The sequence below is a fragment of the Dipodomys spectabilis genome, unplaced genomic scaffold (assembly GCF_019054845.1).
Source record: "Dipodomys spectabilis isolate Male_0828 unplaced genomic scaffold, ASM1905484v1 ptg000094l, whole genome shotgun sequence".
Taxonomy (NCBI): domain Eukaryota; kingdom Metazoa; phylum Chordata; class Mammalia; order Rodentia; family Heteromyidae; genus Dipodomys; species Dipodomys spectabilis.
The window spans coordinates 158,674-302,852 of NW_024870771.1; the positions used below are offsets into that span (position 1 = coordinate 158,674).

Genomic DNA, 144,179 nt, shown 5'->3' on the forward strand with positions numbered 1-144,179 from the left:
TTTTATAGTTAGAAGTTAGAAGTTAAAATTCTAAGAAAGAAATTAAATCTAAGTATACTTTATAGTTAGAAGTTAGAACCAAATATGCTTCATGGCTGTTGCAACTGTACTAATACATATGCATATATATAACATAATATACATATATGATACATTATATATAACATAATACATATAATATATAATATTATATATATTAGCTTGCCAGTCTTATTCCTAACATTTTGTTTCATTGAGACAGAGTTTTACTTATGTAGCACAGGCTGGCTTTGAATTCAAAATCTTCCTGCCTTTGTCTCCTAAGTGCTGGGAGTATAGGTGAATATCACCAGGCCCATCTCTACTTCTGACCCTTTCAAGGAAATGTTGTATTCCTTCTAGCTTCCTTTAATAACACTTTCTATAAGAGAAGAATCACATTGAACAGACTTTATGCTTTTAATACTTTTGATTTAAGGTTTCTGTACCTTCACAACAAATTTTAAACTATTTAATACTGGGCCAGACATCACTGTCTCTTGCCTGTCATCATAGCTACTTGGGAGGCTGAGATCCAAAGGATCTCAGAGGTTTAGGCTATCCTGAGCATGTGCTTAGACCTATTCTCAACCACAGTGGTACTCACCTGTTAAACCTCCCAGCTGGGTGGGAGGCTGAGGTGGGAGGCATTGAGGCTCTAGGCCAGTCTGGGTGGAAAAACTCATAAAGTACCCATCTCAACAGAAGGAAGCTGGGTGTGGTGGTATACAAGGTCCTCCTAGTGATGATGGAAAACAGAAAAGTGATTGCTTAAGGTCCAGTCATGTGTTCAGGCAGAAAGCAAGACTCTACTGCAATAAATGATGATGATGATGATGATGATGATGATGATGATGATGATGATGATGACCAATTCAAAAAAAAAGATGAGGCATAACTTAGCTACAGATGACCTAGGCAGAAATCATGAGGCCCTGAGTTTAAAACCCAGTAATACTCAAAATAAGAAACAGTAATAATTTTTCACCTCCCCTCAAAAATAAAGAGTACTAATTCTTCACCCTCATCGTGCTACATCATTTTCACTGGCTTTGCTCTCCTGAGATCCACCAATATTCTTTTTTTTTTTTTTTTTTAATTTTATTTTATTTTATTTGAGCACATACTGTACAGAGGGGTTACAATTACATGGGCAGGATAATGCATACATTTCTTACCAAGCATTGCAGCCTCCTCCTTTGTTTACCCTTCACCTCCATTCCCAGCCTCCCCCCTCCCTCCCACCCAATAATACCCCCCCTCCCCCCCCCACCGACATTGTAAAGCTGGTTTTGACATGACATTTTGTACTTCTCATTGTTGCAACAGGTCCACCTGAATCCTTAAACGACTTGTTTGTCCCCATCTCCTCCACATGTTATACTGACATCAAATATAGTGAAAGCGGGGGTTACACTGTGGGGGAGGGACATACAAAGCAACAAAGAAATAATCTTATAAATGCGTTAGAAACACATGCATGAAAGAAACAAAAACATTAAAATACATATTTGAGGGTTCGTTTTCCTAACATCACATTATCTGACTTTTTCCGCTTGACTCATACCTATACTAGATATTGCAAATAAGGGAAACCATGGGACCTATGTTTCTTTGGGCCTGGCTTACTTCACTTAATATAATTTTTTCCAAGCCTTTCCATTTCCTAACAAATGGGGAAATGTCATTCTTTCTGATGGAGGCATAGAATTCCATTGTGTATATATACCACATCTTCTTGATCCATTCATCTACTGAGGGGCATCTGGGTTGGTTCCATGTCTTAGCTATGGTAAATAATGCTGCAATAAACATAGTTGTGCTGGTAGCTTTAGTGTGGCCTTGTTTGTGATCATTTGGGTAAATGCCCAAAAGTGGGATTGCTGGGTCATTGGGGAGCTCTATGTGGAGTCTTTTGAGGAACCTCCATACTGCTTTCCAAAGTGGTTGAACAAGTTTACATTCCCACCAACAATGAAGTAAGGTTCCTTTCTGTCCACATCCCCTCCAGCATCTGTTGTTGTTAGAGTTCTTGATTTTTGCTGTTCTAACTGGAGTGAGGTGATATCTCAATGTTGTTTTGATTTGCATTTCTTTTATGGCTAGGGATGTTGAACATTTCTTCATGTGTCTATTGGCCATCCTTCTTTCTTCTTCAGAGAAGCTTCTCTTTAAGTCTTTCGCCCACTTACTTATTGGGCAGTTGTTTCTTTGAGGATTTGTTGTTGGGTGGTTTAATTTTTTGAGTTCCAAGTATATTTTAGATATGAGACCCTTGTCCGTTGTATGGCTAGTAAAGATCTTCTCCCAGTCCGTGGGCTTTCTATTGATCTTGCTAGCTATGTCATATGCCCTGCAGAAGCTCTGCAGCCTTATACAATCCCATTTGTCCAGCCTTTCTTTGATTTGTTGTGTTTCCGGGTCTCTATTCAGAAAATTTCGGCCTGAGCCAAGGAGACCCAGGGTTTCTCCTATTCCATCCTGTAATGTTTTCAGAGTGTCTGCTTTGAGTTCAAGGTCTTTGATCCATTTGGAGTTGATTCTGGTGCAGGGTGATATATAAGGATCTAGCTTTAGTTTTCTACATGTAGTTAACCAGTTTTGCCAGCACCATTTACTGAAGAGGCTGTCTGTCTTCCATTCTATTGTTTTAGCTCCCTTATCGAAGATTAGATGGCTATAGGTCTGTAGGTTCATTTCTGGGTTTTCAATTCTATTCCATTGGTCCTGAGGTCTGTTCTTATGCCAATACCAAGCTGTTTTGATTACTATGGCTTTATAGTAGAGTTTGAAATTTGGTATTGATATTCCTCCAGCCGTGTTCTTTCCGTTGAGGAGCGTTTTTGCTATTCGGGGTCTTTTATTGTTCCATATGAATTTTTGGATTGCTTCTTCTATTTCCTTGAAGAATGAGGGTGGAATTTTGATAGGTATTGCGTTGAATTTGTAGATAGCCTTGGGAAGTATTGCCATTTTCACGATGTTAATCTTTCCAATCCAGGAGCATGGGAGGTTTTGCCATTTTTTAAGTTCTGTGTTGATTTCCTTTTTCAAGATTTTAAAGTTTTCATCATAGAGGTCCTTCACTTCTTTAGTTAAGTTAATTCCTAGGTATTTTGTTTTTTGTGGGGCTATTACAAATGGAGTTGCTTTCCTAACTTCAGCCACACTTTTCTCATTGTTGGCATACAGAAAGGCCATTGATTTTTGGGGGTTAATTTTATAACCTGCTACTTTGCCAAAGTTTTGAATCAGCTTGAGTAATTTGGGAGTGGAGTCTATGGGATTCTTTAAATACAAGATCATGTCATCTGCAAAGAGGGAGAGTTTTATTTCTTCTTTCCCTATTTGGATCCCCTTTATGTCTGCATCTTGTCTTATTGCTGTAGCTAGGCATTCTAATACTAGATTGAAGAGAAGTGGAGAGAGTGGGCATCCTTGTCTTGTCCCTGAGTTAAGAGGAAATGGCTTTAGTTTTTCACCATTGAGTATAATGCAGGCTGTAGGTTTGTCATATACAGCCTTTATTGTATTGAGGAATGTTCCATGGATTCCTAATTTTTCCAAAACCTTCATCATAAAGGGGTGTTGGATCTTGTCGAATGCTTTTTCTGCGTCTATTGAGATAACCATGTGGTTCTTATTCTTGCTCCTGTTGATGTGATGAATAATATTAATTGATTTGCGTATATTGAACCAGCTTTGCATCCCTGAAATGAATCCTGTTTGATCGTGGTGTATGATTTTTTGGATGAATTTTTGAAGTCGGTTGGCCAAAATTTTGTTGAGAAGTTTTGCATCAATGTTCATCAAAGAAATGGGTCTATAGTTCTCTTTCTTTGATGAGTCCCTGCCTGGTTTTGGGATGAGCGTTATGATGGCTTCATAGAATGTGTTCGGTAGTGAGCTTTCTCTTTCAACTTCATTGAAGAGTTGGAGGAGAATTGGTGTGAGCTCTGCTTTGAAGGCCTTGTAAAATTCCGCTGTGAAACCATCTGGTCCTGGACTTTTCTTAGCTGGGAGGTCTCTTATTGCTGTTTCTATTTCAATGCTTGATATGGGGCCTGTTAAGAAAGTTTGCCTCATCTTGGTTTAGTTTTGGCATGTCAATATTTGCTAAGAAGAGGTCCATTTCTGTCAAGTTCTCAAACTTATTAGCATAAAGTTTCGAGAAGTATTCCCTTATAATGTTCTGAATCTTGGTTGTTTCCGTGGTGATGTTTCCATTCTCATCTCTGAGTTTATTGATTTGGGTGTGCTCTCTTCTTTTTCTGATAAGATTTGCTAAGGGTCTGTCAATTTTGTTAAGTTTCTCGAAGAACCAACTCTTTGTTTTGTTGATTCTTGCTATAGTTTTTTTGGATTCTAATTCATTTAATTCTGATTTAATTTTGATTATTTCTTTCCGTCTACTGGATTGGGGTTTATCTTGCTGCTCTTTTTCAAGGAGGTTTAGATGTGTCATTAAATTGTTGGCTTCAGATCTCTCCAATTTGTTGATGTAGGAGCTCAGAGCTATAAACTTGCCTCTGAGTACTGCCTTTGCTGTGTCCCAGAGGAGCTGGTATTTTGTGTGTTCATTTTTGTTGAATAGCATGAACATTTGAATTTCCTTTCTAATCTCTTCCATGACCCACTCATGATTCAGCAGTGTGTTGTTCAGCCTCCATGTGATACCAGACTTTCTTTGGTGGCTTTTGGTGTTGAGTTCTAACTTTATTCCCTTGTGGTCAGAGAGAATGCAAGGTATAACTTCAATGTTTCTGAATTTAGACAAGTTTGCTTTGTGGCCTAAAATGTGGTCTATTTTAGAAAACGTTCCATGTGCTGCTGAGAAAAACGTGTATTCTGATGCTGCTGGGTGAAATGTTCGGTAAATGTCTGTTAAGTCTAGTTGATCTATGCAGCTGTTTAGATCTGCGGTTTCTCTGTTGAGTTTTTGCCTAGTTGATCTATCTAGTGGGGAGAGTGGTGTGTTAAAATCCCCAACAATTAATGTCTTTGGATCTATATGGGATTTGAGGGAAAGTAGTGTTTCTTTGATAAATTTGGGTGCTCCATTGTTTGGCGAATAGATATTTAGAATTGTAATATCCTCCTGAAGGAGAGATCCTTTAATTAGTATGTAGCGACCTTCTTTATCTCTTTTCACGAATTTTAATTTGAAGTCTATTTTATCTGATATTAGGATTGCAAATCCCGCCTGTTTATGCGGTCCGTTTGCTTGGTAGATTTTGTTCCAGCCTTTAACATTGAAAATGTGTTCGTTTTTACGGGCAAGATGTGACTCCTGTAGGCAGCAGATAGAAGGGTCTTGTTTTTTAATCCAACTAGACAGTCTATGTCGCTTAATTGGAGAGTTCAGTCCGTTAACATTAAGAGATAGGACTGAGAGGTATTTGGGAGTTCCTGCCATGTTATCTACCTTCTTGGGGGCTGCGAAAACTGGGTTCTTCCTATGGTTCTTGGATTCTCAGTTTGGGTGCAGTTTCTTGGCCTTTATTGCGGTCTTGTTGGTTTTCTATGTGTAGGACATCTTTAAGAATCTTTTGTAGGGCTGGTTTGGTGGAGATGTATTGTTTCAATTTTTCTTTGCTATGGAAGGTTTTTATTTGGCCTTCAGTTATGAAGGAGAGTTTAGCTGGGTACAGTATTCTTGGTTGATAGTTGTTTGTTTTTAGGGCATGGCATACATCATTCCAGTCTCTTCTTGCTTTGATTGTCTCTGCTGAGAAATCTGAGGTGATTCTAATTGGTTTCCCTTTATAAGTGATTACCCTTTTCTCTCTGACAGCTTTAAGGATCTTTTCCTTGTTCTGAGTTGATCCTGTGTGGATTATAATGTGGCGGTGGGATGTCCTATTCTGGTCTGGTCTATTTGGGGTTCTAAAGGCTTCTTGTATCTGGACAGGCCTATCTTTTTGCATGTTTGGGAAGTTCTCTGCTAGGATCCTGTTAAACAGATTTCCTAGACCATTAACTTCTGTTTCTAGGTGCTCCTCTACACCCATTATCCTTAGATTAGGCCTTCTGATGGTGTCTTCCAGGTGTTGGATAGATCTATCATATTTCTTGGACTTGTCTTGGATGGTTGTATGTTCTTTCTCTATAATATCTAGGCTGTCTTCAATCCCTGAGATTCGATCTTCTGCATGGTCTAACCTGCTGTCAAGACTCTCTACTTTGTTTTTTATCTCTTTTCCTTCTAGGTGGTCAGCTTTGATGGCTTCAAGTTCTTTGTTGAAGCTCTGTTTTAGGTCTTGTATGAATTTCTTTACTTCCTTAATTTGGTGTTCAGTGTTTGTCCTCAAATCACTTAGTTGATTGGTTATGGTTTCTTTGGGCTCCCATTCCTTCTGTTGGGTTCCATTCAGCATTTCCTTTGTGGTCTCCCTGACTTCCTTCAGCTCTTTGTTAATGGATTCCATGAATGCCTTTAGTGTTCTTTGTGAGTTCTCTACCTGGTCTCTCAATTCCTGTATTACTCTTTGATTAGCTTCCTCCCGTTCGTGGGATTCATGCAGATCTCTTTGAGTGTTCTCAGCCTGCTCACGCCATTCCTCTCTTTCTCTTTGAGTATTCTCAAGTTGTTCACGCAAATCCTGTATCAGTTTTTGAGTAGCTTCCTCACGCTTATGATATTCCTGTATAAACTTCTGGGATGCCTCCTCTCTCTCCCTATCATGCTCATACAGAGTCCTTTGTACGTTGTCAAACTTTTCATTTATCATGTTTGCCAGCAGTGTTTGTAGAGCTGTTTGGGAACTCTCCTCTGGATTATTCATTATCTGTTCTAACCCCTGATTATCAGGATTGGGAATTGAGATACCCGAATTTGCCATTTTTCTTGTGTTTTTCCGGCTTACTCTGCCCATTTGAGATGAAGATAGCACCAGTTTTGTGCTAGAACACTATCTTAAGGCAACCATCAACCAAAGTTTGCATTTGTACAGTCAATAGTCTACAGATACAATCTAGTTCAACAGATACATCTATTCGACATCTAACAACTATATGTTAAAGGACTTCGAACCGCAGAGAAGAATTTGGAAAACCAGAAATTATTAGGGTTAGGGAGAGATGTGGGTAAAAAATAGGAATAGATTGGTGTGGGGAGGCACAGGGAGAGTTAACTATGTCCTAATCACAATGCAGGAAATAGGTTGGGTAGGATGTATGTAGAGAGAGAGAGAAAAAGAAGAAAGGGAAAGGGGAATGAAAAGAGACCAGAAAATAAAATAGAAACGTAAAAATTAATGTTATTTTAGAGATTAAAAGACCATCTATTTATAGAGGAATATGAATATGTTGAGAGAAAGGGAGGGATATAGAGGAGATGGGAAAAACTTTTAAAAAATGCTTAAAATATTATATAGGTATAAAGAGGTAGTACTGCTATTAATGAATTTAAGTCTCAGAGGTTTTGAATTGAGTAATAAGTTTGTGGATTAAGTGTGTACACAATGGGGGATAGGGTCTACTGTTTAACTACGGGTTTATCTGAGGATGTGCAGGACAAGAGTTAAGTCACATACAGATGAACAAAGAGGAAAAGATGGAAAGGATAGGAAAATGAGAAGAAAAGATCAGAAGTTCAGTAGAGCTAGAAAAAAAAACAAAAAGATAATTAAGAATGAAAGAAAAAGAGAAAGAAGACAAGAAAAGAAAAGAAAACACACATTCACGTATTCGCGGAGTCTTGGATCCCGGGTCGTCTCTGGTCTGCAAAGTGCAGGATGAAGTTGTCCGCTCCTTGTCGGTTCTTGCTGGTGTTGAGTAGAATCCGCTCCACCGCTGCGTCTGCCCACCAATATTCTTGACATTGTTTTTTTCTGCCCGCTTTTTGTGGTTGCATTCAGAAGAGGTGAATATAATGAAATCATGGCCCCATTTTCACTTACATCTTTATCATTTAGGGAACTTGCAGAGCCACCACTAAGCACCCCAGGGCTCTGGGACCACTGGTATAACAGGGATGTGAGTAACAATTGTCTTAAGAAAGGAATTGAATACAGGATGGTTCCCCAGTGTGTCCCACAGAAACCTGAGCATACAGAATTCCATCTGGCAGAAAGGTTCCTTAAACTGTTTGATGCACTCTGAGCAATGCTAATATAAGACAAAAAAATGCTAGGCCAGATGCTATAATCCTAGCTACTCAGGAGGCTGAGGTCTAAGGATCCAGGTTTCAAGCCAACCCAAGAAGAAAAGTCTGACTCTTATCTCCCATGAACTACCAGACCCAAAGTGGACCTGTGGCTCAAAGTGGTAGAGTGCTAGCCTTGAGTGAAAGAGCTCAGGGACAGTGCCCAGGCCCTGATTTCAAGCCCCAGGACTGACAAAAACAAAAACATAAAAACATAGAGATGCTGGGCTAAAAGGGCAAAGATCTGATTTTTCATAAAATGTGTTAACACTGTGTTATTGGCAAGACACTGAAATGGGAAGAAATATAAAACAGAGGTCATGTGATTCATCCTCTTTACATCACAAAGTCAGGGAATACAATTCAGTGGTAATATATAGGGTAAACTCTTGGTATATGGTCAGAAAGAGTATACTGAAATCCCAAATACGTGTGACTTTGTTACTGAATTTACCTGGACCTTAGTTTATACTTAGGTATATATGATATGTGTTTTATAAATTGTCAGCTTAGATGAGTCAGCTGCTGTTAAATAATATTCATGTGAAAAATGCTTCAATAGTCACTGGGGCAATAATCATTAATACCAACAACATAATCTACAGCATGGATGACAATAGTTATTATATTATAGGAAGAACACTCTAGCAATATTACTAGTAAAGCAAAATAGCTACTGTTTCTTGACCATTTATTTTCCAGATACAATTTTTGTGGTGTTTGTTTAGTGCATGTAGTGGGGCTTAAACTTAGGAGACTCATGCTGTCACTTATATTTCCCCTCAAGACCATTGCTCTATCACTTGAGCCACATCTCCTCTTAGGGATATTTGGTTGTTAGTTAGAGTCTCATGAGCTTTTCTCCTGGGCTAGCTTTGAACTGAGGTCTTCATATCTCAGCCTCCTGAGTAGCTACAAGATTACAGGTGTGATCCACCAAGTGCCTGCCTCTGGACACTATTTTAGCAGTATTTTATTATGCTTATTATGATATGTTATTTAATCCTCATAAGTTACATTCTCCTATTTTCATGTGGTTCACAGAGGCTAAAATGCTCAAGGTATCACCCTGACAAAGTTACTGCTATAGTGTGGGTGCTGAATGTGCTAAGGATTTAATCACCAAGACAGATTGGCAGATGCTGGGGGAACTTTAAGAGATAAACCCTGATGGGGAGGTTCTCAGGTCAAGACTTTCTTGCTCCCCTAATCTGCTTATCATCTGAGTATCTGCTCTGACACATGCTCCTCTCGGGATATGCAACCTTTGTCAGAGGTCCAAAACAAGAGACCACCTGATTTTAGACTTGAACCCACAAACTGTCGGGAGCTAAAGGATCTATAAATTATAAGCTAGGGCTGGGAAGGTGGCTCAGTGGTAGAGCACTTGCCTTGCATGCCTGAGGCCCTGGGTTCGATTCCTCAGCACCACATAAGCAAAAAGAAAAAAGCTGGAAGTGGCTCTGTGGCTCAAGTGGTAGAGCGTTAGCCTTGAGCTGAAGAGCTGAGGGACAGCTCCCAGGCCCAGAGTTCAGGCCCCATGACCGGATCCCCCCCCCCAAAAAATTATAAGCTAATTGCTTCAAGTATCTCACTATTGTAAAGCAAAGCTGACCAATGCAATCATGGTGATAACACGTGCTCCCCTTGTGTTTGTATGTTTGTTGATGGTCATGGGCTTGAACTCAGGGCCTAGGCGCTATCTCAGAGCTCTTTTTCTCCAGGCTAGTGCTCTACCACTTTGAGCCACAGCTCCACTTCCCGTTTTCTGGTGGTTCATTGGAGATAAAAGTCTCACAGACTTTTCCTACCTGGGCTGGTTTGGAACCTGAATCCTCAGATCTCAGCCTCCTGAGTAGCTAGGATTACAACTGTGAGTGACTGGCTCCCAGTTCCCCTTCTTTTTCTTTATTTCTTTCTTTCTTTTTTTTTTTTTTTTTGCCAGTCATGGGACCTGAATTCTTGGGCCTGGGCACTGTCCCTCAGCTCTTCAGCTCAAGGCTAGCGCTCTACCACTGGGGCCACAGTGCCACTTCTGGCTTTTTCTGCTTATGTGGTGCTGAGGAATCGAACCCAGGGCCTCATGCATGCAAGGCAAGCACTCTACCACTGAGCCACCTTCCTAGCCACTTCCCTTCTTTTTCATGCCAGGTCTTTAAAATAACTCCTGTTCCCAACTCAAAGGAATTCTCTGTAATTGTTCCTTGTCACTCTTAGCTTTTTGTCCTCCAGCTATTTAAAGGCTGGATTGTGAGAAAAGGTAACATGATTCTCTTTAGAGTTTGTCAGATGAAGGCAAAGAATGGAAAATAGAAAATTAGAGATAAGGTTACAAATACTGAAAATTTTTGTATTTCCCTACTTAGTATTTTTTTCCTCCACAGCAAATTTTATTTATAAATTTAAGTCTAATTGTGATAGCACTGTATTTTGACTCTAATGATTATTGATTTGTTTAAGTCAAGTGGAACTTACCCTAAAATCACACATAAATCCAAAGACACTGACTGTTGGGGGACTTTTAACACACCACTATCCCCGCTAGATAGATCAACCCGGCAAAAATTCAACAGACAAACCTTGTATCTAAACATCTGCATAGAACAACTAGATTTAACAGACATCTACTGAATATTTCACCCAGCAGCATCAGAATACATGTTCTTCTCAGCAGCTCACAGAACATTCTCAAAAATAGACCAAATTTTGGGTCACAAAGCAAACTTGTCCAAATTCAGAAACATTGAAGTTATGCCCTGCATTCTCTCAGAACACAAGGGAATAAAATTAGAACTCAACACCAAAAGCCACCAAAGAAAATCCTGTACACATGGAGGCTGAATAACACACTATTGAACCACCAGTGGGTCATGGAAGATATTAGAAAGGAAATTCAAATGTTCATGATATTTAACAAAAATGAGCACACAAATTAGAGCTTTTCTGGGACATAGCAAAGGCAGTACTCAGAGGCACCTTTATAGCTCTGAGTTCCTACATCAACAAATTGGAGATATCTGTTTTTTGGGGTTTTTTTGTTTGTTTGTTTTTTTGTCGGTCGTGAGGCTTGAACTCTGGGCTTGGGCACGGAGTCCCTGCGCTCTTCAGCTCAAGGCAAGCACTCTACCACTTGAGCCACAGCGCCACTTCCTGGAGATATCTGAAACCAACAATTTAATGAGACATCTGAACCTCCTTGAAAAAGAGCAACAAGCTAAGCCCCAATCCAGTATATGGAAATAAATAATTAAAATTAAATCAGAATTAAATGAATTAGAGTCCAAAAAGAGCATAGAAAGAATCAACAAAACAGAGAGTTGGTTCTTGGAAAAAATTAACAAAATTGACAGAGCCTTAGCAAATCTTATCAGAAAAAGAAGAGAACACACCCAAATAAACAAACTCAGAGATGAGAATAAAAACATCACCACAGAAACAATCAAGATTCAGATCATTATAAGAGAATATTTCTCAAACCTTTATGCTAATAAGTTTGAGAATCTGGAAAACATGGATGGATTTCTAGTAAATATTGACATGCCCAAACTAAACCAAGATGAGTTAAACCAACTTAAAAGACCCATAACAAGCATCAAAATAGAAACACCAATAAGAGCCCTCCCACATAAGAAAAGCCCAGGACTGGATGGATTTACAGCTGAATTCTCCAAGGCCTTCAAAGCAGAATTCACACAATACTCCTCCAACTCTTCAATGAACTTGAAAGGGAAAGTTCCCTGCCAAACTCTTTCTGTGAAGCCATCATAACCCTCATCACAAAACCAGGCAGGGACTCATCAAAGAAAGAGTACTATAGACACATTCCTTTGATGAACATTGATGAAAAACTTCTCAACAAAATTTTGGCCAATTGAATTAACTCATCAAAAAACTCATGCACCATGATCAAACAGGATTCATTTCAGGGATGAATAGCTGGTTCGATATACGCAAATCAATTAATGTAATTCATCACATCAGCAAGAGCAAGGATAAGAACTATATGGTTATCTCAATAGATCCAGAAAAAGCATTTGACAAGATCCAACACCCCTTTATGATGAAGGCTCTGGAAAAATTAGGAATCCATGGAATATTCCTTAATACAATAAAGGCTGTATATGACAAACCCACAGCCAGCATTAGCCAGCATTATACTTAGTGGTGAAAAACTAAAGCCATTTCCTCTTTTTTTTGGGGGGGGGGTCCGGTCGTGGGGCCTGAACTCTGGGCCTGGGCGCTGTCCCTCAGCTCTTCAGCTCAAGGCTAGCACTCTACCACTTGAGCCACAGCGCCACTTCCGGCTTTTTTCTTTTTGCTTATGTGGTGCTGAGGAATCGAACCCAGGGCCTCAGGCATGCAAGGTAAGCGCTCTACCACTGAGCCACCTTCCCAGCCCCAAGCCATTTCCTCTTAACTCAGGAATGAGACAAGAATGTCCACTCTCTCCACTTCTCTTCAATTTAGTATTAGAATGCCTAGCTACAGCAATAGTACAAGATGCAAACGTAAAAGGGATCCCAATATGGAAAGATGAAGAAAAACTCTCCCTCTTTGCAGATGACATGATCTTGTATTTAAAGAATCCCATGGACTCCACTCCCAAGTTAGTCAAGCTGATTTGAAACTTTGGCAAAGTAGCAAGGTACAAAATAAACCCTCAAAAATCAATGGCTTTTCTCTATACAAACAATGAGAAGAATACGGCTGAAATCAGGAAAGCAGCTCCTTTTCTAATAGCCCCCCTTCCCAAAATAAAATACCTAGAAATTAACTAAAGAAGTGAAGGATCTCTAAGATGAAAACTTAGAAAACCTGAAAAAGGAAAAAGCAGAACTAAGGAACTAGAAAAACCTCTCATGTTCCTGGATTGGGAGGATCAACATCGTGAAAATGGCAATAGTTCCAAAAGCTATCTACAAAATTCAATGTAATCCCTATCAACATCCCAACCCCATTGTTCAATGAAATAGAAGAAGCAACCCAAAAATTCATATGGAACAATAAAAGACCCCGAATATCAAAATCATCCTTAACAGAAAGAACAGTGCTGGAGGAATATCAATACCAAATTTCAAACTCTACTACAAAGCCATAATAATCAAAACAGCTTGGTACTGGTACAAGAACAAACCTGAGGACAAGTGGAATAGAACTGAAAACCCACAAATTAACCCACAGACCTAGAGCCACCTAATTTTCAATAAGGGAGCTAAAGAAATAGAATGGAAGAAAGACAGCCTCTTCAGTAAATGGTGCTGGCAAAATTGGTTAATCAGCTGTAGAAAACTAAAGCTAGATCCTTATATATCACCCTGCACCAGAATCAATTCCAAATGGATCAAAAACCCTGAAGTCAAAAGCAGGCACCCTGAAAAGATTACAGGAAGGAATAGGAGAAAATCTAGGTCTTCTTGGCACAGGCTGAACCACAACAAATCAAAGAAAGGTTGGACAAATGGCTTTGCATAAAACTGCATCTGCATGGCAGATGCTATGTCCCAGGTCACTGTGAATGTCTATAGGAAAGATAGACATATCTTTGCTTTCATGGTGTTTATTTTAGGGCTACTGAGAACATCAATGTTAGTAATTATGGCCAAAGTTTACTAGTGGAAATCAAAAGTGCCAGGTTCATATTTAATCATTCTTGTAAATCTTAAAAATAAGGGAAGTATGATATTCTTCCCACTGTTGGCTTGTTTGTTTGTTTTGTTAATTATGGGGCTTAAGCTCAGGGCCTGGACACTGTCCCTGAGCTTTTTTCCTCAAGGCGAATGCTCTACTACTTTGAGCCACATCCCCACTTCTGGTTTCCTGGTGGTTAATGAGAGATAAGAGTCTCATGGACTTTTCAGCCATAATCCTTAGAGCTCAACCTCCTGAGTAGCTAGGATTATAGGGATGAGCCATCAGCTCCAGGCTTCCCTTGTTATTTTCAATAGGATTCACTAAATTACAGAAGGCTTTAAATAAAAGTTGATTCAAAGTTTGCTAGATGACAGAATTGCCTATTTTAATGCCAAGATATACAATCCTAGATCTCCTTTACAACTTAGCACAGATTTCATCAGCCCCTCTGATAACTCCAGGATATCCACTGGACTTTTTTTTCACATCAAATTCTGCACAATACTAGTAGGCAATCAGAAAATATTTGCTGAATAAATATATATTCTTAGGATAAGTAAACAAAAGATGTGGTAAAATAGGAAAGTTTGCCTATGTCAAAGGGAGGAAAATAAGTTTTGAGACTTTTTCACTGCAATTGACAGGTGAGCAGGGAGAAAGAGCTTCATAAATCAAAACATCAATCACACCAAAAGCCCTGGGCTAGGCCCGGTCTCATGTCTCCAAGGAGTCAGTTGTTGCCTACTTATGACCACCACGGGGCTTACTTAAGCCTGGTACTGAATTCATTCTGTACAATGCCATCTGACAGCTTTTGTGTAACCTTATTTTTTTGGACATGTTAATATGGTGATTAGAGGTTGGGAATGAGACTGCTTTCTTTTTTGCCTTATTTTTTATAAATTTTATTTTATTATAAAGATGCTTTCTAAATATGGAAAACAAACTGTGTTCTTGCTGAATATTTAAAAAGTGAGGCTTGGAATGGGATTCCAAAATTTAGTAGGGCTGACACAGACATAATACCCTCTAGTGGGAAGACAGTTCATGAATGACTTAGAGATTCCTCTTTAAGATTCATTTGAGTGAAACTCATCTAGGCATGAAAGACTCTACATTCTCTGGCTGGACTAGGAACAGCACAATATTTCAGGAATTATGAATCAGGAATTACTTTTCAAATAGAAAATATGAGAGTAGAGTCTCAGGAGCACAGTTAGAAGTTATTTCTGGAGAGGGAACCAAGATGGTGACGGGACAGTAGGGAAACACCTCAGCTCTCTCCAACCAAAAAGGGAGTTCATGTTCCAATGCTTAATTTCCCCCAAGAGACCAACAACAACAAAAAGATGAACACCCCACGAAAAACAGAAGGCAAGGGGTTAGGAAGGTGGCTCGGGGGTACAGCACTTGCCTTGCATGCCTGAGGCCCTGGGTTCGATTCCTCAGCACCACATAAGCAAAAAGAAAAAAGCCAGAAGTGGCACTGTGGCTCAAGAGGTAGAGCGCTAGCCTTGAGCTGAAGAGCTGAGGGACAGCACCCAGGCCCAGAGTTCAGGGCCCACGACTGGACCCCCCCCCAAAAAAAAGGAGGCAGAAAAAAAACAAAAAAAGAAAGAAAAGGAAGAATTTCAGAACAGAGAAGCATGAACACCACTCCCGCAACCATTACTGACTGCATGGCAACATGCCAAGCTGCGGCCAGCCCAGCCCGGTGGGGGCTGTTGGAGCCCCCAGAGACATAGGGGATCCTCTGCAGATCACCCGCACAGAAGCTGCCTGAGGTACCAGTGTTGGACCTGCTGATCAGAATGAACAGAGAAACCTCTGAGCCAGGAGTCTGCACAGAGATCCCACACCCACACCTCACTCTCTGAGCAGAGGGGCTCCATCCCACCAAACCCACTTGGCCCCATGGCGGTAACCCCAGAACTACATGGGTCACCCACAGAACACCAGAGCAGACCTGCAAGGTACTGGTGCTGATACAGAGAGTGCAGAGACAAACCCCAGTGCTCAGAACCTGCACGAGGACCGCTCACCCACCCCTCAGCCGGAGGCTGGAGACCCATCCCACGGCGCCGATCCAAACAGCATCAACAGAGACAGTGGAGAAACTCAGAACAACCACTGCCTGGCCCAGCCCACAACCATCTCAACTGAACTCTGATTGCAGCGGCAACCAGCAACCTACATCACACAGAAACAACCACTAGCTCCAGGGTGAGTACACCGCAGGGGACAGTGTATCCCTCAAAGGAGACCAGACCTGGTGGGAACTCCCAGACCTTGCCCCAGACCCCTACCCCCACACCTGGACTACAGGACCCACTAAAACTGGGAACTGTTCAAGAGCTCCACCAGCCCATGGAGCATAGCCAGCCAGCCAGGCTAGAGCAAGAACACCCCTGGAAGGGAGTGCCAGAAACAGCCAGAAACAGCCAGAAACCCAAGCCAGAAGCAGCACCCCTGGGTCACAACAGCCAACAGTGGAAGAAATTTGAGCTGTGTACTCCAGGCTGCATAACCAAGGCAGGATACACAGCAGCACAGGTCCAAGTGGCATACCCCAGGCTGGAGACTGAGACCAGGCTTGGGCCTGGTCCAGTGCCTGAGCAACACAACCAACTCTTCCCAAGTGAAGTCAGAAGCTGAGCATATGCCTCAGCAGAGAGGGAAAACAGGTAACTGCACCCCCTGGGAATCATACCTGTGACAGCAAAAGACCTGGGTGCCCAGAGCAAGAGAACCAGAAGCCCAAATCCCACCAGAACCCAACCCATATATCCCAGGCTGGGAATTGTACAACTCAGGCCACCAGCACCTGATAATATTCAGGAGCTCAGGCTGGTAAGGTGGCTCAGTAGTAGAGTGCTTGCCTTGTGTGCTTGAGGCCCTGGATCTGATTCCTCGGCACCAAATAAGCAGAAAGGGTGCTGTGGCTCAAATGGTAGGGTACCAGCATTGAGCTGAAGACCTGAGGGACAGCACCCAGGCCCATGGCTCAGGCCCACAACCGCCAAAAAAAAAAACCAAAAACATCAGGAGCCCATAGCAGACATCAGCAACTGGGAGAATACATCCAGCACATTCGATCTTGCCAGGAGCACCTGTAAGAGTAAACAGGAGCAGTCTAGGCCGCTCAACCCTTCTAAAGGCAGGAACTGCCAGTGATTTACAGCAGAAAGCTGAGAGCCCTATGTGGGTCAGACCAGCAGCTGGAGATCGGCCCCGAACAGAACCGAGACCAGGTACAGACTCTCTCCACCAGCCCAGAAACAGCAACCAAGCAAAGACAGACACCTATTGACCAAAACAAAATTTCAGATTAGTCTCCAATAATCCCTGAATCCCCATGAGAAAATCACAGAGAAAAATTACAAAGTTTATCAACACCCAGGATAGCAAGCTCCGCCAAAAGCCAGCAGCCACCCAGGAAAGAGCCCCAGTGGAAGCAAAGCAGGAATGGAAGACAAAAGAGACATCTAAGAGATGCTGGAGGCAATGACTCAAGAATTAATCATTAAACGGTCTTAATTCACCAATCAAAAGAAAAAGAACTGCAGATTGGATAAGAAAACATGTCTTATCCATCTGTTGACTTCAGGAGACCCACCTCTCAGTCAGATATACAAACAAACTCAGAGTGAAGGGTTGGAAAAGAATCTACCAATCAAATGCCCCCAGTAAGAAAGCAGGAGTAGCTATCCTGATATCTGACAAAATAAACTTTTCATTAAAATCAATACAAAAAGACAAGGAAGGACACTACATATTAATACAGGGAACAATCCAAGAGGAGGATATTACCATTATCAACTTATACTCCCCAAACATTGGAGCACATAAACATGTTAAGCAAATACTCTCAAACTTACAGAATAAAATAGATCTACCAACCAGAGGATTGGCAAAGAAGCTACCAAATTAAGTGAGGTCATACTTCAAGCGGAACTAGCTGACATATACCGAGTATTTCACCCTAAAACAACACAGTACACATTCTTCTCAGCAGCTCATGGAACTTTCTCCAAAGTAGACCATAAGTTCATGCAAGGAACTTAAGCAAATACAAGGGGATTGACATAATCCCCTGTATCCTATCTGACCACAGTGGAATAAAGCTAGTTCTCAATAACAAAGCATGCCACAGAAATTATTCAACTACATGGAAATTGAACAACACACTTCTAAGCAACACCTAGATAACAGAAGAATTTAAAAAGTTCCTACAACTTAATGAAAATGAAGACAAATCCCAGAGAAACTTGTGGGACACAGCAAAAGCAGTCCTGAGGGGCAAGTTTATCACCCTCAGTGCCCACATCAAGAAAATAAAGACAAACCAAATAAATAATCTCATGTTGCAATTAAAACAGCTAGAAAAACATGAAAAAATGGAACCTAAAATTACTAGATGCTAGAGCCAGATCATCAAATTAAGAGCAGAAATTAATGCGATAGAGAATAGGAAAATTATAAATAAAATTAATAAAACAAAAAGCTTTGAAAAATAAATAAAATTGATAGACCATTGGCAAGATTAATGAAGGAAAGAAGAGAGGAAACCCAAATTAACAAGATCAGAGATGCAACGGGAAGAATCACAACAAGTACCCAAGATATCCAAACAATTATAAAGGACTATTTTCAAAAGTTCTATTCTCTAATGAAAGAAAACCTGGCAGAAATGGATGCATTTTTAGAGAAATACAAGTTGCCCACATAAACCAATATCTTACAACGAGATACCGGAAACAATCAGAAGTCTTCCAACAAGAAAAAACCCAGGACCAGATGGATTCATAACAGAATTCTATAAGACCTTTAAAGAAGAACTAATACCCATATACTCCTCAAGCTCTTCAGAGAAGCAGAGAAGGAGAGAGCTATCCCAAACTCATTCTACGATGCCAATATCACACTCATTCCCAAACCAGGCAGAGACGCAACCAAAAAAGAGAACAGACCAATCTCCTTGATGAACACAGATGCAAAGTTCCTTAACAAAATTCTAGCTAACAGAATCCAGAAACACATTAAAAAAAATCATACACTACAACCAGGTAGGCTTCATCCCAGAGATGCAGGGATGGTTTAACATACATAAATAAATAAATGTAATCCAACACATCAACAGAGCCAAGGTCAAGAATCACATGATTATCTCCACAGATGCAGAAAAGGCTTTTGATAAAATACAACATTCATTCATGTTAAAAGCTCTGAAGAAAATAGGAATAGAAGGAACATTCCTTAAAACAATAAAATCCATATATGACAGACCAATACCCATTATTACACTTAATGGGGGAAATCTTCAACAAATTCTCCTAAAATCAGGAACAAGGCAAGGATGCCCACTGTCTCCACTACTCTTCAATATAGTCCAGGAACCCTTAGCCAGGGCAATAAGGCAAGAAAAAGACATTAAAGCGATCTGCATAGGGAAAGAAGAAGTTAAACTATCCCTTTTTGCAGATGACATGATACTATAACTTCATGCTCCCCAAAACTCCATCCCCAAACTCTTAGAAATTATAAATCACTTCGGCAAAGTAGCAGGATACAAAATCAACCCTCAAAAATCAGTTGCCTTCCTGTACACTGACAATGTACAAGCAGAGAGGGAAATAAAGGAAGAAACCCCATTCACAATAACCCCCCAAAAATAAAATATTTAGGAATTAACCTAACCACAGATTTAAAAGAACTATTTAATGAAAACTATAGATACTTAAAGAAAGAAATTACAGAAGACACTAGGAAGTGGAAAGACCTTCCATGCTCTTGGATAGGCAGACTTAATATAGTGAAAATGGAGATACTGCCAAAATTAATATACAAATTCAATTCAATTCCTATTAAAATCCCAAAGACGTATATTTCTGAAATGCAGAAAACAGCCCCAAAATTCATTTGGAAGATCAAAAGACCTAGAAAAGCCAAAACAATTCTAGGGGGAAAAAAAGACAACATGGGAGGCATCTCGATGCTGGACTTCAAACTCTACTATAGAGTCATCATAACAAAGACAGCATGGTACTGGCACAAAAACAGACCCGAAGACCAATGGAATAGAATAGAAGACCCAGAAATAAAACCACATCCCTACAATCAGGTGATATTTGACAAAGAAGCCAAAGACATACAGTAGAAGAAAGACAGCCTCTTCAACCTCTGGTGTTGGGAAAACTGGGCAGCCACATGCAGAAAACTAAAAGTGGACCCCAGCCTATCACCATGCACCAACATCAACTCAAAATGGATTAAAGACCTTAATATCAAACCTGAATCTCTGAAACAACTGCAGGACAGAGTAGGAGAGACATTTGAACTTATAGGCACAAGCAGGAACTTCCTGAACAGAATCCCAGAGTCATAATAAATTGGAGAGAGATTGGACACATGTGACTACCTTAAAATAAAAAGCTTCTGCACAGGTAAACCTATAGCAACCAAGCTAGAAAGACAACCAACTCACTGGGAAAAAAATATTTACCAGTTGTATATCAGACAAGGGGTTAATATCCAGTATATACAGGGAACTCAAGAAACTAATCCCTCCCAAACCCAACAAACCAATTACTAAATGGGCAAGGGAACTAAAGAGAGACTTCTCAGAAGAAGAGATAAAAATGGCAAAGAAACACATGAGGAAATGTTCACCATCCCTGGTTGTGAAGGAAATGCAAATAAAGACAACCCTGAGATACACCTTACCCCAGTCAGAATGGCCCACATACTCAAGTCAGCCAATGACAAATGCTGGAGGGGATGCGGAGAAAGAGGAACCCTATTACACTGCTGGTGGGAATGTACACTTATATAACCACTTTAGAAAGCAGTCTGGAGGCTCCTCAGAAAGCTAAATATTGACCTCCCTTATGACCCAGTCATACCACTTCTAGGCATCTATCCTCAACAACAGGAACCAGTATATAAGGACACACGCACCTTCATGTTTATTGCAGCACTGTTCACAATAGCCAGTATATAGAAACAACCCAGATGTCCCACCACAGATGAATGGATCCAAAAATTGTGGTATCTATACACAGTGGAATATTATGCAGCCATTAGAAAGGACAAAATAATGGCATTTGCAGGGAAATGGATGGAGCTAGAAGAAATCATGTTGAGCGAGTTAAGCCACAAGCAAAGAGACAAAAAGCACATGGTCTCCCTGATAAGTAGATGTTAAATCCAAAATATTAGGTGATATGACAAAATTAACAGGACTTAAGAAACAAAGGACTTCCACTCATCTGGTTGAATCACTACTAAATAACCCCATGCTGCTGATAACATGTATGGTATATATGTGTACACCGGAGGCGAACCAGGAAGACAACACAGAACTAGAGGGAATCAAGGGAAAACATATAGCAGCAGGACCTATCAGCTGCACTGGACATTGACCAAAATGAACTAAGCAACTCAATGGCAGCAATGGGAGGGAGGGAACAAGTGGGAAAGAGGGAACAGCTGATGCTATGCAAAACAAAAGAAATGTACATATCACCCAATGTGGAAGAAATAACTGCATTGCAAAGCTCATAGAACTCATAAATGTTATAGACCATGATAGACAATTTGCTCCATGAAAGATAGAATGTGTTTGTGACTTTAACTAAGCATCACTATCCCACAATACTGTGAAATTTGGGAAATTATGTAACCACTTAATCACAATAAAAAATTTGGAAAAAAAAAAAAAAAAGTTACTTCTGAGTCCTGAAGCAGCTCTCCCAATAACACATGTCCATCAATTTGTCTGTGGTTCTTCTATAGTTTCATGGCCCATTTTAGGGCTTTTGAGGTCAGGGTGGGTGAAGATCCTCCCACTTTTCTGTTGAAGTGTTGCTGTGGAATTTAAACGTAGCCAATTTGAAATTATTTACATTATTTTCAAACCAAACAACAAAATGGAAAGGTGTGTGATGGTCGATTTTCACAAATAATTTTAGGTGGTTTTGTTGTTGTTGTTGTTGTTGTTGTTGTTGTTTGTGGGGCTTGAACTTGGGGCCTGGGTGCTGTCCCTCAGCTCTTTAGCTCAAGGTTAATACTCCACCACTTTCAGCCACAGCTCCACTTCCACCTTGTTAGTGGTTAATTGGAGATAAGAGTCTCATGAAATTTCCTACCCAAACTGGATCCTAATCCTCAGCCATCAGACCTCAGCCACAGAATTCTTGGGTTTTTGCCTGCATGCATGTTCCATTTACTATAGCATGACCCACACTAATGGTAGGGAATCATTTATGTGTCCATCATTGGGCCAATAAAAATAGAGTATACATGTTCAATAATATAATATTTAGCCTTAAGAAAAAAAATCAGAAACAAAATGAGCTGGGTCAGGTGGCTCATGCCTGTCTGTAATCCTATCGGTGGCTGAGATCTGAGAATTGAAGTTCAAAGTCAGTCTGGTAGAAAAGTCTATGAGATTATTATCTCCAATTCATCACCAGAAAGCCAGAGCAGAGCTGTGGTTCAAAGTGGTAAAGCTCTAGAGCATTGAGCAAAAGAGATCAGGGGACAGCACCCTGGCCCTGTGTTGAAGAAAAAAAAAATCAACAATATGAATGGCACAGTAGATTACTAAGCTTCAAGAAATAACCCAGGCACAGAAACGCAAATATCACACACACACACCCTTTCATATTTGAAGACTAAGAATTGTGGCTTCAGAGAGTGGAACAATTCCACTCACATTTTAAAAATCCATAGAATGCTTTTGAAGCATATCATGTCAGTCCTCTGCTTCCAGTCCTCCTTTGGTGAAGTGCAGAGCCTGTGCTGCTCAGAGGCTCCTGTGCCTTCTCTGGTCCTCTTCCTCACTGCAGCCACACTGGCATTTGGGCTGTTCCTCAAGAGGCCAGGACTGCCTGTGCCAGACTGGATGCAGCTGCTACTCCTACTGCCTGGAATGCCCTTCCCCAGACACCCAGGCTGGATGCCACAGCTACTCCTACTGTTTCTAACGCATTTATAAGATTATTTCTTTGTTGCTTTGTATGTCCCTCCCCCACAGTATATCCCCTGCTTTCACTGTATTTGATGTCGGTATAATTTGTGGAGGGGAAGGGGAAAAACAAGTTGTTTAAATAAGGATACAAGTGGACCCGTTGCAACAATGAGAAGTACAAATTGTCATGTCGAAAACGAACTTTACAACTTGGTGGGGGTGGGGAGGATCGGGTGGGGGGGGGGGGGGAGGCTGGGAAGCGATGGGAAGGGTAAACAAAGGAGGAGGCTATAATGCTTGATAAGAAATGTATTCAATATCTTGCCCATGTAATTGTAACCCCTCTGTACAGTATTTTCACAATAAAAAATTAAAAAATAAAATAAAAAGAAATTCAGTAAAACTTCTCATCTCAAAAAAAAAAAAAAAAGAAACAATCTCATGAAAGAAAAAGAACATTTGAATACATATCTTAGGGTTCATTTCCCTAACATCAACTTATCTGACCTTTTCCGCTTGACTCATACATAAACTAGATATTGCAAATAAGGGAAACCATGGGACCTATGTTTCTTTGGACCTGGCTTACTTCACTTAATATAATTTTTTCCAAGTCTTTCCATTTCCTAACAAATGGGGCAATGTCATTCTTTCTGATAGAGGCATAGAATTCCATTGTGTATATATACCACATTTTCTTAATTTCTTGATTCATCTACTGAGGGGCATCTGGGTTGGTTCCATATCTTAGCTATAGTAAATAATGCTACAATAAACATAGTTGTGCTGGTAGCTTTAGTATGGTCTTGTTTGTGATCATTCCCCACTATTTTTCCTTTTTATGAATCCCTGAAAACACTATGAAAGGAAGCCAGGGACTTCTTGTCCATTTACTATGCAACTGTGCCTTTATGGACTTATCACTATCACCAAAAAAGCTTTATAGTTTATAGATAAGAGATAATTGTGGTTAACATTGGAAGAATCCTGGTGAAGAGGAAGTGTAGCTAAGTTCAAGGTAGTTTTAGATTGCAGTAGATTAGAGCCTTCTTAAAGATTTGGTTGTGGAGACATTTTATCTTTCTTGCTGTTCTTGTTAATGTACTTACAATGCACTATGTAATTTTTTTTGTCTCTTTGTATTTTCTTCCCCCATGGTATAACCACTGTTGTCACTATATTTGATTCTGATGTCCTGCATCTTATATATACATTTTTCTAATTTGGGGAGGGGAAGGAAAATAATAAAATGCTGAAATAAGGATACAGGATGACCCATTGTAACAAGATGTACAAGACACTATGTTGAAAATGAATTTTATAACTTTGTGAGTCAGGGGAGGGAGAAGTTGGGGAGGTAGAGAGGAAAGAGATGGTAGGGAAAAAACAAAGGAGGGGGTAACAATGCTCAATAGGAAATGGACTCATTCATTACCTTGCTTATGTAACTGTAACCCCTCTGTACAATATGTTTACAATTAAAATATATATTAAAAATAATTGAATAAAAAAAAGATTTGGATGTGGAAAGAAAATCTAAAGGATTAGATGAATCTGAAAGTGACAAAGCAGACATTAAAATCACTGAAGAAAGTAAGAGAATATCTTGGTGCTCAATTGGGAGAAATAATAAAACTAGGAAGTAAATAATACAGTAAAAGGATGACCTCAAAATAGGATGCCTCTTCTTTTCTCTCTAACTCAATGAGTCAAAGGAGAATCAAGAAGATAAAATAAGTCTAGTTGTAGTGGCTCATTATTTTCATCCCAAATTTCTAGGAAACAAAGATCAGGAGACTTGCAGGTCAAGACCAATCCAGGCAAAAGAGTTAATAAAACCCCATCTCAACCAAAAAACAAGTATGGTGGTGTATAGATATACCATTTATGCAAAAAGCATTGATAAGATGATCACAGTCCAGGTCAGCCCAGGGAACAACAGGAGACCCTATCTGAAAAATAATTAAAAGCATAAAGGGCCTGTCCTTGTGTTCCTTTGGCTCAAGGCTAGTACTCTAACACTTTGACCCACAGCAACATCCAGTTTTCTGGTGGTTACTTGGAGATCAAAGTCTCACAGCCGGGCCCTGGAGGCTCACGCCTGTGATCCTAGCTACTCAGGAGGCTGAGATGTGAGGATCGTGGTTCAAAGCCAGCCCAGGCAGGAAACTCTGTGAGACTTTTACCTCCAACAAACCACTCAGAAAAGTGGTGCTATGGCTCAGGTGGTAGAGCATTCGCCTTGAGCTGAAGAACTGAGGAACAGCACCCAGGCCCAGAGTTCAAACCCCATGACCGACCAAAAAAAGTATCACAGTCTTTCCTGCCTGGGCTGGCTTTGAACCTCAATTCTCAGATCCCACCTTCTTGAGTACCTAGGATTACAGGAATAAGCCATTGGCTTCTGGTCAGATTATTTTTTTTAAATATAGTGTTTAAAATATTGCAGTCAACTATATAAAACTATTTCTATCCTTTTGGTCAGTCTTTTTTGTGTGAAATTATGCTAGTCATTATTTTGTGGTCATTTTAAATGTTTCTTCAAACTACTTTGAAATAGTAGCCTATTATAGACCTTGGAAATACCTCCCTAAAACTTCATCTTTTGCCTGCTCATCTGTTTTGTATATTGTGAGATATTTCACATGTAATTTTTGTACATTTTGTACTGCCTTTCACTGTGAGCAAACACTGCATGAAAATAAGCTGAACATTTATCTTAATGACAAAGAATGAGCAAGAAAAATCTGGTTCCAAGGCCAAATGACATAATTCAGCAATGTCCAGCTTCTAACTAGAATGTTATTATGAGAGCAATGTTGGTGGGAGAGGATGAGTAGCAGTCCTCCTCTGTGTTTCTTTTACCCTTGAACTTGGCTCTTGTATAGTTTCTACATTTATTACTGAGTAGAATAAACTTTTCCAACCATGATTTCTGCTTTTTTTATGGTTTCTACTTTTTTTAAACATAAGGTCTCACTATTCACAGTCTTCTCTTACTATCTGTGCTACTTCTTTAATTTCACTTACCAGCTCTACGGGTCCTTTACATCACTACACGTACTACATTCCAACACTTCATTGTATATTTTCAGCTATTTTGGTGTCCAGAGTCTTATAAATGCTCATCTGAAATATCTCCCTTGTTATCAAGAATGTCCTAGTTACCAGGATAATAACTGTTTTTGGTTTTGTTTATTGGTCAGTGATGGGGCTTGAACTCAGGGTCTGGGCACTATCCTTGAGCTCACTTTGCTCAGTGCTAGCACAATACCACTTTGACCCACAGCACAACTTTAGATTTTCATTTCAGGTGGTTAACTGGAGTCTCAAAGACTTTCCTGCCTGGGCTGGCTTGAACCACAATCCTCAGATCTCAGCCTCCTGAGTAGCTAAGATGACAGGCATGAGTAGAGCTAACTCTACTTTTTGGGGGAAGTGAGTATGGCTGGGTGCATGTCCATATCATTGGGGAAGTTGTCATTTCTGTAGTGATGTGACCTTGTGACATCATTAATGGCATAATGTGTATCTACATGACAGGCATGGCAGTGAGCATGTCTAGGTTATAGCTATCAGATGGAGGGAGATAAGGCAACATCTTCAAACAAAACATAAAGCTTGTGACACAGCAGCAGGTGAGACTATGGCTTTAATAGATACTTAATCACCATATCGCCAAGCTAAATATTATTCTTTCTTTATAAAAACTTGAGTGTTAGAATTTCTGCTAAGCCACTCATATTCACTGCTTTATTGGTACCTATATGCCACCCTGATTTCAAACTTAGCCATAATCTGTTTGAAAGGACTTGGATTTTGGAGTTACAAGGTGGTTTCTTCCATAATAGGAAGACAGGAAAATGTAAAGGATTATATATGAAAAGTTTAACTTATTCAGTGGAAAACTGTGAGTTTTCTCATTTTAGATGCTCAGAAAATCAAGAACAGTTCAGGTAGCTTTATTGAGATACTGATCTTCTAATAGAAAAAAGTTTGTCTTATTTAACTTATTTATTTCAATTTTGAGGCAGAGCCTCACTTTATAGCTGAGTCTGGCCTTCAACTCATAAGCACAGCATACTGGTTTCTAGTCCTGGAGACATGAACTAGAGCTAGAACTTTGAAGAAAAAATTGAAGGGGCTTAGCATAAATCAACAATATTTCTTCATTTAGTGTGCTGTATAAGATGCAAATATGGGCCAAGACACCAATAATTAGAAACTATTATTTGATAGCAGCTTCCTATTATAAACTGCATGAAGACAGAATTTTGAATGCTTACTGATTCTACATTAATAACAGGCTCGAAGACTTTTTGAACAAGCTCGCTGGAGTTTTCTAATGGATTGTCAAGATACAGATTGTGGATGGCATCTATTGAGGCATCGGCCATGTTCATATAGGAGGTAATATTGGTCTTATAATATTGGAGCTTATAATATTGACTGAATATTTATTATGTCAATACATCTTAGATTTATTAAGGGCAAAGACTACACTCTCGGAATCACTCACAATGTATAGCATGCTACAGACACTTATTGAATGTTGTTTAAATCAATCATCTATTTTTAACTTGGGAAGATTAATTAAGTTTGCAAACTGTTAAAATGTACAACTTCTATTAGTAAAACGTCTATTAGTTATTAAAATTTAGATCAGAAGAAGGAAAATGAAATTTCACAAATAAGCTATTTATTACAGACATTAGTTTCTAGTTTCTCTCTTGAAAATAAACCTTTTAGATATGTGCCATAAAGAATAGTAGTAAAGGTCCTGTAGGTAGCAGATAGAAAGCCAAGAATCTAGAAGTTAGAAAATCACATAATGAATTCTTAACATGTTTATATACAATGTAAATAACATTTGGTATTATTTGTGTATGGAGCATACTTGTCTCAAATGTTAAAGTAACATCTGTATAATTTTTATTAATACCAAGAATAGATAATTCTATATGTTTTAGAATTAGAAGTGTTTCTTAAACTATGTTCAAGGAGTATGGCTTTCTCAATGATTATATCACCTTCTCAACATTTGAATCCTAATTTACTAATTTGCTAAGTGTCTGTGGGGGAACATATTTTGGAAAAACAAAGCATTGAAAGGTACAAGATCCATCCCCAGCCCCCCCCCAAAAAAAAACTTTAGTTGAATAATATTTAATGATGCTTAAACATTTAAAAATTCGTTGTTTCATGCCTTAATCCTCCATAGTCAAGAGGTTGTGATCTGAGGATCTTGGATTGAAGCCAGGCTAGGCAGGAAAGTCTGTGAAACTCTCTTTCCCAATTAACCACCCAAAAAGCTGAAAGTGAATCTGTGGCTCAAGTGCTCACCTTGTGCAAAAATGGCCAGGGACAATGCCCAGGTCTTGAATTCAAACCCAAGGAACATTAAAAAAAAAATTCTCATTAGTTTCAGGATGATGCAGGTTCCTTACCTTTGCAACCTTTTTTTTTTTTTTTGTCGGCCGTGGGGCTTGAACTCTGGGCCTGGTTGCTGTCCCTCAGCTCTTCAGCTCAAGACGAGAGCTCTACGGCTTGAGCCACAGCGCCACTTCCGGTTTTCTAGTGGTTTATTGGAGATAAGAATCTCCAATAAGAATCTCTGGCTTTGAACCTTGATCCTCAGATCTCAGCCTCCTGAGTAGCTAGGATGACAGGCGTAAACCACCAGCACCCCGCTGCAATCCTATTTTTGAGAAAGAGAAGGAGAAGATTGTAGTCCAGGAAAGACTGGGGAAAAAAAGAATTCTCAAATCTCCAAAAGCCAGAGCAAAAAGGAGTTGGTCTCCAATAATTATATTTGTTTCAAAGTTAACTTTCAGAGATTCTATGCATTTTCTAGGAGGAAAACTATTAAGTGTATCCATCGATAATTAGATTCAGAGAAATACATTAGTAACATTAGAAGCAAGGGTGCCCTACCTCAGGCCATCAGGACCCCAGACTATGCAGGAAAGGCTGGTCAAAACCTAAAAGGTGGTAACTCTGATTCAAAGTTCACTCAGTAATTCTGCTTCAGCTGCAAATCTTTGAGTTTATATGGGAGAAGTCAATTGTTAACTGCTAACGTTTTCTTCTAACATGGGAGAATGTAGGAATTCTATTTACAGGGAACACTATTTTGTAAGCCTAACCACCTTTAAAAAGAAACGCACTGTAAGAATAGAGGATAAGGAGATTACTTTCCTTAAGAACCTATCATCCGGAAATAGAGAGGTATATGGCTCAACTGGTAGCGCACCAACCTTGAGGGGAAAAAAATTATGAGAACTCAAAGCCCTGAGTTTGAGCCCCAATAATGGCACAAAAACAAAACAAAACAAGACACGGACACTATTAGTAATATAGTCTTACTAGTGCTTGTAGTGTTGTAATAGTAGTCTTTCTAGTAGTTAATTTGATCTATTTGAATCTACAGCAATTGAGTGAGGTATGTAGAAAAATCAAGTAAAAGAGTAGAAACAGAACTGTAATAATTTGATCACTAGTTCAGGTTATGGGGATGTCAAAATAAACTATGTCAGAAAGGCTTTTGACTTTCCATAATGCTAACATTTATTGAATAGCAATAAATCCAAAATTCCATTGGCATTAATTTGGCAAACACTTCTTAGGTTTGGTTTGTATGGGCAAAGTAAATTGTTAGTTGACACTCCTTTCAAGAATTACTGAAATTTGCTTCCAAGGATTAAATTCTTTTCCTTTTCTGTGAGTTACTTTGTAACATTTTTGGCAACATTCGGTATTCCAATTTCAAAAGCTAATATCACTCAGATCACAAAGTACACAATAATAATTAGATTACAGAAGTATGAATAAAGCATTCAAAGGATTCAGGAATTCTGCTTTGGCAACAAAATTGGTTTGTATGGGAGAAGTCAATTGTTAATTGCTAAAATTTCCCTTTTTTCTTTTTTTATTGTTTCCGCTTATTCCTGGAAGTTTTTTATTGTAAAAATAGTGTACAGAGGGGTTACAGTTACATGAGTGAGGTAATGAGTACATTTCCTAGGGAGCATTGTTACCTCCTCCTTTGTTTTTCCCCTACTATCCCTTCCCTCCCACCTCTACTAGAATCCTCCCCCCTCCCCCCACCTCAAATAGTAAAGTTCATTTTCAACATAGTGTCTTGTACATCTCATTGTTACAATACATCAACTAGTATCCTTGTTTCAGCATTTTGTTATTTCCCTTCCCCTCCCCAAATTAGAAAAATGTATATACAAGATGCAGGGCACCGACATCAAATACAGTGCAGAAAAGGTAAAAAAGCTATGTACATATAACCATATAAGATAATGTTAAGTGAAATGAACCTCAAGATAGGGACACAACTTGTTTTTTTTCTTTCTTGCTATTGTTTTAATTTTTATTTATTTATTTTTTTCGGTCCGGTCGTGGGGCCTGAACACTGGGCCTGAGCTGTCCCTCAGCTCTCCAGCTCAAGGCTAGTGCTCTACCACTTGAGCCACAGCGCCACTTCTGGCTTTTTTTCTTTTTGCTTATGTGATGCTGAGGAATCGAAGCCAGGGCCTCATACATACAAGGCAAGCACTCTACCACTGAGCCACCTTCCCAGCCCCTTGCTATTGTTTTTAATGTATCTAAAATGTACTATGTGATTTTTTGTTTCTCTTGTATGTTCTTCCCCCACAGTATAGCCCATGTTTTCACTTTTTATAAAATGTGTGGACATAGGACTTCTGATTACAAGGAACAGAACACTATTTTGTACATCTTGCCCTCAGACAAGAGCAGATAAAGATGCAATAAGTATTGAAGTTGGTCAGATAAGACACTAGTAGGGAACTGAGCCACCAAACTGATGACTTTGTCAAAATGTGGAGTTGCTCTGAGATGCAATGAGTCATGGTTCACTGTGCATAGCACAGAATTGTTTCTGACATATTTATAAGATATTTCTTTGTTGCTTTGTACGTCCCTCCCCCATGATATAACCCCTGTTTCCACTGTATTTGATGTTGGTATAATTTGTGGAGGGGAAGGGCAAAAACAAATTGCTTAAATAGGGATACAGGTGGACTCATTGCAACAATGAGATGTACAAGATGTTATGTCAAAAATGAACTTCACAACTTTTCGGGGGAGGCAGCAAAGGGAGGAGATGGGAAGGGGAAACAAAGGAGGAGGCAACAATGCTTGATAAGAAATGTACTCATTACTTTGCCCATGTAATTGTAACCCCTCTGTATGGTATTCTCACAATTAAAATTTTTTTTTCAAAGAATTAGGTTCATTCATGGAGGTGATTTCCAGGCAATTGAGTAGGTCACTTCAAGTAAAGGGTGAAGCTGAGCAGAAATCCCAAAATCATAGTTGGTAGTTTGTCTCCAGATAATCAACTTGCATTGCTATTTCTCAGAGCTAAGAACATAGCCTATCTTTTCAGATGATGCAGGTGATGAAGTCACACAAATCACTGGGTCTCATGTGTTTGATTAGCTCATGGGCCTGGAGTTCCTATTGCAGGCTTGACATGGGTCCATGTATTCTAAATTTCTTTCTTTTTTAATTGTGAAAATACCATACAGAGGGGTTACAATTACATGGGCAAGATAATGAGTACATTTCTTATCAAACATTGTTGCCTCCTCCTTTGTTTCCCCTTCCAATCCCTTTCCATCACCCCCATCTCCCTCCTCCCCCTGCACCAGAGTTGTAAACTTCGTTTTTCGACATAACAGCTTGTAATCTCATTGTTGCAATAGGTCCACCTGTATCCCTATTTAAACAGTTTGTTTTTGCCCTTCCCCTCCACAAATTATACCAACATCAAATACAGTGAAAGCAGGGGTTATACTGTGGGGGAGGGACATACAAAGCAACAAAGAAATCATCTTACCAATATGTTAGAAACAATTGCAAGAAAGAAAAACCATTTGAATCCTTGCCTTACCTTACCTTCATTTCACCTAACATCATCTTATCTGACCCTTTCTGCTTGTCTCAGATATATGCTAGTTATTGCAAATAAGGGAAACCATGGGACCTGTGTTTCTTTGGGCCTGGCTTACTTCACTTAATATAATTTCTTCCAAGTCTTTCCATTTCCTAACAAATGGGGCAATGTCATTCTTTCTGGTGGAGGCATAGAATTCCATTGTGTGTATATACCACATTTTTTTGATCCATTCATCTACTGAGGGGCATCTGGGTTGGTTCCATACCTTAGCTATGGTAAATAATGCTGCAATAAACTGGTAGCCTTAGTACGACCTTGTTTGTGATCGTTTGGGTAAACGCCCATAAGTGAGATTGCTGGGTCATAGCGGAGTTCTATGTGGAGTCTTTTGAAGAACCTCCATACTCCTTTTCAAAGTGGTTGAACAAGTTTACACTCCCACCAACAATGCAGTAGATGTTCTAAATTTCATTTAGTAATTTTATAGATTATGATATTTTATTTGTATAATTAAATTATTTATTAGCCTGTCCAGTTGGTAGTTATTTACTTGCATAAATAAAATGTAGAATTATTCTCTTTGGACATTCATACTCAAAATGGAGTAACTTAAGTCAAAGCTATTGCTTCATAAAATGGAGTGAGTAAAAGGTTTGTGTGGCCTTTAAAGTCACACATCCCATAGTAAATAACCCAGAGTAGGTTCCAGTCTGTTCTCTTCAGGGTAACCAAGGGACTCTACCCTATCTGTTTTGCTGTTTCCTTGAGATGACAGTGGAGTAGCCAGGGAACTACACGCCCTTTACCCACCCCCCCAAAATCTGACCATTTAGAAATTGGCACAACTCTGCCAGCAAACTAACCCACAGAGAAGGAAAATAATTTAATCCTGCAGCCAAATTTCAATAATGGTGTAACAAGGAAGTAGCAGTAGATGATAGAATTGTTTAGAAACAGCTGGGAACATTTGCAGCAGCTCTGCAGCCAACTTTGCTCCAAAGCCGCAAGATTCACAGAAAAGAAGTCGCTCGCCAAAAGGAAGTAAGCAGTTCCTGGCTCTGAAGAGCTTTCTTTCTCTCCCCTCACTTGTTTTCTTCAGGCCCTGGACCTCGAGGAGGGGGAAGGGGCGAGGGTCGGACGTTGCAAAGGTCCTGGGCGGTCCAAATCCGTGGCCATCTATAAGATCATCACCCACTTTCTCTGCTCCTCTGCAGCCCAGAGGCTTGCAACCTCATTCTGCACTCCAACCTCAGAGCCCAGGAAGCCATGGCGAAGTCCAGGGGCCGGCTGTACCTTTGGATGTGCTTGACTGCAGCGCTGGCATTTTTTCTGGCGGGCTTTACAGTGGGTAAGTGAGCAGAAAGCCTTCCCGGGATCCAACAGCCTCTGTCTTCCCGGCTAGGAAACAAAGCCTGAAGCTGAAGGGGGAGCAGGGTATTCTGGTTCCAAGACTAGCTTAATTTCCACTGTGAATTTCAGCCCAAGTAGAAACAAATGGAATGCACTGTGAGCAAAATTCAAACTTACTAAATATTATTTTGAGTGTAGTCAACTATTAGAGACTGATGGAACACAATATAGGGCTTGCCACGAAGGGTGAAACAGGTAATTTTTCCATGTAATGTTAATTGTTCAAAACTGTCAGCTAGCTGTATCTGGTTGATCAGGGTTGAGGAGGGCAGTTCATGAGTTCATAGCCTGGTCACATTGTCACATAGTGACCCAGGCTAGCTTTGTCCAATCAGCAACACTCTCCCTTACAACAAAACAAAAGAAGAAAACAATTATCAACAAATATAGACAGTACTGTAATCTAAATAAGTGTTTTTGAGCTGAGTATGATAGTGCATGCCTGTCAGCCTAGGACTCACTACAATAGTCAGGAAAATCATGAGTTCCACATCAGCCTGGGGCCCATGGTGAAGCTCTGTCAAAACAAAAGCAAAAGCAGGGGCTGGGAAGGTGGCTCAGTGGTAGAGGCTTGCCTCCTATGCATGAGGCCCTGGATTGGATTCCTCAGAACCACATAAGCAGAAAAAGCTGAAAGTGGCTCTGTTGCTCAAGTGGTAGAGCACTATCCTTGAGCTGAATTGCTGAGGGACAGTGCCCAGGCCCAGAGTTCAGGCCCTATGTCCCACAAAAGAAAAAAAAAAAAAGCAAAAGCAAAAATTAAAAAAAAAAGGTTGCCTTAAACCTCAGGGAAGGAGAACAAAAGCTTTGCTGCAGATACATAATATATAACAAATGAAAGTACATCTCTCAAGTAGTCTGTTGTCACACACTGGAATTTAAAAGATTTCTACATTAGACTGAATTTGTTTACTACAGCCTTTTTCTTTTCTTTTTCTTTCCAGTCTACATTTATTTATCAGTGTCTAAAGCAATTGTGTGTGTGTGTGTGTGTGTGTGTGTGTGTGTGTGTGTGTGTGTGTGTGTGTCTATTTTTCCCTCAGGCTGGTTTACTAAGCCTGTCAAAAAAACAACTGCTTCAGCACGCTATCATCAAAGTACAAAATGGAAACTGTTGTCAGAAATGAAAGCCGAAAACATTAAAGCATTCCTTCGGTAAGTTTCAATTTTTGTATATGTTGGTTTTGGGGTCTTGAACTCAGGGCCTGGGCACTGTCCCTGAGCTCCTTTTGCTCAAGGCTAGTGCTCTAGCACTTTGACACATAGAACCATCCAGTTTTCTGGTGGTTATTTGGAGATAAGAGTCTCACAGTCTTTCCTGCTTGGGCTGGCTTGAACCTCAATTCTCAGATTCCAGCCTCAGGAATGAGCCATTGGCTTCTGGCTGGATTATTTTTTTAAAAAATAGTGTTTAAAATACAGTACAGTCAAATATATAAAAACTGTTTCTATCCATTTGGTCAGTCTTCTTTGTGTGAAATTATGCTAGTCATTAATTTGTGGTCATTTTAAATGTTTCTTCAGACTACTTTGAAATGGTAGCCTGTTACGGACTTTGGAAATTCCTCCCTAAAACTTCATCTGTTTGGTTTATTGTGAGATGTTTCCACTTCATGTAATCTTGTGCTGCAACTCAGTGCTCTTCTTTGTACATCAGCCATGCACTTAACAGTTTGGATTTACTCAGGAATATGTTTGTTTTCTTTTTCTTTCTTCCTCTTTTTTTAATATACTGCATTGTGTTAGAAAGTGCTGGAAAGTTGCAGACTTAGTTAGTGGAAAGGAGATTAATGTTCCAGATTTTTGCCCCTAGTTAAATATTCTCTTCTCTTGCAAATATAATTTTGTTGCTTATTTGGGGTGGAATGAAAGCAAAAATAGTCAGTACAAAGTCTCCTGCTGCCAAGATTAAAAAAGAATCATATTCAAGGGAAATATTTTTAAACTCTTTGGGGAGCAGGAGGAGGGAGTTGGCACAATCTTCTGTTCTCACTTGAGGGTTGGAAGGAGTTTGGCAGTGTGGGGCTTAAACTCACAGTCTTGAGGTCTCACTTGCTTACGTATTGCTGCTTCCCTATGATGCTTGAAATCACAATCCTCGGATCCTTGGATCCTTGAAAAGCTAGGAATACACACAGATAAGAGTCACCAGTGTCTGCCTGGCATCATTTCTGAACTTTTTAAATTTTAATTTTATTATTATTGAGGTGTTGTACAGAGGGGTTCCCATTTCATAAGACAGATAATGACTACATTTCTTTTTTTTTTTGGACAGTCAACCCTTCCTTAACTTTACCCTAGTTTGCTCTTCCCTTCCCATCTCTGCCCACAAGTTACATAGGTCATTTTTCACATAGAGTATATGGTATTCCATGCATGATTGCATTTGAAAGTAGTCACTTTCACATTTATTTCTGTCTGCAGATGCTCTGAGAAAGGTGTCACTTTCATAACTCAACTGCTGTACAATGTATACACTCTAAAATATAATAAACATTTTAGTAAAGTACACTACTTACATAACCAACAGAGTCAGGCTGGAGGCACAACTCAAGTGAAATGATGCCAGCTAAGCAAGCAAAGCAGAACAAATGCAGTGCCAATAAAAAAGAAACAAGGGAAAAACAACACTCCTCCAGCTTTATTGATGTGTAATTTATATAAGATAGGCATCATTTCTGTAAAATGTACGATTTGAAAGTTTTTATAGCAGTGTAAACAAACAATAAACAAACTTAATAAACTAAGCAAACATACTAAACAAACTACCCTTTCAACCAAGGTACAAAAGAATCCTGGTAATGATTGGTTTAGGAAGGAATGTACAACCTTTTATTCCCAGTGAAATGGGAGACAAATTCTGAATGCTTTCCACAGTTAATAGAGATATATGCAAGAAGAATAAATCTTCTTGTTTGTACTTTTTTCTCCTGAACATTAACCAAGTTAATAGGTGATGCATATCTTGGATCACAAAAAGAAACTCAGATGTGAAGGCAGGTGCCCTCTGCTGCTCTTTCTCTTTCCTGCCACTCTTATTTTTATTGTAGTGAGTTCTTTGAAAAACAAGAAGCAAGAGAACAAAAGTTCATTGTTAAATCCCCATCTTCATTTAAAGAAATGTATTTTCCTTAATTATAAGAAGATTGGCTGTCCATTTAAGAAAAACATCAATAATTAGTTATATTAAGTAGAAATTAAATATCCCAGCTTCAGTCTATTTTCTTCTGTGGATATAAAATAACTCTGTCAAATCCATTTGAATATTTTTAAACATATATGGAAGAGGGCTGAGAAGGTGGATAGTGAAAGAGTGCTTGCCTAGCATGCATGAAGCCTTGGGTTCCATTCCTCGGTATCACATACACAGAAAAAGCTGGATGTGGCACTGTGGCTCAAGTGGTAGCATGCTAGCCTTGAGCAAAAGAAGCCCAAAGACAGTGCCCAACCCTGAGTTCAAGCCCCAGCACTGGCAAACAAACAAATATGGAAGATAGCAAATCTCTGAAACCTGCTGCTTTCACTAAATGTTACTGAGAAAGAAAACTACACAGAGAAGGTGATAGCTGAAGAGTGTCTTTGGTTTATTCATAGTTTACAGGTGGGGAAGAGTGAAGGAAACTCAAGTTGATGAGGCGATGTTTCTGTGTGAAAGAAGGCTTTGTGCAAAGGCTTCAAGTTCTTGGGGGAATGGCATAATTCTTTCAAGAGGAGAATAAAAATAAAACAATAAAATAGAGCAGAGCAATTTATCAGGAGAGCAGCAGAAAATGAAGCTGAAAAAGTGGAAAGATGGACCAGACATAAGAAGGCTTTATATGATCTGTTGGAGTATGAAATCTATTTATCTTTCATCTATCTATTTATCCATCCATCTATTGTCCATTATCCATACATCTATCTTTTATCTGTTTTCTTATTCATTCATGTGTTGCAGTTCTGGGGACTGAAACCAGAGACTTGTCCATGTTATAAAAGCCCTTTACTAGTTGGGCTACACCCTCAGTCTTTACTTTCGTTGGTGTTTTATTTTTGAAACAGGGTCTCACTATTACCTTTATACACCTGACCACAAACATCAGTTCCTCCTTCCTCTGCCTCTCAAATACTTAGAATTTATGGGCAGCATCATGCCTGGCTGAGTATGAACTTATAAGGTAGAATGTATAGAGCTTCATAAGCATTTTGAGTAACTGGAAAATAAGACCAGACGAATTGTCAAGAAACATCACTTTACTTCAAGACTAAGTTTTTCTACTCCTTTCTCAGTTTTTGAGTTTTCAGAATATGGACAAAGAAAGGCTTATGAGATTGAATGAGGCAACACATATGAAAGTGGCATCAGGGTGCTCAGTATACAATACGATTTTAATAAATGTCAGTTCACCTTTACTGTCATGTAGGTTTAACCAAAACCAGTCTTCTGGATAATTTGAAAACCAATTTACAAAAGTATTTGTTAATGTTCTACTGTCACAGGTAAGAAATCGTATCAATGTATTGTGTACCCAAAGGAAAATCAATATCTCTAAGAAATATCTATGAAGTCACTTAAATGCTATAACTCAGTTACTCCAAACAAGAAAGCATTAGCCAGCTTCTGTTCAACAAATCTATATTGTCTGAGTAATAGACAAGAGCTAAGCTATGTATAATGTAAAAATAAAAATGCACAGACTTTAATTTGAACAAGATAAAAGAACAACTACATACACAATAAAGTCAGTGATTAAAATAATTAAGCCAAATGCCAGGTGCTGGTGAGTCATGCCTATAACCCTAGCTATGCAGGAGGATGAGACAGAGAGTTGAAGTTTGAAACCAGGCTGAACAGAAGAATTAGCAAGACCTTATCTCCAATTAACCAGCAAAATGCTAGACTTGAGGTGTGGTTCAAGTTGTAGATCATCAGCTGTGCAAGCTAGCTGAGAGCTTGAGGCACTGAGCCCCAATACTGGAAGCAAGAAAATAAACATATTTAAGCCAAACATAGAAGCACGTTACTGTTTTCTGGCAAACATTAACATCTCCCTTCCCTAAATATCCTCTATTTACTGATAAGCACTAAGAAGGTATATCACTGGTGAGACTTTTTCCAGGGTCCTTTGAAAATTATGTTTACCATGGAATGTGTTCTTTTTTGAAAGAGCATAATATGAAAACTTTAGCTGTACATACTTAATTTAAAATCAGCACAACTAATAATTTAGGTTATATGTGTTATGCTGGGCACTGAATTCAGTGTTTAGCACTGCAGAAAGAAAGAGGTGGGACAAGAGGGAAAAGGAGGAGAGGAAGGAAGGAAGGAAAGGAGAGAAGGAGACGAAAGGAAGGAAGGAAGAAAGGAAGGAAGGAAGGAAGGAAGGAAGAAAGGAAGGAAGGAAGGAAGGAAGGAAAAATAGTAATCAATATGTCTAATTGGATTTTTATAGCTTTTTATATACAATTTTCATAGCATTTTTATATAGAATTGATCATGGCTAAGGACAGTTTATCTAGAGTAATTCTTAGATAATAATTGAATGTACTCTTTCATTCATACTTGTTTTTTTTTTCTTCTGCTTTTCAGTTCTTTTACAAAACTTCCACATCTGGCAGGAACAAAACAAAATTTACTTCTTGCCAAGGAAATCCAGATGCAATGGAAGAGATTTGGACTGGATTCAGCCAATTTGGTTCATTATGATGTTCTTCTTTCTTATCCCAATGAAACAAATGCTAATTATATATCAATTGTGGATAAACGTGGAACTGAGGTGATGTACAATTGTTGGTGCCTTTCTATATTTTATAATCCCCCACTTTTGGATTAAAATGAAGCAAAAAGTAAAAAGAGAAAATTGTTACTAGTGTAATAGAACTTATACCTTTAATGAAGTTAGTTGTAAGTTATTTAGTGCTTACTATGTGTTAGGCCTGGTGGTAGGTCTTTGGGCCAGCATGAAGATTAGGACACAGATCCTTTGCCCAAGCAAGGTGATGAGGACAATTGGATACATCATCTTAAATAAGTAGAGTAAATGCTATGAGGAAAATAACTGAGGCTCTATATCAATAGAAAAATGGGTAATTAAGCCCTTTTGGAGAGCCCAGTAGGGAAATCTTCCAAAGAGAGCTTAAGGGATGCTGTTGTTTTTAATGTATTTATAATGTACCATGTGATTTTTTTTTGTTTCTTTTGTATGTCCCTCCCCCATGGTTTTTCACTGTTTTCACTGTATTTGATTCTGGTGCCCTGCATCTTGTATATACATTTTTCTGATTTGGGAAGGAAAGGGAAATAACAAAATGCTGAAATAGGGTTATAGGTTGAACCATTGTAACAGTGAGATGTACAAGACACTGTGTTAAAAACAAACTTTACAACTTCAGAAAGGGGAGCGAGGAGTTGGGGTGGTAGGGAAGGAACCGATCGATGGTAAGGGAAAAACAAAAGAGGAGGTAACAATGCTTGATAGGAAATGTACTCATTGCCTTACTCATGTAACTGTAACCCCTCTATACAGTATTTTTACAATAAAAAATACACACAAACATAAAAAAGAGCTTAAAGGAATAACAATGTGAAAAAACAAAGCAAGGTAAGAGAAATATAAACAAGAAAATACTGGCAAAGGTATGAAGACATAATCATTTAGTATTATTGGGGAAAATTAAGAATTTTTTTTAAATTTAATTTTATTTTATTTGAGAACATACTGTACAGAGGGGTTACAATTACATGGGCAGGATAATGCATACATTTCTTACCAAGCATTGCAGCCTCCTCCTTTATTTACCCTTGACCTCCCTTCCCAGCCTCCCCCCTCCCCCCAACCCAATCCTACCCCCTCTCCCCCCCACACCGACATTGTAAAGCTCGTTTTTGACATGACGTTTTGTACTTCTCATTGTTGCAACAGGTCCACCTGAATCCTTAAACGACTTGTTTGTCCCCATCTCCTCCACAAGTTATACTGACATCAAATATAGTGAAAGCGGGGGTTACACTGTGGGGGAGGGACATACAAAGCAACAAAGAAATAATCTTATAAATGCGTTAGAAACACATGCATGAAAGAAAAAAAAACATTAAAATACATATTTAAGGGTTCGTTTTCCTAACATCACATAAAATTAAGAATTTTTGTATTTCAATAATACAGAATACAAACTGGGCTTTGTTGAGGAATAAGCCAGTTGCTATGTCCTGGAGATGAGTAGCATAGACCATAATTTCAGGTGTAAGGACCTGATGAAAAGTCCTAAGCCTGGGAAGCATGTGACTAGGAAAGCACTTCAGTGTTATGCATGGAAAGTCTGTAGATTATACCTAGAGTAGGCAAGAAATTTAAGTTTTTTTCTGAAGACAAAAGTTCAAGTGATAGTTGAAGTCCTAAATTAAAATGTTATCAGGGAGAAGGATGAAGGATGAATTTGGGAAGCAGGAAGTATATTAGCAAGATGGACTATAAGAAGAAAGAGATCAGAGTGAAGTAAAAATGTTTCAAGAGGGCTGGAAAGGTGACTCAGTGGTAGAGCACTTGCTTTGCATGCATGAGGCCCTGGGTTCGATTCCTCAGTACCACATAAGCAAAAAGAAAAAAGCCAGAAATGGCGCTGTGGCTCAAGTGGTAGAGCACTAGCCTTGAGCTGAAGAGTTGAGGGACAGTGCCCAGGCCCAGAGTTCAGGCCCCACGACTGGACCCAAAAAAAAAAAAAATGTTTCAAGAGACACTCTGAGGCTGTTATACAGACAGGTGTGCAGAATCAGATGCTAATCTAAGGGTGATAAGAGATTTTAAAAAGCAGCTTTAGTATGTTGAGTTTGAACATCAAAACTAAGTACTTATCAGGCTCTTAAATATATGAGTGTGAAGTGTTAGACATCAAAAGCCTACTAGATATTTGCAAAATTTTGATAGTCAATGAAGTCTCACAGGGAGGAGATATCTAAAGCCAAGTATAAGCCAGGAATTTAAAAAAAAATGGGAAAATACTGAAAAAGAAAGTTTAGAAGCCATAGTCAAGGAAACCACAAGGGCTCCATGTTTGTTTATTTGTAGTGCTGAAGATTGAACCAAGGGCTGTATATATACTAGGTATGCTCTATAGCACTGACCTACATCCTCAGCCTAAGAATGCCTCCCTTAATTCCCTGTTTTCTCATTTCTTGTTTTGTCTCACTTTCCAGGTCAGACTAACTTGAAATTTGTAATTCTTCTCTTGTGATCATCTGCTTTACAAGTACTGGGATTACAGGCATGTTCTCTCATGCCCAGTTCCATTTTTACATTTTATTTATTTATTTATTTATTTAGGGTCCGGTCGTGGGGCCTGAACTCTGGGCCTGGGGGCTGTCCCTCAGGTCAAGGCTAGCGCTCTACCACTCGAGCCACAGTGCCACTTCCGGCTTTTTTCTTTTGGCTTATGTGGTGCTGAGCAATCGAACCTAGGGCCTCGAGCATGCAAGGCAAGCACTCTGCCACTGAGCCACCTTCCCAGCCCCATTTTTACATTTTATAGTGGACTTTAGTTACCTAAAGTGGTATACTTACAATAATCCATGTTATTTTTTAAGATAATAATCATGATTATTATTTCATTTGTTTCACTGGGATTTACCTAGTCAATTTTAGTTCCTAGTTCCAGTATATTTCATCTTAGTGTTATGTTTAATCTTGGGGCAAGATGAGTTACACCTTAATAACAAGTTGGAATGTTTTTCTCTAACTTGACTTCAATTCTTGCTAGATTTTCAAAACATCATACCTTGAACCACCCCCAGATGGATATGAGAACATTACAAATATTGTGCCACCTTATAGCGCTTTCTCACCCCAAGGCATGCCAGAGGTAAAATTTAAAAAAAAAACAACACTGTTTAATTATCTGTAAATCTTTCTTTGTTGCATAAAACACTATATAGAGGAATTAAACCAAAGAGTTTTACTTGGAGCTTAAATGTACTCATCCATTGTTTGATGTCCATACTGTGAACACCTTTGCAAAGTAAAAACTATTTCTTTTAAATAGAACACTACAAAAAAAGTAGATAAATACACTGAAAACAGAGTTCCTAATGATGCACATGACATTCTGAAAGTAAAAAAAAAAAAGCAAAACAATCATCCTTTGACTCAGTAAAGGACTATAGATGTCCTTTAAGCTTCTTTTCATTATTTGTAATCTGAGGTGTTTTTTTTTTAAATAAATTTAGAGATGTGTTTTAGTAGGTTATATCACAAAAATTCTTCAACTAACATCATGGTGGGAAATGAAACATATTTGATTTATTTGTAATGGCATGTGTATGTGTGTGTGTGTGTGCATGAGCGCATGTACATGCACACATACATCAGTCCTGTGGCACTTTGGGCCTGGGCTAGCACTCTACCATTTGAGCCACCACTCAACTTCCTACTTTTTTGGGTAGCTAATTGCAGATAAGAGTCTCATGGACTTTCTTACCTGGGCTGGCTTCAAATTGTGATCCTCAGATCTCAGCCTCCTGAATAGCTATAGGCATGAGCCACCAGCTCCCAGCTTAATGAAACTTTTAAAATGATATTTGCTAATGTTCCTATGCTTCAGTATATGTTGATAATTTCTCTAAACATACTATAAGAATGTATTACATATTCCCTGTTTAAGTATGTTCATTGATTTTGAAAGGTTTTGAAAAACCTTCTACAACATTCCATATCTCTGTTAATGAATCCCAGATAAGGAAAAAGGATGGCTGGTGCAGTTTTGTGAAACAAACATTTTTAAATTGTATTTTATTATGTTTTAGTAGTTGTACAAAGGGTTTACCATTCAACAAATCAGTTTATAAGTACAATGCATCATGACTGATAGCACCTTTTTCATTATTCTCTCCCATCCCTCTCAACCCAGTGAACGTATTTGTTATTCTCTTTATCTTAGCTATATTCTATATCTTTTCCCTTACTCTATAGGGAGAGCTTGTGTATGTGAATTATGCTCGCACTGAAGATTTTTTCAAACTAGAAAGAGAAATGAGTATCAACTGCACTGGGAAGATTGTTATTGCAAGATATGGGAAAATCTTCAGAGGAAATAAAGTATGGCATTGCATGTCTGAAGGGAAAGGGTGAAGATAGATGTATAAATGTAAATGTAACTGATCTACTTGCTTCACAGTTTCCAAAACTGCTTGAATTTTTTTTTTTTTTTTGGTATTTGTCATGAGTGCACAGAACTTTGTGTTTCATACCTCATGTATCTAGAAAATAAAATTATTTTAAATTTTCTTGGTGGTATGAGGATTTAAACTCAGGGTCTCACCCATGATGGACTTGCTTACTAATGGATGGTGCTCTACCACTTGAGCTACAACTCTGGTCTGCTTTTTGTTAGCTATGTGGAGATGGAGTCTCATGAACTTTTATGCCCCAGCTTGCTTTGAACTGTGATCCTCTGGATCTCATGCTCCTGACTAGCTAGGATTGCAGGTGTGAGCACTGGTACTTGGCTGTAATTTATTTTTATTGCAAAACTAATGTTTTCCTTTTAACATTTAAATGAAGAAAATTTATATAATTAATAAAGGAAATCTTTTCTGAATTATTCAACTTTATTGCTTAGAAATTTAACCTTAGTAGCTCTTCCTCAACCTCATTTATCAACATACAAACCTATTTGTATATACTTGCTTTACATGCACAACACACACTGACAAGAAATATGCACATTTTTTTTACTAAGAGGCTATGATACTCTGTGCATGTAACTTCATGTTTTCAGTTAGCTACAGCTTATGAGCATACGTCCACCTCATCACACTAAGAATTGTATAATGTACATGAGAATAAAGTACATGAGATTCTGGTTCTGGCCAGGCCTGAGCCTTTGTTCTCTAGATTCTTCACTGTAAGCAAGTTACTTAACCTTTCTATGCTAAACTTTTCTTACATATATATATATAGTGGGAATGCTGACAATAGCACCAGCCTCAGCCTCATAAAAGTCCTTAGTAGAAATGAGTTTATGTTAGACACATTTAGAGTTGCAGCTACCATGGCGATTTCTGTATAACTATTTATGAAATACTTATTTAAATGGTGACATCTATTATAGAAATGATCAAAAATTATTTATACCTTCCCTTGACGGATGCGTTAAATTTGTTAGCCCTAAATTTGTTCCATTGTGAATACTTCTCTCTATATACTATATATATCTACCTATTGATCGAAGACTCTTATGAAAAGTTCTGTAGTATAAACTCCTAGGACTGATGTGGATGAATTGTAATGTATGTTCTGTAGATATTTGTGGTAGGCAAAACTGCCTTTTCAAAGTTGTGAGAGTATACTTCTGAGATAGGTTAATGCCTTCTGATTATTAGACTACCTTTTCAGTGAATCACACTAATATGTACATATCTTTTACTACAGTATTTGTGCTAATAAAGAATTTATTGCAAAAATAGATACTCCTATTCTTGGCTAGTTTGAATTATTAGAGAAATATTTACAAAGAATTTTAAAATACATTGTATCCATTCTGCATAAAATTGAAAATCAACTTAAGTAAACAAATATTTGTAAGTATTGAAAAATTTGATAGTAGAATAAGCTGATAAATGTTCTCAATAATACTAGTGGTTTAATAGTAGAGACAGATGCTTATGAGGTACTTTAACTCATGATAATCTGTCCTGTATTGGAAATATATACCAAACATATACAAACAAGGAAGAGAGCAATTTTGTAGGTTTGGGAATGATAGCTTTGAAAAATTGCTTAGGATTTTCTAAGATAAGCTGACATTTGTTAGGTCTTCCAAGAAGGAGATTATTTTTCAAAGGAAAGAGAGAAAAATGAGTATTTCATGGCAAGTTCAAAACCAATGTCTACATTTTCTTACCTCATCTAATTAATTTTGTATGAGAAAGTCAGTCATTTGTCATTTCTACATCATGGATTTCATTCCTGCAGGTTAAAAATGCCATGTTGGCAGGGGCCATAGGAATCATCTTGTACTCAGATCCAGCTGACTACTCTGCCCCTGAGGTACAGCCATATCCCAAAGGATGGAACCTTCCTGGAACTGCAGTACAGAGAGGAAATGTGTTGAATTTGAATGGTGCCGGTGACCCACTCACTCCAGGCTATCCAGCCAAAGGTAGTGCTCAAAACTGTTGGTCTACCACTTCTGAAATATTCTTTTAGGTGGATGAAAACATGCATCAATAGAGTAACATTAAAACTGCAGTGGTGTATACATATTGTTTCAATTACTACTATTAAGAAAGTCAAAGTAATTCCATTGTGTTTTATTACATTTTTCTTTTACTTTTTGTGTCAGTCCTGGAGCTTGAACTTAGGACTTGAGTGCTGTCCCTGAGGTTTTTTGCTCAAAGCTAGCACTCTACCACTCAAGCCATGACTTCTCTTCTGAGAGGTGAGGGAAGTAAATAATAAGAGATAAGTCTCATGAACTTTCCTACCAAGGGTGGCTTCAAACTTCGATCCTGAGATCTCAGCATCTTGAGTAGCTAGGGTTACAGGCATGAGCCACTAGCACCTGGCATCATATTATTTTAGTTTTAAATTTTCATGAGGAGTATGCATAGGAGAAAGATATTCAACTGAAACTTTATTTGACATTTATTAGAATAGAGGGTTAGAAATACCAGTCTTCATCCTCAAAGAAATAATGCCCTCAACAACCAGAATGTAGACTTACTAGATTATACAAATAACTTAGGCATTTTATTCTTATTTAAATTATATGTTTCAACTTTTGAAGGTAATGAGTTTTAATATTATTTTAAATGTAATATTTGAAGCTTTAACATATGGGAAACAAACCTATTTTCAAAGAAGGACAATATTCTTTTATTACAATTTCTTTTTCTTACCTTATTGTGCTTGCTAGGACTTCTAGTACAATAATTGAACAGAACTGGCTAGAGTGGGTATCCTTGTCTTATTCTTGTTCCAACAGGGAAAGTATACAATCATTTACTGTTACATAATTTTAGCTATAGTTATTTTCCAGACATTTTTTGTCACACAGGGTTAATTTAATTCTGTCCTAATGTGATTTGAATTGCTGTTGGGAGTATATGCTAGTGTTCCCAAATGCTTTTTCTGTATATATGAAGGTGATTGTGTATTATTAGTGACTTTTGTTTGAACTTTAAACCAACCCTGCCATCCTGGAATAGACTTTGCTTAGTCAGGATATATTGCTATTTTATATATTACTCGGTGATTTTTTTTCTTTTTTCAATTGTTACAAAGATAAGGTATAGATGGGCTACAGTTACATAAATCAGGTAAAGAGATGACTCAGATTTTAAGAAATAGCTTTTTGGGGGGTCAACTGTGTGAAATTTTATTATATTTTTGTGTCATTTTGGAACCAGAGTAATGCTGACCTTTTGATTGAATCAAGAGCAATTCCATTTTGTCTATAAATGGTAGTAGAAATCCTCACAATACAGATGAGTTTGAGATTGTCTTTGTAAGTGTTTTAAAACTACAAATTCAAGTGTTCAAGTATTTTTTAATGAACTTTGGTAGTTTGTGTCTTGAAATAATTTTTGTCTATTTCATTTAAGCTGTCAAATTTGTCCATATAAAGTTGTTGATAATATTTTCTTCTTCTCTTTCCCATCCTCTTTCCCTTTCTTTTGCTCCTATATTACCTATATTCAGTTTCTTCCTTGTTTGTCCTTTGCCAATCTTTTTAAAGGTTTTTCAGTTTTATTGATCTTCTTAAAGATCTAGCTTTGGGATTCCAATTTTAGTCAGTTATTTTTGTTTCTTTTATATTCCTTAGATTTTTGTTTTTGCTTTTGCTTTTGCTCTTTTCCTGTGCATATTTTAGCCCTTATTTATTGTCCCTTTCTTGTTATCTTAGGTAAAATCAGTTTTGATATTGGTAGTCTTTCTTTTTTTCTAAGATAAATGTTTTGTTTGGTAATTTGCCTCCTGAATGGTACTTGAGTTGCATCTTGCAGTATTTGGTATGTTGTGTTTTTATTTCTATTCAATTTCAAATACTCTATCATTTCTCTTTTATACTTTGGCCCTGTGTTTATTTACAAATGTGTAATTTGGGTTTTCAAACATTGAATATTTCTAGGTATTTTCCTCATATTGACTTCTAATTTATTTCCACAGTGATCAGAGAATATACTTTGTATGATTTTTTTTACATTTGTTGAATACATTATATGGCTTAGAATATAGTCTAACACATATTCCATATATATTTGAAAATAATATATACTCTATTGTTAGTATTATAAATGTTCATTGAATCAAATTAGTGGATAGTGTTATTTTAGTTTTACATGTAGTAGTTTTCTTCTATATTGTCTTACTTTTTGTTTTAACAATTATGAAGATACTTAATAGGAAAAAAAATCTTAATGATAGAACACTTTCATCATCTTAAAAATTGTTTCAGACATGAATGTAAAACCTGCTGCTTTTTCTTTAGTCTGGCTGAACTCAAAGTCCCAGTAAAATTTGAAGACAGGCAATATTTTTCAACCTTCCTTTGAAAAGAGTATTGCATTACTGTTTTATTGAAATTATCAAGGTTTCCCAAATTCCATTTGATTTTTTCCATTTGTTTCTAATTTTAAAAATTGAGATGCATTTTTCCAACCATTTGGTTTGCTGATAGGAGCTTGCCTTAAATTTGCTAATCACTATGTTAATGTACCATGTGATTTTTTTTTTTGTTTCTTTTGTATGTTCCTCCCCCATGGTATGACCTCTGATTCTGATGCTCTGCATCTTGTATATACATTTTCTAATGTGGGAAAGGGAAGGAAAATAACAAAATGCTGAAATAAGGATACAGGTTAACCCATTGTGACATTGAGATATACAATATACTATGTTGAAAACGAACTTTACACTTTCGAGGCGGGAAGGGAGAAGTTGTGAAGTTAGGGAGGCAAGGGATGATAGCGAAAAACAAAGGAGGATTAGCTGGGAAGGTGGCTCAGTGGTAGAGTGCTTGCCTTGCATGCATGAGGCCTTGGGTTCGATTCCTCAGCACCACATAAGAAAAAAAAAAGCCGGAAGTGGCTCTGTGGCTCAAGTGGTAGAGTGCTAGCATTGAGCTGAAAAGCCAAGGGACAGCGCCCAGGCCCAGAGTTCAGGCCCCACGACCGGACCCAAAACAAAAAAAAAAAAAAAAAAGGAGGAGGTAACAATGCTCGAAATGTACTCATTATCTTACTCATGTAACTGTAACCCCTCTATACAGTATTTTTACAATAAAAATATATACAAAAAATTGTTCAGCACTAAAATAATTCCATTGTGAACATTTGTGTCTCCATATATGTATATATGAAAGTCTTATATGAAAATTTCTATAGTATAAATTCCCAGGACTGGTGTGGATGAATAGTACTGTATGTTCTTTGGATGTTTGGAGTACGCAAAATTGCCTTTTCAAAGTTTTGACAAAGTATACTTATTCCAAGGTATCTTAGTGCCTTCTGAATATTAGAATACCTTTTCAGTGAATCATACTTATATCTTGAGAAAATAAAATATAGGAGAATTATGTGCATATAAAAACAAATTTGAGACTCTATAATCTCCGTAACTGATATTGTTGAAAGGTGACAAAAAAAAATTATTATTGAACTAAAGAATCATATTGGGTAAAACAATTTTTGACTTTTGGGGAACTTAAAATTTTGATGGGGTTTGGGAGGAGGGAAAGAAGGAGAAAAATGAGAGGGAGTAACAAATTAGACAAGAAATGTAATCACTGCCTTAGTTATGTAACTATAACCCCTGTATATCACCTTGACAATAAAAGTAAAATAAAAAAGTGTTGATGCACTCAAATGCACAGCAAATATGTAATAATAATTCAAGAAATTCCTTCAGATTCTTAAATTCTTAAATCCCTTCTTCAGATTCTTAAATTGTTTTAATTTATGCATTTGATTTTTACAGACTACACTTTCAGACTTAATGTTGAAGATGGAGTGGGAATCCCCAAAATACCCGTACATCCTATTGGATATGCTGATGCAGAAATATTGCTACGGTACACCTTTTTAGTTGGTATGATAGTAAGATATCTTGCCTTAAGATATCTAAAACCAGTATTAGACACTTCAGTAAAAATAAGTTCTCATATTAGAAGTGGTGCTGTAGCTTAAGTGGTAGAGCACTCGCCTTGAGCTGAAGAGCTGAGGGACAGTGCTAAGGCCCAGAGTTCAAGCCCCATAACCAACCAAAAAAAAAAAAAAAAGAAGTTCTCATATCAAAATAAGTCGTGAAGTAAGTACAATAGAACATAGTTTTTGTTCTATAAGAGAAGTTAGTTTAGTGACTAAGAAACACCAATAAAACACTGCTATCTTTGCTGCAAATGAATTTCTCAAATGCAAACTGAAAAGATAAAAAATTAAATATTCATTTGAGTTTTTCAAGTTTTTGGAATTCTTTGACTACCCATTAGATATCTGTACTTAGTTTGTAATGTAAAAATATGATCTTACCTACCATTTACCAAATTGGTGATTTTAAACCATTACTGAATCAGCCTCTGGCTTATTTTATCTATAATATGGAGGTGTCAGTATTTCTTCCTGATGAGTTATTATATAATCATAGTATCTAGATTGTGGGAAATTAATTCATCTTGGCTGCTATTGTTGATATGCCTTAATCTATCTCCCATCTTCCATTTTAAATAATATCTGCACCAAGCCAGGCTCCGGTAGCTCACGCCTGTAATCCTAGCTACTCAGGAGGCTGAGATCTGAGGATTGCGGTTCATAGCCAGCCGGGCAGGAAAGTCCATGAGACTCCAATCTCCAATAAACTACTAGAAAACGGAAATGGCGCTGTGGATCAAGCGGTAGAACACTCGCCTTGAACTGAAGAGCACAGGGACAGCGCCCAAGCCCAGAGTTCAAGCCCCATGACTGACCTAATAATAATAACAACAATAATAATAATAATATCTGCACCAGAACAATATAATAATTTCTTGATGGACATCCCTATGTAATCGGTGCTATCTTTACAAATTAATTTCTTCTTAACACAGTCAGTTCTATATTGTAGATATTTTCTCCACATAAATAACTAAGGTCTGAGGCAAGGAAGCTGTGACTTTCCATCTGCCTCATTGTTTTCATTTTTCTTTTTAGTTCATATCAGCTGCACATTGTGTGATGTATTTATCTCATTTATGACTCTTGCTAGAATATGGGCATCACAAGGGCAGGGATTTTTGACAACTTGTTCAATAAAGACTTAGCCCATACAGAGCAAGGTGTTATATCACCTTCAACTTCATGATTTCTTCTTAGAAACTCAAGCTCAGTATTTTTCTTTTATTTTCTCTTGAAAGCCACTTGGGTGGACCTGCCTCACCAGATGAGAGCTGGAAGGGAGCTCTTAATGTTGTTTACAAAATTGGGCCTGGCTTTACAGGCAGTGACACTTCCAGGTAATTTTGTGATTTGTAATATCCTGTTGTTTTACTACTAACTTTCAAAACGCATTATGAGTGAAGCAGCAAGTTAAATTAAAGGAGGGAGGGGTGAAGAGGAAGAGAAAAAGGAACTAATAGTTATTGACGGTGTCCTCTAAGCATTAATTAGTTAAAACAAGTAAAATACTTAGCTATAAATACTCATTAGACCTATCGTTATACTTATTATTGTTTTTAACTTATTACAGCAGTACAGGAGTGAACACAGTTGTATAGAAAGAGTAAAAGTTTTCCATTGGTGAAGACAACTCATGGATCAGCTTGTAGCTAGCAGGGGAATAGCATCGATTAGACAGAATTTTGAGAAGTCTGAAATGCTGATGTGGCAGGTGGGATGTTAACATTGATAGGTCAGAATAAAAACAGCTTTTTATTAAAATAATTTTAGCCAATTATTTTCCATAACTTATTGACCCATTGATTCTTAGAGTTGGGAACTCCATTATCTAATTTATTTATACCCTTTTAAAGTAGGAACTCATTATGATAAACAAAAGCTTCTAGGAACTGGTGACTTATTCCTCTAATATTAGCTAATCAAGAGGCTAAATCTAAAAGCTCATGGTTAGAGGCCAGTCTGAAGAGGCATATAAATTGAAAAGTCTCTCTTCAAAATAATCAGCGTAAAGCTGGGCTGGTGTTGTAGCTCAAGTGGTAGAGTCCAAATGAGCAAGCCATCCAAGTTAGCACAAGGCTCTGAGTTCAAGCCTCAGTGCCACCAAAAGTAAACATAAAGACTGTTTTGAATTATGAGTAGAATCATACAAGCACAGAAAAAGCATGAACTTTGTTCTATAATGTCAATTATAGAGGACACACAGAAACATAAGAAATCCCAGGTCTAGATATCAAAAACCTGTTCTTCTTCCATGTGAGTACAAATCAGTCAACAATAATCAAAAAAAATTGTCTTATATCTTACCTCACATGGATGTTGATAATATATTGTTCCATTTAGAGACTACAAATGACAAGATATAAAGCTGCATGTCTAAGTATATTATTGCTACCAACAAAGAATAACTTAATCTGTACTAAGCAGAGTAGAAACTTAAGTAAACACATTAATAAAGAAAAAATAAGGTCTGGGACTATGGCTTAGTAGAATCCTTACCTACCATGCATGAAGCCCTAGGTTCGGTTCCTCTGTACAACATACTCAGAAAAAGCTGGAAGTGGCACTGTAGCTCAAAGTGGTAGAGTACTAGCCTTGAGCAAAAGAAGCTCAGGGACAGTTCCCAGACCCTGGGTTCAAGTCCCAGGACTGGCAAATAAAAAATAAAAAAAGAAGAGAAAAAATAAAGTTAGGCATACAGTGTCAGCAAAGTTGAGGTTTCCATTTAAGAGTTTAACAACATTTCTGCACTACTACTAACTACTACTGCTACTACTACTACTGTTACTATTTTTGTACTGAGATTAATCCTACAGCCTTGCTCCTGTTAATAAACACACATGTTCCACCATTAAGCTGCATGCCAAACTCTCTGTTATTTTTTCTCTCAGTAACAAGAGTAAATAGTGTACTTTTAAAAATTATGTTAAAATAATTGCACAGGAGTTTTAATTCAACATGCCACTTTGTGAGTATGATCATTTTAATCAGTGTCACCCTTTTCATTATTCTCCCTATCTCTCCCAACCCCACTGAACCCCTCAATTTCCCTAGTTCCATCTTCACCTATAAACATTGAACAGTATGATTTAATTCTCCCACCCTTCCTTTCTTCTTGCCCTAAAATGGAAAGAACTCATGCATTGATTACTCTCCTCTTAAAGGTGTTTTCAGTTCACTATCACAAGGTTGTTTATGTACTGAGAAACAGAATGTGCTTTAGGAGGAAGGGAGTTACACTTAACATTATATAGGCTCTACAAACCTGTTGGTTATTCCATTCAAAACAAACATAAATGAAAATAACTAGATCCCTCTCTCCCCACAGTAAACAAAGGCTTGTTTTATTCTCTTATGAAAAAGTGGCTAAATATTTCCCCATTACCCTGGAGTCATAAAATACATGTGACCTTGTGACAAGTTATTTTTCTGTTTAGATAAGCTTGATTTTATTTTCCTTTGTGTTTTCTAACTTGGTTAATTCCATTCATAAATGATTAATTTAATCAATGTCCAGATCAGAATCAACAATTCCAGCCTGGAAAATGTCCATTATGGACATATGCATTGTATTTGAGCACAGTTTCCCTAATTATCACTTAACTGTAGAGTTTATCATTATTCTTACATTAAGCACATAGGCTGGGTTTTTGTTGTTATTGTTGTGTTTCTTAATGTTACTGAGCAGCAAGAATTGCTAACACAGTCAGCCATGCGTTTACTTCATACAAAGATGAGCAATGTGTCATTAGGTGATTTCATCCTTGTTTGAATGCTAGAAAGTACTTACACAAATGACACAGTGCTGTTCACTTCCTGAATGTTAACACAATCAACAGCTCTCATAAAGACAAGATGTATGGGACTACCATTGTCATAACATGGTATAATGTCTTAGAATGGACTTTAAAAGTAAATAGCAGTATAATTTTTTTATCTAAACCAACAATGAAAAGTACAATATAATGTATTCTACATAACATCATTGCTACACTTAATTTTGATGGAGAACAGTATGTGCTCTTGAGCACAGGGCCTTGTGCTCTCCCTTGGCTTTTTGTTCAAGGCTGGGTTCTACCACTTGAGCTATACCTTCACTTGCAGCTTTTTGCTAGTTAATTAGAGATGAATCTCATAGACTTTCTGCTTAGACTGGCATTGAACCATGATCCTCAGATCTAAACCTCAATTTGCTTTTGATTGTGTGTGTGTGTGTGTGTCTGTGTGTGACACTTTTAAATGAATGACTGCAACAGGTTTACTCATTAGTATCACCAAAAAGGCATGAATAATTGTGAGATGACAGGATGGCATCTTGATTATAGGCAATAGGAACTTCTCAGCTCCTTTATCATTTCAAAGGACCACTGTCGTAGATGAGGTCTTTTACTGAATGAAGAGACTGTCTTCCTTGTAATTAGGTAGGCTATATATTTAAAGTTTAAAAATCAATACCTAAGACCTTTAATACGATATTTAGAATTATACATAAATATCATCAATACATTAATGAGAAGAGCAGAATATTAAAAAATAGTTTTAAAGTTTTCACTTTAAGGTAAATGCTTAGGTATAAGAAGCAAATTGTCATTATGCCCTCATCTTCCTTGTAAGTGGTTCAACAGTATAAACAGATGATTTTATATGCAGACATGTGTGAATCAACACTCTGAAGGTACAACTTTCTGTAGGTCTGAGTATTTTCCTAACAAAACATGGGAAGAAAATTGTAAATATAATGCCATGTATGAAATCATTCATTTCTTCTGAAATTCTAGGAAAGTTCGAATGCATGTTCACAATACCAATAAAATTACAAGGATTTACAATGTGATTGGAACAATTAGAGGATCTTTGGAACCTGGTCAGTTAATTGATTTTTTTCAAATACATTTTCTTTTGACAAAGAGTAAGGATGAGAAAATATTAATTTCAGGAAACAAATTACACTTTAATGATTGACATAAAATAAATTTGTGGGGAAGAAGGGAAATCTACAGCTGTAAAAGATTTGCCATTGCAGTGTTATTCTCTAGGCAGAATTGTATGCTGGGAATATTTAAATTAAATATATGAATTACAAATATTCATGTCCTTATCCAGACAGGTATGTTATTCTGGGAGGTCACCGGGACTCCTGGGTATTTGGAGGGATTGACCCCACCACTGGAACTGCAGTACTGCAGGAAATTGCTCAGAGCTTTGGAAAATTGCTACAGGCAGGTAAGTAATATTTATTTGGTAGGTACTGACAGAATATGACTTATTTAATACTCCTCTATTTTTCGATGGGTGTCCCTAATCATGTATATTAACAATTATTACAGGCTGGAGACCTAGGAGAACTATCATTTTTGCCAGCTGGGATGCTGAAGAATTTGGGTTACTCGGTTCCACAGAATGGGCTGAGGTAATTAAGACAGGGAAGGGCCTTATTATTTATCTTGTTAATTATATTTTGTCAACGAGAGATATTTATCTATCTACCTCCCTACATACCTACATAGATCTATCTAGCAATACTTATAATACATATATTCCTTATTGCTCCAGAAATTATGCATATAAAATATGCATATATAATATATAGATATATAATATGTATACATATATAATTTTATATTACATTATATGTTTGCATATATCTTCATAGATGTGCAGATATAAGGATGATTACAGATTCTATTGCTTAACATGCTTTTAATTTGGCAAATGACTCAAGGAAATTTAAGAAATAGAGTTTGTTTTTCCTTTTATGCTACTTTCACAAAACCAAATGGTCAGGCTACACATATATTCATTGTCAACATTTCTTTTATATATTTTGTGAAAATTAAACTCAGAAGATAATCAATAGCAGGCTATTGTTTGTATGTGTGTTTGTGTGAGTGTATGCCAGTACTGGAGCTTTAACTCAGGGCCTGAGCTCTATCTCTGAGAATTTTCATTTTTTTGCTTAAGGCTAGTGCTCTACTTCTTGAGCCACAGCTCTACTTCTGGCATTTTTGCTGGTTAATTGGCAATAAGAGGCTCACATACTTTCCTGTTCAAGCTAGCTTCAAACCTTGATCCTCAGATCTCAGCCTCCTGAGTAACTAGGATTACAGGCATGAGCTTTAAGCACCCAGCTCAAAAGCTGTTTTTACCTTTCACAAATGATAAATTTGTAGATTGAATTACTTAATAAAGTAACCTACTGTGTTGTTGTTATTTATTTTATTTTATTTTATTTTTCTCAATCATGGGGCTAGAACTAAAAGCCTGAGCACTGTCCCTGACCTTTTTCATTCAAAACTAACACTCTTACCATTCTGAAGCACAGTACTACTTCTGGTTTTCTGGTGGTTAATTCAAGATAAGAGTCTCATGGCCTTTCCTGTCCTAGCTGGGTTTGAACCAAAATATTCAGATTTTAGCCTCCTGAGTAGCTAGGATCACATGCGTGAACCACCAATGCCAGCTAATAACCTAGGTTATAATTTTACAAGATTTTTTTAAAAATTGTCCTTCAAATAATGATGTTCACTTTCACTTGCTCTTAATTCTTTCATTGTGTCTCCTTGGCCCTTTTCTTTCATCCTCCTCCCCAAACCTCTTTATTAAGTAATTTGTAACTTTATATGTATTTAAGTTAAGCTCACACATGTTTGTGTACATTGGTACTTGCTTTTGCTCCACCATTTATCCATTATTAGGCGTCCAGATTCCATGGAAGTGTTATAAAGCATAGTACATACAGCTTGACATTGTAAGTACTTCAAAATAATGTCCTCCCTTTGGCATATAAAAATAGTAAGGGGTATGTGAATCATATAAACATCAGAGTAAAGTCATATGCAATTATTTGTCTAATGTCACTTTTCCTTTGTTGATTATATTTACATAGCAATTTTTATTTTTTACAGTAGGAATTTGAAACAAAGTGGTTAAGTTAAATCAATCAAGTATCCTTCATTAAGGTCATTAATTATGAGAAATATTTCTATGATACATGCATATATAAATATGTGTGTCTATTTTAGAAGCCCAAATAAAGAACAAAGATTTAGATGGATGATGGTGGCTCACGCCTGTAATCCTAGCTACTCAGGAGGCTGAGATTCAAAGCCAGCCCCAGGCAGGAAAGTCCAGGAGACTCTTCATTGCCAGTAAAATCACCAGAAAACTGGAAGTGGTGCTGTGGCTCAAGTTGTAGAGTGCTAGCCTTGAGATGAAGAGCTGAGGGAAGCACCCAGGCCCAGAGTTCAAGCCCCATGACCGACAAAAGAACAAAAAAAAGAACAAAGATTTAAAACAATAAATGTGCTTTGTATTAATTTTGTAATTGATTTTGTATTAATTATATGCACATACGGATTAAAAGAAAATTTCAGCACTCTTCAGTTTTCTACTAGATTCTGTATCATATTCAGCAGCATCTTTAACTTCTATGTATACACATAGAGGATCATCTTTATACTACAATTGTTAAGGAAGCTCTTTCTCTGCTGTACACTGACCATCGCTGGAGTTACCTCCCAGAGACCCTGTGAAAGGTGAAAACCCGCCGAGTAGCGGCGGTAGGCAGTCGCCCCTCTCTATCTCGTGGCTCACTGATGGCTGTTCCACAGATTCCCACGGGTCTCTGGAATAGTGAGGGAGCGCTATTTACTATTTCTTTTAGTACCCCGCGATACAGTGAAGCCGCAAGGAATGAACACGATGTAGCGAGGGACAACTGTAATCAAGTTTGTGGTTCAAGCTAGTACAACAAGATGATGGATTTTATTGTACCATAAACACACAAGCTTTGTGATGTTTCTATTATAACAAGTTCTCACAGGTAATGAGACACAACGAGGGAAACAGAGAGAGAGAGAGGGTTGTGAAGGGCTATCAGCACATGCCTGTCTCTACATGATGCTTTCTTGGATGTGTGTATTTGTATGGGTTTGATAGTCTTGGTTTTGTGCTAAAATGTCCCTCCTTCTTTCCCTCTGCTCTGCTCGCCTTTGTAAAAATTTGTTCAGTACCCATTTGTTTTCATAAATTTGGACACTTTTCTATTTTTCACTATGAATAAGAACTTTTTTCTAGGTGTCCGCTCATAGTGGACTTTAGAATTTGGTGTCTGTAAGAATTGATCATTGGGGCTGTCTGTTAGAAAACACAGATTTCAGGCCTGCCTTTGAGCAGTTCTCATTAGATCTGGAACCAGGCACCAAATGTTGAAACCTCTCCCTGGCGTATTCTGATTCAGGGAATCATGAAGACACATTTGAAAAAATGCTTTTTTTGAGTCTCTTTGATGATACTACAAACAGAAGCTACTACCTCATAATATTCTTCTGTCTAATTTGACTCTTACTAGTTTTATCAATCATTTATTTACCCTCATTTCTCAGGAGGTATGGTCAGAATTTGGATTAGTTTGTAAAGCATGTGGAAACCATTCTTCCACCATGCTATTTTGCTTATTGTGTTTATATTTTCACCAAAGTAAATGTTGTAAATTAGGTCACAACTTTGCTTCAACTACAGGAGAATGTGAAAATACTCCAGGAGAGAACCATTGCATATATCAATTCAGATTCATCTATAGAAGGTAAATTTTATTTGAAACTGAAATAAAATGTGCAAAAAATTTATTTCAACTATTTTATGTTAATTAAAGAGTATATTGCATTTGAATGTTATAAATTCTCATTAGTCAGCTATCTCATATGCTTATTTTATCTTATGAGATTCCTCACTAATGATTTCATTTACAAGTTTATGATAGGGAAATATAATTTGTATCAATCACAACCATTTACAACTAAGCTATTATCTCTAATTTCTTTAGTATATTTACATTTTGTTTAGCTTGAATTACCCCTTAAAATTATAGCATTAACTACATTTTTCCTGTCAAAAAAGCAATCTGGTCTAGGTGGCTCAGTGGTAGAGTACTTGCCTTGCATGCAGGAGGGCCTGGGTTCACCATAAGCAGAAAAAGCCAGACATGGCACTGTGGTTTAAGTAGTAGAGTGCTAGCCTTGAGCTGAAGAGCTGGGAGACAGTGCCCAGGCCCAGAGTTCAGGCCCCACAACTGACACACACAAAAAAGGAATCTGTCTAAAAAATTGCACATACTATCCCATGCAGAAACATATCCTTGATGAAATAGTATTTTCTATGTGTATTGGGTGAGTTTGAAGTAAGCACAAGCTACTAACTTCTTGATTTGTTTTTGTTTTTGTGTCAGTATCATGTTTTTAACTCAGGGCCAAATGTCTCTCATTTGGTTGGATTGCTCATGGTGGTTTTGTAACTCTTGAACACTAACTCTAGCTCAGCTTTTTGCTGGGTAATTAGACATGTCATCTCACAGACTTTTCTACTTGGGCTGGCTTTGAACTGGAACTCAATAGTTGGATTGAAAAGGGATGAGCCATGGGCATATGGCTTTTGCTTCATGGTATTTGCCTCCAGACTTCCATTGCATTTTTATTGCTTCTAGATGAATGTCAGAACTTTGTACTCTTGTCTAATGTTTTGGTACACATCATTGCATTCAATGGAAAAATGAAGAATTAATTCTGTGCTCTCACCACATTCTTTCACCATTGTCTTCCTGAAAGATGCTTGCCCAGGATGGTGGTTTCACAGCTGCCTCAACTGTTAAACCCACCTATCCCATCTTCATTTCAGAACACATTCTGTAATTTCTTTCACTCTTGAGTTCCCATTATGGGAATTGTATCTTTAATTTGTTTAAATACTGTTATATCTTGATTAAAATTATAAGATATTAGAGTGTGGTAACATGATTCTAGCATGCTGGGAGTGGAAGCAGGAGGATCAAGAGTTTGAGACCAGTCTGAATGATATAGTGAGTTTTCTGGTCAGGTTGGGCTATAAGCCTAGCCCTTGTTCCAAAAAGAAGTTTTAGAATTAAATGTAAATGGTATTTCATTTCTAAGTAATAATATTTTTTGTGTTTTATCTATTTTTCAGGCAATTACACAATCCGAATTGACTGTACACCTCTTCTTTACCAATTGGTATATAAATTGACAAAAGAGGTATAGAAAGAGACCTGTCTGCCTGTTTTCTGATGAAAGTACTATGAGTAGCAATTAGTAGCATTTATTTTTCAACTGATATCAGTGCACTGCTGACTCAACAAAAGTAAAACTCAGGTGGCAACATGAAAAGGATGATGTCTGTGAAAAATTTGAAAAATCTCTAGAAAAGTTTATCAAAATAAGCAGGAAATTACATCCTAGGTACTTGGCAAAATTACCCACAGGCACCACCATAAAAGAACAAGAATTTGGACATGACTTTTTCCTTGGCATTTGCAAGAAGATATTTTTCTACAAATGATAATGATATATACATATTTATTTAGATAGCAAAAGTTGATGCCCAGTAGGATGTGGTTTTATGTTGGCATGATTTTTTTTGCCTCTTTCTCTAATCTCCAGTATGTGATTTATCTTCTTAGATTTCTAGCCCTGATGATGGTTTTGAGAGTAAATCACTGTATGAAAGCTGGCTGGAAAAAGACCCGTCGCCTGAGAATAAAGATCTTCCTAGGTAACACAAATTCAGTTATGAATTCTCCTTTGCCTGTTTCTTCAAACATACCATTCTCCAATGAATGCGTTGCCATTAATAATGTGGATAAAGTTAATAAAAGAATGTTCTATTCTTAGCCAGGCACTGGTGGCTCATGCCTGTAATCCTAGCCGTTCAGGAGGCTGACATCTGAGGATAGTGGTTCAAAGCCAGCTGGGCAGGAAAGTCTGTGAAACTCTTATCTCCAATTAACCATCAGAAAACTGGAAGTGGCACTGTGGCTCAAGTGGTAGAGCACTCGCCTTGAGCTAAAGAGTCAAGTTGAAGCCCCACAACTGACCAAAAAAAAAAAAAAAAAAAAGGAATGTTCTGTCCAGCCATTGTTTTACTAATCCATTAACACAGCCAAACTTTAACCTTCAAATGAACACAGGAAGATCTATATTTGCACATTTTAGTCAAAATGATTTTTGTAACTTCATTAGCCATTATTTAGCATTCTTACCCAAAAGTTCCTGCAGATAAATAACAGATGCATTAAAAAACAACATAGGCACAAACAACAGTGATAAAGGAAAACTAAATGATGGATTATTTCTAAATTTAAGGAGAATTGACAACCAAAATGTGTGCTTACAAGTAATGTATTTAGATCTTATAGCTCTTTATTTTTAGCTCTTCTCTTGTAGACCAGAGCAGCTTTTTAAAATTTTTTTTTAGCTTTTAAAAATTTTTGTTGTCCACTCTAGGTGGGCTCTCTCACTGAGCCACAGCCTCGCACTTGATAGAACTGTTTCTAATACCAGCTTTATGTCATCACCCATATCCCAAATGAATATTGTGAAATTTCAAGTACTTTCTATTATAAAACTTTATAATCTGCTTGGTACTGGGGACTCACACTTGTAACCCTAACTACTCAGGATCTGAGTAGGATCTGTAACCTGAAGATGGCAGGCTGAAGCTATCTCCAATTAAGTATCAAATAAGCTGAAAGTGTAGCTGTAGCTCAGGTACCAGCTGTAGCTCAAGTACCAGCCTTAAGTAAAATAGCTCAAGTATAGTGTCCAGGCCCTGAGTTCAAGTCCCAGGATCAGAACAAAAAAGTTTCATAATCTAACAAAAATAGTCAAAAAGACATGTAAAAAAACATTCAGAGGGCTAGTGGTTCTGACTGCAATTGTCAGTTACCACCAAAACATAAAAATACAATCTCAAAAACACATTGAACAGTCTAATAGCTTGGGAATTTACATTTAAGTTCTTTTCCTTTTTAATTTTCTTTTTTTGTTTGCCGGTCATGTGTTAGGTTTTTAAAAAGAGGAAGCCGAGTAAGAACAGCACCTCGGTTCGAATCTGAGTCATGGCACCATTTATGTTAGGTTTTTAAAAGAGGTAGGCCGAGTAAGAACTGCACCACGAACGTGGTATTCAGGTAAGGGGTAGGTTTATTCAGTAGACCTGCTGGGACCAGGCAAGGTTGGCACTCCATGGGGCTGGGAAAGGCCTAGGAAAGAGAGAGAGGAAAGAGAGAGAAAAGAGCTTGAGAAGAGCTAGACAAGAGCAGAGAGAGAGTGAGAGAGAGAGAGAGAGAGAGAAAATCTGGGCCTGGGGCTAGGCCTTATCTAGGGTATGGGCAGAGAAAGGTGTGGCCACATCAAATTCAGATGTGACCTCAGCAGATGCAGATATGACCTCTTCCAGGTGTGCCAGTTGCCTAGGTAATGCAGGTACTGGGTGGAGACTTTGCTGGGAGGAGGGTGGAGTCTGCTCGCCATCCAGGAGAGGACCTTACACCATGGGGCTTGAACTCTGGGCCTAAGCATTGTCCCTCAGCTCTTCGGCTCAAGGATAGTGCTCTACCACTTGAGCCACTATGCCACTTCCAGTTTTCTAAATGGTTTTATTGGAGATGAGTCTCATGAACTTTTGTGCCTGGTCTAGCTATGAACCAGGATCCTCAGATCTCAGCCTCCTGGGTAGCTAGGATTACAAGTGTGAGTCACCAGCGCCCAGTTTTAATTTTCTTTTTTTATTGTGCTGGTTCTAGGTCTGGGTGCTGTCTCTTAGCTTTTCTGTTTCACTTGAGCCATAGTACCACCCCAGGTTTTTGGTGGATAATTGGAGATAAGAGTCTCCAGGACTTTCCTGGCTGGGTTGGCTTCAAACCACAGTCCTCAAATCTCAGCCTCAAAAGAAGCTAGGTTTACAGGTGTGACCACCCCCCTAGTACCCAGCTTATAGTTATATTCTCAATGTATATGTAATTGTATATTCTGCTTACTGACCTTTATTATCACAACAGATTTTTTCCATGTCTTCTATTATATGTGTATATTTATATGTAAATGTGTATATATGAATAGACAATGATTTGATTTTTAAAGGCAAAAATATCACAGACTATTTTTTATTTTTGTTATTTTATTTATTTGTTGATCATGGGGTTTGTATTCAGAGTCTAGGCACTTTCCTTGAGCTTTTTTGCTCAAGCAAAAAAAGTGGAACCACAGCTCCACTTCCTGTTTTTAGGTGGTTAATTGGAGATATGAGTCTCATGGCCTTTTCTGCCTGGGTTGGGCTTCAAACTGAGATCTTCAGATCTCAGCCTCCAGCATGACTAGGATTACAGACATGAGCCACCAGTGCCTGGCTTAAGTGATTTTTTTTTAATTTTCTTTAAGAAGTTTTACAAAGGTTTATCATTTAACAAAACAATTTATGAATACAATATATCTTGATCAATGTCACCTACCTCTTTCAACATTCTCACATCTTACTGCTGAAATGAAACAAGGCACACTTATTTTCATGATTTTTTTAATTAATAAGGTTTTTTTTATTGTGAAAATACCATACAGAGGAGTTACAATTACATGAGCAAGGTCATGAGTACATTTCTTATCAAGCATTGTTGCCTTCTCCTTTGTTTCCCCTTCCCATCCCTTCCTATCTTCCCCCACCCCGTGCCAAAGTTGTAAAGTTCGTTTCTCGACATAATGTCTTGTACATCTCATCATTGCAATGGGTCCGCCTGTATCCCTATTTAAATGATTTGTTTTTTTTTCCTTCCCCTCCACAAATTATACCAACATCAAATACAGTGAAAACAGGGGTTATACCATGGGGGAGTGACATACAAAGCAACAAAGAAATCATCTTATAAATATGTTAGAAACAATAGCAAGAAAGAAAAACCTTTTGAGTCCTTATCATCATTTTTGTTTTTGTTTTTGCTGGACTTAGGGCTTGACTTCAGAGCTTGGGCACTGTCCCTGAGCTCCATTTGCTTAAGGCTAGTACTCTTCACTTGATCCACAGTGCTACTTCTGGCTCTTTCTCTGGTACTCCAGAATCAAACCCAGAGCTTCATACATGCTAGGCAAGCACTCTACCACTGGGAATGTGTCTTTTCATGATATTAAATATACATTTTCTGTGGCAGCTTTCTTATTACACTGTAGTGTGTGTGTGTGTGTGTGTGTGTGTGTGTGTGTGTGTTCATGCCAGAACTTGAACTCAGGGCCTAGTACTCTCCCTCAGTTTTCTGAGTCATGTATGATGCTCTCGTGCTTGATCCATACCTCCAGCCTGGACTTCTTGCTGGATAATTGGAAATTAATAGACTGTTTTATGATTTGAGATTTTTTTGTTTTGTTTGTTTGTTTTTCCTGGGTTAGCTTATAACCTGGAACCTCTAGGTTTCAGCCTAGTACATGGCTCTAGTTCTTCTATAGACTATAGCTTCACTGTTTCCCCTCCCATGCATATCTCTAGTTCTCTTTTTTATAGAGACTGTGGCTTCATTGGTTTCCCCTCTAAGCAAGTACCATAGATGGTGAAACTTCTGAAGACAGCTTCCTTATTATGATGCATGTTTTGTAAAAATATTCAACTCTAGTTGTACTCAGTGCAGATCTGTGATTTGTTGCAACAATCTTCCAGCAAATGATAGGAAATTATCTTGAAAATTGGCCAGCTTTTTATGATTCTTTTATGTTCTGTGCAATTCCCTGCTCTAGTCAATTTCCTGTCAATTTAAATTTGTATTGTTTATTTTCTTGTACATGAGCCTATATTTATTTATCTATACTCTACATTTAGAATCAATAAGCTTGGATCTGGAAGTGATTTTGAAGCTTATTTTCAAAGACTTGGAATTGCTTCAGGCAGAGCACGTTATACTAAAAATAGGGTAAGGCAAATTTTATCCTTTTGAATATGTAATATATATTTAAGTCAAATTTTTTTACTGTATTGAAAAACCTAAGGTAAACAAATCATAAAGAGAGAAAGTTGTTTTGACTTACAGTTTCAGAGGTTTCAGATCAGAGTCAATTGTCCTTATTGCTTTTAAGCCTATGATAAATAGACTTACCATGTGGTAAAGAAGCAGATGGGAAACAAAAAGGAGACAAAGGACTAGATTGTCCAACCCCTTTAAGGTCATGCCTCAGTAACAGGAGACTTCTCACAAGGCCTGGTTCATAAAGGTTCTATCAACATGTGAGCCTCTAAGGACATCCCAGATCCAGACTCGACTAATCATTAGTATTCTGTGAATGAGGAACTCTGTCACTAAATTGTTACATCTGGCACCAGTAAGACATTGACCTGAGAGGAGTTGCAGAAATAGAGATAGACTGCCTGTCGCTCCTTCATAGACAGACTAAAGAATAGAGTTATTTTGGATATATTTCAATCCTACTGCTATTAACATAGAAATGCCAGATCTCTAACTGATTATCAGTGCTAAGCAATTCTTTTTTTTTTTTTTGTCATGGACCTGAACTCTGAGACTGGGTGCTGTCCCTCAGCTCTTTAGCTCTTCAGCTCAAGGCTAGCGCTCTACCACTTGAGCCAAAGTGCCACTTCCGGCTTTTTCTGCTTATGTGATGCTGAGGAATTGAACCCAGGGCCTCATGCATGCAAGACAAATGTTCTACCACTGAGCCATCTTCCCAGCCCAGTGCTAAGCAATTCTCATCCCCTATTGGAAATCTCACTTCCTAGCTGGTCTTCTAGGTTCTGATATACTTTTCAGGAGGAAAAGTGCAGCTAGAGGACGTGTTCTGTTTGGGAGTCTGCTAACCTAAGATTCTCTGCTACCATGGCCACATTGCTGCATAATACCAGCCAATGTCCCTTGAGTAGAGAAATCAATTTTCTCATCATTTTAATGCTTCTGTTCTGCACTGGATACTCCATTACCATTGTTACTTGAGAATCTTGATGATACACAGCCACTGGGTCACAGCCAAGAAACAGCAGGTTGGCTTATCTAAGTTATCAATTATATCAGAAGTCAAATTGAAGATTACAGTAATAGACATTGGGTTTTTTTTCACAGCTTTAATTAATTTTCAACTCAAAAGTGCAATACACCAAGATCTTGTTCATTTAAATAGTCATAGTCGGTGAGACTCTTATCTTTAATACATTACTTGGAAAACGCTGGAAGTGATGCTGTGGCTCAAGTGGTAGAGTGTTAGCCTTGAGCACAAAGAGGCTCAGGGACAGTGCCCAAGCCCCAGGACCGGCAAAAAAAATTAAAAAATACCATTGGCCCTTCAACACCATGGGTTTGAACTGAACAGTTCCACTTATATGCAGATTGTTTTGATGATTTGCAATAATTTGAAAAAAATCTTACAAAGTGCATATTCTACAGATATCATAATGAGTTCTTCTCTGCTATGAATGCATAAAATATATGCATAAAGTTTATCTTATTAACACCATAAAGTATATAAAATTTTATTGAAAATTGAAAAATTATCAAAATGTTATACAAACTAAATATATAGTATAAAGCAATGTAAGAGAAAGCATAGTATAAAATCATAAGTGCAAAATTAATTATAATACATTTTGTGCCACTGAAATAACTATCATAGCTAATGGTGAGTTTCAGTGGTATATCTGTTTACAATGCTACAGAGCCTTGATCCTCTTTGCTTGAAGCATTTCTCTCCAAAAGTTAAATATAGAAAAAGTCATTTCTCATAGCTCTCCCATATTTTTACCATGTTTTCCACTTTTATATTGTCATTAATTTTTTTAATTATCTATTTCCTAAGTTCCTCTCAATGTGCCTAAGACTAAGGCACATAGTTAGATGGGAGAAAGATTGATACAAGAATTTAAAAAACAAAGGAGGGAGTAACAATGCTCGATAGGAAATGTACTCATTACTTTACTCATGTAACTGTAATCCCTCTGTACAGAATTTTTTCCAATAAAAATGTTTGAAAAAGTAATACCAAAAGCAAAGTGATAGCGAGCTCACAAGGTAGTACATGGCAATAAGGTAGTAGATGGTAAAAGCTAAAGTTAAGTTAGGAACCCCCAAGAACTCAGGAAATTCTTACAGGATATCTGTATGTAATGATGTAATAATGTAATAAGCTCTTAGTAAGTAGTAAGCTCTTAGTTGTGTAATCGTGGTTAAATGCACTTGGTTGAAGACTCCTTAAGAAGAGAGGGAAGGCTTTAAATATATCAACTTTTTGCTCTATATATAGTTAGCTGCCAAAAACTTTTCATCCTCAATCCAAAGATAATCTTGAACTTCACAAATTCAGTTTGAGTATATATTCCTTAATTTTAGTTATCAGGAATGCATGTATTTGGAATGAAGTTTACATAAGTTGTGAAATGAACAAATATAAAATTTTAAATCAGCCGGCACCGGTGGCTCATGCCTGTAATCCTAGCTACAGAGGAGAATAAGATCTGAGGATCACTGTTCAAATCCAGCCCAGGCAGAAAAGTCCGTGAGAGTCTTATCTCCAATTAATCACTAGAAAACTGGAAGTGGTGCTGTGGCTCAAGTGGTAGAGTGCTTGCCTTAAGCTGAAGAGTGCAGAGACACTTCCAGGCTCAGAGTTCAAGTCCCACGACCGACCAAAAAAAATAAATTAAATCAATGAACAATTTGAGTGTAGTGCTTTATTTCAATTCTGTTTTATTTTTGCTTTATGATGATGAAACTCGGGATACTGTATTTATTTTTCCTATAGTCATTTCTGTGGTTACATTTATGTTGTAACTTGAACATTTAATGCTTATTTATTCTTGTTCCACTCCCCATTTTAGAAAACAGATAAATATAGCAACTACCCAATGTACCACACGATTTATGAGACTTTTGAACTAGTGGAGAATTTTTATGATCCTACATTTAAAAAACAGCTTTCTGTGGCTCAATTACGCGGAGCACTAGTTTATGAACTTGCTGACTCGACAATCATTCCTTTCAATATTCAAGACTATGCAAACTCTTTGAAAACTTACGCAGAAAGTATCTTCAACTTATCCAAGAAACATGGAGAACAACTGACAGCAAATGGAGTATCATTTGGTAAGATACTTTGTATGTAGTCTTTAAGTTAGAACTTGAAGCTATTATCTGCTATCATGATCAGTGTATATTGGTTCATTCTAGAACTACCCTTGTGTCTCCTACTCTCTCTAACTTCCAGACAAAAGCTTTGCATCAACACCTATTTAGGAATCTGATTTAATCTAATATGACTAAGATGAATCCATTGTGATTGAGATAGTGCTGAATAAGTTCTGTTCTGTATTATTGAAATATGTTTTAGGGGCTGGGAAGTTGGCTCAGTGGTAGAGCGCTTGCCTTGCATGCCAGAGGCCCTGGGTTCGATTCCTCAGCACCACATAAGCAAAAATAAAAAAAATAAAAATAAAAATAAATGAAATATGTTTTAGCTTGAGTGCATTGGTTCACACTGAGTCACAGCACTTGAGAGCCAGAAAATGTAGTTCAAGTTTGAAGCAAGTCTATATTACAGTTACATAGTGAGACACTGTCTCAAAAAAGTATCTTTTTTCTCCTACAGGAATAAAATGTGGAAAATGCAACAATATTATGAAAAGATTGAAAAATAGAGAAAGCCCTCAGTTCTATTGCCTATATTATTATCCATTAGCTTATATGAAGGATTTTTACATAGGTATAAGCAGGCTTTCCTTTTGTAACTGGCCACTCTAGTCCACACTCTAATTCAGATACTTGTACTATCCAGTGTGGACAAAATATGTTGTATAGTAGTGTTCAGCATTGGGTCTAGAAGCAGTTCCATGACTCAGATACTCGCTCTACCCTCTCATCTCTGTGACCTTTGTAAAGTTAACTTCTCTAAGCAGCACTTTTCTCATAGGTGAATTAAAAAAAGAATATCACATTTTTCAGAAAATGTTGTGAAAAATGTTACATACTACGTAGTAGCAGTGGTACCTGGTACTCAGCAAATATTGAGCTCAATGTTAGTGCTTAGTAAGTATTGCCTTTTGCTAGTGCTATGTACTAAGTGCTATTTATTCCTGAGAAACGTATATTAACCAAAAGAGCCTACAGAAAAGAGACACATGGTCCTATAACTGTGTAGCATCTAGTAACCCCCCTGAGACTCCTGAGTGCCCTCTGGTGAATTTTCCCTATTTGATGTAAGTTAGGGTCCAAACAAGAGACAGATACTAATAAGCTCAATGGAAAGGCCCTCTTTGTACCAGGTTAAGTTCTCCAACCACTTACTTTCTTGGGGACCTCATGTTATCTGTTTATGCCATTTTCTTCACTTCCACTGGTGGCTATATCAGGTGAAAGGTTCTCATGTTTTTTCTGTCTAAACAACAGTATGTCTCCTCTTGATTTGCCTTATTTCCTACAAATAAAAATTCTACATCTAGTGCCAGGCAACAATTCCTAGAAAGTGTTTTCATGAAGGATAAGGCATGGTGAGTGGAGGAATACATAATCTACATTTGTCTCTAGTTCTTTGCCTTCTATTGGCTAATTCACCATGATACCTACTGTACACTACTGAAAATGTTGTCACTGTTACTACACCCTAGGGGCACATTTCAGTTCTCATCTTGACTTCTGTATTTAGAACTTAAAATTTATTCTTCAGAACTGTTCTCTTAGCTCCCATCTTCTCTCCTACTAGATTATTTAATTTGAACATAATTGAAAACCAAGTAGAGTTTAATGAAAGAAAATGTAAGATCAGTGTCTATATATGGATGGTACCACCTTCTAGATGTGTGAATGCTTTATCAGTAAATATTGTATTTCCTATTTTGCTTACATCATAGAATTGATGAAATCCTAAATAAATAACATGTTAAGTCTTACTTAGAAGACAATGTGTTATTTAAAAAAAACTGTTGTCACTTTCCTTAGGAATTTGGTGAGCTAACCAAGTTTGGCCATACCAAACCTGATCCCCTTTTCAAGAGTCTGGGTATATAAGTTTATCACAGGTTGCCTTTTACGAAAGAACTTAAATGTACTTTTTGAAAGTAAGGAGTGATACTGTTTTAAGTCTGTCATAATTACAGGAGTTCTCTCTCATTTCAGATGTGCCTGGTGTTTCACTATGGTAATTGTCCCAATGAATGTATATCAAATGAATAATAGGTTTTGATAAAGTGTAGGTCAAAGAATGATTTATGTAATAGGCTTTTGAAGGGTAATTCCTTAGGAACCAATTAAACCATTTTTAATTTTCATACCATATTTAAAATAATTTCTAGTAAGTTTCATGACTCTCCAAGAAGGCTCGATAGAAAATGGTTCCAGTACATCAGCCTGGAATGAACTGGAATATGAACCTCTGAAATTATAATTACTCGTGCTTACTAATTTATTTTCCTTTTAAAAAGATCCTTTATTTTCTGCTGTGAGAAACTTCTCAGAGGCTGCTTCAGATTTCCATAGAAGACTTCAGCAAGTTGACTTTGATAAGTAAGTTTTAAATGCCTATTTCAGCTATTTGCTGAAAAGATTGAACTGTTTTCATTCATACAAGCATTCAACTCTACATCAGTGCTATTCAAATCATGGCCAACAAACCAGCTCCATTATCACTGCCATCAATCACCTTAGAGCTTGTTAGAAAGGAAGAAATCAGACCACACTCACAGCATATCAAATTAAAATTCTTCTTTTTTAACAAGACCTGAAGATGATTCATGCTGGACTTCCAGTGTGGGAGCACTGCTAATCATGGTAGGCTGAAACCTGGATCTTCCAGGACAAGGGCCAGAAGCATGTCTTGAGTTTACATGATGAGAATTCAGTCCACAACTGGCAATTTATAGCTTCATGGATTTAAGTGCATATACAATATAGTTAAGTCCTTGTCTAGTTCTCTATAGGTCAGTTTACAGATACTTCCTTTGGTGATAGGTGTTTGAATTTCATTTAACATCTTGCCACTTTCAGATTGAAATTAATTTAAAAGATATATTTGGGGGGAGGGGTGGGGAGAGGATTGTGTGGGGAGTTGGGGAGAGGATGGGAAGGGATGGGAAGAGGAAACAAAGGAGGAGGCTACAATGCTTAGTAAGAAATGTACTCATTATCTTGCCCATGCAATTGTAACCCCTCTGTACAGTATTTTCACAATAAAAAAAAAAGATATATTCAAAGCCAACCATTATGTAATAAGCACAAATTGCTCCAAAGCAAAGTCTAAAATATATTTATTTTTATTTGATCAGAAAGCAGAAAGCATATTACTTATTTCGAGGAGCCTCCCTTCCCTTGTTGATTGTGGGAAAAGGAATTTATGTAGCTCTCAAAGATACTGTAACTATTCCCAGTAGACACATGTATGCAGCTGCCATTCCTTCTTACAGATTCCTGGTACTGTCACTCACTCTTTTTTTATTAAATTTTTGTTGTAAAAATACTGTACCGAGGGGTTACAGTTATATGAGCAAGGTAATGAGCACATTTCTTATCCAGCATTGTTGCCTCCTCCTTTGCTTTTCCCCTACCATCCCTTCCCTCTCACCTCTTCACTCACTCTTGATTACTCAGCTTCCATTCTACTCCTTTGGTTCACCATAATCTGTATGACTTACAGAAATGATTTGACAAAATAGTTCTATCTACTTTCCAAAAGACCTGGCTTTTCTTTTTTTGTACATTTTTTTTTTTTTATTGTAAAAAGACTCTACAGAGGGGTTACAGTTACATGAGCAAGGTAATGAGTACATTTCCTATCAAGCATTGCTGCCTCCACCTTTGAAGACCTGGCTTTTCTACAGAAAAGTGGAGTATCCGATCTTTGGACAAATTTCTAGTTTTGCAAAAATGAAACAATAAAATCCTGTTAGGATGCTGTTTATTTTAAATGCTGGTATATGTTGCTTAACATGTAAAGCATTACGATTCTAATAGGAATTATGTTAAAAAGCTTATTCATTTTATTTTTCCCAAGCCTTATTTTTACTTGATATTACTTTAAACATCATTCGATGATAAAGGCTCCACTTTCTTGTTTTGTTTTATTAAGGTATACAGAGTCATTAGTTTCATGACATTCTCACACATACTACTTTGATCAATTCACACACCACACATTCTGCATTACCCTTTCTGGTTTCTCTTCTTTACTCCTGTGGGTTCATTTCCTTTTGCCAAATTGTCATAGTTTTAAGAATGGTTGTAAGAAAGTACTGTTCTAATTATGGTTCTAATTTCATGTTGTCAAAGTCCCATTGCAGTGAGAATTGTGAATGACCAGTTGATGCTCCTGGAAAGAGCATTCATAGATCCCCTTGGCTTACCAGGGAGGAGGTTCTACAGGTAAGAAAACTGCAATTCCCTAAAAGAGACTAAAATACATACATTAAATACAAAAAACAGAAGCATACCAAAAGTCATTTTTAAACTTAAGCCATGAGTAGGTGAATGTGTATACTGAAGAGATTATAGATATGACTATTCATTCAGTAGTGTAACATAGAATGTAAGAAAGATTAGTTTTACATAATTTATTGCTTTGCTCTGTATGCAAATGTTAAATGGCAGTTTAAGAAGATCTCTGGAATAAAATATTCAAGCCTTAGAATTTTAAAGATCTTAGAGCTCATTTAACTCCATGCATTGGCATGAAACTTTTTTACAGGGTTTATAGTACTTCTCATTCTGTATTTCAATTTTAGAAGTATAGGAAGCTTATTATTGAATGATTCCTAATTATTAGGAAATTCTCTCCATAAAGATCTCAGATGTATTATTCTATAATATTCTCCTTCTTACCCTGTCCTGTTCTCTATAATCAAGTAAGTTTAATTGTATTTTCTTATATTTTGGATTTGTAGACAGTTGTCATGTTCCTCTGAAAAAGTACCCTGGTTATCTGTGTCTCCACACATTTTTTTCAATGTCTGGTTGACTATGCCTCTGGACAGTCTTGTCTTTCTCAAGATCCCTTTTAACTCTGGTTTCTAGGTGGAAATTAGAAAGGTTCCAGTATTCAGAGTCAGAGCATTCAGCTGTGTTGAAGCACATTTACAGATGTGTGATTTAGTCACACATACAAAAATATTTCTTTTTTTTTTTGTCGGTCGTGGAGCTTGTCCCTCAGCTCTTCAGCTCAAGGCGAGCACTCTACCACTTGAGCTACAGTGCCACTTCTGGTTTTCTGGTGGTTTATTGGAGATAGGAGTCTCACAGTCTCTCCTGCCCGGGCTGGCTTTGAACCGCGATCCTCAGATCTCAGCCTCCTGAGTAGCTAGGATTACAGGCATGAGCCACCAGCGCCCGGCATACAAAAATATTTCTATAAGTTAATATTCTTTAAATGCTGATTACTATTCATACTTAAATAATTTCAAGCAGACATTGTTAGGACCATCTTTGCCACTTAATAAGTATAATCTGGGCAAATTATTTCTCTAAGCCTCAGATTGCTCGGTTATAAGGAGAGATTATAATTGCTTTCACCTCATAAATTTTTAGATTTAAGAAATGATGAAGATTTAGGTCAAAGAGGAATATACTCAGTAAATGCCAGCTTTCTTTTTCTTTTTGCCAATCCTGTGGCTTGAACTGAGAGCCAAGGTGCTGTCCCTGAGCTTCTTTGCCTCAAGTCTAGTGCTTTACCACTTGGGCCAAAGCTCCACTTCCAGCTTTTTAGGTAATTTATTGAAATAAGTGTCTCAAAGACTTTCCTGCCTGGGTAGGATCCTCAGATCTCAACTTCCTGAGTAGCTAGGATTACAGGCATGAGCCACCAGTACCCAGCTTAATCCCAGTTATTTTGATGTTATACATAGATTATAAATGTTTATTCATTGATGGATAAATGGAATAGGACCCATCAGTTAAATATTTACATAAAAGTTGAAATACCAACATTTTAGACTTCTTATTAGTCCATATACTTTTTCTTACGTTTTCCAATAATTTTATTATATCAAGGTTTAAGTTACTAATCTATTTTCATACTGTTTAAAGTTACCATTTCTGTAATCCAAATATCAAAATAATTACTAACATATTCCCTTATACAATCAAAAATAAGTTTACTGGAATGTTTTTAGTTATAGCTGAAGACAGAAACATTTACAATATTTAGTTAGCTTTTGTTAAAACTATACACATGTGGAAAGTGCTGGCAAAGCAATTCCAATAGGAAGAGAATGATATTCTTGAAAGTGCTGATGGAATAGTTATGCATTGCTTTTAGCACAATAATTTGGTACTCAACATAGGCTTCCTGACCCCAGTCTGGCCCCAGTTTAATGTACTAATTCAAGTCCTTATATCACTAACATACTAGTATGAAATACTGTCACCAATGTTTAGCTAAATACACCAACAATGAACTGGCAAGTATCTAGCTTCGAATTAGATCCTTGGAATACAGCAAAATAGCTATTTTTGCCTTAAACATAATAATTCAAAGGACATTTTATTAGAAGGAAAGAAGATAATTGGACATTCTCAATGCTCCAATTTGAAGTTTCTTGAAGAAGTTTGGAAAGTTATATACATAGATTTCATTTAAATTGTGCATTATTATTATTGTCCCTGATCTTGTTTAATGAGGATCTGTCATCAAATCAAGTACAGTATTTCACAACTATAAGAATGATAATCACTAGCAAAAGGATAACAGAAACCAAAGCCATGATGGCTTTTATCTTGCAGCCTTGCTACCACATCTACCTTACAAGTTGTTTCGATCTGTTGCTAAAAGCAGTTGCATTGTCCGATAAGCTTTCTGATTTGTCCTGTAGCTCATCTAGTCTCTCCCATCTTTCCATTGCCTTTGTAATATTTTCTTGCATGACATCAATAACTTAATCCACCTGATTATGTACATGCTTAATTTTATCATTTCTAGGTCCAAATCTTGGTCCACATGGTCCCCTTAGAAAAAAGTCCTCTTCTTCATCTGAATCATCTTCCAAAAAATTTCTCCTTTCACTTTTCACAGAGCCAGTAACATCATCATCATTGAGGTGGCGCTTGAACTTGGGGAACATATTTCTACTCACATTCTTCTTTTTCCCAGCAGAGGAAGTATTCACCTGAAGTTCCCAAGGAGTCCTAGGCAAGGGCAGGCTGTGCTGGGCGGGTGGAGGAAGTCGTGGGCGGCCGAGCAATGAGGAGGCTGGGACTGGGCGGTGGGCTCGGACCCTCCGTTAGCTGCTGCGCCCCCACTGCTGGTCTATATACTTTTAAATTTGTTTTTAACTCAACATCTATATCTTATAGATCTATAAAGTACATAATATAGAAGCATATAGAATAAAAAGAGACAATTCTGCTTCAGGCATTCCCTCACACACTACATCAAACCAGATGTAGTAGATAGTAGGGAACCACTCTGGTACAATTGGACAGGAGTTAAGCATTGTTGAAGCATTGTTAAATATTTTTAGAGTGTTGTTTTGGACACACCTTTGTTATAAGCATCCTTCTGAAAGCTGCTTTTAGCCTAACAAAAGACCAATTGTCCTAACTTCCATACCAGCTGGGCTGGGGTTGGAGAGATGACACAGTGGTCCAAGAGAATACTTGTGATTACTGTAATCAAACTCCTTCATTTGCATAATGGTTTGTCCTATGATTGGTGCAAACATGAAGGAACTGTTCTGATTGGTGTGGCCACTTTGCCCTGCCCCTTCTATCTTATCAGGCTGATCAACTGGCTTTGTGAACGCGAGGAGATAGCTTCTTTTTGCCTTTCTGAGTTGTAACATCAGATCCAATAGACTTTCTCTCAAGTAGTTTGCCCGTATTTGCTGAACTGGCAGTGCCAAAGGGAGAGAAGCTGCTGCCCTGAAAAGTCAACAGTGAGGCCAGTGAGTGACTTCGGCGAAAAATGATCAGACCAGCAAGCCAGGACACCAACTGGGAGTAGAGTATGGGCAGGAAACAGAGAAAGTAAAACTAACAATAGCTAGTTGGGTTTGGTAGGCAGAGACCTCTTCGGTCCCAAAAGGTATTTGCTATAGGGCACTGATTCCTGCGTGGTTACCCTGCCAGGGACCTCACACCTGAACCCCAAGTACCAAATCCCATCCATTGTCCTTGTCAAAGGCCAGGGCTGACTATTACTGCCCACTGTCATCCAGGTTGCCCAGTCAGGAATACCTAACTGGAGCTCACTTACTCAATTTCCATATGGTTAGGACTCCAACAACCTGGTTTGTAACATAAGCCAGCAAACACTATCAACTTCTCTATTCTTGAGGGAAAAAAAAAAATCAGTGTCTAGCATGTGCATAGACATGGATATAAAAATGTCTGTATCCAAAGGATTTGTATGTTCATGTAAATGTGCATATGCTGTATTTGTTTAAAAGTGTATATACATATTTTATATAAGCATATGAACACTCCTTTACATGAATGGAAGGAACCTTTACATGAATGGAAGGAATTATGTATTATTTTACAACTTATTTTAAGATTCTATCTTGGAGATTTTTAATGTAAGCTTAGTTCTAGTTCCTCATCGACTGGATACCATTTGTATACCTTATGTTACAGTTTTCTTTGTGTATGTGCGTGTGCTAGTCATGGGGCTTGAACTCAGGGCCTGGGTGCTGCTGTCCCTTAGCTTATGTGTTCAAGGCTAGCGCTCAACCACTTAAACCACAACACAGCTACATTTCTGGCTTTTTTGGTGCTTAATTGGAGATAAGAGTCTCACAAACTTTACTGCCCAGGCTGGCAGATCTTAGGCTCCTGAATAGCTAGGATAACAGGTACATGCTGCCAGTGCCCAGCTACTTTTACAATTCCTGTCTTTGAGATTTTTTAACCCTGCCGCATTTACTATTACAAAATGTATTTCCATAAGATGTCCTGTGCTGTATCTGAACACTTATTAATGTACCTATTACCAGGGCCTGGGTCTTCTGACCAGGGTCAGAGGGCATTTTCAAATTAGGCTACTCTAAAACTCACTTCCCAAAAGACAACAGTGTTTAACTACACTAAAGTAGTAACCAAATATTAAGACTAAAAAGGAGTTCAGTATTGCTTCAGTTTATTCTGAAACATGGAAATATTCTTTCCCTTCCTGACTCTAGGAGTTCCTTGATGAAATCAATATGAAACATGTTGCATACTGCAAATTTCCCAAAGCTTCTATGTATTCATATTAACTAAGGTTTCTCAGAATTTTTTATTGTTTTGTTTTCCTTGTAGGCACATCATCTTTGCTCCAAGTAGCCACAACAAATATGATGGAGAATCATTTCCTGGAATTTATGATGCTATGTTTGATATTGAAAATAGAGCAGACCTCCATCTGGCCTGGACAGAAGTAAAGAAGCATATTTCTATTGCTGCTTTTACAATTCAAGCAGCAGCGGGGACACTGAGCGAGGTGTTATAGAAACATCTTGGTCAAGCGGCTTACCAATTAAAGGGTGTTGCACAAAGTCTGAGGATGAAATCTGTCTTCTTTTCTAACCACTCATGGAATCAAAGTATTTCAAAACCTTGATTTTTTTCATCATGTTTCTAAATTTGTGCATTATTCACCTATAAGATTTTTTACTCTTGCATACATGTCCAGAGAATGGAGACGAATGAAATGTCCATCAGTGGATGAATGGACAGCGGTATGCTACTCAGCAATTTTTTAAAAAATGAAAGAACGGCTGGGAAGGTGGTTCAGTGGTAGAGCGCTTGCCTTGCATGCCTGAGGCCCTGGGTTCGATTCCTCAGCACCACATAAGCAAAAAGAAAAAAGCTGGAAGTGGTGCTATGGCTCAAGTGGTAGAGCGCTAGCCTTGAGCTGAAGAGCTGAGGGACAGCTCCCAGGCCCAGAGTTCAGGCCCCACGACTGGACCCCCCCCCCCAAAAAATGTAACTGTTAATACATGTGATATTATTTCCAGATGTTTTGGGGTAAAAAATGCTAGGCACAAAGTACTTAATGCAAAACTATGCTTAGAAATCAGCTTGAAACCAGAAATTAGGCAATTTGGAGGAAGGTGGGTAAAACTTTAAAGACCCACATGGCAACATGTAGAGATAAATGGAAATTTCGTCTTGAGCTAAATGTATATTTTAACCATACATCAGGTGTATACATTAGCCATACTTCATTGAACTATAAACATAAAATGGGTTCATTTTAGTGTATGAAAATTGTGGTATAGTTAATTGAATTATACCCCCCCCCACACACACACACATACACACAAAAAATAAAGATTTGTTCAGGAAACTGAAATAGGTTATCTGTAAAATCATTATGGGATGCAAACATCAGAAAGATCAGTAATACCTCCATTTTTGATCATTTCATCTCTACTAAAGAAACATGAAAGTTGGATATATGAGGAAGTAACTACCAAAGTCTCCACACTTAACTTCTATAAAGTAGGCATATTAGTGTCTACAATTTTCAGAAATGATTAAAGCTTCATTAAGAGAATCAGGGATGATAAGAACACTTGCCTGATATACAAGTTCGCTGGGTTCAATCCACAACATGCACATACTCACACATGCAAGCATGCATTAGAAGCTTGGTTGGTCAAACACGTTATCAGAGTTGAGTAAAAACCTGGAAGAGCATTTATAGGCTGGAACCCTAACTAAAATAACAGTTCATTTCATTGCAAGGAGAAACTATCCAACCATACATCTTAATAAAGTAAGGCAATACAAGACGGTCACACATGTCTTATATACCCCAATATGACATGGCATCTCATTGGCTCCCCCTAAGTGTCATGTATGGCAATAACTAAGCCATCAAGATAAATTTATGTTTTATTTGTTGTTTTTGTTTCTTCTGCTAAAAAGAATAAACTAATATTCTGCTTTTTAAAAAATAAGGTACGTAATTTATTTTTTGGGGGGGGGCGGGGGGTCCGGTTGTGGGGCCTGAACTCGGCCTGGGCGCTGTCCCTCAGCTCTTCAGCTCAAGGCTAGCACACTACCACTTTGAGCCATAGCACCACTTCCGGCTTTTTTTTCTGCTTATGTGGTGCTGAGGAATCGAACCCAGGGTTTCATGCATGCAAGGCAAGTGCTCTACCACTGAGCCACCTTCTCAGCCCCAAGGTATGTAATTTATGAAGCATATTTTAAAAACATATAAAATCAGTGTTTTGTGAAAACATGTTCTCAAACCTAGGGAGTTAACTTCACAGCCAGGTTACAATACTTTAATAAAACACATTTCTATATACACTTTCACTTATTTACATGGTGATTGTCCACGACTTACTGTTTAAAAAGTGATAAAGTACAGATAGGAAACAAAACACCATTTCTTCCAATCCTCAATATTATTCTAAATTCAGATGAGCCATATTTTCCTTGCATGAATATACAACTTTCTTGAGTAGCTAAGATTACAGGTGAGAGCCACTGACACCTGACTTAAAACTTTCAACAGGATTTCCATACCAGAGCTTGTGCTTCTAATAACTAGCAGTCAATTGCTTTTATTACAACCAATAGGAAAAAGTAGATCAAATGCAAAACATTTTTAAAGACATTAAAGAGCTATTGAAGAAGGACTAGAGGTATTGAAGCTTTTAAAATACCTTTTGATACATTTGCTGTTAGAGGTGGTATTGGAATTTGAACTCATGCCTCACACTTGCTCTATTACTTGGGCCACACCTTCAGCCATTTTATCTTTTGAACAGTAGATCCTATTTTATGCTTCTCACATAGCTAGGATGACTGTTGCAAACTACTGTAGCCAGGTTTTTATTTGATGAGATGGGGTTTATAAACTTTTATTCACCCTGACCTTCAGTTGCAATTTTTCTCATCTCATCTTTCTGAATAGCTAGGACAAAAAGATTGAACCAATGTCCACCTTAAGAAGTCTTAGTACATCTAGACAATAGTACTTCTCATAGTACCTTCTAGACAGTTGACAGTACAAATTTCTTTCCTGAGGGAATTCAGTAACTCAAGTGAAGGGCTCAAGTTCAAATCTGGTACAGACTCAAGCAAGTTACTGGGGATAATCAGGTTACCTTGGTAGCTCTATGTTCTACCATGAAATAATTCAAATCTAGAGAACAGAAGCCTAATCCTATAACATGTTTACTTAAGAGCTTGGTAGAAAGAGTAAGGGCAAAGCAGTTTTTCAACCTGGCCTAGGCCATCTCAGGCTGTTTCACACCCTAGTCTTTTTTCATGGATGCCTCCATTGTTTTTTATCTGGCTAATTCCTTTCCAATCCCTTAAGAGACAGACTGGTGTCTACAATGCTTTAAAAACTCATCCATAAATATATTACACAATATATTCACCAAAATATATTACACTACTCTTTACAGACCTGTCTTTAGCAACTTTTTATTTAATGGTTCCTTTTTTTCTTTTTTTGGACCTTTCTTGGAAGCAGAGGCCATGTAAACATGGCCAATTATCTTAAGCATCTAAGTGACCTTTTTTTTTTTTTTGATAGTAAACAAAATAAAAGGAGAGTTACAGTATTGAAGAGGCTTATTAAATTGTATCCTAATAAAAACATGGCTCTACCTGGGTGCCAGTGGTTCACACTTGTAATCCTAGCTACCCAGGAGGCTGAGATCTGAGGATCGCAGTTTGAAGCCAGCCAGGCAGGAAAGGTTATCTCCAGTTAACCACCAGAAAACCAGAAGAGGCGCTATGGATCATAGTGGCAGAGCTAGCCTTGAGCGAAGAGAGCTCAGGGACAGTGCCCAGTTCAAGCCACACAACTGACAATACTAATACTACTATTAATAATAATATAAAAAACAGCTCAAATTTATAAATTTCACAATTTATAAATTTCACACCTTGTACTTAGAAGTTCCTTTAAAAGCAAAAATTCCAATGTAAACCTCAACTAACCTCAAGATTTCTCAGCAAAACATTGCCCCATTTGTTAAGAAATGGAAAGACTTGGAAAAAATTATATTGGGGGGGGGGGGGGAAAGGTCAGGTCCTGGGGCCTGAACTCTGGACCTGGACACTGTCCCTCAGCTCTTCAGCTCAAGGCTAGCGCTCTATCACTTGAACCACAGAGCCACTTCTGGCTTTTTTCTTTTTTCTTATGTGGTGCTGAGGAATCAAACCCAGGTCCTCATGCATGCAAGGCAAGCGCTCTACCACTGAGCCACCTTCCCAGCCCCGAAAAAAATTATATTAAGCGAAGTAAGCCAGGCCCAAAGAAACATAGGTCCCATGGTTTCCCTTCTTTGCAATAACTAGTATATGTCTGAGTCAAGCAGAAAAGGTCAGATAAGCTGATGTTAGGGAAATGAACCCCAAGATAAGGATTCAAATGTTTTTTTTCTTTCATTAAATTGTTTCTAAGGTATTTCTAAGATGATTTCTTTGTTGCTTTGTATGTCCCTCCCCCACGGTATAACCCCTGCTTTACCTGTATTTGATGTTGGTATAATTTGTGGAGGGGAAGGGAAAAAAAAAATCATTTAAATAGGGATACAGGTGGACCCATTGCAACAATGAGATGTACAAGTCATTATGTGGAAAAATGAACTTTTACAACTTTGGTGGGGGGGAAGGTGGGAATGGGAAGGGATGGGAAGGGGAAACAAAGGAGGCAACAATTGATAAGAAATGTACTCATTACCTTGCCCATGTAATTGTAACCACTCTGTACAGTATTTTCACAATTAAAAAAAAAAAAAGATTTCCCAGCAAGCATAATATGGCTTTTCATTAAAATATTAAGCTCAGTGGCTGGGAAGGTAGCTGAGTGGTAGAGTGTTTTCCTTGCATTTATGAGGCCCTGGATTCAATTCCTCAGCATCACACAAACAGAAAAAGCCAGAAGTAGTGCTGTGGCTCAAGTGGTGGAGCGCTGAAGAGCTGAGGGACAGCACCCAGGACCAGAATTCAGGCTCCACAACTGACACACAAAAACAAAACAACAACAAAAAAACTACTAAGCTCAGGAACTTTTTTAAAACATTTATTTTCAAAGGCTTCAGAGCTGGAGGAGAAAGAAAAGTTTATCTTCTGAGAGGACACCTCTAGTTTTCCATAAGTGACAATCTAGTTTTACATGACTATGTTGGCCTCATTTTTATTTTTTTTATGATTTTATGACTTCTTGCCGAAGTACAGTTCCAGCTCTGTGCATGGATGTCCTTCTCATCTATAATTAAAGGTTGAGAGAGCATACGGCCATCAGTTTAATATAAAAGCTTTTGAATAAGCTGTGGCCACAGGCTCCCCCCCCCCCCTTCAGTTCTGTCCGGGTGGAATACAATTCTAATTCTCATCCAACTATCCATTTAGATTTGTGTGTACATGTATCCATAGCCTAAGTGCCTAGTTCCTGTAAAGGTTCTTAAAGTAACCATTGCATCCGATTACTTAAAAAACTGAAAGTATGGGTTTTGGTGTTTTGTTTTTTATTGTGAAAATACTGTACAGAGGGGTTACAATTACATGGGCAGGATCATGAGTACATTTCTTATCAAGCATTGTAGCCTCCTCCTTTGTTTCCCCTTCCCATCCCTTCCTATCCTCCCCCTGCCCCCCCACCCAATCCTCCCCTCTCCCCACCCCCACCCCGCACCAAAGTTGTAAAGTTCGTTTTCCACGTAAGGACTAGTACATCTCATTGTTGCAATGGGTACACCTGTATCCCTATTTAAACGATTTGTTTTTCCCCTTCCCCTCCACAAATTATACCGACATCAAATACAGTGTTGGTGTTTTTTTTTTTTTTAATAGTAATTTGGTTATTGGATTTCAGTCAGGAATAAACATTAATAAGCAGGTAGCAATTCCATCTTGGGGTTTGCATGTTAACTTCATTGTTCTTAGCGTCATGATTAAGAATTTAAGGACTTTAGAGGCAAATCCCTAATTCTAAAATGGAACGTGGGCATTTTCTGTGCTTGATACACATCTCTGTTGCTTCTCACTACTGGTGTTAATAACATTATAATGGGAACTATTTGAAAAGTAAATGAAAAGTTATTTACTACTTGAAAAAAAAGTTATTTACTACTTGTAGCTGTCATGTTTACATTTCAAGTTAATTCTTGTAACAAATATTTCCTAATTCCTAAACTAAAATCCCAAGTAGAATTTCTGAAATACGAAGTTGAGACAAGTAGTCTAGTAACGTCTAGTTCTGATTTTATCATTGGCTCTCTGTTTAAAACATTCCTTTCCGCTACCACTCTTTTCCTGCCGGTACGCTAATGTAGTTTTACTTGGGAGACAAATGGGAACTGGAAGAATCCTTTAAAGAATGGAAACTGGCCGGGCACTGGTGGCTCAGGCCTGTAATCCTATCTACTCAGGAGGCTGAGATCTGAGGACCGTGGTTCAAAGGCAGCCTGGGCAGGAAAAGTCCATGAGACTCTTACCTCCAATAAACTACCAGAAAACCAGAAGTGGCGCTGTGGCTTAAGTGGTAGAGCACTGGCCTTGAGCTGGAGAGCTGAGGGACAGCGCCTAGGCGGAGTTCAAGCCCAACGACGGAAAAAAAAAAAAAAAAATAATGGAAATTGGCCCGTTGGCTTCTAAAGTAGATATTCTGGTTAAAACTGTTGTTGGAGTTGGCTTTTCATTAACAAGCCTTAAGCTTTTACAAGAAATTGTAATTATAATCATATGTAAGTACTGAACTTTGAATTCTAACAGATAACTGTTTTCCTCTAGCTAAGAATGTATTATGCAAACTAAGTTATTCTCATCAATAAAGAATCTAGGGTTTGTGTTTAAATTGTGTATTTTGTCCGTCCAACCTCTTCCTACCCTTATAAGACCGTTCCTGGGTGGGGGAGGGGGAACCATTACAGAGGCTTGGGTGGCATATTCTCAGTATGTATAACTGTTCCTTTATTGGATCCACTTAGTTCCAAATTTGTGAACTCCTGCACCATACACAAGTTATATCTGCTTTCTGATAGAAAAATAAGATGCCCTCAACAAAGTTCAGAATGTTCTGAACTCTGCTTTTTTTAAGGTTAAAATGACATTTACATCATGCCTGTCTGATTTCCAAATCCTGAGATCCAGTAAACCAAGTTTCAAATCTTAGTAACCTTGTTGCACTAATTTCATGGAGAAAATCTCACAAATCTATTGTATTCAATGTCCATAACCTAATTTTATGCCACTTTCATATATCCCTTTCTATCAAAGTGGCCTTTCTAAAATGCAAACTAGGGCTGGGAAGGTGGCTCAGTGGTAGAGCGCTTGCCTTGCATGCATGAGGCCCTGGGTTCGATTCCTCAGCACCACATAAGCAGAAAAAAGCCAGAAGTGGTGCTGTGGCTCAAGTGGTAGAGTGCTAGCCTTGAGCTGAAGAGCTGAGAGACAGCACCCAGGCCCAGAGTTCAAGGCCCATGACTGGCAAAAAAAAAAAAAAAATGCAAACTATTACCAGTATATAAAAGTGGAGGGGCTGGGAAGGTGGCTCAGTGGTAGAGTGCTTGCCTTGCATGCATGAGGCCCTCGGTTCAATTCCTCAGCACCACATGAGCAGAAAAAGCTGTGGCTCCAGTGGTAGAGTGCTAGCCTTGAGCTGAAGAGCTGAGGGACAGCACCCAGGCCCAGAGTTCAGGCCCCATGACTGGCAAAAATAAATAAAAACTAAAAGTGGAAAGAGAAGTTTTAAACTAAAGCACATGTATACACAAGCACTATGCTGTACTGGTAAAGCTGATCTGTGTGGGGGCCTAGGTTAAGAATTCTTACCTGGGTAACCACTGTGCAGATGGGACAGAAAATCCTGGGAGCCTGGCTTTGCACTGTAGCAGTAAGTTGCAGAAGCGAGGGGGTTGGATATGTCCTATATAATAATGAATTTATTGAGAAATGTTTACACACACAAACACACTTCCTTGATGTCAACTGAATACCTAGGAGTACAGTTCAAACTTACCTAAAACTCAGATCCTGGTCTCTTAATACCACTTTTCAGTACAAAAATCTTGATCCTCAGATAAATGGTGGATTATAAGATTCAAAACATCTCAAATACCAGAAAGTAAGTTAATTGTTAAAAAATAAATGCTAGCTAGGCAGTGGTGGCTCATAACTAGAATCCTAACTACTCAGAGGGCTGATATCTGAGGATACCAGTTTGAAGGCAGCCCTGGCAAGAAAGTCTGGGACTCTTCTCTCTAATAAACTACTCAGAAAAAAGCTGAAAGTGGAGCTGTGGCTTAAGTGGTAGATTGCTATCCTTAAGCAAAAGCAGCTTAGAGACAGCACCTTGGCCCAGAATTCAACTCCGGGCTCCACAAACAAAACAAACAACCCAAAATATCAAAAAGCAAACACAAAAGAAACTTCCCACACTAACAAAAGAAAACTTTGACAATGAAACATCTATGTCATAGGAAAATGAGAACCAAGTGAAAGGACATAATAATCTTCAGTAATTTATGCAATGTCTTTGCTGAAATTGTCCAAGTAATTTTATATATTGTCCATCTTCTTGATGGAAATGACTTCATAAATTGAGAGGCATTAAGACTGCTATATTTTGGGACTTCCTTCCAAAGAACAGAAATGGGACATAGGAAAATTTTACTTAAAAACAACAACCAAAAAAAAAAACACACAATAAAAAAATCTGACAAATACTTCCTTCAAAAGCTTAACAGTATGAACCAATGATATGACTGGATGAGAATGGCACCATACTAGGCAAATTCCAACTGAGGGACTTTCTCCTCAACACCCAGCCACTATTCCACAAAGTACATCTAAGGGCTCTGAGACCAAGAAACTCACAATGAAAAGGAATATAAGAAAACAGAAACAAATATACTATTTCTCTCAGAATACTGCAAGTCACCTAAAATTATGAAAAGTTCAGAAAGTTAGTGGAAAGTGATTGTGGTACGTATAGAATCTTCGTGAGGTAACATATTTCGATCAATTCCAAACTATCCTAAATAAAAGTTTACTGAAAAGAACTTGATCTAAGAGCAAGCACAAAGCCCTGAGTTCAAATGCAATTACAATTACTGCTAAAAGAAATGGAACCAATGAAAAGCAATGAAAATCTATTCAGACCATGGTGTTAAATAGCTTTTCAAGTTTACTATATAACATGTTAAATGAAAGATGCCAGACATGTTCATATTTGCCTGTTCTTTACAAGGTTCTGCCAACCTTGCCAAAGAATGGAATAGTGATCATTGGACACTAAGAAGAACAATATGAGGAAAGAGGGTAAGATAGGGAAAGAGAAAGAAAATTCACTCTGGTACAGAGAAGAGGAATTAAAAAAAAAGGAATCACTCCTGGCTCTCCTTTCTCAAAGTAGCATTAGTTATTAGGCAAAGCAAGCCACAATAAATTTCAAAATGACTGTTAGAGTACAGAAATCACAAAACATAAATGAAGTAAAAAAGATGGTAAAACTTATCACTCAAATATGGTATATATTGTATACTTACTATACTGCAATAAACTCTTAAAAATTAAAAATGTACTGTATATCCAAAGCATTTCAAAATTACAAATAGTTAGAACCCATTTCCCTGTCCTTATTTAGCAGTTTGGGATCCACAAATAGCAATTCTAACAGATTTCCATTGCCAATGACCCAGCTGGTATAGAAACCATATGCTGGAAAGGCACTGTGCTCGCTTAGAAAAAATTCAAATGATCCATGGCTTATTCCTGGGTTTACAATCTTGTTCATCATTATTTCAACACTAGGAACTTAAGGTTCCAAGTATCTGAAAATATGTACTTATTTAAAGTAGGTCTCACATTAACAGAGGAAACAGAGACACGTGAGATGCTATTTCAGTAGAGGTTTTATCAGTTATGATTTGTTTTCTACAAAATATACATCACTATCAAAATGGACATGGAAATTTTCATGATTTTTTTTCTGCATTGAAGATTATTAGAGCTCTCTGGAGGGTCTTTAGAGAAATTGCATACCCTAAAATTGGTCAAATCATATGATGGGTTTTTAGCAGGCTATTTAAAACCACCCAGACACAATGACAGGAATTTAATAGATTTATTCTCTAATGAAATACAGCTAACAAAAAAATTGTTCCTGATTATCAGTTGTTAGTTTCCTATGTTACATGCCAATGGGTTGTGAAGTCTATACTTTAAGTTGACAAGCAAAAGCAGTATAGAATAGTGGTTAAGGGTACAGAGTAAGTCAAGTTGCCTGAATCAGAGTATTTACTCTCTAACTCAACCTCTTTTGACTCTGGGCAAGTGCCATAGTTTCTTCATTTGTTATGTAAGAGAATCCGCCTCACTGGGGTCACAAGCATTATGCTCAGTTATTTAAATTCTTTAGGCTTGAACCTAGCCCATATTGCTGCATGTGTAACATTTCCAACAGCCAACCAATACATCAAGTACTATGCTAGAAAAAGAGAACAGCTGACCAAAACAGTCAAGGTTAAATGCAGTTGGCAAAGGAATATAAACAGTAACAAACTAAGCATACAAAAATGAAACAATTATATCCTTATGTAATGCTTTCATTAAGATATTAAGGGAATTAAGCTTGGAAAGGTTTCCTTTTTCTTTGCTTACTTTAAATAACAAAAATATTTAAATCTATTTGAGCAATTTATCTGTTTAGTGGATAAACAATGACAAATTAAGGTATTTAATACACAATCTTCCAAGAACATCAAATGTTTAAAGCTGGCAAGTTTCATTTTACTTGTCCTAAAGGGTGGCCTACCAAACTAGCTAACAAAAAACATTAATGAGCAGTCAATAAAAACATGGTTTTAAGAAAACTTTTTTTTTTTCTTTTGCAAAGTTATTTAAGAAGTGAACACTATAACTGAGCAATGTGGATCATGCCTGTAATCTCAGCTATTCAGGAGGCAGGAAGATCATGATTAGAGTTCAGCCTAGGCAAAAAGTTAATGAAACTTTGCCTGATAGGCATGACACTTATCTATATTCTCATGTTCAAGGAGATACAGGTAGGAGGATCACAATCTGTGGCCAAGTCAGCAAGAAGTCCTGAGATCCCATCTGAAAAATAATCTAAAGCAAAAGAGGATGGAGACGTGATAGAATATTTGCTTAGCAAAGTGTGAAGCCCAGAATTCTAATCTTAGTACCACAACCAAAAATAAAAAGTAGTATCATTCGGATATGGATACACACACACACACACACTTTTTTAACTTCATTTTTGCTAGCCCTATGGATACACACACACACACACACACACACACACACTTTTTTAACTTCATTTTTGCTAGTCCTGGGGCTTAAACTCAGGGCCTGGGCACAGTCCCTGAGATTATTTTGCTTCAGGGTAGCACTCTACCACTTGAGCCACAGTGCCACTTCTGGCTTTTTCTACCATATATGGTACTGAGGAATCGAACCCAGGGCTTCATGCATGCTAGGCAAGCACTCTACCACTAAGCCACATTCCCAGCCCTTAAAAACTCTTTTAACAACAAAAATTGATCCTGAAACAGAGTAGAATAGACCAATATGGTGATGGTCCTGCTTTGGTTAAATATAGTCCCAATCAAAAAATTAAAGCATGTTCTCACAGCAGGCCCTACAAAGTGTTTGTTATCAACAGTGCCACTATGGTATTCTTAAGCTGCTGGTGTCATCAACATTTTTCCTCTTGAAGAAAACTATTCTTAAAGGAACTCTCTATTCTTAAAGAACTCATAAATCCTAGTACCAAGCAACAATTATGCAGAAAACACTTTTGCAAACCAGGTATTTTAGTGTCACTTGCCTAAAACTAAGGGTTTCTACAGTTAAAAAGAGCAAATTTGTAGCAAAAAATATTAGTTGTATAGTCAGTTCTTTGTTGGGATGGCGACTATTAAACTATTAACATTTGTTGCTTTTTTTCTTTTGTGCTGGTATCCCAGGGCTTGAATTCAGGGCTTGGGCAGCACTGTCCCTGAGCACTAGCACTCTACCACTTTAAACACAGTTCCACTTCTAGCGTTTTTAGCACTTAATTGGAGATAAGTGTCTCACAGACTTTCATGCCCAGGCTTGTTCTGAGTTGCAAAACTCAGATCTCAGTCTCCTGAGTAGCCAGGATTATAGTCACTAATGCTCAGCTAAATTCTTATTTTCAACTGTTGATACAATTGGCTTAAATTATTACAATAAAAGTAGGATGTTTCAAGAAATACCTCTTGAGACTGCCACTAAAAATAGATGCTTAAAATTAAATGTTCGATTTAGGCTTGATAGTCATGTATATCTGTAATTCCAGAATTTGGGAGGGGGAAGTAGGAGACTAAAAGTTTGAGGCCAGCCTAGGTTATGACACTGTCTCAAAATAAAGAAAAAAAAAAAAAAAAAAAACAAGAAAAACTCAACAATCCACTTTTAACAAAAAAGTTAATTTCTTACTTTTGTAAATATTCTGTGGTTGAGATTTTAATATAGGTGCAAAATTAGTATACATGAATATTTTAACTTTTTTTTACCAATTCTTTAAAAACTAAAATTATCTTGAAATAAGAGACTATAGAAGAAAATTTAATTTTTACATTATTTCCTTAATACTATACCAAATGTGGTAAAAAAAAAAAAATAGCAATTTTATTTTTTTGAGATTACACAGCTTTACTATAATTACTTTGTATACCAAGAAAGATGTTCATTAAAATTAAAGCAGTTTTATTAACAATTATGAACATGTTGAGGGGCTAAATCATATTCTATATAATGAAATGCAATTTTAGAGTTTAGGTAAATTTTGCTTGGATTATATGGGCAGCACATTCAGAGATTCTCAGGAATAAGAAACAAATGGTCATTACTGTCTACACAACACAGCTGTATCAGAAAAATGAACAAACAGTGCCTTGTAAACTAAGTCTAAAATTAGAATATTTTACTTGTTTAATAGTTTAATCATAACAGAGTAGGCTATTGTCCAGAGAAAAAAATTCTCAAAAAGTAGGCATTTATAAGTTTTAACTATTATTCCAAATAAAATAAAAACTTCATGCCTCTAAACGAACCCATGTTTCTAAATGTAAAAGGCAATTGTAAAAACTTTAAATACATCTCTATAAGAACTAAAGTTGGATACAATCTTTACTGCTAAAACTTTCTTTTCATATTATTATCATGAAAACCCAGTTACCAGACCTTTTGTTTTAAAACTTGTGACAGAACTGGATCTCTAAATTATATTAGTATTGGCAATAGAATACTAGTAAAGTTATCTCCTACTAGTGGAACAGATACAAACTACTAAAATATTACTTCCACTTTAATTTTTCTTTAGACTTCCATTAATACCAAGAAAACCTCCTAGTGATTTGAAAAATAGCCCCTCCTCCCTTTTTTACTTTTCCTGTTAGTCCCATAGTCCCCAAATTTATCAAGCTGCCAGACTTTTGACCTTTATAACATTTCCAAATTTAAATTTCCTTCTTGAGTTCAGCACCAGCTCAAAAAGTAACCTATGTACAAATGAATCTAACTGGATCAAATAATTAAAATTCTGTTCCATCTATATTTAATACAAATAAAGTACAACATATAAATGAGCACTGTATTAAAAAATTGTCAAGGTCTTCATAAAAGTCTTAAGAAAAACTCCAAAAGAATTATGCTCTTTAATTTAGTTAATATGAAATAGACCGTTGGTATAAACCAAGGGTTATATATTTAGTTTTGCTATACCTTAACATATTTCCACAAACCCTTAAGATTTTGACTTTTATGATTGCAATTTTCCTAGCAGGGAAACCAAATATATAAAATTTCTTTATATCTGCAACTAATTAACAGGCGACTATAGATAAGGTACAATTTAGTCACAACACCATATAAAGATATCTAAATAGGGGTTGGGGATTTAGCTCAGTGGAAGAGCACTTGACTAGAAAGAGCAAGGTGCTAACCAAGATCAATCACCAGCACCAAAAAAAACAAAAACAAAAAACACGCTTTTTTTTTAAAAAACATTATTGCTTAGTTTTATAAATGGTGAATTTTAAACAAATTGTTACTTCTATAACTTTATCTATATTTCTATCCTTTCAAATCATACAGTTTGGCAAGTAATAGTTTTTAAACTAAATTGATTGTAAACAAATGCTCATTTGGTAGCAATATACTCTCCTTTAGCTTCCTATTTACTATCATCAGTCCTAAAAAGAATTAACTACCCTAGGGAAACAACACAGAGCAGCTGCTTTTCTTTAAGGTTTTCAAGCATTATAAGAACAAAGATCCATGAAAAATCTGATAGAAATTTAAACAGTTCATCTCAATTCCTAATTATGGGATAACAGAGACATGGAAAAGACAAAGGTGCCTTTTATTTCACTATTTAACATAATAGAAATACTAAGAAATACTGCAATGATGTTATTGAGCAATTCTCCATCTTCTTCAAGGATGGGGGTCAAAACCAGTGAGGAGAAATAAATAATCAACATTATAGAACTTAAAAGGAAGATGGGAGGCACATAAAGAGAAAATGACTTTGGCTTTGAGAACCTCACACGTTGACCCTGAAATGCCAGATTTAAAAACAACAACAAAAAGAAGCCATCCCTTCATCACATACTACTCAGTATTATGAAATTGCCACAGCTTTTGCTTCTTCCCATTCAATTGGCGACCTCTTTTTGTTTTTCCTGCTTTTTGGTGGTAGGTAGTTCAAGACTTGCCCACTGCATGGGCTCAGCTTTTCTCATGGTGATCTCAATCTTAGTTGCAGTCATAGTTACATAACTTCGCTTCACATCAATCACCTGAAATGTATCAAGGAGTGAGAAAAAGGTTAAATGCTTTCATAGACTCAGTGGAAAACGTTCTTACTTCGCTAAAAATTCCAAACCTATGCTCTAAACCCATTTTTATTCCAGGTTAAACTTCTTGATAATATAACTTACATACTTGAATTTCTTGGTAAGTGGTATTCTATGTCTTTTTAAAAAACGGTATTTTAAATTTTCAGAAAAATATTGATGGATTCGTAATACTTACACCCCATAATTTCACGTTTTGATGAAATTCCTTCTCTCCTTCAAACACAATGTGTACATTTAACTAAAAGACACAGAAAAAGTGAGCATGAGTTTTATTTCGGTGCTGAGGATAGAACCCAGAAAAGTACACAGACTGTACACAATCTACGTATTGAGCCACAACTCAACAGAAAGTTAACTGCTTAACCAATAAACAAGTAAAGAGTTTATGAAAACAAACACTGGTTATGAAAATAAAAACACATTTTTGTGAAACTGTCAATATTATAAGTTTTTCTTCATTAAAAAAACATTAACAGGAAGTGGCACTGTGGCTCAAACGGTAGAGCTAGCCTTCAGCTGAAGAGCGCAGGGACAGCGCCCAGGCCCAGTGTTCAAGACCCACGACAAATTAATAAATAAATAAATAAATAAATAACAGAAAAGCAAAACTGACCTGAAGTTTCACACTGAGAACTAAGTATCTTATTACTTGCTAACTCTTTAAGCTACTGAATTACCTAGCAAACTGTGTTGAAAGAAAATTGTAACATGGGAATTTTCATCTGAAATTCTAAGAGTAATTTAAAATTATGTTTTCCATGAAAAATAAGGATATTTTATAAGACATTAATACAAAAAGCATGTTTAACAATTATTACTATTAGTTGTGTACTTACCAATGTACTATTTGCTTCTACTCGACTAAGTTCTGGAAGAGAATTTTTAGCATAGACTGAAATTGTGACTTCACCTCCAGTCTGATGCCAGTCATGCCTACATGGAACAACTTTTTTCCCCTGTAATAAAAGAAATTTCTTTAATTGTTTTAACAAAATACAAAGTATCTTATTAGTTTTATGATATCTGAACATAACTATACCATCCAGTTAAGTTTTTCTCTTTTAAGACCACGATGTTTCTAGACACAAAACTTTAAGGTCTTAAGAAAATTTATCCAGTTTTGTGTTGTGTAGGCAACCAACATTCTGATACGTTATCTATATCCACTTCTAATCACCCTCCTCATCTCTATACTCTCTAGGCTTCACACTAATGTGCAAAAAAAAAAAATATATATATATATATATATACATATATATATATACATATATATATATATATATATGAAGCATGGTTTACAGACAAGGTTTTCTACTACTTAGTATTATATAATAGTGTTTGTAAATAGTGCAACTCTTTATTTCACCCCAAAAAACCTATGTTTAAGTTCAAATTTTTAAAATTATTGAAATTATTTAAAAAAGAAAATTTATCCAATTTTGATTTTCAATAATCATTTTAAAAAACAACAACCAAAAAGACCTTCAGGATACAGTCAGAATGGCATTTGCTCAATGGGAAAAAGCATATAACATATTAACCTCATGTATAGATAACTGATTTTTACATGTGAGAACTGGAGAGGAAAAAAAAAACCCTTAGAGTTTTTAACTATCTTACTTGTATTGAGTCGCTTTGTCCTTTTATATTATCATGCAGAAAAATGTGGGAATTTACAGAAGTGTTCTTTTGATCACCATCAAACACAATTCAGGAAGTATCACAGTATGTTATAAAACAATGTGAACAAAACACATCATTTCCTCAAGAGCATTACTCTAAAATCTTTTTATCATACTAGAAACATTTTATTTTTTCAAAACTTCTTTTTTTGGGGGGCGGGGGGTCTGGTCGTGGGGCATGAACTCTGGGCCTTGGCGCTGTCCCTCAGCTCTTCAGCTCAAGGCTAGCGCTCTACCACTTGAGCCACAGCGCCACTTCCGGCTTTTTTCTTTTTGCTTATGTGGTGTTGAGGAATCGAACCCAGGGCCTCAGGCATGCAAGGCAAGTGCTCTACCACTGAGCCACCTTCCCAGCCCCTATTTTTTCAAAACTTATATAGGTGACTTGAAAATTTACAATTTTTTTTTAAGTAAGTTATATGAACTTAAAAGCTTATTGCATTGCATTACTGCCAATACAGGACAAAAGGTTGGGCACATAATTTAAACAGATGATAGCAGCCAACACACAGAACAAAGATCATTCGGCAATAAATTGTTTTCCTTCTTGTAATTTTAAGAGCTTTGAGGGGAGTATATGCACAACCTCATGTCTTTTAAAAAAGTTGTCCAAAGGGGCTTGGAAGGTGGTTCACTGGTAAAGTACTTGCCTTACATGCACAAGGTCCTGGGTTCGATTCCTCAGCACCACATAAACAGAAAAAGCCGGAAGTGACATTGTGGCTCAAATGGTAGAGCACTAACCTTGAGCTGAAGAGCTGAGGGACAGGGCCCAGGCCCAGAGGCCCAGGCCCCAGGACCAGGAAAAAAGTAAAAATAAAAAAAACTGCCCAAGTAACTATTCAAAAATCAGCTATCTATATGTTCCCCTCACAAAGGGGAGTAGCACCTATTTAACTGGAAGAATTTCAAAATAAAACAATAAAAACCTAGTTGATTTATGCAGTTGTTTAGATCTGTGGTGCAACAATGAGATGTATAAGTTGTTATGCTGAAAACAAAGTTTATAACTTTGGTGGGGGAGGGGGGAAGGGAAAATGGGAAGGCATGGGAAGGGGAAACAAAGGAGGAGGCTACAATGCTTGATAAGAAATGTACTCATTATCTTGCCCATGAAATTGTAACCCCTCTGTACAGTATTTTCACAATAAAAAAAAAAAAAAAAAAAAAAAACCATCTATACAGGGAAGAACATGCTTTTATGGGCATTCTCAAACAAGTTTGCAATCCTCTTCCTTGGCCACTAGATGGAGTACTTGAGGCTAAAGTGTGTTTCAAGGTTTTTAGTGGCCCATCTAATAATAGTACCAAATTAACAGAAAAGTATTAGAAAACAAAAAATGGCAACAGTCTAAAAAGTTAATTTTAATTTAAAAGACAAAAGTGAATTAATTTTCAGCAGTCTAAGTATGTCCCAAAACCCTACAGATTTGCACCAATATAATAGCTATTTTCTGATTACACACTATTCTGAAAGCTCTCTTCAGCTTAATTTTACATTGTAGGAATGTTAATGATATACTCTGATGGAATGTTTTTTTTTTTTAATTTAAAAACTCTCTTGGGGCTGGGAAGGTGGCTCAGTGGTAGAGTGCTTGCTTTGCATGCATGAGGCCCAGGATTCAATTACTCATAACCACATAAGCAGAAAAGGCTGTAAGTGGAGAGGTGGCTCAAGTGGTAGAGTACTCACCTTGAGCTGAAGAGCGCAGGGACAGCACCCAGGCCCAGAGTTCAAGCCCCATGACCAACAAAAAAGAATAAAAATAAAAAATAAAAGCTCTCTTAAAGGGGCTGGGAATGTAGCTTATGAAGCCCTGGGTTCCATTCCTCAATACCACATATACGGAAAAAGCAGGAAGTGGCATTGTGGCTCAAGTGGTAGAGTACTTGCCCTGAGCAAAAGAAGCTCAGGGACAGTGTCCAGGTCCTGAGTTGAAGCCCCAGAACTGGCAAAAAAAAACCCTCTTTTAAAAATGACTTAGATGAATACAGTATGTTACCATGAAATTACTTACAGCATCCTTTTTTGTCCACATATGTTTTCCTGTTGTACAACCTTCTTGAGCCAAAAATGTGTTAAAATCAGATGTTTTCCTCCTACAACAGCTCCAATATTTCATCCTTTAACAGAAGAAAGATTTCACAATGAAGTCCAGAACTATTATAGTGACAAATGATTTTAATAAACCAAATCACTCATATGACTCGAAATATAGTCCTTACAAGTATTACATTATTAAAGTGTTCCAGATATATATTATATATATTATTAGGAAAACTAATTGAAAATTGAGGGTGTTTTATACTGATTGTGTAATCCAAAATTACACTTACTCAGTAATTCTGAGTAAAAGCAATTAAAAACTGAAAAAATTTAAGTCAGCTTTCCACTGACAACCCACACTCTGGATCAAAAGCAATCTTCACATTTTAATAACACATTGAAAAACAGATAAACAAATTGAAAAGCAATGTCTCCAAATAAGTAAAAACCATTATCAATTTGTGCAGAAAAATACAAACACAGCAAGGTAAGAGTCACAACAGAACTACAAGTTTAAAACCTGAATCATGAAGTGGCTCTGACTCAAGTGGTAGAATGCTAGCCTTGAGCACAGAGGCTCAGGGACAGCACCCAGCCCAAGTTCAAGCCCCACAACCAACCAAAAATAAAAAAGACCTGAAGCATATGAAAACAAAAAACTTTAACATAATACTGTGTCAATGAGCTATAATTTAATGTAAAAGATAAGCTCTCAACCAAGGACTGAGGAAAAGAATGGGATTCCTTGAATAAACAGTCCCCTAACAGTACTAAACGTCTGACAATACAGCAGGATATATTTTCCAAGAAAAAGTGAATTTAGACTACACATATACTGCTGTATATACCTGCAATCACAGGGAGCTAAATCATGAGAATTGTATCTACACAACTTAGTGAGAGCCTGCCTCAAAAAAAAAAAAAAACAGGAACAATTGAAAAATACTGGATTGGGCTAACTGAAACTTTGTGTTTTCATGTGTTAAGATGAATCCAATTTTTAGGTTATTGTAGTGATTAAATGGGAATGTAGGTAAAATTCTATGTAACATTTCATTGTAAATAACTAAAAATAAAGGTTCATCATTTCTAACTTTTTTTTTTTTTTTGGGTCCAGTTGTGAGGCCTGAAGTCTGGGCCTGGGCGCTGTCCGTCAGCCCTTCAGCTCAAGGCTAGTGCTCTACCACTTGAGCCACAGCACCACTCCGGCTTTTTTCTTTTTGCTTATGTGGTGCTGAGGAATCGAACCCAGGGCCTCATGCATGCAAGGCAAGCGCTCTACCACTGAGCCATCTTCCCAGCCCCATCATCATTTCTAACTTTTACCATAAAGTAAATTCGTCATGCATAAATTACCCCTCATGGAATATAGGTACTCCAGAATGATATACACAGACTTCTTCTAGACTTTGCAGACCCTGATATGTCTAAAAGAAAAAAATATAAAGCAAAAGGAATTAACTGGTTATCACTCAATTACATCTCAGACATATAGTACTATGAACTTTGTCAAACATTCAAGAAATAACAAGAATCATATTTAACAGTGGTTAAGTTCCTTCCAAGGAGCTTTCATTCCATTAAGGAATGAAAAAAATTACCTATTGTAAGACATGATTAAATTTTAGGTCCCTATGAGAGAAGCTAGTAGAAAAGTATACAACAAAGTATATTAAGATTCTTTCAGCCTTTGGAGTATGATCCTATCCAGCCACATTTGGGGATTTAGTATCAGTTAATTTAAGTATTAAGTCCAACATATCTGGAAATTTTAGAATGATTTTTTTAATCCCTACAACTGGTCAAACAAGTGGCAGAACTATATGTATACCCATAGTTTTTCTGGAAGATATGGGCCCTACAGCTGCTGTAGGTGAAGACTACAGATAAATTCATAAAAATGTTAACAAAACATGGGTGCAGCTGGTAGCACATTGTCCTTCAATTTTTGTATTCATATTACAACAGTACAAAAAATAAGATTTGGTATAAGTCTCCCTACTGCCCCAACTCTATTCTTCTTATCTTTTTGGAGTTGATGAGACCACATCTAGTCTTCCAAATCTCTGAAGCAAAATTCTGAAGGTCCATTTCAGTTTCTTCTCTCTTCCTAACATATAGTCTACTATGTAGAAAATTAACTACTTCCAATGAATTTGACCTGTAAATATCTATTAGTTTAGTTTAGTTTCTCTTCCTCATAAAGTAGCAGATTTCAGGTGATCAGACTGTACTGTTGTCTACCAAGTCATTCTCCACCCCTTCATTTCTTTCCCTTACAATCTTATTAGTTTCAAATTACAGCAACAATCTTGGTATGTACGGTGCACTTCCTACAAAAATCAGTTCCACATGTTTTGAATATCTAAATCTGCCTCTTAACAGAAAAATGTTACTCTAAGGGAAAATATTCATAGCCCTGAAGTATTTGTTAGACATAGAACAGTACTACTCATAAGAGATGGACAAACCATGTTTTGTGAAAATTATAAATGACTTCTGTTTATCAAAGGATAATGAAAAGGCACAGTATCTGAGACAAAAGACTAAAAATAAAGGTAAGAGATTGTACACATTTCACTAGTAAAGCTGGATAGTAAACATTAAAACAGGTACACAACATTACTACTAGGAAAGTATAAATTATAACCATACTATACACCTTAAGTAAGGTTTAACTTCCCAGTATTAAAGAGTGTAGCTGTTACTATGTCCTTCAATTCGATGCAACAGATTTAGTTATCATTCTTAACTATTTTTAATACTACTTACTACTCATCTCATTTCCACTAGTTATGTCCTCTTTATTTTTCTTTCCATGTTTAGAACTGTTATAACTGTCCAAAACTCGATAGTGTCTCCATTACTCTTTCATTTACACTAACTTTCTCATTTCAAATTAGCATTCCCATTGTTACTGCTGCTGCTGTTTTGTTGTTTTGTTTTGTTTTTGTCGGTCATGGGGCCTGAACTCTGGGCCTGGGTGCTGTCTCTCAGCTCTTCTGCTTTTTCTGCTCATGTGGTGCTGAGGAATCGAACCCAGGGCCTCATACATGCAAGGCAAGCACTCTACCAATGAGCTACCTTCCCAGCCACCCCTACCCCTACCCCTACCCCCACCCCTGCTGCTGGCTTTTATATTACTGGGATCTTGAATTCCAGGCCTCAAGCTGTTGCTGGGGTTTCTTTGCTCATGCCTGATGCTCTACTAATTGAGCTAAGCCTCCAGTTCAATCATTGCATTTTATTCACTAACTCTGCCTCATGTACATGTGAATATACTTACATTTTAATTTCATAGTAAGTGATCTCAAACTTAACAGAAAACCTAAAATCCCACCCAACTTTTACTTTCTCAGTTTATGGCATCACCATAATGAAGAAATATAATCCATAAAACAAGTATTGCCAATACTTTCCAAATACTCATTCTACATGGATTTGCTATGTGCTAGGTACTGGACTACCATTCAAAGCTAAAACTAAGAATAAAGCAAAACCTACTATTTCAAATCTTTCCATGGAGGCAATCACAAAGTGAATAGATGATACCAAAATAAGTCAACAGTGCCACTGAGGGGAAAAAAAGGAGAGGAGAAATAGAGGGTATGTAAACAAGAGAAAGTCTGATCAAAATGTTTGACAATACCTCATATTCAGTCACTTCTCAACTGTCTTCTGTATAATCTCACTGCCTAGTCTTTCACAAGAGCATCTACAGCTGGTTTTTCTTCTTCTAGTTCCATTCATGCCCTATCAACCTGTACTTTACTAAAAATTCTTTTGAATCTCCTTCCTAAATTGAGTGTAGCAGAAAGATCAAGAATTAAGAGAACACGAGAGCCATAAAGTAAATTAAAAGGCCAGTCTAAGCTACACAGTGAAACCCTGAATCAAAACAAGTAACCTGGGGCTGGGAAGGTGGCTCAGTGGTAGAACGCTTGCCTTGCATGCCCGAGGCCCTGGGTTCGATTCCTCAGCACCACATAAGCAAAAAGAAAAAAGCCAGAAGTGGCACTGTGGCTCAAGTGGTAGAGCACTAACCTTGAGCTGAAGAGCTGAGGGATAGCGCCCAGGCCCAGAGTTCAGGCCCCACGACCGGACCCCCCCTCCCCCCCCCCAAAAAAAAACAAGTAACCTCAAACAGTTCTACCTAAAACAGGTAATGGCTTACTATTACATTTAGAAGAGTCTAAACCGCTCCTCATCGTTACACTATCTCCATAAGCTGGTCTATTTCTTTACCCAGTAGTTTGCTCTTGTTCAAGTTTTTCTGACCCAGTATTCTTTGAACATCCCATCTCTAAAGCCTCTAATCATGTTGTTCCCCTCTATCCATAGCTCTCTTCCCAAGATTTAACAACTCATTTTCTACATTATTCAGAATCCTGATTTAGTGTCACCACATGAAAAGAACTTCACTGACAATCTTAACCACACAAGTTCCTTAGTCTGCTTTATAGCCATGTCTAACAATTTCTAACATCTATTTGCCTATTTGTAACTTCCCACAAGAACAATGTTCTAGTATCTAAAACAATGTGTACTACATGCTAAATGCTCATGCTCAAATTATATTCTATAATTCTATTAGACTGCTTTTGTTCAGTCCCTAATCCAAGTTTGTAATCTCAGCTGTCAATATAATGCCCAAGATATAACACACAATTGTTTGCTAAAATGGTAGTGAATACTTCTTTGCTTTAAAATAGTTTCAGTGAAGTTTTATCTGTGTAATCCTAGCTATTAGGAGGCTACAGTCTAAGGATCAAGGTTTGAAGACAGCTCAGGAAGGAATAGTCCTTAAGACTTATCTCTATTAGCAAGCAAAAAACAGAGGTGGTGGCATGGTTCAAGTAGGAGAGCACAGCCTTGAGCAAAAATGCTTAGGGAGAGTGCCTGGGCTCTGATTTCAAGCCCCAGCACTGGCACCAAAACAAAAGTTTTATTTCATAACATCACAGATTTATAATACATACCTTTGAACACCCTCCATTTTTACATGAGGTCCCAACTTTAATTTCATCACCATCTTCTTCTAAAATGAAAAATAATTATTTTACCACTGTCATTTGTAAAAAAGGTAAACAAATTAAAATAGAATTTCACTGTAGTACCATTCTTTTTGTTTTTTTTGTTTTTTTGTTTTTGCTAGTCATGGAGCCTGAACTCTGGGCCTGGGCACTGTCCCTTAGCAATTCAGCTCAAGGCTAGCACTCTACCACTTGAGCCACAGCGCCACTTCCGGCTTTTTCTGCCTATGTGGTGCTGAGGAATTGAACCCAGGGCCTCATACATGTATGGCAAGCACTCTACCACTGAGCCACCTTCCCAGCCCTGAAGTACCATTCTTAAATAGTAATATGTCATATTTTCAATATGTCATATTAAAAAAAAACTTTAGGTTTTATTAAGATCACCAAAATTACATAAGAGCTAATTATATAATGTAATATCTTTATTTTGCTAAAAGAGAAATCATGAAATAACTTTTGCCTCCTCATATTAGGCATAGGTCAGAAAAAAAATTAAAGATATTTAATATTAATAAACATTTTCAATTATCAAAGAAATTTAAATGTTATTCTCATATTCAATAAAAATTTAACAGAAAAAAATCACATATTCATTTTGTGGAATTATTTACACTTAAGAAAAGTCAACTCAGTCGGGTGCTAGTGGCTCACGCCAGTAATCCTAGCTACTCAGGAGGCTAAGATCTGAGGATGATTCAAAGACAGCCCGGGCAGGAAAGTCTGTGAAACTCTAATCTCCAATAAACTACCAGAAAACCGGAAGTGGCGCTGTAGTTCAAGTGGTAGATCATTAGCCTTGAGCTGAAGACCTGAGGGACAGCGCTCAGGCCCAGAGTTCAAGCCCCACGACTGACAAAAAAAACAAAAACAAAAAAACAAAACACAAAAGTCAACTCAGCAGGGCACGGGTGGCTCACGTCTGTAATCCTAGCTACTCAGGAGGCTGAGATCTGAGGATCCAGGTTCAAAGCCAGTCTGGGCAGGAAAATCCGTGAAACTCTCATCTCCAATAAACCACCAGAAAAGCCGTAGCTCAAGTGGTAGAGCGTTCGTCCTGAGCTGAAGAGCACAGGGACAGCACTCAGGCCCAGATTTCAAGCCCCATGACCGGCAAAAAAAAAGAAGAAGAAGAAGAAGAAAAGAAAAGTCAACTCATTATTAAATGGTGGTATATTTTCAAACATATTTTGCAAACTACTTCTGTGCCTACGATGACTGCTTACATTGTACAGGAAAAAAAAAATAATAAAGCTTACCTTTCTTTTCTTCTTCACTTCCGGATGACAGTTTAAGTTTATCGAGTGCTTGTTTTAGGGAGGCAGAAATTTTTAATTCCAAGTTTGTCATTGGTTCATCTGGGCTGGAGAATTTCAAATCTTATTACCATTTTTATTTAACATATCAAAATGTTTATTCATACTTAAGCTGTAAAATGTGCTTTATGAGAAGTTGTGTATCAAATATTCCTCATGAAAAGCATTTTACAAATAACTGCAATAATTTACCTACACTTAAACTTTTAATAAAGTTTTTACATTAAAATATTTGCCCTCAAGTAGTTATGCCATAGTATATTCAATTACTTATGAACAGGGCTAATAGGATGGAGTAATGGTAGAGGAAATGACCCAAAAAATAACATCTATTCCATGCCCAAGCAAAATGCTGAGACCATAATAGGCAATCTTTAGCTGAGATCTAAGGATTGTGGTTTAAAGCCAGTCTGGGCAGGGAAGTCTGTGAGACCCTTATCTCTACTAAACTACTAAAAAGCCACAAGTAGAGCTGTGGCTCAAGTACTGCAGCAAAAGAAAAGAAGCTCAGGGACAGCATCCAGGCTGAATTTATGCTTATTCTTAGCAGTAGAGACTAATTTACCTATGCATTTTTTACAGATAATTTATTTTATGTTGGCCTATAAAATCAGATATACTGGCAAGGCAATTTCTACAATGATAAAACCTGCTCAGAATGACTGTTTTATATATACTGTTTACAGCTACTCATCAAACCAGTATTAAAAGCATTAATAAATGCAGCAATAACATACACCATCTCCTTAGCCACCTGGAAGGCTGAGAGGTAGGAGGCTTCATCAAGTTTGAGGCCAGGCCATGCTACACATCAAGATCCAGAGCAGCCTGGACTACATAATGCACAGTCTCAAAAGAGCAAAAAGAAGACAAAATGTTTCATTTCCCTCACTGCCTCTTATGTAAAACTATTAGTAACCCTTCATTTAAAAATAGCATCTACTCATATTATTGTTATAGTAGATCCCGCAGAAACATAGAAATGAAGAATAGAGCCATGCAGCCCTCTCATCTTTATCATACATCTGTGTGTATGTGTGTGCATGTGTATGTATGTGTGTGTGTGTATATATATATATCTATATATTATATATATATATATACACATAATTTTTTTGAATTGACCAGCGAGACACATAGAATAAAATCTTTCTGAGTAGTTTATCTGTATTTCCAAATGTAAATGGGAAACAGGCATCAGGTATCTTAGGGTTCTTATCCTTGTTCTATATTATTTGATAGATGAATTAAAATTTTACTGGGGTTGTGAATTGCTTCTGAGCTATTTAACCAAATTCAAAAAGGACAGAGAGCATAAGCCATTTGTTTAAATGCTGCAGTTTGGTTTTAAAACATTTAGTACTCAAGTGCAGTTTACCTTGTGTAACAAACCTAGTATGCATGTAGCAATTTCTTTTCCTTTTAATTTTATTTTATAGTAAGGATGATGAACACAGAGGTTACCGTTAATAAAAGTAATGAGTATATTTCTTCTTGAACATTGTTGTATGTAGGATTTTCAAACATCCTATTTGATCAAAAGGTGATTCTGAACAATCTAATTCTACTTCATAATAAGTAAAGTCTATTTTAAGACTCAGACACTTCACCTAACCACACAGATTTAAAGCTAACATCAGTAGAACAGTAGTTGTCCAGCATCGAAACAGTAAAGTGATTAGGCCTCTTTTTCAATTCAAACTAACTCCAAGAAAAACCAACTTTACCATGCCACAAAATAGACAGGCCTAGCAAAAGAAAGACATATGACTCAACTCAAATGGAACATGCATCAGTAGTCATGGTGGCATAAGCAAAATGTACAGAGTTCATCAAATTGAGAAGGTATAAATGAAAAGGTTATGTAAGAGAAAAACCAAATGGTGGTCTATATAGTAGTTACAAATGCTACTAGGCAAATAAGAAAAGGAAACATTATGAACAACTGCTACTACTCAAGTTTGATGAAATAAGCAATGACATAAAGCATACCTGGGTCTTTTTATTGCTTCTACTGGCTTGGGGGCTTGAATGATGTGTTCCTGAAACCTGGGTTTCAATTCAGATAGTTCTTTCTTCTCAGTAGTCTTTACTTCAGGCTTGACTGGTTCAGGTGGTTTCTCACTATTATGCCTACCTTTAGTACAGCCCTGTTAGTAAAAGATACTAATTATGAAGCATCTACTTCACAGGCCATGAAATATTTTTATTGCATGGACTCATTTTAAAAAATGCAAAACAAAACTCCAAATTTGCTATTATTTGTAAAATAGTTTTTACCTCTCATACTTAAAAAGAAAAAGCCTTCACACATTACTTATATCATTCACAAATTAAGAAGTCCTTGACTTTATAACCCTGGGCAAGATAATGTCTAAGGTGTAGGTAATGACAGTTTTCTGTGTGTGTGTGTGTGTGTGTGTGTGTGTGTGTGTGTGTGAGTTGTGGGGCTTGAACTCTGGGCCTGGGCGCTGTCCCTCAGCTCTTCAACTCAAGGCTAACGCTCTACCACTTGAGCTACAGCACCACTTCTGGTTTTCTGAGTGGTTTATTTGAGATAAGAGTCTCACAGACTTTTCCTGCCAGAGCTGCCTTTGAACCATGATCCTCAGATCTCAGCCTCCTGAGTAGCTAGGATTACAGGCGTGAGCCACCAGGGCTTGGCATGACAGTTTTCTTTCTTAGTGGTATATACAATAATGATATCTAAGATTTGATAAGTAATTGCCTACCAGTTCCTTCTTGATGTTTTTTCAAGACTACTAAAATCAAGAACCTAAAATGACAAATGAGTAATTAGTATCTTACAACCTTAGTCTCCCAAACAGACAAATTATTTATTAGAGGCTGTAGAAAGTAGGTAAACTCCATTTTAAGGGTAAGGTATTATCTGGTAATGAGGATCCATTAATATATACTACATTTTAATTCAAATCCGGTACTTCCTATAATAGGCATTTTTAAGGAAAATGATCAAGATGCAAAACAGTACTTACTACAATGCTTAAGAAATCAGAAAAATCAGTTGTTCTTCTCTTACAGCAAGACCAACCCTATAAAAGGTAAGAAAGAAGCACTGAAAAATTTATCTCCTTAGAAACCATGACCTATATACATCTTGGTAAGTATACCATCGAATCCTAAAGTAATTTCCATATACAAAATTTCAGTTTGACAATTCTGTACATGGTTATCATAATCAAGTAAAATGATTTTTAGTGTTTGATTTTTAATAATTAGTATCTTATGAATTATTGTCAAAAACACCTTAAAATAGAAAACTATGAGTAACATTTGATTCCCCCAAAAAACTAGGTTAGATATTATTAAAAAAATATTGTATATTTGAGCTAATAATTCAACTTAGGGGCAGAATACCCTAAACCATCAACAACAAGAAATCATAATCACATATTTAAAGGATCTGGGGAATAAGTGAAGGTGTTTGACTTAGCAGAATGCCAGCCTTACAAGCATGAGACCCCTTACACACCCTAGAACCATCAAAAAAAAAAGGAAAAGTAGAGGAAAGAGGAAAGATAATAAAAGATAATATTACCTACTGTAGCTCAAACAGTAAACACTCTTATTTTCAGAGCACTAGAGATTACCATAGCAGCCTTCCAGGCATTCAACTTTGAAGTGAAATGATCCTTTCAGCTAGAGACAGAAGGTATAGAAAATGTACTAATATATGTGTAATCTTATTTAACAGAGGGTATCAAATGGTCTATCAAAAATGGCTTTAAGTTATCATTTCTAATTCCAATAGGGAACAGGGAAATAGAAATGCAGGAGTCTTCAGGTACCAAACAGATTACGAACGGATCTGTATGTATCTACCTGACCTCTTGTTTCTCTGTCTATTCTATAAAAAAGTATAATCCTGCTGCTTGGTATAATATACATTTTCAGGTTTAATCTCTTTTCTTTTTTAAAAGAAAAGTCTGAATTACAAAACATTTAATTTTCCTTTTGAAATTTAATTGTATTCTGAATTAAGATGAACCAATTACCACAATCTTAAATATATAGAGGGCTTAAACATCATCCATAATCAAAAATTTTATTCTGGGGACTGGGAAAATAGCTCAGTGGTAGAGTGCTTGCCTTGCATGCAGGAGGCCCTCGGTTCAATTCCTCAGCACCACATGAGCAGAAAAAGTCAGAAGTGGCACTGTGGCTCAAGTTGTAGAAAGTTAAGCCTTGAGCTGAAGAGCTGAGGGACAGCGCCCAGGCCCAGAGTTCAGGCCCCACGACCGGCAAAAACAAAGTAAAAGTTAAAAAATAAATTTATTCTGAAGCTGGGCCAGTGGCTCACAACTGTAATCCTAGCTACTCAGGAGGCTGAGATCTGAGGATTGCAGTTCAAAGCCAGCCTGGGCAGGAATGTCCATGAGACTCTTATCATCTCTCATTAACTAACAGAAAACCGGAAGTGGTGCTGTGGCTCAAGTGGTAGATTGCTGGTCTTGCACTGAAGAGCTGAGGGACAGCACCCAGGCCCAGAGTTCAAGACCCATGACCTACCAAAAAAAAAACTTATACAGACATAGTTATGACAGGTACTGGGACATATCACTGGAAAGCCATCAATACAAACTAGGTGTTCACAAATACCAGTGCATGCCAGTGCCTATCTAGCTATTCAGCACTACAAGAAAAAGGATGGGGGGGGGGGGGAGAAGTGGGGGAGGGGGGGGGAGGGTGGGAAGGGATGGGAAGGGGAAACAAAGGAGGAGGCGACAATGCTTGATAAGAAATGTACTCATTATCTTGCCCATGTAATTGTAACCCCTCTGTACAGTATTTTCACTATATATATATATAAAACAAAGAAAAAAGAAAAAGGATAAAATGTAAAATCTGACTATTCTCTTGCTGTCTTTTCTTGAGTAAACTATTCTTTTCTTTGAATAGTCCCCTTCTAATGTTAAAATATTCATTCTTATTAATTTCTTGCTTGGTTAAATAAAACACTGATAATGTAACATTTTATCTGAAATTTAATGAGATATAAAATTCTATAGTTTCTGTGAGGCTAGGCTGACAAAAATATAGAATACAGTAGAACAAAAACATTTTTAGCTACTGTAACGTTTTTTTGGGGGAGGGATCCGGTCGTGGGGCCTGAACTCTGGGCCTGGGCACTGTCCCTCAGCTCTTCAGCTCAAGGCTAGTGCTCTACCACTTGAGCCACAGCGCCACTTCCGGCTTTTTTCTTTTTGCTTATGTAGTGCTGAGGAATCAAACCCAGGGCCTCATGCATACAAGGCAAGCGCTCTACCACTGAGCCACCTTCCCAGACCCCTGTAACTGATTTTATGTTACCAAGAAGACACATACATGGACATAGGATTTACTTAATCATTCATCCATTCTTAGCATTCACTTGACACTTGAGGACACAGACTAACTCAATGAGAGAAAACAGGAATCTAAAGACAGATCTCCTAGAGTTAGGAGATATGGAAAGAAAATAGAATAAAAGAAAGATAAACGTACCAAAAGGAAAGTAAACAGTAAATGGTAGTCCAAGAAAGAAGAATTTCCCCCAAGGAAATAGAAACATTCCTACAGAACCAGTTTCAACATTTAGATGAAAGTAGAATCAGGTCTGTTCTGTTTTCATCACTCAGAACCACGAAAACAAAACTTATTTACTGTACAAATTAGTTTAGATCTCAATGTCTATCAGTTAAATGCCCAGTAGCCAGTTACTTTCTGGAACTTATCATTAGAAAATTACAAGGGTAGTAATACTAAAAGACCCTTAAATTTCTGAAAACAAAAGTAGACTAAACCCATAGCAGGCTACCACAGCATTTTCTTTTAAAATATACAAGGGAAACTTTGCAAATGTATCATATTATCATATATAAGTTTTACAAATATCACCATCAACAACTGCCCAAATTAAGGAAATACAAATGTAGGTGAAAAACTAGTAATATCTCTCTTAGAAAACACTCAAAACTTAACATGTCTGCCCTGAAAATCACATCATGAAATGTTTAAAACAATCATTTCATCTAATACTACCATTCACAGTAGTCAACAGTAACAGATGGAAGACTGGGATTCAATAAACACTGCTTCTACTTCCTTTCAAAATTCTGAAGTGAAGAAATAATTAGGAAAGTGATTTGCAATGAAAATAATTTTAGAATTATTTTAGAAAATATCTCCATCTACTGACTTCTTTGCCCTTAGTGTAGTGGAATAGATGCTTAGAATACAATCTCAATGGTCATCAAAAAAGCAAAAACTCAAATTTGGAAAGTAAGGACTTGATTTCCACATTTAAAACAAACACACAAACACGTGGAAGATGAGGAGGAGGAGGAGGAAGAATAAACTAAAATGCAATGGAGTTCCTACCTTCAGTGCATCATGAAAGACTGGAACACCTGGGTGGTATGTGCAAGCATCTAATCATGAAACAGAAAAGAAAAACACAACTCTTAGTAACAAAGAAAAGAGTTAGTAATCAATCCCTTTCTAAGTGTGGAAAATGTTGTTCCTTAAAATTCACTAATGCTTATGTTAGCTACATTGCACAAAGTGTGTCAAAATAGTAACAAAACTAATTCAGAGTTTTACAGGATAGTTGGATACACCTAACTGTTGAAAAGTAACACATTGTATGCTTATTCCTCCCATCTTTGTAGCAAATTATTGAGTACAGAAACTATAAGCCATACATTTTGACCACATCCCAATACTTCCTTTATAAAAATGTCAAACTGGGGCTGGGAAGGTGGCTTAGTGGTAAAGGGCTTGCCTTGCATGCATGAGGCCCTGGGTTCAATTCCTCAGCACCACATAAGCAAAAAGAAAAAGCTGGAAGTGGCGCTGTGGCTCAAGTGGTAGAGCACTAGCCTTGAGCTAAAGAGCTGAGGGACAGCCCCCAGGCCCAGAGTTCAGGCCCCACGACCAGACCCAAAAAAAATAAAATAAAATAAAAATGTCGGGCTGGGAAGGTGGCTCAGTGATAGAGCACTTGCCTTGCATGCTCAAGGCCCTGGGTTCGATTCCTCAGCACCACATAAGAAAAAAGAAAAAAAAAAAGCCAGAAGTGGCGCTGTGGCTCAAGTGGTAGAGCGCTAGCCTTGAGCTGAAGAACTGAGGGACAGCGCCCAGGCCCAGAGTTCAGGCCCCACGACCGGACCCCCAAAAAAAATAAATAAATAAAATAAAATAAAGCAACAGATGGCATATTATAGAAGAAAAAGGTATATTAAGAAAAAAGATGAATGATAGTCTAGGAAAGGAATTTCCCCCATTTTGCACAATGATCTATTAAAAGTCACCTAACAGATTTGCTAAAAAGATATTTTGAAGAAATAAGCTAAATGTTTAAAAAGTTTTTGGTAGTATCTAACTTAATTCAACTCTTGTAGTTAGTGTCATTTTAAAAAGTTATGCCCAAACCAGGGGCCAGCGGCTCATGCCTATAATCCTAGCTACTCATGAGGCTGAGATCTGAGGATTGAAGTTCAAATCCAGCCTGGGTAGTAAAATCCATGAGACTCTTATCTCCATACAAACCACCAGAAAACCACTAGCCTTGGGTTAAAGAGCTGAGGGACATCACCTAGGCCCAGAGTTCAAGCACCACAACCGACCCTCCCCCCCCCCAAAAAAGGTTGTGCCCAGTGGGGAACCAATGGTTCCTGCGGTAATCTAGCTACTCAGTAGGCTGCTTTTTGAGGATCAAGGTTCAAAGCCAGCCCAGGAAGGAAAGTCTGTGAGACTCTAAGCTTCAATTATCCAAAAAAGCTAGTAGAGCTCTGTTGCAAGTGGTAGAGAGCTAGCCTCGAACAAAAAAGCTTAGAGACAGCACCCAAGCCCAGAGTTCAAGCCTCAAGATTGGCAAGAAAAAAAAAAAAAAGATAAGCAGTGTGGAATATTTTTAGGTAATAGACATACTCCTAGACCAGTAGTATGAGCTGGAGAAAATATTCTCTAATACCCATTAAATGTAACTTTCTTTTATAAAGCTACCTTACTTTACTCAACCATTCAAGTCTAATTTCAGTTCTCTACAACTTCTGATTCCTGGGGCTGCCTTCAAACTAATTCCTAGAACTCAAGAGAAATCTCTCTCCCCAGTATTAATAGCTATTGGTACTTCCTTAATAACTAGCTGCTGTAGAGGTACTATACCAAATAATGGAATAGGAATGAGTGACTTTCTGGAATAGTAAGTAAATGCATGGATTAAGCAGAGGAATCACAATTAAAAGTAGTGGTGTAATTAAGAGCTGAAGGATGGTAGGTAGACATAAATATATATATATATGCAGAACATGATGTTTATAAGAAAATAGAATTAGAGAAAACAGTTTTGCCCAATATCAGATTTAACGCAGACATAGGAATAAATTGCACAGATACATAAAAACCATCTTCATAAGAAATAATTGCTATAATGGTTCTTGCATAATGGTATCAGAAATGAATCGATATTGACCATATACCTAAATAGCCCCCCCAAATCTGCTTTCTAAACATTTAACATGCTTTACAAAGCTTACCAGTTTTGCTCAAATTAATACTTTAAAGGGAAGAAGCCACAATACAGCAGTAGTTAATCCGTGAGACTTTCACACTGGGTTTGTATTACAAACTAAACTATACTATTTTAGAAGAGAGTCTATTCATAGGAGGAATAAAAATCATAAAGTGATGAAATAAGTAAATAGCATGGAAATTCTGCCATACCTTCCTAAGAAAAGTCCCAAGCACAGATTAAGGGACTTTTTATTGGTCGTGGGGCTTGAACTCTGGGCCTGAGCGCTGTCCCTCAGCTCTTCAGCTCAAGGCTAGAGCTCTACCACTTGAGCCATGGTGCCACTTCCGGTTTTCTGATGGTTTATTGGAGATGAGTTTCACTAACTTTCCTGCCCGGGCTGGCTTTGAACCGCGATCCTCAGATCTCAGACTCCTGAGTAGATAGGATTACAGGCGTGAGCCACCGACGCCCAGCTTAAAGTTATTTTTATCAATGGAAAAAAATTGAATCTATTCTGTAACTTTCTCCTAGTCACGTTTCCTTCATCTTCCATTCATTCAACCAATTTAATTTATCCAATCTCTAAAACCATTCCAATCTTGCTCGAGTGAACAAATTTCCAGCAATCTTACTCCAGAGTCCCTGCGAGTCTGTACTGTTGGCCAGGAAACCGTTGAGTCACTCCAGTGGCTCTCCACTGCCTTCATTTTTTAAAATCTCCCTTGAACTCTGAACCTGAACATAATTCTTTAAAAAAACAAAAAGGTCCCAAACAACAAAACAGCAACCTCCTCTACACTGGACATGAGCATAGAATGTGTGCTTACATCAAGACTGTATTTTTACATAGGCTTAAAAAAAAAATCCTCATTCTCTCAATTTTATGATGCACTAAAAAAAAAAAAATCACAGTGTCCCCTTAATGTTTACACCACTGTGCAGACGTGTTACAGCTCACAGTTTCCCCTTAATGTTTACACCACTGTGCAGACGCGTTACAGCTCAGTGTCCCCTTAATGTTTACACCACTGTGCAGACGCGTTACAGCACTGCGTAGACCATACTCGTCTTTTTCTTACAATGCTGCTAAGGGATCTTGTTTCAAGTTAAAGCACTGATTCACCTGCGTGTTAAGGTAACATCTCCAGTGCTTCAGAGACTTTGCGCACCTTGCTCTGCCGTTTCCACGTTCGGCCCCGCGGATCTCCTTTCCCCTGGAGAGGCTGCACGACTGCTCTTTAACCAGGGCGGTCTCCTGAGCCCACCACACAAAATGCACCCAATATACGCTAGCCGAATTTGAGAACGTGTCCCACTCGGCGCTTGGCCTCATTCAACCTTAAAGCAAAGGCGCGGTGACCGGCCACATGCACACCTCGTGCGGTCACGACCTTTCCCTGAACCCCGCGCCCGGGGCCAGCAGGCCCTGGGCGCCCCGCCCCCGCGGGGTCCAGGGAGCGGCTCCGAAGCCGCTGCGGAGCGCGCGGATCAGAAAGCGCAGAGGTTCGCCGGGACTTCCTCGCCGTCCCGGACTGACCATGCCCCCTCCAGGCCGAGGCTCGCGTGCGGGATGGGCACCTCCGACGGGATGGGCACCTCCGACGGCCTCTGCCGCCGCACCACAGCGCTCTCCGCCCCCGGCCCCGGCTCGCCACCGCAGGGGAACGGCAGGATGGGCCGGGCCTCCCGGGGCCGAAGAGGGGAGCGCGGACTCGGGTAGCCCGGGGCCGAGAAGGGGAGCGCGGATGCGGGTAGCCCGGGGGCGCGGCGCTGGTGGGTAGCGGCGGGCGCGCGGCTGGAGCCCGGTGGAGCCCGGGCCGCCCAGGGCCTCCCGCCGCCAGGTCCGGGCGTGGCTCTTACCTTCCGCGTTGGCCTCGGGGTCGAAGCGCTGGCCGCAGCCCCGGTTGTAGCAAAGCAAGGCCATTGTCTTCTCCCGAGGTCTGGGACCGGCGACAGCTCACGGCGCGACCTCCACTCCCCTGCCGCGGGACTCCGACTGACGGGGAGGGCGGTACCGGCTTCCGGAAACCGCCGGTGCGGCTTCAGGAACCTTCGCGAATGTTCCGGTCGCGCATGCGTACGAGCGTTGCGGAAGAGGCGGGGTGGGGAGCCGCCGGGGCCGCCTGGTTGGGGGACGGCGGACGTCTGTCAATGTGACACGCAAGGGGCGGAAGTGCGGTGACCCGAAGGCAGGACGGGCCCTCCGGGGACGCGGGGCCGCCTGCGGCCTTCCCCGCCCGCGGGCTCCCGGCTCCGCCCTCCGCGTCTGTCCCGGACGCAGCCAGCCGGGACTAGGCCGGGCCTGCGGCTGCCAGTACCCACGCCCTCCCTTCCCCTCCCGTGTGTGCGCGCGTGTGCGTGTGTGCGTGCGCGTGTGTGTGTCAGACTTACCTCCCAAGGCTGTGTGTGTGTGTCACAGACTTTCCTTCCGGGGCTGTGTGTGCGCGCGCGCGCGTGTGTGTCACTGACTTTCCTCCCGGGGCTGTGTGTGTGTGTCACAGACTTTCCTCCCGGGGCTGGTGTGTGTGTGTGTGTGTGTGTGTATGTGTGTGTGTGTGTGTGTGTCTCACAGACTTTCCTCGCGGGGCTGGCTTTAGACCCTGATCCGCAGTAGCTATGGTTCCAGGCTTGAGCCACTTTTGTGTTTGTTTTCTTTTGTGCCAATTCTGGGCCTTCAGCTCGGCCTGGGCACCGTCCCTGGGCTCCTTTCGCCCAGGTCAGCGCTCTGCCACTTGAGCTACAGCGCCACTTCTGGCTTTTTCTATAAAACAGAGCTAGCATTAATAGTTAAATTGTATAGCAGTTATCTTATTAACAGAAGTGTCCATGAACATGGAAACCATCTCTATGCAGTTGTTTATGTTGTTTATACATATACTTGATAGCACATATATATTAGTGTGTTTGTTCATGTATGCATGTGATTTTTGTTGTTTTCATTAGCTGTAGTGAACATCACCTTTAAGGCTGGGCTGTGTCTCCTGTGTCTGTCTTAGGATGGCCTTGTTCAGTAGAAATATGAGAACACCCGTAATTTAAATTTTTTAATAGCAACATTAAGAAATTAGATGAAGTTAAACATGAGATATTCCTCATTTATTTATTTATCCGAAATATGGTAGAGACAGAATTGCAGAAGTTTCTTGGCCTCACCACATTTCAATCACTGTGTTACCAGTTACAAGTTACCAGTGTTATTATATTAGGCAGAATTAGTCTACCATCTGTGATTGAGTCAATTTTATTTATTTATTTTCTGTTAGTTGTGGGTCTTGGCCTGGGCTCTGTCCCTGAGCTCAAGGTGAGCACTCTACTACTTGAGCCACTGTGCCACTACTGGTTATCTGGTTTATTGGAGGTAAGAGTCTCATGGACTTTCCTGCCCTGGCTGGCTTTGAACTGTGATCCTCAGATCTCAGCCTCCTGAATAGCTAGAATTACAGGCATGAGCCACTAGCGCCTGAGTCCTAACCAGTTTTTAAATGATGGAGTGAATGAACTGCACTAAGCCATTAAAGGGAATTATGATGTAGTTCTATTGCAGTAATGATTGATTGTCCTGAGAGATATGTATGTATACACCACCTTGTCTTTGTCTAGGCATCCTCTGAAGGGCACCTGGGCTGATCCTATGACTTGTCTGCTGTGAACAGCATTGCAGTGAATCTGAGTATGTAAATATCTTAACTGTATCCTGCCTTTGGTTCCTTTGGTTCCTTATCTATAGCTCAGAGCATACAAATGTCACTTTTCTTTTCTTCTTTTTTTTTGGTTATGGGTCTTGAATTCTAGGCCTGTGCGCTGTCCCTCAGCTCTTCAGCTCAAGGCTTGTGCTCTACCACTAGAGCCAGAGCACAACTTGCAGATTTTTCTGTTTATGTGGTGGTGAGAAATCGAACCCAGGGTCTCATGCATCCAAGGCAAGCACTCTAGCACTGAGCCACCTTACTAGCCCCGAATGTCACTTTTCTTATCTAAGAGACATTGATGATAACAGAGGATTAAGGAATGTATGTTAAACATGTATAGGCATTGAAGAATTATGTACACAAATGATCAGAATAAAATGATCAGAACAAGATATTTTGAATCACTCAATGTTTTCCTTTTGTATATGACTCTGTATATTCTCTTTTCATTTTATTCTTTTACATGTAGTTGTTTTCAAAATATGTATCTTGGTTACAAATCATTTCACCAGATCTTAAGTAATAAGTTTATATTGATATTGTATTAAATGCTGCACAGGTGATTAATATTATAATTTATATTTATAAATTGTAAAATTGATAGAAATAGCTGTTTATACATTTATAGAATTAAGTAATTATAAGTATACAATTATATAAATTCATATAAACTATAAATGTTTATAATATAATGTATTTAATTATATAAGTTGTCCCTTTTCTCCCTACTTGAGCTACCAGTTCATGTGATCTTTCTTCTTTATGTGCAGTAGAGCCATCTACTGGATTTAAATAAATAAGCAGGGTTTTGTGAAGGCTGCTTCATGAGCTAGCATGAAGTTATAATAGCAAAAGCTGAAGATACATATGCAATTTCCTTAATGTACTAAGGAATACCTAAGCCTTTCTTAGGTATTCAATTTCAATTGACCAGAAAGGTAATATGAAGAACTCCCCAGTATCTTACAAAGTTTGTGATTCAATATCCTATCATGAAAAGGTTCAGGAAATCAAATACAAGCCCAAACCACAAGATGTATTTTTGAATATTTGGTAGTATAGGGACTACCAATATCCCTATTCCAGCTAAATTTGTGATTGGATTATGGTATTTAGTCCTTTTCAAGTTTTCATTAGAACAATGGATTCCAGAAAACGATACAGTGATATCATTACTATAGTTAAAGCAGGAGGAGAATGCTTCAAAGATGAAAGTTAAAAGACTGGGGGAATATGTTATCATCAGTAGCAGAACTGATTTTGCATCTTTCCAAACAAGGAAACAAGACAGATAGGAAAACCAAAATTCTATGAATGACATTAAAAACATAGCTTTGGTGAGTGTTAGGTTTTTTTTTAAAAGAGGTAGGCAAGTAAGAACAACACCACACACGTGGTATGCAGGTAAGTGGTAGGTTTATTCATCATTCTGGCTGGCACCAGGCCATGTTGGCCCTCCATGGGCTGGGAAAGGCCTGGGAAAGAGAAAGAGCTAGGAAAGAGAGGTGGGAAAGAGAGAGCTGGGAAAGAGACAGAGCTGGGAAAGAGAGAGCTGGGAAAGAGATAGCTGGGAAAGAGAGCATCTGGGCCTGAGCTAGGCCTTATCTAGGATATGAGCGGAGAAAGGTGTGGCCACATCAAATTCAGATGTGACCTCAGTGGATGCAGATGTGACCTCTTCCAGGTGTGCCAGTTGCCTAAGTAACGCAGATACTAGGTGGAGTCTGCTCGCCATCCAAGAGCTGACCTTACATTCCAGCCTTTTAATAATCATGAAATAGGTCGCAGATTCTCTCTGGCTACTTCCTGCTGACTAGGGGCATCGACAATAGGGGCAAACAGCTGGAATTTGGTCCCCTCCCAGAGAAGGCAGCTAGCAGCAGCTGTCCCTTGGTGGTGTGAGTCCTTAGATGAAGTCTGGAGAAGTCTCATGAGGCATTGAGGGGCTGGAAAAAAATACTAGAGAGCAAATAAATGGCAAGAGGAAGGACTTGCGGCTGAAAAATGTTGGTAGAAATGTCCCTAGCTACTTCTGACATCTGGTGACTAGGTAGAGGAGAAGTCAGGTAACAAAGGCAAGAATATAAATTCCCGTCCAGTTAATAGGTAGACAGGTATGGACACTAGATGGGCAGGCTACTTACTTCTATTGACCTCCGTCATCTCCTCTTACATCTTTCCATGGTCCCTTGTTTCCCTGACTGGCTGAGTCTAGGTGCTCGTTGCTGGGATGGCTTGTCCCAGTTGGTATTCAAGAAGGTTTGAACTCAAGGCCTGGGCACTGTCCCTGAGCACTTCTGCTCAAGGCTAGTGCTCTACCATGTTAAGTTACAGTACCACTTGCAGTGCATGCTTCCAGCCTGGCTTTTTGCAGGTTAGTTGGGAGATGGAATCTTAAGGGATTTTTCAGCCCGGGCTGGCTTTGAACTGCAATCTTTGCCACAAAAGCCCTTTATTATTTCCAATTAAAGCAACAAGGAGATCAAATAGAATAGAGCTTACCTGGTCCTTATCAAGAATTGACTAACAAATATTCTGCAATGACAAAACTTGTTAGATGTGATGAGAATTTTAACACAGATAGGCCCAGAATTTTAGAACCACGTAGTCAGTAGTAGAATACACAACACAAAACAAAAAAGGCAAAACTCAAAACCTAAAATTTTTTATAACAATGTGTAGACATCTTTGCTAACAAAGCACATCAGATGGTTGGGCCTCAGTTACCAGGCCTGTGAAAAGAGCAACTTGTTAGCAAGGCACCTTAGAATAGATGGATGGAGTGGTAAGCTTGGTGGAAGGTTAAGGGTCAGAATGGGCAAAACCCTTAACCCACCATGTGGCCAAGATGGTGAGCTCAAGATGGCAAATTTCTGAAAGAATGCAAAGAAACCCTGAAAAAATAGATCAAGCCTACATTGGCTAGCCTTTGAGAGGGAACCTAGAGGGGGGTCCCCGGGACCCAGCCTGCATCGCACTCTTTAGGGCACAAGCCAAAATGTAGAAAAGAGAAAGGGACAGATAGGGAAAGTTGGACATGAATGGCAGAGAGAGAGCAAAAGTAAACAGACTTCTGACCATTTACCATTGCAGTAGCAAAAACTGTCTACATCTGAGAATGGCATAAAAATGAGGTGCTCTGGCTTTCCAGGGAGTGCAGGAGGCATTTCAAAGGTGTTTCATGGCTCAGGCGTGACTCACAGCACCCCATTAAAAGTGGAGGAGAGTCAGTCTGGTGAGTGAAGGAGAGCTGACCAGGCAGAAACAGCATCCCGACTTCCTCCAGAGCCCTCTAGAGAGAAATGGCCAAGCCCCCAAAACCAAGCGTCCTTGGCTTCAGAGGTGACCGGCCTTTCAGTTAAAGGCCATAGGAGCTCTCTGGTGTGGTGCCACGTCTGGACAGAGACTGAGCAACAGAGAGCTGTAGAGAGTAGTTTCACCAGAGTAGAGAAGTGGTGTGGACGTGGATGCGAAGGCCAGCAATGATATTGATGCACTGCGTCTGCAGCAGACAGACGGGTTCACAAAAGGCCATCAGAACTGTAGGTATTCCTCAGAGCAAAAAGAGAAGAACAAACAAAAAAAGAAAAAAGAGGAAAATAATAGCAATCCCACCTATCCTGACTTTAAGCCCTTTATCCGAGTCACAGCACCATTTATGTTAGGTTTTTAAAAAGAGGTAGGTGAGTAAGAACAGCACCACCCACTTGGTATTCAGGTAAGGGGTAGGTTTATTCATTGTTCTGGCTGGCCCCAAGCCATGTTGGCCCTCCACACGGCTAGGAAAGGTCTGGAGACCTGGGAAAGAGAGAGAGCTGGGAAAGAGAGCATCTGGGCTAGCAAGAGAGCTGGGAAAGAGAGCTAGAAAAGAGGTAGAAAAGAGAGCATCTGGGCCTGGGCTAGGCCTTATCTAGGGTATGGGCAGAGAAAGGTGTGGCCACATCAAATTCAGATGTGACCTCAGTGGATGCAGATGTGACCTCTTCCAGGTGTGCCAGTTGCCTAGGTAATGCAGGTACTGGGTGGAGACTTTGCTGCAAGGAGGGTGGGATCTGCTCGCCATCCAGGAGTGGACTTTACAGTGAGGACAATGACAGGAAGTCAAACCATCAAGACTCACTAGAAACATGTTATAAAGCCTCCAGGACTCACTAGAAACATGTTATAAAGCCTCTGTTCACAGTGACGTAACAATGCTGACACCAAAGAACAGAAGACACACAGACTGCCTCATGCATATACGGCTGCTAATGAAGAACTAGAACTGATGTGAGTGGCTCAACCCTAAAGATGACTTGTAAGAAGGCCTTTAAGAGTTGAAACTCCCAGTTGAAGGACTTGCCTCTCCCCTCTTGGCCCTATCTCTTTAAGTATCTAAAGATGGAATATGAAGGATTGACACCACCCTATAGTCCCAGGCCCATACAGACACCAGGCAAAATCTCAGGTATGTGTGATCTTGTTTGAAGTGAAGGCAGGGCAATCCACCTAAGCCTAGCTGTAAACATCCCATTGTGGGCCCAACTGAAAGGCCCCACCTTCCTTGACCTAGGTTCATCTATCTTCCAAATTCAGGCTCATACCTGAGGAGGAATTGTTTGGAGTGGAGTAAAAATTAAATGACAAAATACAAGAAGATGGTACAGGTAAAAATGAGAATTCTCAGAACCAAATTGTTCATTGTTCAACAGCAATGAAACCTAATGAAAAATAATACCTGTGACTCATGCTTGGAATCTTAGCTACTCAGAAGGCTAAGAGGCTGAGAGGATCACAGCCAGCTCAGGCAAGGAAGTCTGAGAGACTCATCTCCAATTAATTACAGGAAAAGCAGGAAGTGGCACAGTAACTCAAGTGGTAGAGTTTTAGCCTTGAGCAAAAAAGCTCAGGGACAGTACCCAAGTCGAGTTCAGGGCCCAGAACAAGAAGGAGGAAGAGGAGGAGGGGGAGGAGGACGATGGGAGAGGAGGAGGGGGGAGAGGAAGGGGAAAGGGGGATGAGAGGGATAGTAGCATTATAAAAACTTACTAAATGAGTCTGGCTCAAATAACAGAATGGAGAAAAAGCTCAGGAACAGTGCCCAGGCTATTAGTTCAAGCCTCAGTACAGGCAACAAAACAAAACTTACTATACCAATATCCCTTTTCTTATTCTAGTAAAGTAATTCTGTATGAAAATTAGACCAGATTATCAAGGTGAAATTTCCCATAAAACTAATGTGAGAAGAAAAATGTGAATATGAAGCAAAATATCCTTACAAAATAAGTGGAAAGTAGCTGAAACTCTGGTATAAAATTTCAAAATTTGGTGAGAGACAAGCTGATTCAAAACTTTGGCAAAGTAGCAGGTTATAAAATTAACCCCCCAAAATCAATGGCTTTTCTGTATGCCAACAATGAGAAAAGTGTGGCTGAAATTAGGAAAGCAACTCCATTTGTAATAGCCCCACAAAAAATAAAATACCTAGGAATTAACTTAACTAAAGAAGTGAAGGACCTATATGATGAAAACTTTAAAATCTTGAAAAAGGAAATCAACACAGAACTTAAAAAATGGCAAAACCTCCCATGCTCCTGGATTGGAAAGATTAACATCGTGAAAATGGCAATACTTCCCAAGGCTATCTACAAATTCAACGCAATACCTATCAAAATTCCAACCTCATTCTTCAAGGAAATAGAAGAGGCAATCCAAAAATTCATATGGAACAATAAAAGACCCGAATAGCAAAAATGCTCCTGAATGGAAAGAACACTGCTGGAGGAATATCAATACCAAACTTCAAACTCTACTATAAAGCCATAGTAATCAAAACAGCTTGGTATTGGCATAAGAACAGACCTCAGGACCAATGGAATAGAATTGAAAACCCAGAAATGAACCTACAGACCTATAGCCATCTAATCTTCGATAAGGGAGCTAAAACAATAGAATGGAAGAAAGACAACCTCTTCAGTAAATGGTGCTGGCAAAATTGGTTAACAACATGTAGAAAACTTAAGCTAGATCCGTATATATCACCCTGCACCAGAATCAACTCCAAATGGATCAAAGACCTTGAACTCAAAGCAGACACTCTGAAAACATTACAGGATGGAATAGGAGAAACCCTAGGTCTCCTTGGCTCAGGCCGAAATTTTCTGAATAGAGACCCGGAAACACAACAAATCAAAGAAAGGTTGGACAAATGGGATTGCATAAGGTTGCAGAGCTTCTGCAGGGCAAATGACATAGCTAGCAAGATCAATAGAAAGCCCATGGATTGGGAGAAGATCTTTACTAGCCATACAACGGACAAGGGTCTCATATCTAAAATATACTTGGAACTCAAAAAATTAAACCCCCCAACAACAAATCCTCAAAGAAACAACTGCCCAATAAATAAGTGGGCGAAAGACTTAAAGAGAAACTTCTCTGAAGAAGAAAGAAGGATGGCCAATAGACACATGAAGAAATGTTCAACATCCCTAGCCATAAAAGAAATGCAAATCAAAACAACATTGAGATATCACCTCACTCCAGTTAGAATGGCAAAAATCAAGAACTCTAACAACAACAGATGCTGGAGGGGATGTGGACAGAAAGGAACCTTACTTCATTGTTGGTGGGAATGTAAACTTGTTCAACCACTTTGGAAAGCAGTATGGAGGTTCCTCAAAAGACTTCACATAGAGCTCCCCTATGACCCAGCAATCCCACTTTTGGGCATTTACCCTAATGTTTACAAACAAGACCACACTAAAGCTACCAGCACAACTATGTTTATTGCAGCATTATTTACCATAGCTAAGATATGGAACCAACCCAGATGCCCCTCAGTAGATGAATGGATCAAGAAAATGTGGTATATATACACAATGGAATTCTATGCCTCCATCAGAAAGAATGACATTGCCCCATTTGTTAGGAAATGGAAAAACTTGGAAAAAATTATACTAAGTGAAGTAAGCCAGGCCCAAAGAAACGTAGGTCCCATGGTTTCCCTTATTTGTAATATCTAGTATATGTATGAGTCAAGCGGAAAAGGTCAGATAATGCGATGTCAGGAAAATGAACCCTTAGATGTGTATTTTAATGTTTTTTTCTTTCATGCATGTGTTTCTAACACATTTATAAGATTATCTCTTTGTTGCTTTGTATGTCCCTCCCCCACAGTATAACCCCTGCTTTCACTATATTTGATGTCAGTATAACTTGTGGAGGAGATGGGGAAAAACCAGTTGTTTAAGGATACAGGTGGACCTGTTGCAACAATGAGAAGTACAAGTTGTCATGTCCAAAACGAGCTTTACAACGTTGGTGCGGGGGGGGGGGGGGGGGGGGGGAAGGATTGGGATTAGGGGGGGAGGGGGGAGGCTGGGAAGGGATGTGAAGGGTAAACAAAGGAGGAGGCTGCAATGCTTGGTAAGAAATGTACGCATTATCCTGCCCATGTAACTGTAACTCCTCTGTACAGTATGTTCACAAATAAAATTAAATTAAGTTAAAAAAAAAAGAGTTAGATAAAAAAAAATAATAATAATTTGGTGAGAGACTTTCCAAAGGTAACTCAACACACACATATAGGCCCAACAAAAATCACAAACATAAACACTTAGAAATTACATACTAAGTACTGAAAAGCCAGGCACTGGTGGCTCATGTTGGTTAACCTAACTACTCAGAAGGCTGAGATCTGAGAGTTGTATGAAACTAGCCAGCTCAGTAAAGTTCAGGAGACTTTTATCTCCAGTTAAAGAAGTGGATCAAAAAAGAAGAAGAAGAAGAAAAAAAAGAAGAAGAAAGAGGAGGAGGAGGAGGTGGAGGAGGAGGAGGAGGAGGAGGAGGAGGAGGAGGAGGAGGAGGAGGATCTTGTGGTACTAGTGGTAGAATGCTAGCCTGGAGCAAAACCAAATTTCCAAAAGTTTCCAGGCTCTGAATCTCAGCTCAAGAACAAGAAAAGGGAAGAGGAGAGGAGGGGAGGGAAATGAAAGCTACATTGTGATGCACTGAGGACTGTTTTAAATGAGCTTAAGGCTAGAGTACTTTCCAGACCTTCTGAAAACCCAGTGTTTATCTCCAGTACTGCCTTCCTTCCAAAAGAAAGCCAACAGTCCAACAGTGAAACCTGTACTTGTAAACACAGCTAAGCCTTAAGAAAATTATAAGGTGTGAAAAAAATGGAAAAAAAATAAGGAAGTGACAGAAGAGAAGGATTTTTGAGAAATGAATAGTAAAGACAAGCATGAAGTCCATGAAAATAAAAAGCCAAACAAAAGAACAGAAATAAAGGTAAAGCCTGAGGTTCTGGACAAGCTTTCTGAGTCAGGAAGGAAAAGGAGAGAGTAAACAACTTGGAGCATATTATACACCTATAAATGAATAGTAGCCTAGCAAAAATATTCTCACCTCAGTGCTGGGAAGGTGGCTCAGTGGTAGAGTGCTTGCTTTGCATGCATGAGGCCCTGGGTTCAATTCCTCAGTGCCACATACGCAGAAAAAAAAGCCGGAAGTGGTGCTGTGTCTCAAGTGGTAGAGCACTAGCCTTGAGCTCAAGAGCTGAGGGATAGCACCCAGGCCCAGAGTTCAGGCCCCACGATTGGACCCCCCCCCCAAAAAAAAAATTTCTCACCTCATTTATTTGCAAGGGTAATTAAAATTACATCAACTTTTTCATTTGTCTTTTACCTATCTGATCAGAAAAAAAATTAAATGTTACAATAATATACTTGGTGGAAATATGGAACAACTGAAATTATTATATGCTGCTCAAGGGACCAAAATGCATACAAGTACTGTTTAAGAAATATTTGGTTTTAGGAAATCAACTTGAAGATGAAGCCACAGCATCACATAGTAACTCCTTATCAACAGTGAACATGAGAGGTACTTGAAGCCATGAAATAATATTCATAGCATCTGAAACAAATGCTGCCTGTTTCCTGCAAATTCATGTTCTGTTCTTTGGTAAGAATATATTCGTATCAAACTATTAATGAAAAGGAGTTTCTTCAGACAGAATCTGTACAACTTCAGGGACATATGTTAAGCATTGGTTTAATTAAGTAGGAAAGTGCCATCATCTTCTAGAGTGCCATACCATTTTATTTACCTACAAGTGAGCTGGTAATTTGTTTTCTTCACTTTTAGCAATATTCTTATATATTCTTTATATTTAATTTTTATATTCTGATAATATATAAATTATAATAAAAATTTAAAGCAGATGTTAGTCTTTTTTGGGGGGGGGGTCCAGTCATGGGGCTTGACCTCTGGGGCTGGGCACTGCCCCTCAGCTCTTCAGCTCAAGGCTAGCACTCTACCACTTGAGCCACAGTGCCACTTCCAGCTTTTTTCTTTTTGCTTATGTGGTGCTGAGGAATCGAACTCAGGGCCTCAGGCATGCAAGGCAAGTGCTCTACCACTGATCCACCTTCCCAGCCCCAGATGTTAGTCCTTTAATGAGTTGTGCATCTTTGATATCTGCTATGTTACATGAATTATAAAATCTGCTTTTCAGTGAGTACAAAATAGTCTGCTAAGATATCGATGTTGGGTTCAATCTTGGATCATGTTGGAGTGAATTAACACTATAGCAGCATTGAGATCTCCTACCCAGGCAGAGGTATAGTTCTCCACTTATTTAGTTGGTCTTTAATTACTCTTAGCAACTCTGAAGTTTTCAAACCTTTTTGTAAAAGGGGTGAGCCAATGTAATAGTTGTTAGGTTTTTAAAAAGAAGTAGTGGAGTAAGAACAGCACCAGCACACACGTGGTTTTCAGGTAAGGTGTAGGTTTATTCAGTAGACCTGCTGGGACCAGGCAAGGTTGGCACTCCATGTGGCTGGGAAAGAGAGAGGAAAGAGAGAGGAAAGAGAGAGAAAAGAGCAGAGAGAGCAGAGAGAGCAAGAAAAAAACAGAGAGAGCTAGAATAGAACAGAGAGGGAGCTAGAATAGAACAGAGAGCGAGAGCCTGGGCCTGCGCTAGGCCTTATCTAGGGTATGGGCAGAGAAAGGTGTGACCACATCAAATTCAGATGTGACCTCAGTGGATGCAGATGTGACCTCTTCCAGGTGTGCCAGTTGCCTAGGTAACGCAGGTACTGGGTGGAGACTTTGCTGTGAGGAGGGTGGAGTCTGCTAGCCATCCAGGAGCAGACCTTACATTCCAGCCTTTTAATAATCATGAAATAGGTCGCAGATTCTCTCTGGCTACTTCCTGCTGACTAGGGGCATCGACAATAGGGGTAAAAGGCTGGAATTTGGTCCCCTCCCAGAGAAGGCAGTGAGCAGCAGCTGTCCCTTGGTGGCGTTGAATCCTTAGATGAAGTCAGGAGAAGTCTCATGAGCATTGAGGGGCTGGAAAAAAAAATACTAGAGAGCAAATAAATGGCAAGAGGAAGGACTTGCGGCTGAAAATGTTGGTAGAAATGTCCCTAGCTACTTCTGACATCTGGCAAGTAGGTAGAGAAGTCAGGTGACAAAGGCAAGAATATAAATTCCTGTTCAAGGGCTGGGAAGGTGGCTCAGTGGTAGAGCGCTTGCCTTGTATACGTGAGGCCCTGGGTTCGATTCCTTAGCACCACATAAGCAAAAAGAAAAAAGCCGGAAGTGGTGTTGTGGCTCAAGTGGTAGAATGCTGGCCTTGAGCTGAAGAGCTGGGGGACAGCGCCCAGGCCCAGAGTTCAGGCCCCACGACCGGACTAAAAAAAAAAAGTTAAAAAAAAAAATCCTGTTCAATTAATAGGTAGACAGGTATAGACATTGACTGGGCAGGCTTCTTACTTCCACTGACCTCCCGGCTCTGGTTAATTTTGAAAGGGCAGGCACAAAGTAGCTGATGTGACATCTCCTCTTACTCCTCTCCATGTTCTCTTGTTCTCCAGGCTGGCTGAGTCTAGGTGCTCGTTACTGGGATGGCTTGTCCCAGTTGGTATTCAAGGAGGTTTGAACTCAAGGCCTGGGCACTGTCCCTGAGCACTTCTGCTCAAGGCTAGTGCTCTACCACATTGAGTTACAATAGCACTTCCAGTGTTTTGCTGGTTAGAGATAAGAGTCTTGAGCCATGCTTCCAGCCTGGCTTTTTGCAGGTTAGTTGGGAGATGGAGTCTTAGGGATTTTTCAGCCCGGGCTGGCTTTGAACTGAAATGTTTGCCACAAAAGCCCTTTATTATTTCCAATTAAAGCAACAAGGAGATCAAGTAGAATAAGTAGAGCTTACCTGGTTCTTACCAAGAATTGACCCATGGCTAGCCATCCAGGAGCGGACCTTACAATAGTGATACTCATAAGACACTATGTTGGAACTAAACTTTACTACTTTCAGGGGCAGTGGAATCGGGGAGAAAACAAGGGAGGGGGTAACATTGATCAACTGATCAATGTACTCATCACCTTATTTATGTAACTGTAATCACTCTGTACATCACCTTTATAATAAAACAAATTGAAATTTTAAAAAACACAAAATTTGTAAACCTTCATTCACAATCTTATGTATCTTTTGTAAGCATCATTGTATTTTAAGGTAAATCATCCCAGAAGCCACATTTTAAAATATAGAATATTGGAGTCTTTATTATACAGTCAACAGGCTGCAGGCCATAGCTATTACCAAGGTCTGCATCATGCAAATACAAATAACACAGCCATGAAACATGCTAAAGAGGAAAGAAAGAGCAAAAACAATACCAATAAGCAATTCAACTCCAATGGAGAGCTGAATTGGGACGCCATGATGACTGGAGACGAGCCGGGAGACAGGACACAGGACACGATCACAGAGACACACGTGGCATGGAGTCCTGGCGCCTAGGCTGGTCTGGGCTTAAAAAGAGGTCAGGAAAATAAGTGGGCACAGGGAGCAGATCCTCAGGAAATTCCCAGTCCCAGGCACTAGACTGACAGATTCATTAACCTATCAGCCAAGTGCCTGCCCCTGCCTCCAGGGGTCCGAGCACGCCCATTACCTGGGAGGCAAGTGATGGGGTGGGATGGGGGTTCCTTCCCTCCAGCATGAAGACAAGATGCCAAGACCCTACCATCTACCATGTGGCCAATATGGCACCGGGCAGACCTGACCTCCTTACTTCAATTTCACTCGTTATAGTTTTTATATGCTATATTGGTATTATTTTATTTTATTAACTTATTTATTTTGTCGGTCGTGGGGCTTGAACTCTGGGCCTAGGCTCTATCCCTGGGCTCTTCAGCTCAAGGCAAGTGCTCTACTGGTTGAGCCACAGCTCCACTGCTGGTTTTCTAGTGGTTTGTTGGATATAAGAGTCTCATGGACTTTCCTACCCGGGATAGCTTTGAACCGTGATGGTCAGATCTCAGCCTCTTGAATAACTAGGATTACAGGCTTGAGCCACTGTGACCTAGCTTGGTATTATTTTATTTGCAACGATGCCATCTTAGAATAGAGACAACTGAGAATCTTCTTTCCCAATATGGATGGCTTTTCTTTCTTTTACTGTTAGAGCCTGGCTAGAATCCCTATCATAATGTTGAAAAGAAGTCCTGATCTACTTGCTTCAATATTGATAAACTCTGTCATCTTTACTATAGTTTTTCAATAGTTACTCTTTGATAAATTGAGAAGTTTCATTTTAGTCGTTATTAAGTAGAGATTTTACAATGGATAGATTTTAGATTATGTAGTTCCTTTTGAGTTTAGATTGAGATGATCATATGTATTTCCCTTTCTAATTTGTGAGTCGAGTTAATTACATTGATGTTTTAATGAAAGATTTTTTTCTCTTGATTGCAATATTAGGAATCCACTCCAGGATGGTATACATGCCAGACAAGTGGTTTATTTATGAGTTACATGTTGAAACCTAGTGATTAATGTGTGTGTGTGCACGCGTGCGTGCGTGTGCATGCCAGTCTTAGGGTTTGAACTGTCTCTGGTAGCTGAGCTTGTCACTGAGCACTTGTGCTCAAGGCTAGTTCTCTACCACTACAGTCACCGCTCTATTTCTTAGTTTTGGGGAGCAAGTTGAAGATAAAAGTCTCATGGACTTACCTGCCTGGGCTGGCTTTTTGGATTTCAACTTCCTGAGTAGGATTGAAAGCATACGCCACTGACACCTGGCTCTAAACCTACTGATTGAATTTTCAATTTTGTGCCAAAATGTTTCTATACTATTAGAGTAAATTACACTCGGCTAGAAAACCGAGTAGGTTTTATTCTTCCAGGTAGGAAGAATAAAGGAAAGGTTTATTGCCAGTAAGGGGACCAGCAAGGCCCTCTCAGCAGGTGAGAGGGAGTGAGAAGTGCCTGCTATGGCCTCAGATGAGCTTTTGTAACCTCCAGGATTTAGGGGCTTTCTCTGCCTTATATGGTCATACATATCCCAACAGGGTGCTCTCTCAAGGAAAGGGGGTAGGGGCTGATCATTTGCTACCTTTACTACATGGGCCTAGTGTTGCCTAGGGAAAGAGCATGTTAAGCCATGAGGGAGGAGGCTTCTGAGCTAACATATACTAAATACTACTTCATTAGAATAAACTCCTCTTCATCATATATTACCTTTTTAAAAAATAAAGTTGAGTTTTATTTATGTGTATTAGAGGATTATCATTTTCATATAAATGGGGAATGTTGATTCCAATTTTTTTTTTCTTATACTGCCTTTGGTTTGCCTAGCTGGGCGGTGATGGAAATGGATTAAGTTAAAAGTATCCATTCATCTCAAAGAAATTTATAAAATCTGGCTTGATTTCTTTCTGAAATGGCTTCTAGAACTCCCTTGAAAAGTCCTCTCAGCCTGAAATTTACTTTGTAAGAGCTTGTAGCTCCTTTAGTAAGGCATTAAGACACTATTAAGACAAGTTGAGATTATATATCTCTAAGTGAACAAGATGCTTTTGTTTTTTGAGACAAGATCTCACTGTATACCTCAGGATGGCCTTGAATTTGAGATTCTCCTTGCTTTGCCTCCTGGGTGCTAGGATTAAAAGCATGTACTATCACTCTCACAAAATATTTTGATATAAAGGTACACTGGGAAATACTTCCTACAATTAAGATAATTGAAATATCCATTGTTATGTTTTTAAAAAGAGGTAGCCAAGTAAGAACAGCAGCACGCACATGGTATTTAGGTAAGGGATAGGTTTATTCAGTAGACCTGCTGGGACCAGGCAAGGTTGGCACTCCACGTGGCTGGGAAAGGCCTAGGAAAGAGAGAGAGCTGGAAAGAGAGAGAAAAGAGCTTGAGAAGAGCTAGACAAGAGCAGAGAGAGAGGTAGCCCAGTAAGAACAGCAGCACTCACATGGTACTCAGGTAAGGGGTAGGTTTATTCAGTAGACCTGCTGGGACCAGGCAAGGTTGGCACTCCACATGGCTGGGAAAGGCCTGGGAATGAGAGAGAGCTGGGAAAGAGAGGGAAGAGCTTGAGAAGAGCTAGAAAAGAGCAGAGAGAGCTAGAAAAGAGCAGCGAGAGAGAGAGCCTCTGGGCCTGGGCTAGGCCTTATCTAGGGTATGGGCAGAGAAAGGTGTGGCCACATCAAATTCAGATGTGACCTCAGCAAATGCAGATGTGACCTCTTCCAGGTGTCCCAGTTGCCTAGGTAACGCAGATACTGGGTGGAGACTTTGCTGTGAGGAGGGTGGAGTCTGCTCGCCATCCAGGAGCAGACCTTACACCCATCATGTCACATATTTTACATTGTGTGTGTATATGTGTGTGTGTGTGAGAGAGAGAAATTAAAATCTATTATTTTACAAGTTTCAAAAATACAGTATGACATTGTTAAATATAGTCATCTTGTACATGAGATGTGCAGAAATTAATATTTTTGTGTTAATTACTTAGGATCTTGTATTTGCTAGGCTCTTGTGCTACTTGATCTTTGTTCTTAGCCCTTAGAAATTAATGTTGCATAGAAATATCTGAAACTCTACTGTTTGACTAATATTTTGCCACTTCTTCCACCCCATTCCCTAATGTGCACCCCCTACATTCTGCTTTTAAAAGTTTTTCTGTATGTTTCCCATGTGTTTGATCACACAACACTTGTTTTTGGGTGTGTGTTTGTTTTGTACAGTGCAAGGGATTGCATGTAAGTCTTTCTCTAAGAAAATGCTCTACCACTGAACTCCCACTCACCACTCCCAATATTAATCTTCACTATGCTTTCTTTATTTCCCTTACAAAACATTCTCAAAGATAATTTATGTTGTCATAAATGATAAAGTCTCCTTTTCCAAGACTAAATAGTATTTCATTGTGTGTGGTTTATGTGTGTAGTGTTCCCAAATTGTTTATGCATTTATCATTGTACCCCAGATTTGTTATCACACTTTGACTGTTGTGAACATGCTACAGTGAACTAATATATATATATATATATATATATATATATTATTTATTTATTTTAAATTTTGGTTGTGGGACTTGAACTCTGGGCCTGGGCACTGTCCCTCAGCTCTTGAGCTCAAGGCTAGTGCTCTACCACTTGAGCCACAGTGCCACTTTCAGTTTTCTGGTGGTTTATTGGAGATAGGAGTCTCATGGACTTTCCTGCCCAGGCTGGCTTTGAACCTTGATCCTCAGAGATCTCAGCACCCTGAGTAGCTAGGATTACGGGTGTGAGCCACTAGCACACAGCTTGATATATTGATTTGCCCAGAGGTGGGATTGCTGGAACATTGGTAGTTCCATTTTTATTCCTTTGAGGAATCTATATTCTGTTTTCCACAATGGCTCATCAATTCTCATGTCCACCAATTTACATGCATCTGATTTCTCCAACTCCACACAAACATTGATTATCTTTTGTCTTTTATGTATTTATTTATTTTGGTGCGGTTCTTAATGTTTGAATTCAGGACCTGGGCTCAGTTCCTGAGCTTTTTTTGATCAAGGCTGGCACTCTACCACTTGAGCCACAGCTCCACTTCCCGCATATCTGATACTTAATTGGAGATAAAGAATCTCCAAGATGGGCTGGGAAGGTGGCTCAGTGGTAGAGCACTTGCTTTGCATGCTTGAGGCCATGGGTTCCATTCCTCAGCACCACATAAGCATAAAAAAGAAGCCAGAAGTGGTTCTGTGGCTCAAGTGGTAGAGTGCTAGCCTTGAGCTGAACAGCTGAGGGACAGTGCCCAGGCCCAGAGTTCAGGCCCCATGACCAGACCCCCCAAAAAACCCAAAAAACAAAGAATCTCCAAGATTCTTTATCTCCAATTAAGTAGGCTTCGAATTACTATCTTTAGGTCTCAGCCTCTGGAGGCACAGGTACCCTGCATCTTTTGTCATTTTTTATTTTTAAATTATTTTGACAGTCGTGGGGCTTGAACTCTGGGCTTGGGCGCTGTCCCTGCACTCTTCAGCTCAAGGCTAGCACTGAACCTACTGAGCCACAGCACCACTTCCGGTTTTCTAGTGGTTTATTGGAGATAAGAGTGAGTCTCACGGACTTCCTGCCAGATCTGGCTTTGAACAGTGATCCTCAGATCTCAGCCTCCTGAGTAGCTAGGATTACAGGCTTGAGCCACCTGTGCCCAGCTTTTTTTTTTTTTTTTTTGTCGGTCTTACTAACCCACTCAAACTCTTTGATTTGCCTTCATTTTGTTTCAGTATTGGTTTGGTAAAATATTGTAAAAAAATTTAAGATTTTTCTATTTTCTATATAGAGTTGAGATGGAAAAAGTGATAATTTCTTCTGAATACAGATTACTTTCCATTGTGGTTTCATTTAAGGAGTAAGAAAACTGTATCTATGTTGGAATTTGCCTTACCTATGATAGAGATTATTTGTGTTGATTTAATTTAAGGGATAAGAGTGTTTAAATTTGTCTTGGCTTTGATTAGATACTTGCTTCAATGTAAAACCTTGTTTATAATGCTAAAAGGGTTGATACATGACTGCTTTTACATAAAGTTTTTTTTGAACTTTATTTGGTAAAAGTTAGAGGTAAAGACTGATGTGTAAAGTACTGTGGTTTAAAAATGTGTAAAAAGAGGGGGCGGGGGAAGGATGGGAAGGGATGGAAGAGGAAACAAAGGAGGAGGCTATAATACTTGATAAGAAATGTACTCATTATCTTGCCTATGTCATTGTAACCCCTCTGTACAGTATTTTCACAATAAAATTTTAAAAAAATGTAAAAAGCAGAGTAAGGCCACTGCTGGTATGAAAAAGGAAGGAGAAAGGAATTTGAAATTTGGTAGATATAAGATTGATTCTTAAAGCCAGGCACTGGTGGTTCATGTCTATAATCCTAGCTACTCAGAAGGCTGAAATCTGAGGATCTCGGTTCAAAGTCAGCCCAGGCAGGAACAGTCTGGAGACTTTTATCTCCAATAAACCACAAGAAAACCAGAAGTGGTGTTGTGGCTCAGTAGGTACAGTACTAGCCTTGAGCTCAAGAGCTGAGAGACAGCATCCAGACCCAGAGTTCAAGCCCCATGGCTGACCAAAAAAAAAAAAAAAAGATTGATTCATAGCAAATTTTGGAGTTCTGTACAAGTTAAATAAACCTATTGGTATATAAATTGGGACTGCTAGATTCTTTATTATTTTGGTCTAACTGGTGCCATCTTGGGCACATGGTAGATAATAGAGAACTGGGTTTAACAGATGCTGTCTTGTCAAAGTGGTATATTATAGCAAATTTCTTTTGGAGGTGGAGTCCCATCCAATAGGTGTGTCTGAATTCCTACTGGATTGAACAGGGAAATGGAGACTCTTTACTAGCTTAGTTTCCTAACAGTATTAAATGTGTTTGAGAAAAAAGGATTCAAATTAAGTAAACTGTCTTGCTAGCAAATGTTATGCCTAGGTCACAGGACCCCACCAAGAAGACCACTGAGAATCAGACTTTACAGCTGTTTTAAGGTTTTATTTAAATGGGCTGCAGCTTGGGCCTCGTCCTACACTCCGACACAAGGAGCCTAGGAGGAGAGTCCGGAGCTAAGGATTTGCAGGTCTTATAAAGGCACACAACCAGGTGGTTTAGTACCACGTGTTGCTCTGGTCTGAAACAAGCAACAAATGGTCACTGCCTCAAGTACTTTAACCCTTCATTCCCCCCCTTGACTTATGGTCCTGAGACACAATCTTGTGGCTCTGGCCCAAAACTAAACTACAACAGCTTTCGATCTTGAACGGGTATAGTTCCTCTCTGACCTTTGAGCCATACTATTAAACAACAATACCAGTAACAATCAGTTCATTTTTCTTTTCTTGAGGCGTATGTGGAATGTTTGGGTAGGATGTTTAGAGACTTCCCATGTTTCCCCACTGTCATCCAGGGCAAAGGGGTCAGCCGGTCTGGCATGGGAGCAGTGGATCCAAGCAGTAATGCCATCCACCTTAAGGGCAGTGGGCATAGCCAGTAGCACCATGTAAGGTCCCTTCTACCGTGGTTCCAGAGATCTCAAGTTGTGCCTTCAAACAAACACCCAGTCCCCTGGTTTAAACAAAGGGGGTTAGGAATAGAAGTAGAATCATAATGCTCCAAGCTGGGGCCACATACTCTTATGCATCAGCTGTAAATAGTCAAGCTTACACAGAAATTCAGTATTATCCAAATCAACAAGCAATTCAGTCTGAAGGCTAGGGATAATGGGTAGAGGGTGTCCATACATTATTTCAAAAGGAGTAAAGCCAAGCTGATAGGGTGAATTTCTTATTCTAAACAGGGCAAAAGGAAGGAGCGATACCCAGTCTGTGCCAGTCTCCAGTCTCCAAGGCCAATTTAGTTAAGGTCTCTTTTAGAGTCCAATTCATTCTTTCTACCTGCCCTGAACTCTGGGGTCTATAAGCACAGTGCCAATCCGTCCCCAGTGCCGTGGCTATTCCTTGAATTACTTTTGAGACGAAGGCCGGTCCATTGCCCGACCCGATAGTGGATGGGAAGCCATACCTAGGTAGGATTTCTTCCAGGATCTCCTTAGCCACGACGTTCGCGGTCTCATGCTTTGTTGGGTAGGCTTCAACCCATCCTGAAAAGGTGTCTACAAAAACTAGCAAATATTTATATCCAAATTTTCCAGTTTTAATTTCTGTGAAGTCTACTTCCCAATACACACCTGGCCTATCTCCACGGAGGCGAGCTCCTTTTGTAACCAGTTGATTGGGGGCATTGGTGAGCTGACAGGCTTTACAATTTTTAACAATGTCCTCAATGAGTTGATTTCCTTGCCTAACTTTTACTTCTCAGTGTTGGAGCAAGTTCTCCATTCTTCGGGTTCCCATGTGAGAGACTCGATGGATTCTCTTAAGAATCCCTTTGCCCAATCTTTGTGGCAAGGTAAGTTTCCCCTCACCAGTTTTCCACCAGTCTTTGTTTCCTTCTCTGTCCGGGGGTTTATAGGCCATGGGAATTTTCTTTATCCACTCCAAGTCTTCTTGGGAGTACTGAGGCTCAGGAGGCAAAGCTCGTGGCCCTGGGTCTACTAGAGTTCTTCCGCTCTGGGCTGGAGGGCCGCCTCCTTAGCTGCCTGATCGGCCAAGTTATTTCCTTTGGTTATAGAATCAGTTCCCTTTTGATGGCCAGGCCAGTGCATAATGGCAATATTTGCTGGATCCCATATGGCCCAGATGAGGCTTAAAATTGATAGTTTGGTTTTTAATAGTCTTTCCCTCAGCTGTCAGCAGCCCCCTCTCTTGGTAAATGGCTCCATGGACATGCACAGTGGCAAAAGCATACCAACTGTCCATGTAAATGTTTAGTCTCTTCCCTTTTCCCATTTGTAGGGCTTTTGTTAGTGCCACTAGTTCTGCTCCTGGGGGAGCACTAGTGCACTCCTGGGGGAGTGCTTCTGCCCACACTATCTCAGTGTCCGTGGTGACTGCTGGACCCATGTACCTTTTTCCATCTCAAATGAAACTGCTGCTGTCTGTGAACCAGGTATGCTCAGCATGCAATAGTGGCGAGTCCAACAAGTCTGGCCTCTTTTCCTTGGCCTGGTCTCTCTTTTCACGCTAAATTTCACGTTCTCTGTCTTTCCTTTCCTGTCTTTGCTCCTCCGTCTCTCTCTTATTGTAAACCTTTTCTGCCACAGCTACTAGACCCCTAATAGACTTTTCACCAAGTCTGTCTAGAGCCTGCAACATTTGCTTTATGTCTGGTGCAGCTTGATGTATATAGACAAACATAATCATCTGAGCCGACTCCTGGGTCTCAAGATCATATGGGCTATGGGCTATATTGACTAAAAGCTTCCATGAGCCACTCAAGATATGCTGCCTGACTTTCACTTCCTCCCTGTCTAACATCATAAACCTTGGCCATATTAGTAGGTTGGTGAGCCGCTGCCTTGAGACCTGCCAACAGAGCCTGGTGGTAGACGAGGAGTCACTCCCTACCTTCAACCTTATTGTAGTCCCATGTTGGTCAGATCTCGGGAAAATGGGCAGCAATCAGAGCAGGATCCGTGATGGGCGCTCCTGTGGGGCCAGAGATATGTTTCCGGGCCGCCTCTCAGATACGGTCTCTCTCTTCCGTGGTAAAAAGGACCTATAAAAGCTGACTACAATCATCCCAAGTGGGCTGATGAGTAAAGAGAATAGTTTCAAGCAAACGAATTAAATCCTGGGGTTTCTCAGAAAAGGGGGCATTTTGGGTGTGCCAATTGTATAGATCACTGGTAGAAAATGGCCAATATTGGAGTTGTGTTGACCATCCGTATCCACAGGACCTACAGTGCATAAGGGAAAAACAGCTGCACTAGAAGGGGGGCGGATCCCACGGCATCGTCGAGTGACTGGCCCCTCAGAAACTTTAAGGGCAGGTGCTGAGGGTTCGGCTGCTGGTTCTATAGCTCCCTCCTCCTCTGGATCATTTTCAGGCTCTGCAGAAGGAACCTGGGATGGGGAGTATGGGGGAGGAAACATTTCTTCTTCCAAGTAATCTCCCTGAAAAACCAGGGGGTACAATTTCTTTTCCTCTTTCTTAGTTTCTTTTCGTAGGTCTAGGGGGCTAGATGGAGTGTTGCCCATGGTTTCCAGTCCCATCAGTCGTACAGTACAAAAAACAATAAACAGTAAAACAAAACACATGCAGGTCTGACAGTTAAGAAAAAAAAAAAAAGCTTACAAAGTGGAGATCTCTCGAATTGGTCCACTGACTCCTGTTATGGCGGGGTTCCACACCCATGCCCCATAGCAGAAGGAGCAGACCCACAGTGGGAGAGTTGGGCCTCAGTTAGGAGGCCCTCTTGGTCAGTTCCGCCCAACACTGAATTGACCCCCGCCCCACAATTCACACTGGCAAGGTTCCAACTCCCGCCCCACATGGCGGTGTTCCAAGGACCCCACCCTCCTCCCCCCCCCCCCCCCGTCCCACACGGTAGGGTTCCAAGGACCCCCACCCCACAAGAGGATCTGGGACTCTCCCAGTTCCTCAAGGGGCAAGGGCGTCCCCTTCGACAACCCTTTAGGAATCAGAGTGGCCGCCCTCATAAAGGAAAACGAAAGTAAAACAGACAAATGACAGGACAAGACAAATTAACAAAGACAGCGCTGTTTTACCTTTGGAGGCTGAGGTCTCGGGGGTCTTTGGGGGAATTCTGGATGAGCCCCCACTAATATATTATGCCTAGGTCACAGAACCCCCACCAATAAGACTACCGAGAGTCAGACTTTACAGCTGTTTTAAGGTTTTATTTAAACAGGCTGCAGCTCGGGCCTCATCCGTCCTACAGTCCAACACAGCAGAGCCTAGGAGGAGAGCCCCAAGCTAAGGATTTGCAGGTCTTATAAAGGCACACAACTAGGTGGTTTAGTACCAAGTGTTGCTCTGGTCTGAAACAAGCAACAAATGGTCACTGCCTCAAGTACTTTAACCCTTCATTCCCTTCAGCAAAGACATCTGATAGAACATAGTCTGTTCCTGGCTATGCTTGGTTATCTGTAAGAGATTGTTGGCAAAAAATTTTTTTTTTCTTTTTCTTCCAACATATTTGGCAAAATAATGTCATTTTGCCTCTGGAATTAAAACGGATGATTGTTTATTTTTTCTTTAAGTGCGCCTTAAAAATTGTGCACATGGGCTGGGAAGGTGGCTCAGTGGTAGAGTGCTTGCCTCGCATGCATGAGGCCCTGCGTTCGATTTCTCAGCACCACATAAGCAAAAAGAAAAAAGCCGGAAGTGGCTCTATGGCTCAAGTGGTAGAGCACTCACCTTGAGCTGAAGAGCTGAGGGACAGCGTCCAGGCCCAGAGTTCAAGCCCCACAAGTGACACACACACACACAAAATTGTGCACAGATGTGTGAATGTGTGTTTGTGTTGTGTGTATATGTATGTGTGTCTTTGAAATATTGTTTGTTAATCTGGTATTTTAATGCATATAGCTGTTAGTGAAGTGAGGAAACTTAGTCTAATAATGTGTCATAGAGATGGGGGCCGACCATCCAGCTCCAAAGCCTAGAGGTGAGACTAGCCATCTTTTAAATTGCAGATGCCTGGCTCAGTGGGTAGAGCCAAGATGGTCAGCTTTGGGGAATATTTGGATACATTGTGTTGTCTAGCCCCAATAGAGCTTTGCTCCCAGTGCCTATGTATAATGCTTTTCTGAGGGTTGGTCTCCACCCAAATGTGTGGCTCTTGTCCTTCGGGACTGCAGGTCCTTGTGACAACTGGCTGCCTACAGACCTCTAGGGAGTCATATTTGGTGTCTCAAAATGTGGCTTCTCTATTTTCTTGTGACTGGATTTATATCTAATTAAGGTTCAACATTAATGCTGTAATAAGAGTTATCTGGATTAGCAAAAATGTAAATTTTTGGAGGACTTAGGATCTATTTCTCTCCACAGTTAAATTTGGGGCTAAGTAGCATAAATTTAAGTAATAAAGGTTTTCTTTCACCATCTTCAAAGATATTGTCTGTTCTGTCTTCTCTGTCTAAAACTGCCCTAATTTCTCTCTCATTCAGGAATCAGGAAAGAGGGCCAACTCATCTGAGCCTGAGGAGGGCTATGGATAAACTGGCAAGGGCCTGATTCATCTTGAGAAGGAATCAAGGAAAGAGGTGCAGTTCATCTGAACCCTAGAAGGGGGTAAGGATGAACTGGCCAAGGCTTGGTTCACTTTGGGGTCTTCGGGGACACCTGAGAAGAAGAGATTGTCCGCCCTGGGAGCTAGGGGATGCCCCTTGCCAGGGCATTGCAATAAGGGGGTGAAAATGAACAGGCAAAAAGGTGCAGTTCGTCTAGCCCCAGAGACCAGCATTAAAGGCATGGTCCATAGTATGGGCCAATGTGGCCCCATCTTTGCAGAGTAAGGATAAGCTGAAAAATGGAGCTCATCCAGACCTGGGGACTAACAGAGTCAGAGGTGTGGAGCTGGGGGATGGGAAGTGAGGTAGATGGGAGTTCAGGTGGGTCTGGGCAGAGAGAGGGAGGGGCCAGGTGTGTAGAGGGAACTCCAGGAATGGGAGGGGGCCCAGGTGTGGGTGGAGCTGAGGACCAAAGGTGAGCAGAATACTAACATTCCCTGCTCTGTTGTTTAATAAGAATAGGGGTACTACGCTGGGGGGAAAGGAGTAGAGATCTTTTCTTCTGGAGCTACTTCCTGCTGTCAAGGGGTGAAGTAGTCAGGGGTATCTGCTTTGTTGCTTGGCCGGGTACTGTGCAAGAAGCATCTGTTTGACAGTTTGGTTGGTAAAGGTCCTCCTTTTTCCATGGCAATAGTTATCTAAAATGTAAGACACAATTACTAAAATGCAAAAATTGTTGTTAGTAACCCAAGAGAGGAATATGCCATGGAGGGATTGATTCCCAGAAGGGGCTATCAAAGACCTGAAATTGCCTTTTCTGTCTCAGATTGTAGACATAGCAGGGTACCTGACTCACAGCATCCTGGAGGAGGGGGAGTAAGACTTTTTCTGCTTTACGATCACAGTAACCTGAGAATGAGGTAGCAGAAATATTTAAAGGTATCAGAGCCAATGGGTGCCATGGGCTCTTTTGACTACTTCCTGCTGGCTTGGGGGCATCAAGGAGTCCCTGGAGCTGGGGTCTTTAGGGGTCTGGGTCTGCACTGGGCAAGGCAGGGCAGTGTAAGTGTTGTCTCTGGTTGCCTGTAGGAACAGGATGGCCTTGACTTGTTTCCAAGTGGTATCCTGGGCAGGAGATGTTATTCTGTTGAAAGAGACTTTAGGAAAGATCAAGCAAAAAGCTGACAAGGTGACAAGGTCAGTTAACATGAATAACAGGAGAACACACATTGGCCATGTTCTATTTGGAGTATAAAGCACAGTTGTGGCCCATTACAGGGAAGGTGGAATAACTGGACTCGGGACAAGAAGGCAGAAAGAAATTGTCTAGGGTCTTTTGGGTAAGTGGGTAGGGGAGAGCATAATGGACTGGTTGGGAGTACCAGTCAGAAGCTACTATAAATACAAAAGCAAGATTGTTAACTTTCTGTCCAGTTAGAAGGTAGACAGGTATGGACATTAGGTGGGCAAGTAACTATTTCTCTTGATCTTCTGGCTCCGATTAATTTTGAAAGGGCGAGCATAAAGTGACAATGAAGGACTAAGCTAACTCCATTCTAAAAACAAGCCATCATCTGTAAAACTGACCTCAGGTTAAACTTAAGGGACAAAACAGTTATTGGAAAAACCAGTTTTTGGAAAAGTTCTCAGAAAACCTACAATCAAAATTGCAATTATACCCCTAGCAACCCCAGTTAGATAAGGGTTGAGAAACACAACCCGTTACTGGAAAATGGGCAGGTTGGTCAAGTTCCTGGAAAAAACAGCTGTAGAATCATAAACAGTTAAAAAATATATTGTTGCCGGGCGCCGGTGGCTTATGCCTATAATCCTAGTTACTCAGGAGGCTGAGATCTGAGTATTGCGGTTCAAAGCCAGCCTGGGCAGGAAAGACCATGAGACTCCTATCTCCAATAAACCACCAGAAAACCGGAAGTGGCGCTGTAGCTCAAGTGGTAGAGCGCTCGCCTTGAGCTGAAGAGCTGAGGGACAGCACTCAGACCCAGAGTTCAAACCCCATGACCGACAAAAACAAAAACAAAAAATATATATTGTTGCCTGTATTCCTATGTTTAGTCTTATGTATCCCAACCAATGATCTGCTTGCTATATAGGATTTAACCAATCCTATAACTACTAAGTTGGAAAGCCCCTACCCTTACTGGAATTGATTATGCCCCTAACCAATGAGCTTACCCCGAAATTTGTCTGTGAAATGCTGACTGATTGCTGACCAATTATGTAGAAGCCCGCAAACCTTCAACCCCTCCTATTTGCTGGAAACCCTATAAGAACCCTACTGAACATGTGATCGGGGCTCACAACTCTGACCCGCTGTGTCAGTGATGATTGAGTCCAGGCTCCAGCTTGCAAATAAACGACTCTTTTGCTGTTTGCATTGGTCGTGGTCTCTGGGGGTTGCTCGGGGGTCTCAAGTTCGAGTCTAACAACTCCATTTAGGATGTCATCTCCTCTTACTCCTCTCCATGGTTCTCCATTGTCAGGACTGACTTTGTCCTGGTAGTGTCTCAGCATCCATTGCTAGGATAGCTTGTCCCAGTTGGCATTTACAGTTTGAACTCAAGGTTTGGCCACTGTCCCTGATCACTTCTGTTCCAGGCGAGCACTGTACCACTTAGAGTCACAATGCCACTTTCAGCCTTGGGCTGGATTCTTGGAGGTGAGAGTCTCAAGCCATGTCTCCTTGTTAGCTCCTTGCTGATTAGCTAGGAGATGGAGTTTTAGAGTTTTTTTTTTTTTTTTGTCTGTCATGGGGCTTGAACTCTGGGCCTGAGCGCTGTCCCTCAGCTCTTCAGCACAAGGTGAGCACTCTACCACTTGAGCTACAGTGCCACTTCCGGTTTTGTAGTGGTTTATTGGAGATAAGAGTTTCACGGACTTTCCTGCCTGGGCTGGCTGGCTTTGAACCCCGATCCTCAGATCTCAGCCTCCTGAGTAGCTAGGATTACAGGCGTGAGCCACCGGTGCCTAGCTAGAGGGATTTTTGTGTGTGTGCCTGGGATGGCTTTGAACTGTGGCAAAAGGAGTCTTTGTTACAAAAGTCCTTTTATTTCCAATTAAAGCAACAAGGAGAACAATGAGATAGAGGTTACCTATAACTTGTTAACAATTGACTAACAATTACTTGTCATATTTTTTTTTTTTAAGAAAACCCAGTAGCTGTTTTTAACCTGAGACTGATTGGCACTCTAAGTACCACCCACTGCCCCTGGGAAGCCTGTTTAAAGTGGCTTATAGACAACATGTAACCTTTAACACATATGCACACCTTTTCTTGGGCTACAGCAGCATAGCCTGTTTAACACCCTGGTTTATAAAAGCATTTTCTGGCTGGCGGAGGAACCTCATTTCTAGTGGCCCTAACAATGCCTACCTGGGTAGGCCTTTAGACAGATCTCAATAGGGACATAATCTCAGCTCTACAAGCTTTTCAACCGATTAATTCAACCAGCTCAAAAGTTACTGCTAGTTAGGACTTTGAGCAGATACAGGGAGTTTGGGATTTACATTTTACCACCTTAGCTTTTACTGCCCACTATCACAGATGACTGGCAAGTTTTACCCAGTTAGACCAATATGGGCACTGGGCATGTTTACAAGCTATCTTTCCATGACCTCCTGGCTTGATCAATTTTTTTGGAGGGCCAGGCTGAAGTAACTCAGAATCCGATACCACTTTTGTCATCCAAGCAATTGTTTGTAATTGCCTCTGGATGTTTTAACATTGTCTGGGTCCCCAGAGTGCTTTTTGGGATAAATGCACCTTTAGCATTTTCCTTGGTCAGTCGCTGGACTTGAACTCAGGGTTTGAGTGCTGTCCCTCAGCTCTCCAGCTCAGGGCTAGTATTTGGCCACTTTGAGCTCCAAAGCAACTTGGCTTTGAGCACACTGCAGGCAAATTAGGGATGACAATGTCATAGGGACTTTTGTCTGCCCAGGCTGGTTTTGAGCTGCAGTTCCCAGACCAATGAATTTTTACAAATGGCCACTTTTACTCCAATTAAAAGCAACAAAGATGGTCATTGCAAGTAGTTTTATAAGCATGGTTTTACCTGGAACTTATTAAGTTACATTTGACAAACTTGTCCTGTCTTTTACTGTGGGCCTGCTGGAAACTATTACAAAAAAACTTAAGGGCAAACTGGAATAACCTAATTTATCTTTTTTTTTTTTTTTTACTTTGAAATAAACCTTTAGGACAATTTTATCTTTTAAACTTTTGTCTGGGAGGCCAGCCACTCCCTACAACTTCCCAAATTTTTACAAAGGGTATGCCATTCTGTAAAGTTACTTAATTTGCATTTAAATACCTCATTGAAATGCTGGGCTACACTCTTTAGCTCTAGGCTGCTCTGCGGGTAGCACAGTGAATGAAAAGAGTGGCCATTTTTCTGCAGTCTGAGTTACCTTTAGGAATTTACATCCAATTGTAAAATAGTATAGAAATCAACTTATGTCTTTTGCTCATATACCCCTTATGGTCTAACTTGTGGGGGTTAACATTTACAGAACAAAATATCTAAAGTGGCTTGTGTTTACCCTAAGTTAGCAGGCTTTTGATCATGTGTGATGAAGCAAGGCTGGAGTCTGAGTGAGGCTGTGGCATCTCCCAGTGTGTATGGACTGTCACACCTCTGTTGGTTACCTGCAAAATTTCTTTTCTTTTTTTTGGGTCCGGTTGTGGGGCCTGAACTCTGGGTCTGGGCGCTGTCCCTCAGCTCTTCAGCTCAAGGCTAGTGCTCTACCACTTGAGCCAGAACACTGTAAGGTCCACTCCTGGATGGCGAGCAGACTCCACCCTCCTCGCAGCAAAGTCTCCACCCAGTACCTGCGTTACCTAGGCAACTGAGACACCTGGAAGAGGTCACATCTGCATCCGCTGAGGTCACATCTGAATTTGATGTGGCCACACCTTTCTCCGCCCATACCCTAGATAAGGCCTAGCCCAGGCCCAGATGCTCTCTTTTTCTCGCTCTGTTCTTTTCTAGCTCTTGCTCTGGCTCTTCTTTTCTAGCTCTCTCTCTGCTCTAGCTCTTTCCTCTCTCTTTCCCAGCCATGTGGAGTGCCAACCTTGCCTGGTCCCAGCAGGTCTACTGAATAAACCTACCCCTTACCTGAATACCACGTGAGTGCTGCTGTTCTTACCCCTCTCTCTGCTCTTTTCTAGCTCTTTCCTCTCTTTCCCAGCTCTCTCTCTTTCCCAGGCCTTTCTCAGCCACGTGGAGTGCCAACCTTGCCTGGTCCCAGCAGGTCTACTGAATAAACCTACCCCTTACCTGAAAACCACGTGCGTGCTGGTGCAGTTTTTACTCGATTACCTCTTTTTAAAAACCTAACAAACACCACTTCCAGCTTTTTTCTTTTTTCACTTATGTGGTGCTGAGGAATTGAACCCAGGGCCTCGAGCATGCAAGGCAAGTGCTCTACCACTGAGCCACCTTCCCAGCCCCTCCCTGCAAAATTTCTACATATACTGATTGAAGTCCTGGTTTACACTGGCTTTTGCAGGGTGGTGCCACTGGTTTAGGCAACTGTGCCTGGGCATAGTCAGTCACTGGTCCCTTGATCTTAAAGGCAGTTGATTGGTGCACAGGGGAGAAAACAGAGAATGAAACTCTTAGCCTTAGGCTCATGTACTACTGTGAAAGTTTATCTTAATTTAAGTTTGGGAGTCTGAGTTCAGCCCAAATTCTAGAAATAAATACAACTTTGCGAAATCGAGCTATTGTTGATTAGAAAGGATAACTTCCTTATGGAAAATACATTCCTTTTTGTCTAACATGTCTTTCAATTTTCATTAAACTTTAACTCTTCAGATTATACAAATGAATGCTAGATAATTTTACCTTTCAGATTTTTATAGAGTAGTAAAATTTGAAAATCCTTGATGACATTTATGCTACTACAATTTCCTGTGATTCCATCAGTAGAGAAAGTTATAAAGTACAACTTAATATAGACTATCCTAATTTTGAAGTATTCTGAACAGATTCCTTATGAAAGAAAACCCCGATGTAGAGGTAGTTTCTCCTGTATTTTTCTTTTATTTTAAAATTGGAGCTTATTCTTTTGGTCAGAGTGGGAAACAGGTTTAAAATGAATGTCAGAACACACCGAAGTGAGGAAACTGAGTCTAAATAATGTGACAACCATCCTAGAGCCTACCCAAGAGATGGGGGCTGTCCACCCAGCTCCAAGTCCTAGAGGTGAGCAAAGTCATCCTTTTGTCACCAGACAGAGGTGAGGATTAGTGAAGCTCCCCTTTAAATATAGGAATTCTTCTTGACTTCAATTGCAGAATAAGAATTTCTAGACAAGTCACAATGGTAAGAAAACTTGGCAGAGCTTTATTAAGTAAACAAGCAAGAAAACAGACAGACAAAAAAGCAGACAAACAGAAGGGCAGGCGCACACTCTAGCAGAGTGTTCTCATAGGGACACAAAGACACAGGCACGGACACAGACACAGACAAGGAGCTACCCAAAGAGACACACAGCTCCTTGGGCTGTTGGGTATCTATAGGGTAAAGGCAAGGAGTCTGGCTTTACGTTATACAAAGCTAGGTGTTTTGTCTTTTCACTTTAACTACACCTGGTACTCTAGGTAAAAATGCATCCTGCTGTTAAACAGATCCTTATCCTTGAAACAAGGAGACACCCTGCTATCTGCATTTTGGGGCATCCTGTCAGACAGTTGTGAATTCTTGGGTGAGAAATGTATCCCTTAGGAAAGAATGCATGCAGTTGCCTCTCTTTGAAGCAAAGATAGCATTTCTAAGTGTTTAGATACCATATTTCTTAGTTGCCTATACCAGGCCTCAGTTTCAATAAGTTATCCTGCTTCACTTTGAATTGCAGATGCCTGGCTCAATGGGTTGAGCCAGGAGGCCCTGCTTTGGGGAATAACATAGATTGACTATGTTGTTTAGCCCCAGGGGAGCTCTGCTACTAGTGTTTATGTACAATGCTTTGCTGCAGCTTGGTCTCACCCAAACTTGTGGCCTTTGTCTTTAAAAGCTTGGTGCAAACTCTGTGTGGGGATGCAGGTCTTTGTAATTGGCAAACTGCAGACTGCTAGCACTCCAATAAAGACTCCAAAATTCAATCTCTCAAAATGTGGCTTTTCTATTTTTACTTGTGACAGGATTTTTATCTGATTTGAAAGTACAGTAAGACAAATCTACTTTATAAGTCATACTAAAATATAACTTCTGGGCAGGACAATGGTGGCTAATGCCTCTAATCCTAACTAATCAAGACAGCCCAGACAACAGTTTGTAAGACACTTTTTTTTCTTTTCTTTTTTTAAATTTTTATTGTGAAAATAATGTACCAAGGGGTTACAATTACGTGGGCTAGATAATGAGTACATTTCTTATCAAGCATTGTAGCCTCCTCCTTTGTTTCCCCTTTTCCCCTTCCCATCCCTTCCCATCCTCCCCCTGTCCCCCAATCCCCCCCTCCCCCGCAATAAAGTTGTAAAGTTTGTTTTCGACATAACGACTTGTACATCTCATTATTGCAATGGGTCCACCTGTTTTATCTTCAGTTAACTTCCAAAAAGCAAAAAGTGGAAGTGTGGTTCAAATGTTAGAATGCCTGCCTGAGTAGAAAAAAAAAACTAAAGAACAGTTTTCATGTGAAGTAGGCCCTGAGAAGAGACTTGAGCTGGCACAGCTTCTTTCCAGACTTTGCCTTTGTTTTAGGGATTTTAGAAAAAAACCATTAAACAAGGTTAACTAGGCCTTGGCTACAACCAGCCCAGTTCCTGGAATGGAAAGAATGCCTCTAGGTCCCCCTCCCCTTAACAACCTAATTCACCTTGATTGGTGAGTTAAAGACTGACTCATAAAACAGATAGGTTGTAATCTGGCTCCAACTGGGAAGACACATGCTTATGGTAAACCCTGTCATTTGCACATCTTATGGTAAACTCCTCCTATTGGCCACCTGTGTGTGTCCACACACAATCCTTTGTGTGTGTTAGGATCCCATTGGTCACTTGCGCGTGACCAGGCTCTACCTCATGGATTTTGCCTTTAAAAACCAAAGAATGGGGTCCACTGGAGGTTGCAGTATCAGCTCCCCAGCCTGTG

The 144,179-nt window shown here is 38.9% G+C and overlaps 2 protein-coding genes and 1 pseudogene across 2 annotated transcripts; 1 reads left to right on the forward strand and 2 right to left on the reverse strand.

Annotated features, from left to right (window-relative positions):
* The first annotated feature begins 32,581 nt into the window (after window positions 1–32,581).
* Window positions 32,582–76,505, forward strand: Naalad2 (N-acetylated alpha-linked acidic dipeptidase 2). The gene is made up of 20 exons (XM_042685272.1): window positions 32,582–32,742; window positions 32,916–33,049; window positions 34,155–34,266; window positions 38,681–38,867; window positions 41,845–41,946; window positions 43,053–43,178; window positions 45,057–45,243; window positions 49,062–49,155; window positions 50,473–50,571; window positions 54,010–54,095; window positions 54,335–54,454; window positions 54,559–54,641; window positions 57,752–57,815; window positions 59,210–59,277; window positions 59,703–59,794; window positions 63,881–63,971; window positions 66,875–67,139; window positions 69,470–69,551; window positions 71,310–71,402; window positions 76,269–76,505. Exons 1-20 carry the CDS (start codon window positions 32,636–32,638, stop codon window positions 76,456–76,458), a joined length of 2,382 nt encoding a protein of 793 aa, XP_042541206.1. The 5' UTR covers window positions 32,582–32,635; the 3' UTR covers window positions 76,459–76,505.
* LOC122112456 lies at window positions 73,667–74,219 on the reverse strand (annotated as a pseudogene).
* A 12,156-nt stretch (window positions 76,506–88,661) lies between the features above and the next one.
* On the reverse strand, window positions 88,662–111,471 carry Chordc1 (cysteine and histidine rich domain containing 1). The gene is made up of 11 exons (XM_042685192.1): window positions 111,295–111,471; window positions 107,298–107,347; window positions 103,913–103,969; window positions 102,909–103,066; window positions 100,860–100,963; window positions 99,547–99,605; window positions 95,924–95,994; window positions 94,539–94,644; window positions 91,675–91,794; window positions 91,014–91,076; window positions 88,662–90,778 (listed from the first exon to the last, which is right to left on the reverse strand). The coding sequence occupies exons 1-11, from the start codon at window positions 111,356–111,358 to the stop codon at window positions 90,635–90,637; spliced, it is 996 nt and encodes a 331-aa protein (XP_042541126.1). The 5' UTR covers window positions 111,359–111,471; the 3' UTR covers window positions 88,662–90,634.
* Between the last annotated feature and the right edge of the window lie 32,708 nt (window positions 111,472–144,179).

What these genes read in the sequence shown, in the direction of transcription:
- Chordc1 (XM_042685192.1), bottom strand. Translation starts at nt 111,358, where the DNA reads ATGGCCTTGCTTTGCTACAACCGGGGCTGCGGCCAGCGCTTCGACCCC. An exon ending in AAGTGAAGAAGAAAAGAAAG is followed by an intron (nt 99,606 to 100,859) that starts GTAAGCTTTATT and finishes TTTTCATTTTAG; the next exon opens with AAGAAGATGGTGATGAAATT. An exon ending in TGTGGACAAAAAAGGATGCT is followed by an intron (nt 91,795 to 94,538) that starts GTAAGTAATTTC and finishes CTTTTATTACAG; the next exon opens with GGGAAAAAAGTTGTTCCATG.
- Naalad2 (XM_042685272.1), top strand. Translation starts at nt 32,636, where the DNA reads ATGATAGAATTGTTTAGAAACAGCTGGGAACATTTGCAGCAGCTCTGC. An exon ending in TCCAGGCTATCCAGCCAAAG is followed by an intron (nt 45,244 to 49,061) that starts GTAGTGCTCAAA and finishes TGATTTTTACAG; the next exon opens with ACTACACTTTCAGACTTAAT. An exon ending in GAGAATAAAGATCTTCCTAG is followed by an intron (nt 59,795 to 63,880) that starts GTAACACAAATT and finishes CTCTACATTTAG; the next exon opens with AATCAATAAGCTTGGATCTG.